Source organism: Theobroma cacao, chromosome 3, assembly GCF_000208745.1.
Source record: "Theobroma cacao cultivar B97-61/B2 chromosome 3, Criollo_cocoa_genome_V2, whole genome shotgun sequence".
NCBI classification, from domain to species: Eukaryota; Viridiplantae; Streptophyta; class Magnoliopsida; order Malvales; family Malvaceae; genus Theobroma; species Theobroma cacao.
Window position 1 is genome coordinate 22,565,490 of NC_030852.1, and position 114,880 is coordinate 22,680,369.

A 114,880-nucleotide genomic window follows, 5' to 3' on the forward strand; every position below is an offset into this window, starting at 1 on the left:
TCAACCCATATAAAGCTTTATGTAGCATATACTCCTTGTCTTTATCAGCTTCCACTTCAAATCACATTAGTTGTTCTACATATATCTCTTTGTTTAGTCTGCCATTTAAAAATACAGACTTAACATTTAGATGAAAGGCTTTTCAACCATGAGTTGCTGACAGTGCCAAGAAAAGTCTGGTGGTATCCAATCTTGCTACAATAGCAAAAGTATCAAAATAATCCACTCCTAGCATTTGAGAAAATACCCTTTGCAATGAGTCTCACTTTGCATTTATTTAAGGAACCATCTACATTCATCTTTTTCTTAAAGATCCATTTCACGCCAATCACTTGTTTATGTTTTGGTTGATTTACAAGAGTCTAAGTCTTGTTCTTCTTAATCATTGCAATTTCTTTTCTCATGGTTGATCTCCATTCCTTATGAAGTACAGCTTCATCAAAAAAGGCAGGTTCTGCTATTGCAACTTGATATCTGTTGTACATGTCTTGAATAAAGCAAGAACCTCGTATAGGAGTTTCATCAGTAACCTCATCAAGATCAAGTTCACCACTATCATCATTCTGAATGTAAACAGCAGCATTTAATTCTTTGATTTGCTTCTCATTCCAATATCAGCTGGTTCTTCATCGAATGTGACATCTTTGCTGATGCGAATCTTGCCAGAGTCAATTCAATATATGCGGTAGGCTTTTGATTGTAGAATGTACCTTACAAATATTCCTTTCACCATCTTAGACTATAATTTATCTCTTAACATATTAGGGACATATTGATAACAAATGCACCCAAAAACGCGCAGGTGACTTACAGATGGCTTTCTTTCAATCCATGCTTTGTATGGAGTCATAATTTTTAAGGCTCTTCTGGGACAAATGTTCAGCAAATATACAATCGTATTGGTTGCTTCCGCCCAAAAGCTTTTTGTAGCTCTTTTTTAAATAACAAACACTTGGTCATTTTTATTATAGTTCTATTTTTCCTCTCAATAACTCCATTCTATTGAGAAGTGTAAAGAGTTGTGAGTTTATATTGAATCCTTTCTTTTTCGATATATTGAGATAACTTTAACGACTTGTACTCTCTACCATTGTCGAATCTAAGAGTTTTAATTTTTCTCCCAAATTTTTATTCAACTTTGGCCTTGAACTTCATAAAAAGATTAAACACTTCGAATTTGTGTTTCATAAATTAAATCCAACACATTTTGGAAGTATCATCAATGAAGATTAGGAATAAAATGCTTCCATTTAGTGATTTTTCACTCATAGGGCCTTCTATATCAGTGGATACTAGTTCAAGCTTCTTGGTTGCTTTACTTGAACGAGAGATGGAAAAGGCTTCTTTGTAGATTTCCCAAACTGACATGTAATACAAACTTGGCTTGATTCAATTAACAAAGGCAAATTCTCCATCAAGCCTAACTTGTTAGCTTGAACCAAGGAACTAAGATTACAATGCCCAAATCATTTATGCTAAAGGGTTGTCGTATTCCATTTTACCTCAGAAGCTAGATAACAAACATTTTCCAAACTCATAGAAAAGCATTTTCTTTTCATGGGAACATTCATAAAAAACTCACCTAATGGATTATATACAGAGTACATGATTTATCTTTAAAAAGCAAGACATATTAGGAGATTGTGAGCAATATCAAGAGCAAGCAACACGTTTGTGACATACTTGATTCCCAGAGAAGTTTGAATGTTGATTATACTTTTCCCTATTGCATATAGATACTTGTCATCGCCAATTTCAATAATAAATCGATGCACAGTATCAAGTTCAGCAAAGAGTTCTTTATTATGGATCATGTGATTTAAACAACCCCTGTCCAATAACCATTGATTCGAGTCAACTACCTTGGGTCATGTCAAGGTCATAAAAGTATGTTTTTCAACAACATCAGCCTTTTCATCTGCTTGGGATGCCTAATTATGCTTTTCTGGTTTATTTTTACATACTTTCTCAATGTGACCTAATTAGTTACATGCACAACACTTTACACTTGGTCTGAACCAGCAGTAGGCCACTTAATTTCTTTTCTTACAATGAGAGCACATATAGAACGTGCTCTTCTTCCCATGAGTTTTGTTATACTGAACCCTTCTTTTTTTTTTTTCTCATTTTGATCACCTGAGCCCTTTTTTATGCTTGACTCACCTCTTGTTTTCCTTTTTATCTTTGTAAATAAAGTGTTTTTAGTTGTATTATCAACTCGCATTATTCCTTTAACCCTTTTTAATGATGTAATTGTAGATTCAAATCTTTTTAGTAAAGACACAAAGACCTTTTGGATTACACGTTATCAAAAAGATTCTCTTTCAATAGACACACCTAGTTCACCACTCACATGATTTTGTAATGTATTCTTAAACGTTTTCGGTATCTTTCATTCTCAAGGTCTCAAACACCCTCAAACATTTCATCACCTACATCTGTTTTATCTTCTCTGAGCCTTGGAATTGCTCCCTAAGTTTGTCCCATGCATCTTTTGCTGATTTGGATCCCATTATCCTTGTAAATATGGCATCTGAAATAACCCCATGGATACACGCCAGCACTCTATAGCGCTTAGCAACTTCCTCATTATGTTATTTGACTTGTGCGAAGGTTGCAATCTTTCTCAAGATAGGCACCTCACCTCCAGATTCTATGACATCCCAAAGGTCGTAACTATGAAGATATGCTTCTATTTTAATGGACCAAATTGCATAATTCTCTCCATTGAAGATTGGTGGAGATTGATGACGAAAAATATTGCTAGAGGCCATTTTGGAAGTACTATGGTTTTTCTTTAAATTTTAGGAAAATGGCTTTTTAATTAGCTTACAAAAACAGTCTCCTAAGATTCAAAATAAGCTTTTGATACCATGAAGACAAAAAAGGACAAGAATAAGGTTGTTATATGAAGACACTGTTAATGAACAAGACAAAAATTTAATAGAGAAACGAGATTTGTTTTGATGAGTAGCTCACTTTATTAATACAAGACATCCATATTTATACACATTGAAGGAAGTTACATGCATAACACTTGTCAAGACATGGATTACAAGTGTTAAAGGAAATTTAAAGGTAGTTAACATCTAATAATTGCAAGTGTTGATTGAGTTAATCAACAAAAAACACATACAAATACACCTATTGAACTGTTGAAATAATCATTAATCTGGTATTATGGTAGGAAACTACTAAGTTTGGTTAAAGAAGAAAAGTAACAGATTAAAGGGAAGCAACACTCAAATAAAAATTGAAGATGATTCAAAAATGCTGTCGTTCTTCATTTTACCAGATTATAAGGAAATGGGTAATTATTATGTCGTTTTGTTTAGTTTATATTTTGTAAGGCTTTAAACATACACATTAGTGGCATTTTGGCCATGTGTTTAATTTTCTTTGTTATACGATAAGTATTGTTGTCGTGTGTTCATCTTCAAAAATGTTGAACAGACTTTGTTACTAGTTGTTAGACCTGTACAGAAGTCAAAGATCACTAAGCTAAATTTGATCTTATTTTTTTTGTAGTTTGTTGGATCTCAACGTTGGATCTAGCTTAGTTACTTTATCTTTTCTTCAAATAGTTGCATAAAAATTAAAATGTAATAAGAATTCAGTAACTCTTTGATTCGCTTTATTCTTTTTCTCAAATTTCCCTATGTTATTCATTTGAACTATAGTATTCTCTGTCAAACTCGTTATGGTATCAGAGCTCTCATTCTCAAGGGACTTGTGACTCGATTATTACTATGGGTTTTTATTTTCTTCTTAAAAACCATATGGCTACTAATGCTGCATCTCCTTCAATTTTCTCTAATGTGAATTACCTTTCTTAGACTATTAAGATACGATCATACTTGAAGGCTTTTGATTTTTGGAATGCTATTGAGATTGGAGAAGTTCCTGTGCATAGGCATGCCAATCCCACATTGACTTGGATCAAACAACATAATAAGGAAATAGCTAAAAGGTACAAGACTCATGTCATTATCAATTTTTGCTAACATCAAGAATTATGAAAACCTTAAAGTAGTGTAGGATAGTTTAAAAGAAAAATATCAGGGTAGTAATCAAACCAAGGCTATGTAAGTACTGAATATTACTAGACAATTTGAGCTTATGGGAATGAAAGAGGAAAAAAATGTTCAAGAATATATAGATAAATTGTTGAAGTTAGTAAATCAACTCAAGCAATTGGGAGAAAACGTTCGTGACAAGAGAGTAGTGAATAAGATTTTAGTCAATATTCTAGAGAGATTTGAAGCAAAAGTATCATCTCTAGAAAACTCCAAAGATTTGACTAAGATCTCGATTAATGAACTGATTAGTGCTCTATTGACTCAAGAGCAAAAAAGAGCTCTTAAATGTGGAGTTCTTATTGAAAATGCTTTGTTTGCCAAAACCAAAGGTTTAAGGATCAAAGGTGAAGGCTCAAAAAAGCATAATGGTAGTAGAGCAAGTGATGGCAAGCAAGGAAAGATGAAGGACAAGTATTTTCCATGTCTTCATTGTAAGAAGAGTAATCACACCCCTAAATATTTTTGGTATAGGCCCAATGTGAAATACAGAGCCTATGATCAACTTGGTCATGTTGAAAAAGTTTGCAAAGCTAAGAAGAAAGCTCATGAGAACAAGGCTGCTGTGGCTGAGCAAACTAAAAAATCTGAAAATGTGTTGTACATGGCCAAATTGAAGGGTGATTCTCATGAAAGAAGTGTATGGTTGTTAGATAGTGGTTGTTTTAACCATCTCACAACCAACAAAGAGTTATTTTCAAATATTGATAGAAGTTTTACAACTCAAATCAAGATAAGAAATGGAGTATATTTGAATATAATTGGCAAAGGAACTGTTTCTGTCAACACTTTGTCAAGTATTAAATATATTTCTGATGTTTTCTTAGTACCTAAAACTAATCAAAATTTATTGAGTGTTGGTCAATTGGCTAAGAAAAATGATGCATTGTTGTTTAAAAGTATGTTATGCACTATATTTGATCCTGCTAGAACTAAGATATTAACTGTTGAAATAAAAAATAATTGCTACCCTTAAAACTTAATGAAATCTGTGCACAGAGCATATGTGAGTGAAGATGATGTTACTGACCTTTGGCATAAGAGATTTGGTCATGTCAATTATCATTCATTAAGCAAAATGTCTGCTGCTGGTCTAATTGGTGGTTTACCTATTTTAAACAAACCTAATAAATTGTGTCAAGTGTGTTAATTTGGGAAACAAAGTAGAAAACCATTTCCCAAGCAAAGAAGTTAGATTGCTAAGTACAAAGTTGAGCTTGTTTATATATACTGATTTGTGTGGACCTATGAAGACACTTTCATTAAATCAAAGTAGGTATTATATAGTGTTCATTGATGATCTCATTAGATTCAACTAGGTTTATTTTATAAAGCAAAAGTTAAAAGCATTGGTTAAGTTTCTTAAATTCAAAGCTTTGACTAAAACTCAAGCTAGTAGGAAAATTAAGACTTTGAGAATAAGCAATGGTCAAAGAATACATCTTCTAAATTTTAGAATTTTTTGGCTCAACTAGGTGTTAAACATTAGTTAACTATCACCTATACTCCTCATAAAAATGGAGTTTCAGAAAGAAAGAATAGAACACTGGCAGAAATGGCCATATGTTTGTTGTTCCAAAGTGATATGCCAAGAGTATTTAGGCCAAAAGATGTTAACACAGCTAATTACATTTTGAATATGACCTATACAAAAGTATTAACTCTTAAAACTTCATATGAGATGTGGTATGAATATAAGCCAAGTGTTTCTCATTTCAAAACATTTGGTTGTGTGTTTTGCTAAAATACCAGATGAAAAAAGGTCAAAGTTTGATTCAAAGTCAGTGTTAGTTGTTCATATTGGTTATAGTGATGTATCTAAAGGGTACAAACTATATGACACTAAGTCCAAAAAGGTTTTTATAAGCAAAAATGCTCAGTTTGATGAAGGGCAAAAATGAAACTGGAAAATGAAAATAGTAAGTGGTCTTGAAAATGTGTTTTTTGGAACTAATGAGCAAGTACAGGGTGAGAAACTTGATGATGTTGATTTATAGGATGAAAGCTTGTTCGTCAGAGGGACAAGATCATTGCAAGACATTTATAACAACTGTAGCTTGGCAATTGCAAATCCTACAACTTTGGCAGAAGCTCAATCAGATGCTAACTGGAGAGCGACAATAAAAGCAAAGATGGCTATGATTCAGAAAAATGAAACCTGAGAATTGGTTGACAAGCCCAGTGATCAACATGTGATTGGTGTCAAGTGGATCTACAAGACCAAGTTGAATCTTAATGGCACAGTTAACAAGTACAAAGCCAAGTTACTGGTTAAAGGCTATGCACAAACTTATGATATTGATTTCTTTGCAACCTTTGCACCAATGGCCAAGCATGATACTATAAGGTTGTTAGTAGCTCTATTAACTATAGAGGGATGGAAAATATATCATTTAGATATAAAATCAGCTTTTTGAAATGATATTTTGAAAAAAGATATTGATGTTACTCAACTTGAAGGGTATGTAAAGCAAGGAGCTGAAAACAAAGCATGCAAGTTGGTTAAAGCTTTGTATGGACTTAAGCAAGCTCCAAAAGCCTAGTATGAGAGAATTGATGACCATTTTAGAAGTCAAGGGTTCAATAGGAGTATTACTGAACCAACACTTTATATAAAAGGCTCAGATGGATTAGTGAAGTTGATAGTTACTTTATATGTAGATGATTTGTTAATTATAAGGCCAGATGCAGAAGGCTTGAAGGAATTTAAGTCACAAATGATTACTGCATTTAAGATAATAGATTTAGGTAATAACTTATTTTCTTAGTATGGAGGTTTAGCAAAGTGAATATTAGATTGCTTTGCATCAGCTTAAATATGCAAAAGATCTGTTAAAGAAGTTTAACATAGGTGCATGTAAACCAGTTAACAATCCTCTTACTTTGAGTGATAAATTAAGTAAGCATGATGGTCAATAGATGCAGATGGACAAATTTACAAAAGCATGATAGGATCATTGTTGTATTTGTTTGCAACAAAACTTAATATCATGTATGCTACAAGTTTTTTGCCCAAATTTATGTAGACTCCTTCTTTGATACATTTCAAGGCTGCCAAAAGGATACTTAGGTATGATAAAGGCATTGTTGATTTTGGTCTAAGATACATGAAGGAGGATAATGGTGATCTTCAATGGTTCAATGATAGTTATTGGGTTGGTTCGATTGATGGTTCTAAAAGTACTGGTGGATTCTGTTTTTCATTTGGTAGTGCAATGTTTACTTAGAATTCAAGGAAACAAGAGGTTGCTACTCTGTCATCAGCTAAAGTTAAATATCTAGCAACAATGGCAGTTGCTAATCATGCTAAGTGGTTGAAGAAGATACTAATGGACCTTGGAGTTACTTAAAAAAAAAAGGACTATGTTACATGTGGATAATCAATTTACTATAGCCATAGCCAAAAACCTCATTCATCACAGTTGTACAAAGCATATTAGAGTAAAATATTATTCATTGAGAGATGTCGTTAAAGATAAGGAGATTGATCTGAAGTATTGTCCCACTGATTTTCAAATTGCAGACGTATTCATTAAGGCCCTTAGTAAAGAGAGATTTGAATTTCTGCGTTCTTGTCCAGGGATTCATCAGATTAATGATTATGGGGATGTGTTGAAATAATCATTAATCTAGTATTCTGGTAGGAAACTGCTGAGTTTGGTTAAAGAAGAAAAGTAATAGGATGAAGGGGAGCAACAGTTAAAATGAAGATTGAAGATGATTCAAAAACACTGTCTTTCTTCTTTTTACCAAATTCTAGGGCTAGAAAATGGGTTTTTCTTGTGTCGTTTTAGTTTAGTTTATATTTTGTAAGGCTTTAAATGCACACATTAGTTTTGTTTTAGCCATGTCTTTAATTTTCTCTTTAAATGCACACATTAGTTTCGTTTTAGCCATGTCTTTAATTTTCTTTGTTATACGATAAGTATTGTTGTTGTTTTGTTCATCTTCAAGAGTGTTCAATAGACTCTGTTACTAGTTGTTAGACGTACATAAAAGTCAAGGATCACTAAGATGAATTTGATCCTATTTTTTCGTGGTTTCTTGGATCTCAAGGTTAGATCTAGCTCAATTAGCTAATCCTTTATTCAAATAGTTGTATAAAAACTGAAATGTAATGAGAATTCAATGACTCTTTGATTCACTTTCTTCTTTCTTTCAAATTTCCCTTTATTCTTCATTTGAAATATAGTATTCTTTGTAAAACTCGACATGAACACACAGGCCATGTAAGCATTATTCTCAACAATGTCAAAAGAATATAAATTTTTAAGAGGGAAGTGTAACATAAGTCACTGATTTCCCAAAAATAAAACAAAGCTGATTCACCACACATCTTTCCTAAAATTTAGCAGAAAAGTGCAAGAGGCTATAATCATTCATATGATTTCTTATTGTGTTCAACCTATATACCATTGTGTACAGTACACACAAGAATATATACATTTTAGGGGAATGGCTAGCACATAGAAATACTGTAGATCATTTCATGTTCTCACCATGATTAACATTTTGAGTTGCTAAATGCATTTTATCTGACTTAAAGATCTGATCTTCTTCCTGATTCAAATGTCTTCAATTTTTCATGTGGTTCAGAAGCAGAAACATGTAACAGGGTCCTGTCCTGAGGCTCTCCTTTTCCTTGCTTTTTCTTTAACCTTCAATTCCTCGTTTCTTCTTTGCTCATCTGCCTGTGCTCTAGCTCCACCAGCAACATGATCAATTCTTGCTATCTTGGCCTGGTAAAATTGTTGGTTTCTCTTTATTTTCTGCTCCAATTCTTTCTGCAGTTCAGGCAATCAGGACTCAGCTGGAAAGTGGCATTTAATTTATGGCATTTGTGAATTCCATCAGATAATAGTAGTAGCTAAAAGTTAGTCTAACCTTTCTCCTCTCCATCTTAATTTTGGCTCGCAGCTTTTTTTCATTCGCCCAGGCAAGAATTGATGCTTTCTTATCCTCATACCTGAACTTTTGCACATTAGTATGACAAAAACGATTTTGCTATTATTATACTAGATATCCAGAAGTTGTTGAGCATAAGAAAGGTTTTATTACATATTCGATAGTTGAATATTCATGTTTTAAATATTCTTAATGGTGTTGTTGCAAATAACAAGTGATTGTACAGGGTGTTCTCTTTGATTCTTAAGTGCTGAAAATTAATGATTACCGCCTGTTAACTTTTTCCGTCTGAGCTTTCTCCCATGCATCTGCTTTGGTTTCCACAACATTGAGTTGGGAAGAATTTCCCTTCCACCTTTGGTCTCCAGCTTCCATGGTCATAGGCCTAGCAGAGGATGAATGACCTGGTTTGCGAGTTGTTAAAGCGCTCTCTTGTCTCCTATAATCCTGTTCCTTTGACTTTCTGCTGGAAGTTTCACCTGAGGAAAATTAAAACAAAAAAGAATTCATCGTTATTCTCCTTCAAAAGACTTGTTAAAGAGCACTGAAACTAAAATCAGTTGGCCTGTAAGCAGATTCACAATTCCATGAGTTGAATGTTGCGTTAGTTTTAACGAAGATCTTGCTAAAGCTAGTAGTGGGCAATGTCTAGTATCGGTTGTTACCTGCAGTTCTCACTTCCTTGCTAGAGTATCGCCTAGTCACTCTGTCAGAATTTCGCACCCTGGTTGTGGTATCATTTCTTAATCTCTCTGTCTTGATCCTACGTCGTGCTTCATCTTCTTCAAGTGAGTTGATGGCATATGCAGCAGCCGCCACTGCAACAGCAAACCCAGTGTCATACTCCTCGTTCATTGCCAAGAAAACTGCCCCTGGAACCAGCTCTGTGCCTTGTTGTCTACAAAAGCTAGCAATTGAAATTCTTATACCTTTGCGTCATGATCATCATAACACCGGATTCTACCTTCAAGTTAGACATTGTTTGAAGATGGTTTTTCATTTTTACAACAGTTTTTCCTTTTTATAGCATTGTTTTCTCATCTGTAATGGTCTATTAATGTACAATATTTACTTGGTATGTGTTTTGACTTAATTTAAGCAATAATATGTAAAAATGTGCCATAAGTAGGTTCTAGCACTGTAGAATACATAACTTGGTACCTCCTTTTAAGGATTCTGCTGTTCTTCCTCTAGTACTTCTCTGCGCTCCTCGTCCTGCACCAGCAAACCTCACAACCATAAACAAGAGTGACAATACCCAACCAGAACAACAATGTTCTGCAAAAATCTTTGGCATCAATCTTTACTGGACATGTTCTTTTACATACTAATAATTGGTGATAAACAGGATCCTCATAGCTTATTATTGTTTTAGCCTTTATTTTAGGTTCACCTGAATTCCAGTGTGATTGGTTTTTAGTCAGTACATAGTTTTAGAATTCCAGTATGTCTTTCATTGTGATTGAAACCGAAGTCCTTCAACCAAAGAGGATAAAGAAAAAAATGTTAAATTTCAGAAATCAAGTTTAAGCTAATACCTAGTCAAATTATTTTAAAGCCAGAAAGAAAGAATTCTGAAACAGAATTTGACAACGAAATTACTAATAACTGAAGAATTTTTTTAATCGGAATTGTAGGTGTACAGGCACATACCTCCTTTGCTTAATCAAAATTTCCAATTATGCAGAACCTGGGCAGCCAATTCTTGTCTGATTCTCCTGCCTTTTTTCCTGTGGGAACTGTTTGACTTTAAATAAGACAAGAACCATGGGCTGTTGATTGGAATAAGAAGCTTGGAGATTAAGAAAAGTCTTCTGGTGCCTTTAACCATGATTCCTGAACACTGCAGGCACGAAGAGGAGAGGAGGAAGATATGACTTCCATGCAGCTTTTGATGAAAGCAAAGAATCTCTCATGTAGAAATGCTTGTCTTTTTCAATTACAACTCCCTTTCTCTCTATTAAAGACATCTTTATCTCATCTTTATATATATATATATGACAAGAAACTCTTCGCAAGTAAAATTCAGGTACAAGCATCATCCTACAAAATATATGCAAGGAATTTTGGCTTAAAAAGGTTACTAATTTCTTTTTTCAAGCCAGCCTCTTTCCAAACCATGCCGGTAAAAAAAGTTATCAACAAATGGTCTCTAAGGAAACTTAAACCTTACTTCTTTGTTGAAAATAGCAAAGATTTGAATGCAAGTCTGGAATCAATCAAAAGGATTCTCACAACAATATCAATCCCATTCTCATGCAGCTATATATGCCTTATGCTCCTTGAATGGGAGGGTATAATCACACGTAAACCAGTTGGCAAATTATGTGGAATCATAAATACTAGTGGCCCACCTGCACAAGCAAATCACCACTGTTCCTTGCCCAGGTCGATAAACTGATGCATGAGTATTGAGTGCTGTGAAGTTGCATGGATAGATATTAGGGTGCCTGTTACTTGGCTGAAGAATCTTGCTTTGCTTGTCTTGGAGTATTCATACATTGGCTGGCCTATGGGCCTCTCTCTTAGGTTTTTCTCACCTCTCTTTAACCCCCGCTTGATGTTTTGCAATGTGCTGCTTAGGGTGAAAGCTATTTATTAAATATAGATACACTTACGACAAAGTTTCATTTTTCTTTTTTTTGCTAAATTTCATCTACGCCTCTTACAATTTTAATTCTTTTCACAAGACATCTTGTGATTTTTTTTCTTAATTAGTATTCTGAGAATATTTTTTTCCCAATTAGTACTTTCAAGATAACTTCTATTCCCACAAGGAGTTAAGCTATTAATTTTACTCAATAAAATTATATAAAATACCCTTAATGTGAATAAATAGATTAACTTTGAATTAATGATAGTTTGTAATTTTATTAAAAAAAATTAACAACTTAACTTCTTATAAGAACAAAGGTTATTCACAAGATGTTAATTGAAAATATATATATATATATATCCACGGTTGCTAATTTGGAAAAAAAAAAATCATAAGATGTCATGTAAAACAAGCTAAAACCCCTTTTAATATATCGCTAAAGTACACTTTAACACTTCTTATTTCAAAATACATTGTTGGCCCTTGATTATTCAACTACCATTAGTCAACAATTATTTATAAATATGAAAAATCATAATAACCCTCAAATAATTAAAAAAAATAAAAAATATACAAAGAATATCATAATCTATTTTAATTAAATAATAATAATAATAATATTTTTTATTCACTGTTTACCAACTTAAATAATAAAAAAGAGACATGTGATGAAAAGGAAAAATTAAAAAACAAAACAAATTATTTTTTATTATTTTATTAATAATTCAAAAAAAAACTCATAATTTTGAAAAGAAAAAAATCTAAAAAAGTTAAGTAATAATATTCTAATTAAACTAGGTATAATATTTTAATTATTTTCCTTTTTTTCTACCTTCTCCTTGTTCTTTTCCTTCTTCTCATTCTCTTTTACCAAGTATTGTAAAGTTCTTTTCTTTTTCTTCCCTTTATTCCTTTATCTCTCCCAATTTGTTCTCTCCCTCCTTCGATCTTAATGCACTGCCATGACTACAATCCAAAATCATTATTACCAAGACACCAACACCATATAGTGAATATTCCAACAACAACTAGAAAAGTTTAATAAATTTATAATATTTTACTAAAAATAATAAATCAAATCTTATAAATTTCACCTTAAAACGTTTTAAATTTAAAATTGATCTCATAAGAACTTGCTTGAAGTCAGATCTATCATCTATTGTTGATGAAATTATAGATCTACTCTCATGTGCTTCAAATCTATTGGGTTTATCATTTTATTAGAGAAGTAATTTTGTTAAATTTTGTTACTATTAGGCTTTGCATTAAAAAAAAAAGGAAAAATGAAAGTAGAGATGGAGGTGGTGATTGATATTAGTGAGAAGTAACAAAGGGAGAGAAAATGTAAAAAAGGAGAATTTAGAAGACAATAAAGTTAGTAAAGGAAAGGAATATGGGTAATTTAGGATTTTAACATTTTATCAACGGTTTGATTATTGATATTGGATGGTCAAAGGGGAAATAATGTATTTTGAGATAGAATCATAGAAGGTCCAAAGTGTACTTCAAAGGTGTATTTAGGGAGGTTTTTGTATTTTTCTTTGGGTGTAAGTGGGGTTTACCTTTTTTTTTTCTTTGTATTGTAGAGAAAACTTTTTACAATGTGTTCCAATTTCTGTTGACGTCCAAGCAAGTAATATGTATTTTAGAAGTTCCATATTGTTGAACAATTGATTCAAGCAAGTCAATATAATACCAAGTACATTTGCTAAAAAATAATTCAATATGCGACAAGAAATAATACATAAAAATTTAGCAAACAACAAAAAATCTCGAAATTTATGTAATTGGACACAAAATCTACGTACATGAGTGGAGACAAAGAAAAATCTCCATTATAACCAAAACAAGGTGAAAATTAGTATTTTGAAATTCAAAACACACCCAAAGCTCATCATCACTTAAACTCGACATTATTTCTCTCAAAATCCCTCAACTCTCTTTTTTTTCTTTGCCCAATAGAACAAAGAAGACCCAATTTCCTAAATCAATTTTCTTCTTCTCAGTTGACATTAGAAAGGCCTAAGATAGCTTTTTTACAGTGCAATTGATGGCATCTCCTAATACTCACCACCAATAAACAGTTAGAATTTACTAACTACTAACAGCCAAGGCAAGCAAGGTGAGGCCAATTGTTTGGTTGGTTTTGAAAATTTTAAGCCATATTTGACAAATCTCAACTTTGACTTAAAATTCCTTCAAATATCCATTACAACGAAACAAACATCCCATTGCCTCCCTTGGACCTACTTCTATAGGGTGGTACTCATATATCGTGAATATTAACCAAGTCCAAGTTATGTTCAAACTTGCAAGCAAGGATAACCTCCATTAACATGCCAGCAAAATTCTCTTCAATAAAAGCCTCATTGATTACATCATTCCCAAGCGATACATGCTTACAAATGGAGTGTTATCTAACATCCATATGTTTAGTTTACTTGAGAATCGTATTTTGGCTACCACAAAAGACAACAGTGGAACCCTACCCCAAACCAAGATTGCTAATTTGACCTTTTAGCCATGAAACCTCTTTCATTAGCTCCACCTTCATCATAGGCAAGGCCATAATCATTTTTAGTATATCCTTGTAACAAATGGCATCTCTAGAAAGAGTGAAGACATACCATGTTAAAGATATCATCCAAACAACATCCCAATATAATTAAAGTCCACAAAAACCATGATACTTCTACATCAATCACTCCGATCATACAGAAAGAATGTATTTGCAATACAAAACAACTAATTACAAGAGCTACCTAGGAGCAACTAGCAATCACTTTCAAGGTCTCAATCTCTCCAAGGGCACAGCCATGACCAAACAACAACTCCCACAATAGCATCTTCCAAGGAATCTCAAACTCTTTGCCAAGACAATAGCTTGTAATAAATTCATCCAAGGTGATAGAAACAAGGTAACAACAATATTAATAACACTTAATGGCACCTACTACGCTATAACCAAAATTTGTAAAATTTAATCTTATTAAACTATTGCTTGAGTGATATGCCCCGTATTACCACCTAATTAGGCTTAAGTAAGTTACACAAAAAATCACACCACCAACAGAGAACCGCACCAACAATAAAGCTCTCACTCCAAGCTCAACTTGCTAAATGACACCATGGTCTTCCACTACAATTGACTCCAAGGTGCACTAATAACAAGTGAGTGGTATGTATAACATAACTATCACAAATCCATTAACACAACTAATCAGTAATGAGAAGTCCACAAACTAAAATTCCTCACCTCAGCACAACCCAAGTTTTCCATTACCAACTTGAGTGTAACCACACTCTAATTATAGAGTCATCAGTCACTATTTATCTCAACATACCATCAAATTGGTCAACCTAAACATAGTGTTCAAAGACCCCAACGAGTAGTATATCCAAACAGTCTCACCTAAACCAGAAGCATTTAAAAGAGGATAGAATATTCCAATTCTTTATACTATTAAAAAAAATTAAAGAATTGCCAAATGTCCTACAACTCTAATGGTGTTCCAAAAATAGAGTAGTAACTCATTACATACAAGTTGCAAAAAATTCGAAAATACACCAAACACAATTTGTCATTAACAAAACTTCACAAATTAAAATAACTACTACTTAACATAATATAAAAAGAAGTCACATGGCAATAAGGTGGCCATAATGCAAGCTACATTTGCACAACAAATCCTCCTCACATAAAGTAACCCCTAAATCTATAATAACCAAAAATGACGTACTAACAACACTAACAAAACATGTTTCATCCTAGACATAGAGGCCATTTATCATCACAGAGTAAGCACCAACTTTTACCCAAACTTTGGAAACTCAATCTTTAATAAAATATGAAAAATCCAATAAGTTGACAATACCTAAGGAAATTAGGTTTTTCCTTATCTTAAGAGTATGTCGAACCTCAAACAATACTCTCACAGCAACATCAAATATATTGAAATAAACAATGCTAATACCAACAACTTTAACATGAATTGTCATTCCCATCAACAAGTTAGCACACTCCTCATAGATGGTAACAAATTCATTACTAGTGCTAATGCGAAACGTAGCACCTGAAACAAAAATCCAACCATCATTAATGTGATCAAGCGATAGTGCAAGAACAAACTCAACATCACAAGAATTTTTTATCATATTTGCTTCATTTTCAGTACGCATATTCTTAATCGTACCTTATAGTTTAGGACAAATTCTTTTAACATACTCAAACTTGTGATAATGAAAATACCTAACCTTAGGTTGACCCCTATTAAAACTATCATGACCTATCAATTCACCTTAAGTAACATGACCATCATTTTAACTGTTTTCACTTGCCTTACTAATTAGTTTCTTTAAAACTCACTATATATGAACGCATCTTTCACATCTTGAAGAAAAATATCATGTTGACCATAAAACATAATATCAACAAAATTCGCATATAAAGATAACAAAGAACAAGACAAAATCAAGGCTTGATCTTCATCCTCAATTTTAATATCAATATTCTTAAAATACATGATAATAAAATTCAAAATATCAAAGGTCTTTGAGAGTGTAGAGCTTTTTCTCTTGCTTAAAACAAAAAGGGGCATTTAAGCGACTATGGTAGATGGGAAGATGACAAGTGGGTTTGGCACATCTAACTAAGAAGAGCACTTTTCAATTGGGAAGAGCACAAATGGCATCAGTTAAAGAACTCAATCGTGACTATCATATTTGCAATGATATGGAGGATTCAGTGGTATGCAAAGGTACAGCTTCAAGTATTTATTCAACTAAAAGTTTTTATAAAGAAGTTATGCAGATTAGTGGAAATAATAATGAAATTTAAAAGGTGGTTTGGTCCAATCTTGCTCCATTCATAATTGAAGTCTTCTACTCGCAACTATTCCATGAAAAAGTTACTATCAAATAAGAATTAGTGAGAAGGTGTTTGTTGTTTAATATTTGGCTATATGTGTGTTGTGTCATAAGGAAAATGAGTCGGTTAGACATTTATCTTTGCATTGCAATGAAATATGGAAGATCTGGACTAAATGGGCTCAGGAATGAAGGTGTGAATGGACAATTCTTAACATGCTATGACTGTGAAAAGGGCGAAAATCGCATATTACTCTATTTTGTGGTCCGTATGGGCACATAGAAATGAATTGGTGTTTAAAGGAATCATATGGAATGAGGATCAAGTGTATGAGCTTACTAAGTTGTGAGTGGCTATAAGAGCCAAAGCAAAATGGCCTCGAGACTACAGAGTGATTCTTGACACTTATGGCTTCTTGAATTATGGTAACCCTTTAGCCAAAAATAAGAGAATTAAAAATGTGGAAGATTGGTGTAAACCTCCCACAAGTAAGATGAAATTTAATGTCAATGGGGCAACACAGGGATGCCTCGAGGAAACTAGAATAAAGGGCGCATTAAGAGACAATAAGGGGCACGTCAAAGCTATCTCCTCCAAATCTATTAGAGTGGAAGATTCAAATGTTGCTAAGATCAAAGCTATAAAGGAGGCATTCCTTATTTTCCCTGCTTCTATATGGGTTAACTCACACCATTTGATTGTGGAAAGTAACTCAAAGAATGCAGTCAAATGGGTTAACAACCCAGTTGAAACTCCATGGAGATTAAGAAATTGAATTCTCCACTTTGAAAAGCTAAAGAAGGAAGTTGGGAATTGGGAAGTGAATCACATTTACAAAAAAAGGAACTATTAGTGCAATAAGCTCAAGGTATATAGTTTTAAGATGGTATAAATTAGAATGTATTAAATATTTTGAAGAATTTCTTTTCAATTTAGAGTAAATGAGGTTCCTTCAAGTCAAATCCTTTTTTGTGAATAAACAAGATAGTTGATTTTTATCTAATAAAAAAAGTTAGAAACACAAATATGATTGAACGAGTGAGAAAGAAAAAACAACACAATGATTTTTATAAAGGTTCGACCTCCTTGCTTACATCCACTCCTTTAGATTTATTAAAGAATTTGAAATCCACAATTTAGAAGAAAATTCAATACAATGCCTTTTGTGAATCAAGCACAACCTTTCAATACAATATCTTTTTATGGTTAAAGCACAACCACTATGTCTTTTACCTTGGTTAAGATATAACCACTTAAAAATTATCTTTTCAATTAGTTAAGATATAACCACTTAAGCGAATACAATAAGAGAAATGTAAGTGTAACTAGAATGCCTTTTAAAGGTTGAGTAACAAGTTAAGTACAATGTTTGGTAAGGAAAAGAACAAGCAATGAAGGCTCAGCAAATGATACAATAAAATACTTAAATGCTAAAAGAAGAGTATACAAAGTATTGAATGATTTTAGCTAAATTCTTCTTTTCGGAGTTGTGTTTTAAAGTCTTTCAACCTTCATAAATGTCGTGGGAGCTTGAATTTATAGTTGCTAAAGCTTTAGAGGTGGTTAGAGATGCATTAATTATGAAAATAGCTGTTCAAAACATTATTTCAGGCTCCAACAGTCATCATCTATCTATAGATTTATCGATCTATCGATAGATGGCCCTTAATAATTTTCAAATTCACATCATCTATCAATAGATGTAAGTATCTATTGATAGATTCAACTCAAGATCATTTTGAAGTATCATTTTGAACCCCATCTATTGATAGATCTTTTTTAACATGATTTTAATAAAATAATGCCTTATTTCTATTTGTTTAGTTCGAGAGTGATGGATGGAGTTCTTTTTAAGATTTGTGGCACTAATATTATCACATTTAATACGAATTCTTTTTATACTTAGTCCATAATCTTCTAAATGTTGCTTCATCTATAGCACTTGAGCACAACTCCCGACAACCACATACTCAGCTTTTTTAGTGGGTTGAGTTACACTATTTTGTTTCTTTAAAAACCAAGAGATCAACATACTACCTTAGAATTGACATGTACCAAATGTGCTCTTCCTATCTATTTTACATCCAACAAAGTCAGCATCTGAATATAAATGGAAATCAAAAGTGAAACTCCTTGGATACCATATTCCTAAACTAGATGTCTTTGAATTACCTAAAAATTCTTTTAACAACACTTCAACGAGGCTCTTTAAGAGATAATTGAAATCGAGCACATAAACCTACATTAAAGCTTATGTCTAGTCTATTAGAAATGAGATAAAGCAAGGAACCAATTATAGATCTATAGAGCTTTTGATCAATAAGCGTACCTTTTTCATCATTGTCAAGTATTGTTGAATTGCTTATTAGTGTGTGGTATGTTCTTGTGTCGTCCATACCAAACTTCTTAAGCATGTCTTTTATATACTTAGCTTGACTTATGAATGTGTCATTTTCCTTTTGTTTGATTTGTAGTCGAAGAAAATAATTTAGCTCACCCATCATGTTCATCTCAAATTCTCCTTGCATAGTCTTAGCAAACTCTTAACAAAGAAGCCCATTAATAGCACTAAAAATAATATCATCAACATAAACTTGCACAATTAAAATGTTTTTGCCTTTGCTTTTGATGAAAAGAGTTTTATTAACCTTCCCTTTATTAAAATCATTTTTTATTAAGAATTTTGATAAAGTCTCATACCAAGCTCTAAGAGCTTACTTTAAACCATACAAGGATTTTCATAATCTAAAGACATGATTTGGAAAAGTGGGACACTCAAAATTATGAGGTTGTTCAACATATACTTCTTCATTTATTAGTTCATTTAGAAAGGTACTTTTCACATTCATTTGATATAGTTTGAAAGTCACGTACCATGTAAAGGCTAAAGGCATTCTAATGGCCTCTAGTCTAGCTACTAGAACATAAGTTTCATCATAATCTATTTCCTCCTCTTAATTATATCCTTTGGTAACTAATCTAGCTTTGTGTCTAGTTATGGCTCCATTTTCATCCATTTTGTTCCTAAAGACTCATTTAATACCTACAATTGGATAATCATTTGGCCTTTGAACTAATTCCGATACTTGACACCTTTCAAATTCGTTTAATTCTTTTTGCACAGCTAGTATCCAATAATCATCATATAAGGCTTCATCAATATTTTTTGGTTCAATTTAAAAGATAAAGGCTACATACTGACAAAAATTTTGAACTTTAGCTCTAGTTCTTACCCTTTGATTAGGATCACCAATAATTTTACTTTCAACAACCTCTTTTCTTACCATTGGATAGCTAGGCTCACCTTCTTCAACAGTTTGTTTAATTTGTTGTTCTTCTTTTTGTGTTGCTTCTTCATTCACTTTGGATCCTTCAATATTGAGATCAAGCTCCTCAATTTGTTTTTGAAGGATACCTACATCATCATCATAATTTCCCTCTCTATGAGGAAGATTAACATCATCAAATAAAACATAAATAGATTCTTCAACAATTAATGTCCTCTTATTGAACACTCTATAAGCTTTACAAATCAAAGAGTATTCTAGAAATATTCTTTCATCACTTTCAGCACCAAATTTTCCAAGGTTGTCTTTTCCATTGTTCAATATATAGCATTTACAACCAAATGGATGAAAGTAAACAATGTTAGGTTTCTTTCCTTTGTAAAGTTCATAGGGAGTTTTCATCAATGTTGGTCTAATCATTACCTTATTTACAATATAGCATGAAGTATTAACAGCTTCGACCGAAAAGTACCTTGGTAAACTGTTTTCACATAACATGTTTATAACCATCTCTTCTTGAGTCTTATTGTTTCTTTCCACTGCTTCATTTTGTTGTGGAGTCTTGGGAGCTGAAAGTTATGCCAATATCCATTTTCATCACAAAGTTGCTCAAAACCTAGGTTCTCAAATTATTTTTCGTGGTCACTCCAAACATTTGTTATTTTAGACCCTTTCTCATTTTCAACTTTTTTGCAAAAAAAAAAAATTGAAGATTTTTAAAGCTTCATCTTTGTGAGTAAGAAAGAAAATTCAAGAAAACCTAGTATAGTTATCCACGATTACTAAACCATAATTCTTTCCACCTAAGCTAGTGGCCCTAGTTGATCCAATAATATCTATGTGAAGTAATTGTAAGGCTCTAATGGTAGTTACATCCTTTTTGGATTTAAATGAACTTCTCTTATGTTTGCCTTTAGCATAAGCATCACAAAGTTGGTCATTTTCAAAGTTTAGTTTAAGGAGCCCTATTACAAGATCTAGAGATAATAGTTTTGAAATTGTATTCATGCTAGCATGTCCTAAGTTTCAATGTCATAACCAACTATCCTCATTCTTTTTAACTATGAAACATACATTATTAGAAGATAAATCATATAAGAAAACAACATATGTATTAACCCGTACATGACCAACAAAGAAAGTTTCATTGGTTTTAATATCAACAACAGGACATGTCAATGATTCAAATATGACTTTAAAACCCTTGTGACAGAGTTGACAAATAGTCAACAAGTTATGCTTAAGACTATTTATCAATAAAACATTTTCAAATTTAGAGGAGGAATTTTTACTAATGATACCAATACCTTCAATGTGACCTTTTGATTTGTCACCAAAGGTTACATTTCCTCCTTCATTTGGCCTTAGTTCCTTGAAAGACTCCTTAGTTCTGGTCATGTGTCTAAAGCATCTACTATCAAGATACCATTTTCCTTTTTCTTATGCTCTTGATTTTAAGCAATTAAGCTCCTCTTACAAAGACAAAATTCAAACATTTGATTTTGGTACCCAAATTTTCTTGGATCCATATGAGTTAGTGTCTTTGATTCCTTTTGGAACCCACTCCAATTTTACCACCCTACTATGTGGAGGTTTGGTTTTTTTTGGAACCCAAACACTTTTTATTTTCTTACCTCTATAAGTGATAGTTCTCAATAGGTAAGAATAAGTCAAATGTCTTACTTTATGACAATAAATACATCCAGTGAATGAGTCATGTTTTTCATTTCCTTTAACAAGAAATTTTAAAAATGAGTTTCCTTTTGAATACCATTATAGCCTATTCTTTCTTTGTCAAAGAATGCTCTTTGTGTTTCTAGATGTCATTTAATTTTTGTTGACTAGTGTTGAATTTTGAAAGTGTAATATACAAGTTCTCATTTTTCTTTTTCAGCTCATATCTCTCAATTTCCAAGTCTTTGACTATGTTTTCTAGTTCTATTTTTGTATTGACTAAAAATTCATTGTCTACCTTAAGCTTGGATACGATGTTCTTGTATTTTAATGTCTTTTTTTTCAAATGCAAATACTAAATCATCATATGCATCTTGTAGTTCATCAAATGAATATGAGTCTTGATCTAAAGTACGTGAACTAGAATCATGAGAGGTAGAGCATACCTTAGTGTGTTCAAGTGCCATGAAGCAAAGGTTAGCAACTTCATCTTCTTCATTATCAAAGTTGTCAATATCACTCTAAGTGGCAACCATAGCTTTCTTTTTGAAATTCTTTAGGGCACTCTTCTTGTTTAGGCATTTATATTTAGTGTGTCTCTTTTTTCTGCTCTCATAACATATCAAATGATCCTTACTATGTTCTCCCTTTGGCATATTACTTCTGGAGGGTTTCCTACCTCTATAGTTTCTTCTCACAAATTTACTGAACCTTTTGACTAACATGTCCTCATCTTTTTCACTCTCATCTTTTATGTTCCTTTCATCTTCTTCAATTTTAAATTTTAAGATTATCCTTTTCTTCTTAATGTCGTCCTTCTTTTCATCATCTTAAGCATTTTCATGTTTTAGAGTCATCTCATAAGTAAGTAAGGATCCTATAAGCTTTTCTAACATAAAATCATTTAGGTTTCTTGCTTCTTTTATAGTTGTCACTTTTGGTCTCCATGACTTGGAAAAACTAAAAAGTATCTTTTTAACTAATTGGGCATTTGGGAAATCTTTCCCTAAGGCCTTTAGTCACATAACTACGTTTGTGAATCTCTCATACATTTGGTTTATAGTCTCACTTTCTTTCATCCTAAATAGCTCACACTTATGTGTAAGAAGTCCTATTTTGGATTCTTTAATTTGGTTTGTTCCCTCATAGGTTATTTTTAAAGTATCCCAAATTTGCTTAGCAGTTTCACACATGGATACTCTATTGAATTCATTAGCACTTAGAGAACAAAGAAGTGTATTGAAGGTCATGCATTTGTTTATATCATCTTATTTTCTTTACCATCCCACACTTTTCTAGTTTTTATAATTGTTTTTCCATCTACTTCCTTGGTGGGGACATAAAGACCATTTAAAATAACATTCTTGATATCAATATCTACTGATTAAATAAACATCTTCACTCTTTTCTTCCAATAAGGGTAGTTTATACTTGAGAAAAATGGAGATCTTTAAGTTGAGTGTCCTTCACCATGAACAATTGAGGTGGATTCCATCTTAAGTGTTGAACTTTGCTTTTAGATCACTTAAGGTTATTAAACCTGCAAAATTGAGCCCCAACTTTGATACCAATTGTTAGTGCAATAAGCTCAAGGTATATAGTTTTAAAAGGGTGGTGAATTAGAATGTCTTAAATATTTTGAAGAATTTCTTTTCAATTTCAAGTAAATGAGGTTCCTTCAAGTCAAATCCTCTTTTTGTGAACAAATAAGATAGTTGATTTTTATCTAATAAAAAGAGTTAGAAACACAAATATGATTGAATGAGTGAGAGAGAAAAATCAACACAATGATTTTTATAGAGGTTCGGCCTCTTTGCCTACATTTGCTCCCTTAGATTTACTAAGGAGTTTAAAGTTCACTATTTATAAGAAAATTCAATACAATACTTTTTGTGGATCAAGCACAACCTTTCAACACAATGCCTTTTTATGGTTCAAGCACAACTACTCTACCATTTATCTTGGTTACGTTATAACTACTCAAAAACTACATTTTCAATTGGTTAAGGTATAACCACTCAAGTAAATACAATGAGAGAAATGTAAGTGTAGCTAGAATGCCTTTAAAGGCTGAGTAACAAGTTAAGTACAATGTTTGGTGAGGAAAAGAACAAGCAATGAAGGCTCAATAAATGATACAATAAAAAACTTAAATGCCAGAAAAAGAGTATTAAGAGTATTGAATGATTTTAGTTGAATTCTTCTTTTTGGAGTTGTGTTCAGAGTCTTCCAACCTTCATAAATGTTCTGGGAGCTTGAATTTATAGTTGCTAAAGCTTTAAAATTTGTTGAGGATGCATTAAATGTGAAAATAGTCATACAATGCACTATTCCAAACTCCAACGATTATCATCTATCTATAGAATTATCAATTTATCGATTTACGCACATCTATTGATAGATGTAAGTATCTATTGATAGATTTAACTCGGGATCATTTTGAAGTATCCTTGGGTGGCTATCTATTCATAGATGTCACGCATCTACTGATAGATGCAAGTCAGGATCTTTTTGAGATGTTCTCGGGTGCTTGTCTATTGATAGACACACAATAGATTCAAGTCAGTGTCCTTTTATATTGTTCTCAGTTGATTATATATCGATAGATGTGCAGCATCTATCAATAAATGTTCATAGTCTTTAATGTCCAAGTGCTAAAACAACCAACTATCTATAGATTTTCTTCATCTATTGATCAATGAGCTTATCAATCGATAGATAAAAATATCTATTGATAATCTATCGATAAATGAAGAACATCTATCGATAGACTGAATGCATTTTTTAAAATTTAAAGAGACTTTTTGCTTGTTTTCTATTTAAAGTGCTTAGCTCTTTCATTAAACCTTTTTCAAGGATTTTTTGGACTTATTTGAACATTTGAAAAATAATTTTGATCACTCGTTTGTCATCAAAACTTAGACTCAAATAATGCGTTAATTGTAACAGGAACAAACTTGCAGACAAACTTGCCAATAATGGAATTCAAAGGGAGCTGGATCTACTAAGTGCTTTGGAAACATGATTTTGAGATGTTCTAGATTACAAGGAGCTTGGTTGTTTGATGTTGGTACCTTATATCAAGTATGTGTTTGTTTTCTGGAGACAGCACTTGATCGTAGGTTATTGGATTTTTTAGATAAAGCTCTATCTTTTCTACTGGTGTCCAATGAGTTGTGATTTGTTGTTTTCTTGTCTATTTGAATATGTAAATGGTGACATAATAGAGATTGAGAAATGTCTGTTGTATATGGAATCTTATGAACCTTGTTCTTGTTAAAGGGTCTGTTGTATAAGGAATAGGTGGGATATTTTTGCTTTTGTGCATATTATGAGTCTAGATTTTAAGTTGATATAGGTCTGATCTATAGTAACTTAAAATTTGGTGCATTTCTTGTATGTCTCACAAGGAACTCATTATTTCTCATTTTTAAATGAAATATGTAAGTTTCGAAAAAAAGTCGGTTTGTCAATGTTTTTGTCATGTACATGCTCTCTAACTGGAGCCACAAACCCAACACAATGGTCTCATATGCTACCTCCCATAATACTTCATCTCTAAAACTAAGCGAGATCGTATTGTGTGCCTTTTTCGAATCATGGTTTTTCATGCTAAAGACTTTGTTATTTTTTATGATAAATTTCATGACTTGAAAACTTGGATGAACATACACATGTAGCTATTTCAACAATTTTTTTTCAATTGCTTAGATCGCACAATGGAAGCAACTAAATACCAAGTGAACAACCACCTTTGCAATTATAACAAAAATTATCAAAATGACAATCGACGCGATAGCTTTGATACTAGTATGTTGGACCAATCGACCTAAGCAAGTTAATATGGTAGCAAGTAAATTTGGTAAAAAAAATAACCCAACGCACAATAAGATATAATATGCTCAACAAGAAACAAATACCAAGAACATTGGGATTTATGTGGTTCGGAACAAAGCCTACATCCATGGGTAGAGATGACAAGATATTTCTATTATAACTAAGATAAGAAAATTGCAAGTGTTCTGAAATCTAAAAAACAACCCAAAGGCTCGCCATCAAACCCAAGAGCTACCTCTCTTAAAATCCCCCTCTTTTCTTTATTGCCTAATGGAACCAAGAACAGCAAACTCCCTAAACCTAAGTTTCTTTCTTCTCGAGTCACATGACAAAGGCCTATGGTGCAACTGGTGCCATCTCCGGATACTCACCAATCAACAATGTAATGCCATAAATTGTATACTCTTCTGCATAAGACTTGTATTTGATAAAAATAATGCAATGCCATAGCAAAAGCTAATATCCCTTTATCTTTTTGTATTGAAAGTTGGAACCATAACTCATTGTTTTTCTAACTACAATGTAATGTATTTTTATTCAATTAAACATATTGTGAAATAGTAATATAAGAGAAGGAATAGCGTTATAAAATAATTGAAGATTTTCCATCTTTCTATAACTCCATGTATAATTAAAATTTTAAGAAATTAATTATTGAATTTAACAATCTATTTGTTTCCATCGTGCATATAATATTTTAAATTAAATTGATATCCATATTTCATTTATTTAGAATATCTTTTTCAATATAAATTTTACTATTATAATTTTATTGTTGGATTTAATAGACAATTATTACATATTTTTAGTTGACTTGAAACTTGGCATACATACTCAATGTGAATAAAATGTACCAATTAGATTAATAATTAATATATATATTGTATAAAAAGATACGAAAAGTAAAAACTAATTTAATTTTACATAAGTTTAAGTATCTATCTCTTCTTAATATAAATATTTTTTTACTATTTTGATAATAAAAAAACCATGAATCTGGCTAACTTTATTATTCATCTAAAAACTTCAAATTTAACACATACAGACAAGCCCAAGCCCTCACATGAACTGGGTTTTGGTTCCAAACCTTAAATCAACCAAAAAAAAACACACACAGAAACCTTAAATGTCAGGTGCACATGCCACGTGGTAGAAATTCAGACAACGAATAACTTTCCCCGCCTTCTGCAGCCGACTTCAAAAACTCAACACTCCACTTTCAGACCCAAACGCCAAAAGAAAAAACATAAAACCCCCATTAATGGAGCTCACAGAAGAACAAAGAAAACAAGCAGAAGCAAACCGATTAGCCGCAATCGCAAAGCGAAAAGCCCTAATTGAATCCTCCACCTCCATCGTTAACATTCACTATCGACAAAACCATGATCATTATTGGAGGCTCACCAAGTGCCCTAAACTCGCCAACGACAATGCCCACATCCCAAAACGACCTCAAGATTCGAATTTGGCCCCAGTTTCGAATACCAAATTGTGTAAAAAGTTCCAGGTCAGGCTCGAAATTTGCTCCCCTGACTCCTTCTCGGTCACCCCGGGGACGGTGCAGGGTTGTCCCTACCAGGGAGTTGAAGAGTGCTTGCGAAGATTGAGGGATATTTTATCCGACGTGAGTTGGGGTTTTGGTTTCTAATTTGGGTTTTCTTTTTTTTTTTTAAGTTTTGCTAGTCAAGACTTGAATTTAAAGCTTTGCTTACTTATCAATTAAATTCTAAGGTTTTCTTTCTTCTTCTTTTTTTTCCCATTTTCTTGAAATTATATAAATTAATTCTTAAAGAATCAATCAAGCTCAATGTTTTTAAGGTTTTGCTTTATTGTTGATTAATTTTCACTGAAATGGATACTTTTAGCACGATCCGATTTACTATCCCTTTGTTGTGGTTGAAATACATGAAAAAAAATTATTTGAGAGAACCTGATTGTATTGTGCATTGGAAGTTCGATTAGATTTTTTTTTTTGTTTTGTTTTTGGTTAGGTTACGCCATCACATTACACCCAAAACAGTGGAGGTGAAAAGGCATGTGTTTATAACCTCAGGGATTACGGTTCTGTTTTATCATGTTTACGGAAATCAACGGATATAGAAATCAAGGAGATACCTCATCTAACGCTCAGAGTTATTGAAACGTTTTCACATTGCTTTGTTACTGGACAATGGATACCATGTAGGCCAGAACATTTATCTGAGGAGGATGTTGATGAATTAATTGGAAAGCTACCAAGAACACTATTGGACAGGCTTCTGCCTTTTCAACTTGATGGTATCAGATTTGGTTTGCAAAGGGGTGGTCGGTGTCTCATTGCAGATGAAATGGGGCTTGGGAAAACACTCCAGGTAGTTGTATAACTATGATGTTCTTTTAATTGCTTGCCATAAATTATGACCATGGCTTCATGGCTGCCCTCTATGCCTGAAATTTTTTTCCAGCTTTGTGCTACTACAATTGATGCTGCTACTTTGTTGTATTATAGTGAAATCTAAGAAAAGGTAAAAAAAAGACAGAGTGGATCCTTTAATACCTAACAGCTCATTGATGAAAATGTGCCACCCCCCACCCAAAAAAAAAAAACTATAACAACAGTGCACTGCAGATAGTATCATAAGAATTAACAATGTACTTATTTCGTGCAGTTTACACTACCAATATGTTCTATAACTACCATGAAATATTTTCTTTTAAGTGCAATGGCAATATTTATAAATTTGAGAATGTACAATTCTTTTTACTGTTTATAGTTGGAAGATTGTTTCTCCTCACTGATTTTTGACTTTTCTTCCAAGATGACATGAAAATGAAATTTCTATATGCACCTGATTTGTGTTCAGGCTATTGCTATTGCTGGTTGTTTCATGAATGAAGGTTGTATTCTCGTTGTTTGCCCTGCTGTCTTGCGTTATTCATGGGCAGAAGAGTTGGAGCGATGGCTACCCTGTTGTTTACCGTCTGATATACATCTTGGTAAATTTGACTTTCATTCCATCCTCTTTCTTTTTGGTTTATATTTTTGGGGTTGGTTGTCAGAGGGTTTGGGTAGGAGTGAGGAAGGCCAATGATAGGAGATCACTATTTACTAAAGGAAGCTTTGATCGATCTTTATTCCAGTCATAAGAGTTGCTTTGAGAGTTTATGTTTCGTTGTTAATTGTTGGTGTTCATAGTTTAATATAGGGAATAGCCTTAAAAGGCATAAGTTTAGGAAATTTTAATAACCCAATAAATATTTGGTTGGACTCCTCATGCTCAGCCAATTTCCATGACAAAAAGGATGTGGAATTCACTCATTGACCCTTTTTCTTATGTTACGTAATTTAGGTGGGGTCAATATTAAAAAGCTTAAGATTTTCGTTTTATTATATATATTATCATTTCTTCGTGAATTTAACCTCAACAGGCTCTATGTAGCATGGCCCTTGAGCTTATGTAAGTTCTCCAAGATTCAACTCTAACAAGGCAAAATATTGAAAATAGGTTACTTGGACAGCACAATATTATCTATAAAAGAAAAAAACCTCATAAAGACTCAAACAAAGCCCATTTTCTGGACCCAGAAAAGGTTGCTGTCAATTGTACATTACCGCAGCATTGTGAAGTGTGAAGATTACTGCCTTAGCAACCTTGTTCAAAATTTAGCACAACTCCCACATTTGGCCTCATCAAAATCATCCCACCAAATCAAAGCTTAAGGCCCCTTTTTATTTCTGTAAACTATAGCTCAATTGCTATCATACTGTTGTTTGAAATTATCAATTAAGGAAAATTTTGACCTAGAATTTTACTCCTAACAGAAGTAGGTAGAGATTGCTCATTGTTAAAAAATGGAGAAAAGTCTGTTACTAGTTATTTTTCTTTTCCCTTCCATTCTGTGAAAGAGAAACATGTGAAGGTGGTTTGGACATGTAAGAAGAAGACCTAAAAATGCTTCTTTGAGAAAGTGTGAGTTAATGGAGGATAACCATGTTGAAAGAGGAAGAGGAAGAGGAAGACTAAAGAACATGGTTGATTGGTAACCATGAAAAAGGACTTCACTATTACTAAGCTTTTTGGGGATATGGTCCTAAGTAGACCATGGTGGTACAATATGCATATACCTCTCCTCGGACAATGGAAAAAAGCTTGTTGTCATGGTTGAAAAAGGGTTGATGTGATATCCATCTCTTTTATAATTTATTAAACTCAGGCAGCATGTGTTAGTGTTGACCCTTCTTATTTGGTAACATGTCAATTGTTTTTGAATTTCTGGTGAACCAAGCGAAAAGATAATTTTACGTAGAGATTCAAAATATTTGTGTTACTGATATTTATGTTGAGAAATCATTGAAGCATAGTTTCTCTGTTTTATCATTGTATTAACATCTGGAAATTTTTAATGTTCTATATGACTACAGTTTTTGGTCATCGGGATAATCCTGCCTACTTAAAGAAATGCCCTAGAGTTGTGGTTATATCTTATACAATGCTTAAACACTTGCGGAAAAGCATGCTTGAGCAAGAATGGGCTCTCTTAATAGTTGATGAATCTCACCATCTACGATGTTCACAAAAGGCGTCAGAATCAGGAGAGGTATAAAATGTCTCCCTTTTGTTTAATCATAGTTTGCATGAGTTGAATTTTTTTTCCATTGTCCAGACAAAAAGCAGAGTAATTCTATATGACTATATCAGATAATAATCCCTCTAAGGCATGAAGGATTGAAGTAACTTGTAATACTATGAGTACTATTGTTAGTTTTTATTGTAGTTTCATTGCTTAAAATCCTACACTGAATATTGGCGTATGTCTTGTATTAACAGATACAAACAGTTCTTGATTTGGCTGAGAGGGTCAGGCGCATAGTTCTCTTATCAGGAACCCCTTCTTTGTCAAGGTTGTAGCATGGAATTTGAAGCACAACAGCACCATCCTCATCCATTTAATATTAAATTTAGCATGGACATGATATACATACATACATACATATATATATACATACATATATATATATATATATATATAATCATTTTCAGCTGTGCTTCTATCTTTGATAACTTTCTTATCTTATTGTTGATTTTATTTCTGATTAGTTTATAATGCATTCTAATATCCTCCTTCCTATACTTTCCTAGGGGTTAATAGGCCATATGACATCTTTCATCAGATAAATATGTTATGGTAAGCTTTCTTTACACCTTTTTTGTCGTGCCACCCTTTCTCTAGGTTTGTTAGAATATTGGTTTACAGTGCTTCTGTTGTATAGGCCTGGTTTGTTGGGAGAGAACAAGTATAAGTTTGCAGAAACTTACTGTGCTGTCAACCTTGGCCAGAGCTCTCAGGGTTTTAAGGTAACATTAAAGTAGTCTTTGAATAAGCACGATATGGTTTCTTGCAAATTTTTACTATGCTTGGGCTTAAGTTAATGTTGCTTTAGTCAATTTCCAAAAATGCTCAATTGCATTTGGTGATACTTTTTGCTTCGTTGTACCCTTTTGTTCATAACATAAGCCAGTTTTTGTGTGCAGTCCTAGAAGCTTTGTTGGTTTGTTATATGATTGTTTGTGTTTGGTTGTCTGATTGTTAGCTTTAAAATAAATATTATGGCGTTAATTTCTATTTATTAAACAACATCCTTTTTTTTTATGATTTGATTGTTAGCATGAAAGTCTAACACATTTGGTGGAGCTGTCCCTGCAGGATTTCTCAAAGGGCATTCGATTGGAGGAGTTGAATGTGTTACTTAGCCAAACGGTTATGGTGTGCCCTTGGTTCTCATAATTTACTACTATCAGATATTATTGAGGGGACAAGCTGCATCAATGTGCCTTTTTTGAGCATTTACCATTTTATTTAGCCATTGTAGTAAGCAATAGATGCAGAATAGTGTAAAATCTGTCAATTTGATCACTCAACACTATTTGCTTTTGCATCATATGGGGTTGGCTTTGTGGATTAAACTTCACCATTGTGCTCTTATTTGAGCTATTTCTTGTTCAGTTTGTTCATTTGTTAAGTATAATCTCTTTTGCTATAGCAAGCATGCAATCTGTTGGGATTTAACTGTGATGTGTTTAATAAAAGGTTAGTCTCACTTCACACATTCTAATCATTGGAATTTGAGTATGGAATTCCTTTTTGCCATGTACATTCAAGGCAATCTTTAAATAATTGTTCTTATTTGGAAGTTTTATTTAGTCTCAAATTACCATTTTTATCAGTTAAGTCTTTTTATTAAAGGAATACTGTAGAGTTTCCTCTTCTTTATTTTTTTACTGTGTATGGTAGTTATTATCTTGGGGTAAAGGAACACCGAGGTGCAAGTCTGCCTTAAATATGAGCATAGACCCAAATTTTGTTCAAATCACTGTTCCAAATTTAAAAGTTTGTTTTCATTGTACAACATAATGCACTTATAGGAATATCTTACCTATTTCACAATTACATATATTATAGGCATGGTTGTAATGATGTTAGAGGAGTAACTGTTGCTTTCACCATCCAAATGCAAATTAAATCATCATACTAGAGATTAATAAGGCGTGGTCTTTTGCAAGTATTTTCCCTTTTTCTTTAAAAAGTTATTTCACTCTTAGTTGGATGATGGCCCCTTGCAGATAAGACGTCTGAAGGAGCATGTACTAGGCCAGTTACCACCGAAACGTCGGCAACTTATAAGGTTGCAGTTGAAGAGATCAGATATAGCGTCAGCCAAGGCAGCTATCAGTTTTGCCAATGGTGATGATTTTGAAAAGAATGCTTCCAAAGATACTGCTTCAGAGAACCTTGAAGAAAATCATGGTAATTTGTGGATGTTTTGCATCTATCTCAGGTGTGCGATATTCAATATTGTAAGGCAATCCTTCATGTTGGTTTTCTATCTCTCTATGCCTACTTCTGATGGTGGCACTTTCTGAAATGTTATTATCATTATTATTTTGTTTAGTTTTTTTGGATAGACCAAAGTAGAGTTATTTAATTCTAGTGGAAGATTAGGCAGTAATTTGTACCATTTGAGCACTGTATACAGATTCCTTTTTTTCATTTTCTGTCTTGACAAGCACATGTGGCTTGGATAAATGATGAAGAAATTCTTTCTAGATGATCCCTTGTCCATATTATGTTGCCTATGCCTTTGAAGTTTGCTGAATGCATCGTGTTGATAGCATATAATTAATTATTGTGATGCTTTTTTCTATTAACTGTTGTCTTTGGGGTGCATTACAACTAGTATGTTTTAATAGAATTAAAGCATATCTATCTCTTTAAACCTAAGAATTAGAAATCAGATTTGGTTGCAGGTACAGCATCATCATCATCAAACACCTAGCACAGGCATATTCTTTTTTGTTTTTTCCTGTAGAATCTTGTTAATACATGAAGGGTTGTTGTTTCTTCTATTCCTGTTTTTTGCCAGTGGTTCTAGTACAGATGCCTTATAGTCCTTTTACATTTAGGATGAATCTTCTATTCTCACTGAGGTTGTCAGGTATTGTTGTTTGTAATGCGACCACAGATTTTTAATGTGGATTAAATTTAATTTAAGGGCTATGTGGACTCTTGACCTATTTCATGCTTTAAGACCAAGCAATGTAAATGAGTAGGATCTATTTTATTAATCTTATATTTCATGTGCTCAATTGTAAATTCTATTTCTCTTTAGGAAGTTAAGTTATTTATTAATTAGTCTTGCTGCGTTTTGGGTTAGGAAGTAGCATATAAATACCTATGTTATTTAAATTTTAGTTAGCTTTTGATTATGTAGGTTATTCAGATATTTGAGAAAGAGTATTAAAGATTTGCCTCAGTTTTGAGAATTTTCTTCAATTTCTTTGATTTTCTAGTGATTTTCTCTCTTTTTCCTTTCCTACATTGTTAGGTATATGAAGAAACAAATATCTATTGTTGATATACATTTTTGTCTAACATGTAGTTTGAACTCTTTCTGATTAACGAATCATTATGAAGAAACTTTCACGATCAGGAAGAACATTGAATCAGTTACTTGGTTGCTTTTGAATGCTGATATCACAAGTTTTGCTTGTTTTGCTAGATGTTTAATTTGGTTATAAGTATTTCACAGGATGGCAGCAATGCCCGAGTATAGTTTTTGAGTTGGATATTGCTTCTTGTTGCTTCCAGATGGTGAACGCTTTTGCAATTCCAGGGAACTCTCCTGTCAAGAACTTGGTGTTGCAAAGCTTCGTGGATTTCGTGAATGGTTTTCCATTCACCCACTAATTGCGAAGTCAGATGCTATTGAAGAATTAGATCCAAACTCCAGTTCTCATAAGATGATAATTTTTGCCCATCACCATAAAGTTCTTGATGGAATACAGGTCAGATTGAGTAAATATTTCCATGTTAAATAGTCCTTTCATGTCTGTAGACAAATATGAGAAGCCCTTCATTCACTAAAGTAATGACATCTAACAGAATATTGCAGATGCTTCCTTGGTTATGGAAGATTACTACCAAGACTGATAAAATAAACAAGATTTGATTAGATCCTTTAACTACACTCTGAAATTTGTGCATCATTTCTTCTGTGTCACCGATGATAACTCTACCACATCAATATACAAAAACCAAGAATGATATGGTTAGCATGAAATTAATCATCACTTTCTAATTTAGATAATAAAAAAAGAATTGCTATCTTTTGTCAAGATTTAATTCCACTAGTTTTGGTGGCATGTATATGAAATCTTGTGATGCATAACAATTAAGATTTTTTGTTGCTTATTCAATTTTTTTTAAGTCTCTAGCCAATTTGAATACCACGATGTTGGTATGCTATGCTCATGATGGCACCTTATCAGCTCTAAATAAATGGTTTTTAAGCCTATCAATTTATTTTGTGACTGTCCATTGGAAATTGTTTTGAATTATTCAGGAATTCATATGTGAGAAAGGGATTGGTTTTGTCCGTATTGATGGAACCACACTTCCAAAAGATCGACAGTCTGCCGTACTGTCATTTCAATCATCCAATGGGGTTTGTATTACCTTTTTCTTTGTTTCTGTATTCATTTAATTTGTTTGAAAAATATTATTGGATTTTGTTCATTGACCTTTTGGTCATTTGACAATATTGTCAATAATTAACAATTTTAAACACTTTGATAGGATCATATTGCATAGTTCATGAAGCTTGAAATCTGTACACTCCCAAAGTGTTTATGTTGCTACAAGATTTTCTTTGTCGCTGATGTTATGTCTTCCTTTTTATCAATAATCTCTTTGTTGACTAAGGTTTATATGTCAGAATTTTGATATAGTGGAACGACTCCTTTCACTTAGCATTTTATTTTGTAACCTGAGATGTTTATTTCAATTGCCAATTCATCCATGCAACAATTTTCATGTTCTGCATCTCCTTGGATTCTTATAAGCACTGGCAAAAACATGAACATAGATCAACATGTCAAATGTAACTGTGTCCTACATCCTTTTTCAGTATTACAGACATTACTGAAGAGTCCATTTTCCAAATTTGCAGCCTAGTTATTTTTACCTGGATTTATACTGACCTTATCAAGCCTCACTTCAGGTCAAAATTGCAATAATTGGTATAACTGCGGGGGGTGTCGGACTTGATTTTTCATCAGCACAAAATGTTGTGTTTTTGGAGTTGCCTCAGTCACCATCATTGATGCTTCAGGTTTATACATATCAAAATTGCTCAGTTTTGTTGCTCTAGTCTTATTGAAATATTGGGTGCAGTGAATTTTAAGTGTAGAATGGGGTTAACTGTTTAATTTAAATATTTAGAGGTTGAGTTTCAAATTTGTAAGTCAACAATTTATGTTAACAAGATTGTTTTGTTGATATTGTTTTTATTATTGCCTTTCGGAGCTCCAGATTTCTCTAGTCCTGTTTTGGATTACTAACTTGCTTGTTATTCTCTCTACTTTTTCCATTTTGGACCAATGTTTTTGCTTTTCCAATTTATTTTTTTTTTATTTTTTATTTTTTGAATACTGCAAAATGAAATGTTTACATTTTATTTTTTCTAATGGATGAAGGAAGAGTACAGATTCATAAAGCATATATGCATATGGAAAAAAATTTGAGTAAATGTTTTATAGAACAGTTATGTTGTAGGCATTGCTTGCTTGTTAATTGGATAGGATAACAGTCACAGCTAAGTGAACAGTAAAAGTGAAGATATTCATCAAAATGTATATAGATTAAAGTTTCAGTCGAAGAAGCAAAATAGTTTATCCTTTTTGTTGCATTTTTCTGCATCCTTACGTCCAATGTGATTTCTTTCGAGAAAAAGAGAGAGACAGACAGAGATAACCAGATTCTAGAACATACAATCTTCTTTGACCTTTGATTATGGTCTCCTTCATCCCTGAAACCAAAATAACAATGCTGGGGCAGTGACAATGATAGCTTTAAACAATATAAAGGTTGCAGTCATTGGATTTCTATATCTGTATTTCCTGTGCACTCTCTTCAGGAAAGCCGGGAGGGGGGGGTGAGAGTTAGAAAAGCTTTTACATTCTTTTATTGGTTTCTCATGTATTAATCCTTATTTCGCTAAAGTACGTACCTTCCCCAGAGTGATATATATACATACATAATGCATGTTAAATTTGATCAATTGTCTTCCCCTATCCATCCATGTCATTTAAAGGCTGAGGATAGAGCTCACAGACGAGGGCAGACCAGTGCGGTCAACATTTACATCTTCTGTGCAAAGGTGTGCATGTGTTAAGGCAAAGATTTCTTCAAATTTGTCAATAGTTATTAATCTTTTATGTGATTTATAGTTTTCTCATACTACAGGATACTATGGATGAATCATATTGGCAAAGTCTAAACAAGAGTCTGCACCGTGTTTCATCTACAACAAATGGAAAATATGATGCAATGCAAGAGATAGAAGTATCTACTCTCTCTCTGTGCTCCCACAGCTACCCCTAAAAATAAGTTTCAACTTCCTATATGTGGACTAGTCTTTAAAAGATTGTGTTTAAAATTAATTTCTTTTTTTTTTTTTGGTCGTTTAAAATTAATTTCTTAGTGTATATATGGCACAGAGTTTAAGTTCTTTCTTGAAATGAGAAGTATGGGAAAGATGGAGCCACGTAACATTGGTTTGTTGCACCATTTTATGTTGTCTCTCTACTGATTCAGAGATAGCTATCCACATTCAGATAATTGAAAGGATATGTTAGGGATTATGTGATTTATTGAAGGCTTTTTTCTGTTATTGCTGCAATTACCTGTTCTGCACATCTTTATGTATAGTGGTGGTTGTTCAGAATTGTTGTGTGTAATAGATTGCACTCTAGAATACTTTAGCCTTAAATAGCTAAAGGCTCTCTGTTCATATTATGCTGTTGATGGTTATTTATTAGTATTGCTTTCAGTCTCTGCCACAGCTAAATTTGTTTTAAAACTTCACTTGACTGGCATGTTGTTTTGCCAGCTGAAGATTTTGCTTAAAAATCCCATTTTCCTTCCATGCTGACAATGATGTGTGTCTGCATGTGCATGTTTGATAAAGTATATGACTTCTTTTTGATGGTTTGTTTTGTCTAGCAGGGCAGCTTATGGTTTCAGAATTTTTCTAAAAGATTGAACTCTATTCTTCTTGTTTGGTAGGTTGAAGGCATTTCTTATCTAGTAACACCTGATGGAAGTTGTAAACGTAAAATTTTGAGGAAAGCAGCGCCCGGCAAGCTCTCACTGGATTTAGAGAAAATGCAAGATTCTGAATGTTTCCTGGATATGCAACTTTCAGAAGCATGTGCTGATGCAACTGTTCAAATGAATGATCTATCCGTTGGAATTAATCAAAATTATGGCAGCTACCTTCATAATGATGTATAGCTTTAACGTTATTAGAATTAATAAGTTCTTTTTACTTATTTATTTAATAGAAGGAGCTCCACTGGCATGGTTTACCTGCATACTTGAGCTTCCCCAAACCAAGCACATGCAAAGATACCTAGTTACCCACTTACCTAGCCCTATGGGATAAAATTTTCTCTTCTTTTCTTATCTTGTTCTTCTGCTATTTTCCTGATGAAGAGAATTAATTTTTCTTGTTTCTCTTTCACTTTGAGCAATTTGCCTATTTATATATACTAACTAATACTGATTTTATTGTTATAATAGGGTGGTATGGTTCCTGATCTACTAATAAACAAAGATCTTGTTTGCATGGAAGACAAAAACGAATTGCATCCTTCTGCAGCTGATATTGGAATTTGTGAAGTAGCTCCTCCTTTAGAAATGAATAAGATAAATAAAGATCGTGATCCTCTGCCAAAGGTACTAATTGGAAATTTTTGCTTCCAATACGGCAAAAAATTTCACCTTTCTTTAGATTTTGGCTTAAAAATAATTAATTTGAAGTTGAAGTATAATAATGCAGGGACAAACAATCACAGCAGATGATGGTGTGCCAATTCAACTATTAGATGATGAATGTTGTTCTAATCAAGTCAATTCTCTGCGGTTTGAGGTAAAGAAACTATACCTGATTGTAGATTCTGCTTTATTTGCATTAAGCAACACTTTCTACTTGTTTGGTCACCCTGTGCAATGGAGAGCAAATCTCTGTTTTTCAAATTGTTGCCTTTGAGTGGTGTTTTGGTAAACCTGTAAACTGACCAACCTAAGATCATTGTTTAGATCAACATGGTGACTTATGTCCTGTTAATATTATACAGTCTATGGGATTACAAAGTTTATCCTAGATTTCAAATGCTAAACCTTATGAGTTACGACCATACAAGATTTAGACATGAGCTTCAAGTTGTTTATTAAAAATTCTTTTAGAAGGTATGCTATAAAATTCATAGTTTTATCATAGTATGAAGGATTATAATAGCAGCCCTATTCAAGATGTCAAGAAAGGAACCAAGCCAAGGTGGACTTAAAAATTAGTTGCTGATATGCGGAGATAAAATACTAGTAAATCCTAGTCTTCTGAAAACTGTATATTGGAACCTTTTTAATCTTCGGCTTAGGTGATGTATAATTAGACAGTGAGAGTGGTTGGGTTTTTTTTTTAGTACAATTTCAGGCTGGGTTCAAATTTGACTGATGGTCAATGAACACTCCTCTTTGGTTTCTGTTGCTTGTTTAAATACATAGCTCCAAGGCTTTTGACTTTAGTGATTGATTCCTCCTGCAGCAGAACTTTACTCTCTCTTTCTTTGTTACATCACCTCCTTTTCTTGAGCTGAATCTTCTTCCTATAGTTTGTAATAGGTCAATGACATTTACAATGCCATAAAGTATTTTCAAAACTGTCAAATCCTTCTGGGATTATACACTTTTTAGTGGAGCTGTTTTTCCCAAGATTTGTGTATTTTTCAGTGCATTCGCTATTGTATTTGTCCTTGACCACAAAATTTATTCCAAAGCTTGTGTCTCTTATGTGCTTTAATTGACAAAAGGAGTGACAAATGGCATAGTTTTGAAGGAGTATGGTTTACTAGTTCAAACAAACACAACTCTCGCAGACACACATACACTTGCATATGGATAACTAGATTGAACACACATGATTACCTTTTCAGTCATTAAACTCTCTTTGACTTTTGTTCACCTTTCCTTACTAATCCTGCACAAAATTATTCCTAGAGCTCTAGGAAAACCCATCTCTTTCTAGAGATAAAAAATATCACTGGAATATTTCTTGTTTCTCTTGAGCAAAGGGTTGAATCGAGGTTTCAACAATAATGAAAATGTAAGTGATCAGCTGGTTACTTTTAGTGACAGTCCAAGAACTACGATAAGCAATCTAATGGTTTTTTCCATCATTAATATTCTACTTGTATTGTGTAGGTAAGCCAGTATACTGGAAGAATCCACCTGTATTCTTGCATCCCTGGGACAGATTTGAGACCAAGGCCACTTTTTCAGAATTTCCGACCAGAGGAAATTGAGTCAGAAGATGCTCTTACCAGTGATAATAAAGAAACAGTTTCCAAGTATTTCAAGGACAACCCAGCCTATAGGCATGCTCTTTGGGTCTTCGTTAATGACTGGAATAAACTAAGACCCATTGAACAAAGAAAATTACGTGGAAAGCCTTTGCAACTCCCTTTATCTGTTGAATTATGGTATTTGAAGGAAAGCATAAACCATGATCGTGGGGTAAGTCTGAATGAGCATGTATTCTGTCCTTGGATATATAATGCATTATGAATGATTTAAGGTGTTGCTTTTTAATTCCATTGCAGGGACTGCTGAAAGGTGGGAGCAAGCGGCGCACTACACCTTTGTGTGAGATAAGCATTTCATTACCTCCAAATGCTGTGTGGAAAAAGGTCCATCTATGGGGTAGTTGTCGTAAAAAGGAGAGAGAGTACACTCAAGGTTGGACCCTGACTGATGAACCACTCTGTAAACTCTGCCAAAAACCATGCAAGTAAGAACCAATTAGTCTTCTCTTGCTTTACCATTTTTCACATATGTCACTGGCTTTCTTTGGCTTCAGGGGGAGAAGTGCCAAGACGCCTGAATATTTTGAGGATCTTTTCTGTAATCTTGGCTGCTATGAAGAATACCGCCTAAGAACTAGCAACAGATCCATCCGCCAGGTCTGGGCATAATGTTTCTTTATTTTTTGACCTTTACATCTTTTGGTTTTTTTATTTTTTTCGGGTGCATGCTTGGTGTGACAACTCAAGATTTCCAGGAACTTTTTCAAATTGAGCACGGTATCTGCTCAAATTGCCAATTAGACTGCCATCAACTTGTGAAGCACTTAAAACCTTTATCGTCAGAGAGGCGGCGGGAGTATATTGCAAAAGTAGCACCAAAGATTGCAAGTCAGAAGAGTTTGTATGTCAATCGGGATAAGTTGCTGGTGCTATTTCCTAATTACTGCAGAATACTCTGTCATAGGAAATTATGCAATTATGGTTTTGAGTTTTTCATGCAAAGAAGTCTGCTAGACATCCAGTATTAAGCAATTTTGTTGGCACATGACCACATAAGTCATACTGATCGGTGCTTTCCAGATTAATTTATTTTCTAGGAACCAATTTCCTGGGTTGTGTTCTGCAGGGTTGACAAGCTTGTTAGTGATCCTTCCGAGGGTAATGTGTGGCATGCAGATCACATCGTCCCTGTTTACAGAGGGGGAGGTATGTTATCATTCAAAAACATCCTCTTTCTAAGACTTTCCTGTCTTGACAGTGTTGTAATTTTTCTTGTTCTATTACTATGCTGTTAAATTGAGCATGATTTCGTTTCTCATACAGTACACAAATTTTCTGAAGGTGAATGCAGGCTAGAGAATATGAGGACTCTTTGCGTGGCCTGTCATGCCGATGTTACTGCAGTACAATGTGCTGAACGAAGCTCGATGAGGATCAAAGCAAAGAAAAACCTTAAAGCCATCATGAGTGACCTAAGAAATGCTGGGAATATAGAAAAGAATGCTTCTTGCAGAAAGGTATACAGCAAGGGTGAACAGTGCACACTGTTTTTAGAGCTGTTCATTTCTATATCATACAATGGTCCAACCGGAAAAAAAATATAAAAATAGAAGTTTGTAAGATGGTTATGATTATAGTCAGAAATTCCATACGTTTAGATTTTATGTTATTTAGTTATGGTTTACAAAGTGATAACATCTTAATTGGTTTCAGGATCAAGGACCCTCAGAGATAATAAAGCACATAACTGATGATGAACTTCTAGTCAATGTTCCTGGAAGTGCCTATACTGGAGGAAAAAGCAGCAGCCCTCAAACGAAGGATTTGAAGGATTGCCCAACACCTTAATGATCAGACTTATAGTGAAGAAGCATCTGCATGTTATCCTATTGTGTATTGGATTGTCACTTGAACTCATCCCACCTATATGTTGTGTAACCTTGCACAACAAAAACTTCCAAGAAAGGTATGTATCCGAAACGTTTGTTAATTGGCTTTTATAGGCCTGCTGGTTGATGGAAATCTCTAAATTCTCAGTGGCTACCTAGCAATCTCAAGGGAATAGATATTAGAAAATACTAGCCCGTCATTTTATTGTGGGATATATATACTCTGTAAAATGGCTTTCATGTTCAGATGACTGCAATCCATTAATTTTGTTTCTTTTTTTTTTTTTTTTTTGCATTTTTTATACATACCCTTTCAATTATCTAATAGTAATGGTGCTATATTCTTTTCTTTTTTTTTTTGTTGGTAAATTCAGTGATGATGCCACTTCCAAGATCCTGAAGCAGAAGTGCATATATTTGGGAGCAGCCTTATGCATGTATGTGCATGTAGATATGGTGTGCAATCCTGAATTTTTGCAGAAATCCTTGGGAGATTAAGTATCTAAACCTGTTGGAGCACCCTACAAGTATCATCTGGATTTCTCTTGCTCACATTTTGTTCTTCTTACTTGGAAGCCAACAAGGTCGACATTCTGTTGGAGAAGGTGGCAGACGAGAGACCTAGCTGTTTGCACTTTGAACTCTGGCCTTTCTATTAAGATAATCCTGTAACCAATTCGATTAACTCGATCAGAAATTGATATCACATAATTTTCAATTGTTTTCTAATTGAAGTGTTTGTCAAGTCTTAATAGATTTACAACAATTAAGATTATTTGTTAGTATTATTCAATTTATCAATTTTTTTTTCAATTCAACTTTATAATTCACCTCTAAAACCAAAACAAATTTTTTTTCAGAAAAAAAAATAGTTAATTACACCATTAGTATTTATATTATAACAAAGTGTTTAATTTCAAACTAACATGATCACTAAAATCTGATTAAGTGGAATTATTTATTAAAAATGTATCATGAACCAAATCACCTAATAAAAAAAGAGCTTTTAGGCATAGTTAATTATGACCCACACTTCATCAATTGAGTTTATTGAAGGATTGAAGGGATAATCTATGAAGAATCACCATGCTTTAATCTTCACAACGATTATATGTATGTAGATAAAACGTAACAAACTAGTGTACTTACTCAACGATGAACGTATGGTAGTAGTATCATTCGTATTTCTGAGTTCACTGCTTTACCATTGTCTATGGCATCCAACCTATTATGACCATTTGAGCATCAAATTGATTTGTTAAAACCTAAGATCCGTTTGTTTTGCAATAAAATATTTTACGAAAAACATTTTTAAGACTTGTACATGTTTGAAAGTCGAAAAATTAATTTCAGATGTAAAACATTTTACAGGTCAACAGAGTTAATCACAAAAAATGTTTTACGCTCTTAAAAAGCCTAAGATATTTTCTAAAGAATAACAAAAACATTTTTATACTCAGTTTTTGCATAAAATTGATAAATATTGATATTTAAATTAAAATATTAAAAATATTAATATTTAACTTTTAAAAAATTAATTTAAAATATTAATATTTAAATTATACAACACTATTAAAATTTTAAAAAAAAAATTCAATGAAACCATTCAATGTAAGTAAATTTTTTATTTATAAATAGAATAAATCTTACTAATAATTATAATAAAACATTTCAATGATCTTCATTTGATAAATGCACATTTATAATAAATTTAAATCTTACTAATAATTATAATAAAAAAACATTTTAATGATCATCATTTAATTTATGTATAGATATCTTACACAATTGATGAATATTTATAATTTTATAGTTACGATAAAAAGTAATAAAATAAAAAAAATTTTAAAAATTAAAATTTATATTTATCACAAATATGTGATTAAATACATTATAAAATATCATTATTAATTTTATACATTTTCATTTTCATTTTTAATTTTGATCCCAAATTAGTGAAAATCAAATATCAATATTGTTTGTAATCAACTCTTATTTATTATTTTAACACCTAAATAACTTCACCATGATGAAAAATATTTTTCATAAAATGATTCAAATAACAAAAAATATTTTCAACTATTTATCTAAATACAAAAAACATTAAATTTTCTTACAAAACATTTTATACAGAAAAAATTTTCTCTGGCAAATCATTTTCCGATTACCAAACAAACCCTACACTCCCTTACATTCCACAAGGCAAATATGTTTGCCTGTCTTTCCTGCTTCTTTTAGAATAAAAAAGAGCGTCGTATTGTAGAGCATGAAAACTGAAGTTCAACGATCTCGTAGTGTTGGACCAACAAGTATTTGGCCGTCAGACCTTTACAACTCAGCCCCATGCAATGCATGATACAGGAAAAACTTGTACAACTTTCAGTGTAACATCAGCCAACAAGTGTTGACGATAGACAAAGGGAAACCTGTCCATTGTAACATATGCTAGCTTCCTAAACCAATGTTTACTACATTCTTAACTCATAACTCAGATCTAACATAAGACATGCATGCGAAGCCGGTAAACCATGCTGACATAACGACGAAGCTGGTAAACCATGCTGACACATAATTACAAGATGAGTCAAAGTTTTGTCTCAAAAGAACTACCTTTTATTCTTTTTCCAAACTAAAATGCTGCCAGAAGAATTCGCATCACAACAACTAGCTTGGAAGAAGCCTAGTGATCAGTGATTATGATCAAAATCTTCATAAACTGTAGCAGATTTCTGCAAAGCATCTGCTGCAGCACAAAAAGAGTCTCTATTGCAGTATTTAGGTATATGACCTCCGGAAATTTCAGCTGCAAAACCAATTAATGCCAAATATGATGAGAAGAATTTCATGGTGGTTACCTCACACTTCACCACCCATATTGGTGATCCCAGCTGAAAAGAAATGCTCTGCTCTGTCAATGAAGCTGCTAGGAAATCTACAGTATAACATTATTGAAGTCCCCAAAACTGGTAGGTTTTGTCTAATAATTGTTTCTTCACACGTTTTTGTTAATCTGCTATCTCTTTGGTTTCTCATCTTGCCAACTCTGATGGTGTTTCCTAAAGCACCGCCCTTTCCCCCAGAGACCCTTGTGCTTCTGGCATTGTTACGACTGGATCTTATAGGAATGTCCCCATGAGATCTTTTAAAATCACCCTGCTGGTTACACTCACTAGAATCCTCTCCTGATAGATTTTCTGCATTTGAATTGGATCTGACTGTTGGTAAGATATTTCTGCAAGATCTTAGCAAGGAAAGTAGCATATCCATACTGAGTTCCTGCTGAACTACACCCTTATTCTGTTCACAACCATAACAGGCAGCAAGAAGCGTCCCTGCCAAGACTGGCATCAAATCTGGGTCACTGAAGAACACGAAAGGCAGATCACACACCTGTGTCCTTCCAGCTCAACAGTTAGCTTTCTCAAGTAACATATAAAGAAATGAGAAATCAAAACTATGTAGGATTCACTAACCTTGTGAAGTATTGTAGGACTTTTACCCCATCGAAGAACAGCTTGATTCCCAGGGTGGAACAAGGCAAAGTATCCAAGAAGCAGCATAGATTCAAGGAGAAGCAAACCAATCTGAGACAGAACTGACAGCAGATGTCAAGGATATGATCTTTAAGACTCAGAGTTGATTTCTTTTTCTTTGGTGCAGTATGATTCCTTATAAATAAAATTGAATTCATAAATGCATTTACAGAAAAATCCCCAAAATACAGATAGTTACATTTTTTTAAAATGTTTAATCATCAATTAAATATATGGCTTGCACCTAAGTATTTGATTCATTGGTTGGTGCATGATCTTCCTGCTTAAAAAGCAAAATTCGAATCCCCCTTCCCAAGTTCGAAAAAAAAAAGTAAATATATGGCTTGTGGATATTGTCCACAAGTTTGGAATTGATACAGGTCATTTGTATGACTCTTGCCATTTCTGCATGCATCAGAAATAGTGAAGTGCAGAAAACCACCTGATCATTAGCTGCTTTCCATTTGCTCGTGCAATAAGAAAGAAGGAAACTCATCAAGTGGAAAAACTCCATTTTCAGGTCTGGCCTAGCCTGAAGGAAGTTCATGGGATAAAAAAGGGACCAAATCAGTTGAAAAGAGATATTCCTTGAAAAATATCAAAATCAGCATAGAATCATAGAGTTAAACTTGAGAAGCCACTATCATCAGAATGCAACCAACATCCAACACAATGCATGAAATCTACTCACCAGCATTCTCTGCATAAATGTAATATCCAGTAGAGCCAAATTGTTCAGAACCTTCAGCACTCCAGTTGCCACCTCTTCAAAATTAGATGGAAGGGCATTTGACGCCTGAAACAGATTAATAATATTTCAACCTATTAATTAGCCAAAATTGAATCTTTGGCAATTTGCGATGCTAGTACAAGGTTCTTTTGTACAACCACCACAAAGTAAGCATTTTCCCACTAAGTGGGTCAGTTTTAAGAATATTCACCTTTTTATCTACTCAAAACTATATCCTTAATAAGCCTCCTGAATATAGGTAATTCATAATATAATGATTTAAAATTAGGATTGTAGATGAACCAAGAGCTCGTCATGTATTGCACTGGCCATGTAGTTCAGTACTAGCATGAATCTCCCTTTTAGTGCTCAAGAACTATTGTGCAAAAGACAACATACTAAAGATAACATAAGCAGATGCAAAAATTTAAAATAGCATCCACAAAACACTAGTATTACTGAGGCCAAGTTAATATTAAGGAAAACTAAATGATCACAGAGTCAGGATATAAGATAACAGGACCAAAAAAGTGCCAAAGTGGTAGAAGTTTAAATGATTCCATAAAACAACCTTGTTCAATTTCATGCCATAAATTAAAATTAAAAAAAAAAATCTTTTCAAGAGGCGGCAAACTCACCTGATCAGAAGATAATCTATTGTTTGCTTGAAGTAGCACACTCGTCAACAGAGAAGGAAGACTGACTAATCCAGTTTCAGATATAGTGGAAAGAAGGAATGCCAACGGTTGTTTCAGGCTTGATATGTTTTCATTCAATTTCTCCTCACTGGGAATGATGACAAGTTTCTCTTCCTTCTGCTCAACTAGATTTTTCGGTGAGACATCTGTACCATCTATCCTGGCAGTGCTAACATTATTCAACTGAACTGAACCATCAGTTGTCTTCCTTTCAACATCTTTGCCTATTAATACTAAATTATCATTTTTATTTATTCTACATGATTCATCTAATGGTCTATCCTCTGGTACATCAGATAGCGGTGCAACTACGCTACCATTTAGTGCAGATAATGGAGGTCTATCATCTCCAGTGTTACTATTTACAAAGGAACATCCACAATCAGGAGTGGCTGCAATCTTAGTTTCTTGACTTTCATTACCCAGTTCCATTTCAATAGGTAAAGATTCCCAATTAATGGAACTATTTCCAGGACTGGATGTCAAAACCACCAGTAGATGGATGCTCAAGAGAATTGAAGAAGGGAACGGGGACCCTTCAACCTGGGGCCTATCATACAGTGCAAAAAGATCTCGCAGCCGGTGAATAACTTGGTAGGCAATTAATAACTCCAGCAAGCCATCTCGCATTTGGAGTTGTCGTTCATCAGAGCTTATATGACCAATAATTGCGGAGACCGTCCATAAAAAACCATCTAATACTTCAGAGACTGATTCAAAATTTTCAAGTAGTGTTTTGCATGATAGCGAGTTGGTGCTTCCAGGGAGATTTAAAGATGCAGCAATCTTTATATAGTTTTCAAGGGCTGCTGACAGCATGGGGATCATAGGAGGTAAAAGATTCTGAGCAAGAAAATAACTCCTGTTCACAGGAGTAGATAACACCACCCTCAGAAGTTTTAAAAGATGTATTGTCACCTGACAAGCTTCAGGTTTTGATGTATGTGAAGCAGGCAGGGCAGAAGCAATAAAATCAAGCAGACCAGCTTGGCGAGAAGCCTGCAGCTCGGGTTCCTTTCCCTCCAAAAACTAATTCAAAAAGAAATTTTAATAAGCAATAAATTAGAAAAAAAAAAAACATTATTCCCTACCCTACCCTTCCCACTCCACCCCACACCCTCCACACACATAGAGGAAAAACCAAAAGCTGGCTAGAACCATTAATTCTACAACCATTTCAATTGGAGTTGCAGCATGAATAAGAAGAGAACTAATGCATAACTACTATTGTAAAAAAGAACAAAGATGATTATAACAGCATATAAAGGAAAAAAGCATGAGTATGGCGAAAACAGATTCATAAATTGTATACATCTGAGGAAATGGCAAGAGTTAGCTGGCCAAAATCCTCTCAACAATCAAAAGAATGCATTAATCAGAGTAATTCTTAAAATGATTGAAAGAAAATATTTTTTGAATCTTACCACTAAAGGGTCCCTTGAAATTCCATAAACATCCACAATATCCTTAAACCAAACATCCCATGTTGAAACATCATAACAATAATAAATATTGAGTTATAATTTCCTTAAATGGTGGTCTAAAATGATATACCTTGACCATTTCAGCAGTTATTAACCCTATACTTGAGGCTCCTTCTTTTCTGGCTTGACGAAGTTTCTGCAGTTCCTGAAGCCACCTCCCAATTTTTGCTCTTGCAGTTCCCACGGTTGTTCTATATCCAATACCAGTATTCTCAGGAGCAGCAGGAGGCTCAGAAAATTCGAATTTTAGAGCCATAAGTCTTTGCCGAATTCTTTTAATCCTTCGCTTCAGCGAGTGTTGCAAAGCACCATTGCCTGTCGCAAGTGCAGAGTTTCCTAAAATAACACTACCATTTGCTTGACAATCATCACTATTGTTGGTTGGTGTAGATCTGCCCTGACTCTCTTTATTAACAGATCGGCGCAGTAAAGGTGAAGACTGATCCCTGAAATCCATAGAAGCTCTCTCGCGTATTTGTTCAAGGTAAAATTTACGACGTTGCTCACTTTCACTAAGTCTTTCAGCTAATTTCTGTGCTAGAAGTTCAGCTTCCTCTTGCTGAGCTTTGGCTCTTTCCTCCCTCCTCCGAAGCTGCTCTATGGCCCTTGCCTCCCTGGCTGCACTTGATGCCTTCCGTTCTTCTTCCCTCCTAATTTGAGCCTCCTCCTTTTTCCTCTGTGTCTCAGCAAGACGTTGTAACTTTTCAGCTTCAATGAGCTTTCTGCGTTCTAAAACAGCTTCCTCTCTAGCCATATCTTCTTTCTGCTTAGTTTTCATCACTTGAAGTTTTTCAGCTCTCCTCAACTCTGAATCTTGCAGTTTCTGGCGCAGCATAAGCTTTTTATTTTCTTCATTTAATGAAGTAATGAAACGAACCTCATTCACTTTACTGCTTTCATCACCAGCTCTCCTCACAACTTCTGCTAGAAAAGCTTCATGTCGTGATTCACTACGCTGCTGACGGGCATGCATTCCCTCTCTTAACTTCATAGTCCTAACAGCCTGCCACTCATTGACACGAATCAGTTTCTCTGAGGTGCGCTGAAGTTTTTGAACTCTTTCATTCTCCAACTCACTTCGGATCCTCAAGGCCCGTGCATGCTTTTCCTCTGCTTCCTTCTTCAAATCCAAAGCAGTTTTCCTCTTCTTCTCAGGGGACATTAGTTTTTCATGCAAAATACGTACACGTTCAGCACTTTTTTTACCAACGTTGGGTGAGTGTGATACACGGTAAGAAACACGGAAAGGAGATGAAAGTATGTCTTCCCAGTTTCTCTTCTCCTTCCATGCATCCATGGATTTCCATGAAGTAGCATTTCTCCTATCTTTGTCTTTTTCAGAAGGAATTTGCCTCTTAATGTGATCCACACTCTTGGAGTTTTTTTCAACAATATTTTCTGTTAATGTTTTATCTTTCCTAGGGAGCAGCTTCTCAGTTTCAGACCCAAGATATTCTCTCTTGCTCTTTCCAGAACCAGACGCAGCAGAATAGTCCTTAAGAAGTGGCCTAGATGAAGCAACATCAGAAGAGATATACTTCTTTGGTGGGTCACGACCATTTTGAACAGAGTATAATTTGCTAGACTTGCCTGATTCAATGTTTCGTTTCTCTCCATGTAGGTTCCCTTGAGTGAGATCGGAACCTCCACCGAGTTTTCTTGACTTTATCCCTGATTCTTTATCACTGGATGTTACATCAGACAGCATAATTGACTTCCTCGAGTTATCACCAGATGTAGAAGCACGGTTGGACCTGTCCTGCCCCAAGGATTTCTTGCTGTCACCCGGACGTCGGCCAGCTCTTTCTTGTTGAATCTTTTTAAAAGCCTCTAAAGATGAAGACAGTATCTCTGCTCTGTGAGGTGAAGTTGTCATTCTACGAACCTGCATTCAAGATAAAGCATCTATACTGTTCCATATTAGATGGCTTGATGGCATAAAAATGATATTAGAGAACCTCAAAAAGAAATAAACGATTGATTTTGACACAAACTTATATATGTTTGTGTCTGCTGGCATCCTTAATCCACTGAGTGCCATCTTCCAGAACCATGCTCAAACCCACCCCTTCCTCACCACCACAAACAAACCATTCCTGACCCCCACCCCCCCACAACTCCAAAAGCCCCCTTTTTTTTATTTCTTCTAAACTTTGTCAAAGAGACATATGTAACAAGAGACAAAAAGGACCCTGAGTATATATGAAATGGAAAGGTGCGCATCCAGCAATTTAAGTTCTCACAGATGCAAAATGCAGGAATGAGGGTTCTTCTAATGGTATGACATAAAATGAGATTATGATTAAAAGCCAAACAATTATATGGTAAAAACAAAACAAGCTAAGCACCCTTACCTCCCATGAGAGAGCATGTGGCCTTCTATGGTCACTCTTTAAAGTAATTGGCACACCGTCGACCACTTGAGAAGAGGACTTTTTGACATTCTCAAATTCTTCTACTCTTGTAGTTAATTCTTTAAAGTCAGAAGCAGCCTCTTCGAGAACAAGAATGGCCTCTTTCATCTGCTCTAGATCACATTCTAGTTCACAAAGAAGATAAAGTTCATCTACTGCCCTGTTAAGATTCTCAAATAGGAAGCACCAAAGCCGTTCCCTAAACCTTTCTTTGCTTTCCCCTGCATCACCTTCTCCAAAAGCAGTTATAATCTGAGCTTTTGACAGATCACCAGGTATTCTACCATCCTGTATACAATCTGTCATAATTGATTCAGTCAGAGTTTCAGGTCCACTGTTCTCAGGTGGAAGTAACACTCCACCCTGGGAAACCATCTTTGTGCTTGAACCACCATCTACAAGAGATGCTTCTGATATTTTTGGCTTCCCAACCTCCAACATCACATCAGGCACCTCAAGTATCGCTGCTGGTCCAGAGTCTTGACAAGATAGGAAGCTAGAATCTACTTGATTATCATTTATTGGTTTGATGTGTTCAGTATGTATTTCCTTGTAACCATCATCCTCAGAAATTACTTTGTCATTGTCAGTCTGTGCTTCCAACGCTTCTGAAGATATTTCACACGCCTCTTTAAAGGTTTCTTCCATTATTTCATCCTTAGGAGTCAATGGAGATATCTGACAAGAATGACTATCTACATCCATGGATGCTTCGACGGTGTTTTCTTGGATTTTAGTACATGAACTACATGAAAGTGAGTTACAAGTATTGTCATGCTTCCTACAGCCTCGCACATTATCATCTCCAATATCACCGAACTTGATTTCAGCTCCAATGTTGGTTTCATGATGCGCTACCAGAACATCATCTTCTAAATCACCCCACTTGATTTTGTGAACAATATGGGGTTTATCCTTTGATAAAATTTTTTGGTTATCTGCACAACTACCATTAGAATTTTTAACAAAAAAAGAAGGGGTCATGGGGTCTTCATGGTCTTGCTTAACAACACATTTATCAAGATAACACAAATCCTTTTTATCTTCATTTGACTCAGCCGTAGACTTTGCAAGACCACCCCTGCTATGTACATCCGAATTTCTTCCAGATGTTTGAAGCTGAGATCTGCATTTTCCTTGCACAATTCCACCCTTCTCATATGACGAAGGCTGACCTCTAATCAAATTATTAGCATTTTTTGCTGAAAATCCCCCAACCCCGCTTTGTACAGAAAACTTCGAGCTGCTTCTGTGCTTCTGAGAATGAAATAAGAAAAAGTTACAATTACAGCAACACATGACACTGACACATAATCAAAAGAGCATTTAACATTTTAATATATCAATATCATTATGCCACTTCTTGAATAGTATACTGCTGTGGATTACCAATATGACATATGAGAGAAACATTGACAGTAGAGAATAAAATACTCATGTAATAGTCTTAGGAGACAAATTAGAATAGCAAAGCAATTTTTTAAGCAAAATTTTAGTTAACTCAAGAGACCTCCATGTAAGTGGTGCCATGTAGAAGGACTAGGTGGCAATATCAGAGAAGCAAGACCCAGAATCTCTTTTTGCCAGAAATACCAACAACATAACACTAACAATCTCACATCAAGCACGAAGTTAAGAAAAATGAGGCCTTGGGTTGCAATGAAAGGCACAACATGGTCAAGATGAACACCTCCAACAAAGCAATGTTTCCTAACTTTTTGAGTGAATAACTAAATTTTTCAGTCTGAGACTCCCAGTCTATTTGTTAACAAAAATATTCCCCAGCCAATCTTTGTTGTTGGAATCATACTTCATTCAGATAGATACTTAGGAACACATTCCCCCCAATCTGGTAGACCCAAATAATTTGTAATTAAACAATTTGATTCCCCAGGCTATTTTAAGAACAATTTACTTATGAATTAGTAACCATAGAAAGTGCATTTCACTCATAATCTAACCTTATGTCCATCATTAACTCAGCAATCAGCATAGAAGAAACTCTAATAACTTTCTTTACATTTGTTTAGCTGCTGAGAAAAGTACAGCAATTTCCAAACTTTCATTTTTCATACTAAGATATATAAATTTCAGTCAACTAAGCTCAAAGCAGCAATCAAGTTTAATTAAGCCAATAATCAAAAGACAAAAAAAAATTCCCTTTCCCCCATTTTTCAGTTTTCAACTTTCAAGCAACCAAAAAAGATCATAAACATAAAACGCAACAAAAATCACCAAATTACGAAAAATGTGAATGGGTATTAAATAAATATTCACTAAGAAAGAAGACCTTTTTCACTTCAAGCCATCCTGAGCCTTGATCATCCACTGCTTCTTCACTGTTCTCCATCATCTCCAAGCAATAAAAACTCCTAAGTACCCACTCAAAATAAGTAATTTACAACATAAAAGAGGAATATAAGTTATCATCAGAAAACCCTCATTTTACAACAGAAGAAAAATAGTCAAAAATTCCTCTAATTTGTACAGCAAAATGGAAACTTTGTTAATCATACACGATCAACATGATCAATATCAAATTGGGCAATTAACAATTTTAAAAATACTTGGGTGATTGAAGATGTAAGGAGAAAAACAATCCAAATGTGATGAATTGTTATATTAAGAAAAATAGAGAAAGAAAATGAAGTCTTTCCAGTATTTATAGGGGAAATGCGAGCTCTGAATTCGAAATTGGGTTTCTGGTAAATGGAATTTTGAAGGAATCAAGAGAAATGTGGGTAATTGTTAAAAAGACTTCAATCTTTGAAGAAAAGTTCTGGTTTTTGATGAAATGGGGAATTTTCAAGGGGTTTTTATCCTTCTTTTTGATATGGGGAAAGAAGGGAAAGGGAAGAAGGCAAGTACAGGGAGAAGAGTGGGGTTTTATAGCAAAGAAGAAAGTGGGGTAAAAGTGCATTATTACTGATCTATCCTTACTTTTCCTCCTAAAGACAGATATATCCCATATGCAATTTAACCATTTTATTTTTTTGTTTACTTTCTTTTTAAAAAAAATTATCTGTTGCAGCAAGTGCTAACAGTGAAGAAAATTTCCATTAAAAATATTTATAATAAAATGAGAGCATATTATTATGCAAAGAGAAACTCAGAAGTGTTACACAATATAAATTAGCCAAAAGAAAAAAGAAAAAAAAAAAGAAGAAGTGTAGGTAGATGCTAAATAGTATGTGAAACTACATCCAAATTTTGAGCTAGAGGAAGACTTTAGTTGAGGGCAATGAACCATTGATGAGGTAAACATGTTCTTCACTACCAACAAGAATGCTGAAAATGGTGCTGCTTCTTGGCCTATTTCTAAATGTCTATGGCATCTTTAAAGAGACAAAGGACAATTCATTAGATGGAACAGAAAATAAATAAAAAGTATGGTAGGAGGAAACACAAAGTAGAAGAAAAGAAAAACAACTACCATTTCTATGTGATAAAAGATATGCCTGCCTCCTTACCTAACTGCTTAAACACTCTCCAAAAACCAATTTTCTTGATTTATACTAGCAGCTTATAGCTATTGTTATGGACACAAATTCCCCTTACAGAAAGCCCAAAATAAAGAGAATAAAAAAATTTAAAATATGATAAATTTGCTGATGAGTGAAAATCATGGGTTGTGATTAGAATACAAGTCCAAAGAGAAGCATATTTGGTGGGGAGTCCCAACATAAAATATAATATTTAAAAAGCTTTTGAATTATTTAAAAAAATTTTATTTTTTATTAGGTTTAATTAAATTTTTATATTTTTATAATTATTAGTTCATTAATCATTATTAATCAAAACAAAATTTTTTATTTTTAATTAAATGGTACTGATATAACATATTAACATATTATGTAAATGATGACATAACATATTTCAATAAAATGATTTTATAATTATATGATTTATCATTATTCACGTTAATATCACGTCAACACCTGCATATAATGATAAATAATATTTAATTAATAATAATTAATTATAAATATTTATTTAATTTAAAATAAATAAATATATATATATATATATATATTTGATTGAACAAATAACNACTAACTATATATATATATATATTTGATTGAACAAATAACAACAATAATTTTAGAGAAATTAATCTTAAAAAAAGACTTTTCTTTTTTCTACATTAAGATTGATAATCCAAAGGTCACGAGAAAAATCAAAGAAAAATCGGTGATCTTGACTTTCTTGGACCAAGCTCAATAATGGCAAGAAGGCTTTCTCAAAGGTGAGCTAGCTAGGAGAATAAAAGTCAATCAAATGATTACCAGTAGGGTTTTTTTTTTTTTTTTTTTTCCTCCTCAATAGGTTTTTGCAAAGAAAATATCAGATGGTTTAGGTATTGACATTATCAAGTGTTGCTGCAAAATTGGTGAGATTTGTGTTTTTTATTTTGGGGTGGGTGAGATTTCATCTTTCTTTTTTTCATTTAATTAACATCACATGTCACACATGATTGGTTCAATTACTTCCTACAATGAAACCTATTTGTAGCAAACATATACCTTAATTTTAACATAATTTGGACATAAAATTTACTTTATTTTCCTAATTTAATTCTATATCTTAAATTTTTATCATCTAAGGTATGAAAAATAATGCATAGGCCGTTACCTTTTTACCAAAGGAATATATATAGATTATCTCAAACAATGGCTAGTGCTTGAAATGTACATTTCCAAAGTATAAACGATAGCACATTTGTCACCCCCCAACCCAAAATTTAAAGAAAGGAATTGTTACATACTCATAGAATGAATTTTATAAGTATATAAGATAACAAATATCATATGAAACTAAAATCAAAATTTAAAAATATCTCAAAAGTTATAATGTATCGAAATTCAAATTTCCAAACTTATAAAAAAAAAAATTACTCCATAGATTTCATCTAAACAACATCTATAAAAGTGAAGGACACAATTGCTAATCTTGCTAACTTTAGCTTTTGCCGAAACTAATCCCTATATATCACAATCTATAAAAGTAAAGAAATAAATATAAACACTCAACAAATAACTAACATCCCTTTATTTGAGTTGAGTAAGTTATAAAATATTTAAATTAAATTATCATAGACAATGATTTGAAATCAAAATTGAGTAATCTAATATTCAAAAACATATATTTGTTTCAAAAACCAAATAACATGATAATAAAACCAAACAAAAATCACTCAAAAGTATACATTTTTGCAAAAGTAAGAATACATATATCAAACAAAATAAGGTTCGAAATTAAAAGTAAATAAATTATATATTTTGCATACTTAACGTAATTTAATAAATCAAATGAAAAAAAAATTATACATGAACTCATATTGAAGCTGATTTTGAAAATATAAAAACACAAAAGGAGACTCAAATCATTAATCTAAGTCATCCAAGGACATTTAGAATGTGCCCTTTCCCAAATTAATTCGTACAATAAGTATAGACTTATGGGCTTTAACCCAAATACCGATCTTTCTATTAATCTTGTGCTTTTGGATCGGGTCTTACAATATTTAAATGTTCTTATTTGTTTTTTTAAGATTTCATTTTATAACTATTTTTAATTTTTTAAAAAATATTATAAAGCAAAAGTTTAAGGGGAAAATGATATCTTCATAGATTTAAAATAAAAATAATAATAATAATGTAATATCAATTAAAATATAATCAATTTGTATGAATTTTTTTTTGACATTTTGTTATCTAAAATATGTAATATTTTATGTATAATCTTTAGAAAATTTTGTGTGAGTTTTAAACTCAACTGCATTTTTTACTTTTTATTTACTTATAAAAGTTGAAACTAAATAATAAAAGCATCAACTAAATGAAACCTATATATATATATATATCTTGTCATAAGGTACCATGAGTTATAATTTAAGTTTAATGTTCACAAACTTAAGGAGTTCATTATCTAGGAGCCCAAGGGATTAAAACTATTAAATTTTCTACCTAAAACTTAATTCAATATTATAGGAAGAAAAAGTTAGAATCCCAGATTGGTAATGTCAAAGTAGCTTTTCATTTTTAATTTTTACATGTGAAAATTAATTAACTTTTTATTTTGGGTAGAAAATATATAGGTTGCTGGTTATACCGTATTCAATAAACCTTCCATTTTAGAGATTAATTATCTTGGGTTAGATATAGATAAAAATAAATAAAAAATAACATGATCACATTTTGTCATCAATAGGTAAGATGGGCAGAATGAAAGTAGGTTCCACTTCCACATGTCCCTTCCTTGTATCACAAAATTGACATGTTCACCTAAAAAAATTGCTCCACGAATCAAACTTATCACAAATTTTTTTTTTGCTAAATACCCAAATAAACTATTGAATTATGTCAAAAAAATTAATTCAATCATTGTTTTTTTATCACGTTTAAATAAGTACTTGAATTTCTATTTCGAGTCACATAAGCTCATCTCCCTAACTATTGACTAACTTTTATTATTCAACGATACATGTGACATTTTTATACCATATCATCAACAAGGTGACAGATGACGTGGCATTAAATATTATTGAATAAGATTTGTGTGCTTACTTTTGTACCCATTTACTTAATCCTAATCAACAATATTTAATACCACGTCATCTGTCACATGATATATAATATGGTATAAAAGTGTTACATATACAATTAATTAATGGAAGTTAGCCAACGATTAGGGAGAGAGGCTTTTTTGACCTGAAATAAAAATTCAGAGGCTTTTTTGAATACAATAAGGACTGAATTAATTTTTTTGATTTAGTTTAGGGCCTTATTTGGGTGTTTAATCTTCTTTTTTAAATTGCAGAGAGAAGATTCGTACTCTATTATTTAAATAGAGAAATGATACATCAATTAATAAATTAAATACCTTAATTATCACAAATTATTTAATATTCCTAAACTTTCCTTACTTAATCATTAACAAAATGACACGTACATGGATTGGTTCCTACAAAGAAACGGTACATTTTCCTCCGCTATAATTTATGTGCAGGTGGTCTGGAGGAATGTTTTATAGTAATAAAAAAACAAAGGACAAAGGCATGCATACTTAATTAAAATAATAATGTTTTGATGCCAAACTTAAGGTAATAGTGAGATTCAGATATAAATACAGATGATGAGGCAGGGACGATCACGTGCTTTAAATGACCACATTTTTTCTTTTATATTAAACTATCTTGTATCACCCTGTATTTCAAATTTACATTTTTACCCTATCATATTATTATTAGGATACACTAATAAAGCTCCGTTTGTTCCGTAGAGATTGATTTTCACTTTTTTTTCTTTCTTTTTTTTTATGTTTGGTTGGTTAAAAATGAGATGGCCCTTAGAAAATTATTTAATAATTAATTTAAAATTTTTAAAATTATCTTTCATTTTACAAAAGTAGAACACAATTTTTAGATTAAATTTATGCAAAAATTAAAACCCTTTTCCCAACTAGACTTGTCTAGGAATCGAGCTATTTGATTTTGAGATTTTCAGATGCAGGTTGAGTTTAACTTAATCTAATTTAAAATATTATTATATTTATAAATATTTTCATTTATTTTAATTAAAAATAATATAAAATATTTTCATTATATTAATAATAATAATAATAAATATAGCTATTTTAAATATTTTTAATCTTTAATAATAAACTTTATTATATTATTATTTAATAATAAGTAATAGGTATTAATATAATAGTAAATACTTTTTTATTATTTCTATTTTAATACTTTTTTAAATATAATAAGTATTTTAATAATATAATATTTTATGATAAATACTTTAATAGTAATGTTAGTACTACAATTTTGACAGGAATCCTAATCAATTTTTCGAAAAACAACTTAAAAAAATATATATTTTTCATAAAGTCATCTAAATAATAAAAAATATTATATATTTTAAAAAAATCAATATTTTCAAAAAAAATTTTGTTTGAAAACCCATTTTCACAAAATAAATGAAGCCTAAATTAATCAAAGAAAAAGAAAAAGAAAACTAGTAATGATGAGGCAACATTGGAAAAGTAGTCTCCTTTCTTAATATGGGCAATTGAATGCTTGCTTTTTTCATTTTTCCAAGTTGAAAAAGGCATCAAGTTCTGCTATAATTAATTAATTAATTAATTAATTAATCAATAAAGTATAACAAATCTGGCGGCTGATGTTTAATTAGAATTTAGAATTAAAAAAAGAGTAAAGAAATATTTCTAGTAAAATAGAAACCATTATTCCAAGTAAGTGAGATTTGGTGTAGGCATTACCTCAACTTAAAGCCAACTGCAACCTCCCCAGGAAAACTTGGAATCTTAAATACAAACAAGATTTGATTTACTCTTTCTAATTTGCCTTTTACTACTTGGAAATGGAAACATACACTTGACTGTTGCCCCCGCCACCTACCCCTGTTTCCAAGCCAGTTACGTCATTCTTTTGTGGGTGCTAAAAGGGCTTACGGCTAAACCAAAATACCTACAGTTTTTAGTGCAAGTTTTTGGACAAGAATCTTAATGTAATTTTTTAGCCAAACCGACAAATCTGAGTCCCAACCATTCCACCAAACATGTTTATCTTGTCACGGGAAAGTAACTGGAGCCCAAGGATAAGAAGCCAAGACAGACAGATACAGCTTCTGTTTTGGCTAAAGAAAAACTTGTAGCTTTTCAACATTATCGGTGGTGTACTTGTTTCTAAGGAAACTTCCCTGCATTTCTCTGTTTGCTTTTCAAATGCCTGGTTTGTAGCCTCTTTTGGGGGTTAGTTTCTTATCTGGTTTGTCCTTGTTTTCCTCGAATTGCATCTGGGAGTTGAGCTTTGTCATTGTGTATGCCAATTGAACATATTCTTTGTTTCTGGCTATTTCAGGGTAGTTTCTTTTTTTTTTCTTCAATGGGTTTCTTTTAGTTTTGTTAAATTTTGAAACTTTGAATGGTTTTCATTTGCTTGTACTTTAACAGTAAACGTTGTGAAATAAAAAAAAAAAAAAAGGCATTTCTTGTTCCATTCTTCAGGACGTGTCTGTTGATGCGTTAAGAATGTTTTTGATATTTTGAGATCTGATGTTTCTGTTATTCAGCTCAGTACCTCTTCAAACATGTTGAATATTGATGTTGTTGGTATTTGTTTTTATGGCAATCTCACTGAAGCTTTAAAATCACATATCCCATTTCTATGATTAATATTTTCTTTTCTAAAGGAGGTATCTTCTTCTTAAATCTACTTAGAAAATGCTAAATTAGCTCATTTTCAGAGCCAATTTTTCGATGGAACAAAAGAAGTAGGAAGTTGCAGTCTATTGTAAAGTTGTGTGTTATCCAATATAAGTCCAATTCCCACCATATCTTTACTCGGCGTGGCTTTGATTTAGGTCATTGATTATATATTATTGGATGCTGTAAACAGCTAACCTAGGTTTTAAGGTTTGATATCTTTCAAGTTATTAATAATCTGGAAAGACAGGTGATAAACTGCGTAGTTTGGGACAAATTACTGTCTGGAACTTGATACTTCTAATTTCCTTTTTTTCTTGTTGAAATATAATTAAAATTTCACTCATTTCATTCCAAATGCCACCTCAGAGGTCCTGTTTCTGATAGAATTTTACACCCTTTATCACAGTTAACTTCAATACACTGAAGTGGAAGCGAGGCTGTCACGGTTGATTTACCAAATGGAATTTCGTCTCATTTTATTCTTATTTGTGGCTTCCCTCCCTGCAATTTTGGCGGAAGAGATTAGTCATGGGACAATTGTAGTTGATGGGACTACAACTGTTGCTCAAACTGATGATAACTTCATCTGTGCTACAATTGATTGGTGGCCTCATGATAAGTGTGATTACAAGCAGTGTCCATGGCACTATACATCTGCAATAAATCTGGTGAGGCTTAAGAAGAACTATCATCTTCATAAGAGTAAATGGTTTTTCTTAGAACTTTGTCAACTCATTCTGTTAAGCTTCTGGAAAATTGAAGCAATTTAGTAACAGCTCTACCTGCTTTTCTTTTTACAGGACTTGACTCATCCTTTCCTTGCCAAAGCTGTCCAAGGTTTGTATTTCTACATCAGTAATGATGTAGCCGTTCCCTTGACATAAATGTTATAGTATCTTGTTGAAATTTTTTGTTCTGATGTATGATGCTACTCAATGTTCCTGACACTGTTAGCTTTCAACCGTTTGAGGATAAGAATTGGAGGCTCTTTGCAAGATCAAGTGTTGTATAATGTTGGAAATTTGAAGTCTCCTTGCCATCCATTCAGACAGATGAAAGATGGGTTGTTTGGATTTTCAAAGGGATGCTTACACATGGAGAGGTGGGACCAGCTGAACCATTTTTTCAATGCAACAGGGTAAGATCCTAGCATTTCAAATACCATTCTCTCTCTTCACCAAAAGGAAACATGCTTTTGCCCTGCAGATTTCCAGTATTGTCTATAAACAGAAGTCAATGATATCATGTGTATGGTCCATTAACTTAACTGGCTTGAGCTGGGTTATTTCTTATTCGTATTAACAAGGTGATTTAATCAGAAAGGCTGACTGAATCTGTTCGTTATTGAATATAACATCTAGTAAATGCAAGAGCTACATTGTTACAAATTCATTTCATAACAAAGTTGGATGAGATTTTAATCATATGTGGTAAAGATGGATTTATGGACAATTATAGGACGAAGATTAATTTTTCTACCCTAAGTGATTCTCATAGAAGTGCTTATATTTTAGTAAGTTCTTCCCCAAGTTTATTCAAATGTTCACAAGGTTTTTCAACTTTATGAATGGATTAGTTTAGGCTTCTGCTGCTGCTATGAGTATTCACTTGAATCCTACATTTGCAGGGTAATGTTGACATTTAGCTTGAATGCACTCCACGGGAGACATAAAATAAGGAGGAGCCTCTGGGGAGGGGATTGGGACTCTAGCAATGCACAAGATTTTATGAAATACACCATTTCAAAGGGGTACCAAATAGATTCATGGGAATTTGGTATGGAATTATAGACAAAGGCCTTTGCATATCCATACCTTTTTTCTCTCCTTCTCACCTCTGATGTGGCCTTTGTTGTTTTAGGTAATGAGTTGAGTGGAAATGGTGTTGGTGCGCATGTTCTTGCTAGCCAGTATGGGAAAGACTTGATCTACCTAAAGAAAATTATAAATGAGTTATACAAAGGCTCTCAATACAAACCATCACTTGTGGCACCTGGAGGATTCTTTGACCAAGAGTGGTTTGTGAAGCTTCTTCAGATCTCGGGTTCAAGCATACTTGATGCCATGAGCCATCATATATACAATTTGGGTGCAGGTAAGTTGGGATAGTACCAAATTCTTTTGCAGAATGTACTTATAAAGCCAACTGCCCTACATAATGAACTATTGATTTAGAATTAGTAGTAAAAAAATAAACGCTAAAGAAATAATTTCAAACAATCCCTAATAATATTTTCTAAACTTTCATCTAAGATAATTTTTTATCCAAGATTCAGACAAACCATCAACTATTGTGTTTGTTGGCTTCAACGCTTTGAGACATTGCTGTTTGTCAGTCCTGCCTCCATTTAATACGTTTTAAGCCCTCCTCTTGTTTCAGGTGTTGATCCCAAACTTATAAGTAAGATATTGGATCCAAACCACTTAAGCAAGGTAGCAAATACATTCAGCAATCTTACACACGTCATCCGAAGGCATGGTCCTTGGGCTTCTGCATGGGTTGGAGAGTCTGGTGGGGCCTATAACAGTGGTGGTCCTCATGTGTCTGACACATTTGTGAACAGCTTCTGGTAATCACACTTTCTCAACTGCTTTAATTATCTTTCTCCTCTCTTCATTTATGCTTTTTTATCGTTGTAAAAGATTAAGTTTACCATTAATGTATTGTTGTCATGTATGAATGCTCAAGTTTTCTTTCTCTTGTACATGATTTTAGGTATTTGGATCAGCTTGGAATGGCATCCAAGTACCATACTAAAGTATATTGTAGGCAAACACTAATTGGTGGGAACTATGGTCTCCTCAATGCAACAACATATGTTCCCAACCCTGATTATTACAGGCAAGAGCAAGAGATTTGAAATTCTTAATTGGAGTGTATAAATGCTAGATTCTTTGCTTGTGTGTTGTTTAAATGTTTGATCAAATTGGAGGGGGAGGGGAAGGGTTGGCGAGAAAGAAGATATTGAAAACCTTTTTCACATATGACTATGCTGGACTTATAAGCAGAGTCTTTATACCTTTTGTTTTAATGGTTCTGAACAGTGCACTTCTATGGCATCGACTAATGGGAAAAGTGGTTCTAGCTGTTGATAGTGATGCTTCATCCTTTCTGCGAACTTATGCCCATTGTTCGAAAGGAAGAGTAAGTTGATTGTTTTTTCTTTTATTCCAGTTAATTCTGAAAGAAATACTATTAGGAGAATGCAGGCATCCTAACTCTTAGGTTGACAGTGGTACAAAAAGCCTCAGGTGCTTAGATTTCTAGCTTTATTTAATATGATGGAGAATTTTTGAATCCATGATTACTTTTAGCTGATTAACAACCATTTGAAAGAATTTTTTTTTTCTGCTGGTCCAGTTTTAGCATTAGTCATAGGCAGATCTACTCTAAGCAAGATCCTCCCTATTGCTATGGACCGAGCTAATAACAAGCATACCAACTTGCCCAATTATGTCAACTTTTGGTTGTGGTTTTCCTACCTTGTTTCTCTACTCAGGGCTTAAGGGGTAACTAATGTGATGATATTGCCTGAGGCTCTCTTGAGGTCTGTTCACACGTATAATTTGATGGTTCACATTTCAAAGCTTACTTATTTGAGAATTTACTTAACCACCTCCCTCTTCCAATTAATGCAGACTATCAAACATTTAAAACTGAAATTCGTTCTTTTAAATGGCTTAATCATGTGGTGATTTCCCATCTAGGTGTTCAAATTGCTGCTATTCATCTTTAATTTGGTTTGCATTAATTTAGTAACCTTTTGTTTTTTCTGATAGGTGATTACCAATAAATACCATTAAGTTTTTGACATGAGCTGTGAACATAATGATTGAACCATGATGAATTATGTCAATGTCTCAGACCCATATGCGCAATCTGTAGAGTATGCTAATTGTTGACTTTCTCAGATTAATTTTATTCATTTTTCCTATGAAATTTGTGACTGTTGCTCTTGCCTCAGAAATTATGAAACACCTGAAATCTTAGAGATTTTAATTTTTGAAATTAAAACACAATTTCTCTAGTGTAGTATCTTTTTATAGTTTCTTTGATTATGATACTGACATCTTGTTGCAGACCGGTGTAACTTTGCTCCTGATCAACTTGAGCAAGCAGACAAAATTCATAATGGATGTTCAAAATAGCATCAACATCAAGTTGGCTGTGAAAGAAGAAAACATTAGCCCGGACAGTTTCACACATAGTCTTAAGAAAACATTTTCTTGGGTTGGAGTTAAAGCTTCAGATGAACCTCTACTCAGAGAGGAGTATCATTTAACTCCAAAAAATGGATACCTTCAAAGCCGAACTATGGTTCTTAATGGTGTTCCTTTACTTACAGATGCTGGAAACATCCCAAGGCTAGACCCTATCCGTGTTAATGTGATGTCTCCAATATCTTTGGCTCCTTTGTCGATTGCATTCATAGTATTCCCCAACTTCGATGCTCCAGCTTGTGGCTGATTTTCCATTTTCCTTACAGCAGTGATTCAAGAATGAGGTGTTGCATATGATAATTGTATTACTAGCAGAATTTCTAAGTTTTTGGTGAATATAGTTTTGAGTAATTGTAATTATCACTAATTTCTGGAGCAATGTTATGTGGAAAATAATTTCTGCAGCAATGTTATGTGGAAAATAATTTCTGTAGCAATTGTATAAATCATTATTACTAGTTATGCACTGATCAGTTGTATATCATTTCATATTATTATGATAATATTTTATTTGTTTTTTTTCACTTTTTCAGTTCCAAGAAATAGTAATTACTTATTTAGTAAAATTAGTAGTAATGAAAATAAAATAAAAACTAAGCTAATCATTAGGTGGCACTTAAGGCAGGGTGTAGTATTCAATTCCAAGATCACTGTGTGGTGATCTAATTACTATAGTCATAAGATTATCAAGATAATTTGATTGCTGGTAATCTCAAACTGTCATGTTTGGTGTAATATTATAAATCATTAATTACAATTGTTTAGTTAAAATCTATTATGGCTTTTAATATTGAATTTTAATTAATTAATAGGGTTTAATCAATAATGGATTGTTGTTCATCACTAGCTAATTTATACTGAATGGGGCACACTGGGGCTTGACTACACTGGATCTTCTAGGAAAGCTTGATGCTGTCGATGCCATGGATCATGGAATGCCTACATGAATATACTACATTGTGAGCTGCAAAAACCTGGGAGGGTATGGATGCATACAGCATACCTGGTGGTGAGTGTGGTGCAGAGCCAACTATGTTATATTTTTCTAATATATGTATATATGTTTGCAAATGTATATGGAGCTGGATGTGTATAATATGCATTTATGTAGACTGTATTTGGCTAGATATGTAGTTTCGAATTAAAAGCTTAGAGGGAGGGGGTGGTAGATACCAACAATTACCGGATGTTATGTTACTTACACCACATTCTGTAAGGTGGATGATGACAATGAACTACCTGGTGTCAAGTCTCATTCAGGGAAAGTATATTACTCCTATTGCAAGGAATCAGGAAAGATAAAAGAACAGATAATGTTCAAAGCTTCACATTTTCAAATGATGGAAATACTTTTTGTAGAAGATTAGTATCTATAAAATAAACAAAATCATATGTATTAGGAAAATAAGGAAAAAAGACAAACTGCATAGTGAAAATTTCAATCACTTCTCTTGTTCCCTTTTTCTCACTTATGGGATTATTTATCCAAAATAAAAATTATAGTAAGGAGTTCATTTTTTAAGATAACCACACACAAAAAAGAGTTAACAATGCTTCTGTTTCAATCATTCTCTGCAACCAAATTAAATAGAGCAACCTGTAAATGCGGAGAAACTGAAAAACAACAAGACAACTCCTTTTCAAAATTTCAAATTTCATTAATACAAATGTGATATTTGATCATTCTCTATCTCAATATTCAAGCTTTCGGCTGTTTGATGAAAAAGACCATATATTGATACAATAGAGCTGCAGATGATGCTAAAGAAAGAGTCTATCATATCTACAGTACAAATGCCACCGACTTGACTAACTAGCAGAACCTTTTTCTCTAGCACAGTAAAAAGAATATATTAAATATGAGTCCCATACTTGCTTGGAACAAATGGCCATAGATTTATAATAGCAGTTTAGTCTTCTGACAGTTTGACTAAACCAAGAAATCTGTGTCAGAAAGTTCAAGCACCTTGTGAGGACCAATGGGGTTTACACCTGGCCGGAATCCATTCCCTTCAATATACCTGCAATTGGAATAAAATGAAGTTAAATATTTTTTTCTTTTTGACATTAGCGAGGTTCCAAAGAGGCTATTTTCCTCGCAAATTAAGAGATGAAGTCAACTCACAATTCTTTCAAGAAAGGATGCTTATAGAATGCATCCGGAATCCTGCCTGAGAACTGGTTATGATCCAAGTACCTGTTATTGTTGAAGTTTAAGTGCAGAAGTTAAAGATCAAATTGAAATAGACTCATGCTACCTGTTCTTCATGTTATAGACACCCTCCCCCCCCCCCTCGCCTGTCCTTTTTTTTTCCCCTTAAAGTTTCATCAATTAAAAGAAATGCAATGACCATGGAACAAGCATTTGCAAAAAAAAGTGAAGAGACTGAGCAAGAAAATTAGTCCAGATTTCCAAATCAAACTAGACTAAGTGTTTTAGAAAATCTTACAAATATGTCAGTTTAGGAATATGGGCAAGTGCTGATGGTATTGCACCAGACATCTTGTTGTATGAAAGGTACCTGTAACCAGCACAAAATTAAGTTTTAAGGATTCCAAAGCCTAAAAGAAGAAGAATCCCATAGTACAGATTGCTTAGTTACTGTATTAGTTGCACTCACAAAATCTCCAAATTTGTCAAATTTGCCAGCTGAGCAGGAATTCCTCCAGTCAAATAATTGTTATTTAAGTACCTGCATCAATGCAAACTCTAAGAAAACTGTGTCTTTGATCATATTGCATAACAAATCATGCAAAAACTTGCACAACATAAATTCTTGACAACAAGAGTTTTATAACACATTAACAATTAAAATATAACATACAAATTACGTAGAACTGGAAAGCCTCCTTCAAAACGAATAAGCTCCCTAATGGTACCCACCAAATGATTATTACCAACATCCCTGAAAAACCAAACATGAACATGTAGCATAATGATTAAAATATCCTGCCAATAAAGGATAACCACTAAATGTTATAGAAAGGCACTTCTCAAAAAAATGTTATAGAAAGGTACAGAAGTAGTCGACAGAATATTACAAGTGCCGAAGGTTTTGTAAAGTCCCCAATTCTGGCGGAATTCGTCCAACGAAACGGTTTTCTTGAAGGTACAGATAGCGAAGCTCTGGTAGATTGGCAAGCTCCTTAGGAATCTCACCCTTAAAATTATTAAAGCTCAGAGACCTAAAGAAATTTCGGTTAGATCTTTCCCAATTTATGCTAGCATGAATGTACATACAAACACATTCAACACTGAGAGAGAGAGAGATATTTGTGCAAATATACAGTTACTCACAGATGGGTTAGTCTTTTCAGCTCACCAATCTCAGGAGGAAGGACATCTTGGAGTTTATTCCACCTCAAATTTCTGTGCAATGCATCGCAGTTATGGAAAAAACTTATTCTCAGATGAATGCTAACAAAATTTTGAAGAAACTAAAATGCTTTTGCCTACAAGTTTATACATAATTTGTTCAGTAAAAAAGAATGGCACTTATAAATATTGGCCTAGATATTGCACGTGGTTAATATCCAATACTGAAGCTTTTGGATCTACTGATGTAGTGTAAGGTAGCAAAGTAACAGAAGTATAGTTGCACACAAAATGCTGCCAGTAAGGGTGACATGGTTAATATAATTTATATAGCAAGCTGTAGCTTTGCTGGTGTATGTAGTATACTTCAGAACAATTTGAGACAGACAAGTACGTCACTGATAACAAAGACCTGGAATCAAAATTGCTTCACTCATGGAAAAATAGTTATGAGAAAAAACAAAAGCAAGAAACTGTTAACTGAAACTCAAAGCAGAGTACAAGAATTGAGTCAATTCATACTAATATCTACAGAAAGAGAGTTATTATGAAGTGTCCCACACGAATAGCAGATCACAGAAGAAGAAAACATACAACATCCTAAGTCGTCTCAGCCGTCCAATTTGGGGAGGAAGAGGGCCAGTTAGCTTGTTGTTATGGAGATCCCTGCACATTAGCAAAGTCAAGAAGGAAAAAGTTCCACTTAGAACTCTCAAATTAATTTTTGAGGCTAAAACATCTACATGATAGCCCCACTATGTGATTATTCTGTTCATAAAATTATTTTTATGTTAGTGAGAACCAAGACTACCACATACTAGGATACTACATGACACATTATTTCTAAACTATTTCAAGGAGTTGTAATTTGTGTACACAATTAAAAGCAACAATGCGAAGGAATGAATGCATAAATTATGCATATGAACACTATACAAGACATGCAATCCACAGTAGGCGTAGTAAAGCAATTGATGCAGCTGAAAAAGAGATAAGGGGCAATATCAAAAAGGTAAATAGAAGAATCCATTTTCATCAAGCTTTTGAGTTACCAGCCTAATTTCTCCCTTTTTCTCTGCTCCTTACCAGACGGAAGTGGAGAAATGCACAGGTTGCTTTTCCCTCTATATATGCTTACCGCTTTAAAATGCCAATTTCATCTGCATGGTCTACAGATCAAGAGCAGGAAATGACACTTGTGCACATGCAATATTGTGACGCCTAACAGTCATGACCAAAAAGAACTTATGGGCATCAAAACTTGATCTTGTTATTTGACGCTCCAATTTACAGGAGATTCGATTGCCATTTTGAAGGACAGTCAGAAAATGAATAACAAGGTACACATTTTGTTCACCTTCAAACAACAAATATATTTTAGCTTATTAGGCAAGAAAGATTGAACTTACAGCCTTGTTAAATCCAACAAATTAGTTACAGCAATAGGAAAAGGACCAACAATTGATACAGCATAAACTTCCCTGTAAAAGAAAATAATCATAATCATGAGCCAAGGAGAAAGTTGAGACAAACCAATAGAATTACATTTGTGGTGAATCATGGCAGAAAAGTATCCTAACCTCTGACATAAGATATAAATAAAAGTTGGAATCAAAGATAGAATGAGAAAGCGAAATGATTTGAAATTGAATTATTCACTAGGTTGCTTTAATAAATCAAAGACATACGCTTTAATTTATGAGAATATTAAGCAAAATTGAGGCACAAACTTCAAATTTTAAAATAGAATGAATAACCAGCTATGATACTTACAATTCAGTAACAACTCTATAATCTCCTTGAGTAGAACACGTTACACCAGACCAGGGTGGTAAATCACCATCTCCGCAGGGATCATCCCCAATCCATGCATATACCACTCTCCATCCAAGTGATGCTTTTATTTCATTTAAGGCTTTTACTGCAATAAAAATACAAACTCTTAACCCATCGCATGGTGCACATTCACATTCTATACTAATCTTCTTAAAGATAATAACTCCAATTCTCACTACATCAACAGTAACAACAAATATCAGACCATAAAAAGCAATTTGCAAGTTCTAATCATTCTATGGCTTTTGCAATCGGGAAAACAAATTCTTATATTTAACAAAAAATAAAGGGTCAAATCCATTTAGATCAAGATAAATTTTAGTGTATTTATCAACTAAGTTGCTAAAAAGTTGAAGCGAAATGGGTAGAAAGTTAAAAGAGATCCTAAAATAACTAAACAAGCAAAAAGATCACAACTTGAATTCATAAAAAATGAACACAATTACTGAAAGAACCAATTCAACCAAAAAATGGGTTTTCTTTACTTTAATGAAACGAACAAGTATGACATTCTAGGTATGGTAAAAAAAAAAAAAACTTTCCGGCTTCTTAATTATTTCTCGCGGCATTTTCTCAGAACCAAACAAAGCAAACGAAGGAAGATCCAGCGGAAAGGGTGAAGGGAAAACTTACCATCTCTCTTGAGAGTCTTGGAGTGAGCAATGGAGAGTGAGAATGCGAAAATGCAAATCAAAGCTATTGGCCAAAGGGAAGCCATGTTTTTCGGTAGAGAGAGATCTAAGCCCAAGGAGAGTGAAAATAAATCCTCATTTATATGTAACAAAATTGGAGATCCGGTCACTCTCTTTTTCTCAGTTTTACACAGTAACTCTTTTATACATTATTGGCCTTTGCCGACACAGGTGAACTGTGGGGGGGAACAAGGGTAAACAAATAGATAAATATTTTTGTACACTTCCTATTTAGATAATGTGAAAAAAAAAAGGGCGAATTTTAAATGCCAATTTCTTTTTTTTTGGAAAAATTATATTTTTTATCAAATAAAAAACATAAATCTCTAATTTTAAATGCCAATTTACATAAATCTCTAATTTTTATCATCTAATTTTAAATTTTAAATTAAAATATAAAATTTTTATTATTTGAAAATAGACTTTTACTCCTATTTCAGATTGTATAATTATTCCCTTGTAATTTCTTTTTTATTTTTTTATTTATCATGAAAACCTAAAACGATGCGTTTTGCTCTACATCTCCGTAGTCATTCAGCCAGGTAAAGCTACCGCGCAAAGATTCTGTCTTGCCCACGGCACACCTCTATAAAATCAAACAAACCTGAAACCCCCGCTCTCTCTCAAAAAAAAAGAAAGAGCTAATGGCGGCGTCGGGGGTAGCATCGCCGACAAGAACGGAGGTTTTACAGCTTTACCGTTCACTGCTGCGAGTGGCACGGCAGTTCTGTGACTACAACATAAGGGAGTACACAAAACGACGAACCATCGATGCGTTTCGAGACAACAAGAACTTAACAGACCCTTCTCAGCTGTTCGCCGCTTTCTCCGATGGCAAAGCTCAGCTGGAAGTCGCTAAACGACAAGCCGTCGTTTATTCCCTCTATGCTCCTAATGTCAAAAGCATTATGGATATTAAGCCCTCTTAAAAAATTACTTTTTGCTTCCTTTTATTTTTTAGAAAAAAGAAATAAACTGTGATTTATTGAGAAAAAGTAAGTGTTTTTATGGTGTCTGAAGTTGAATTTTTGTTATTTAATACAAGTTTTCGATTAGTGGCATGTTGGATTTCGTTTGTTTTATTTTACATATGGGGTTTTCTTTTTATTTTGTTTAATTATATATTCTTTTAGCTAGTAAGTTAGTGCTTTTTGGCCCAATTCCGGTGAAAGGTAGTCTGGGTTGTCGTTGGTGGAGGTGGAACTTGATTAGATGCAGGTTAGGAAGCACTTGCATAGCTAGATTGCTAGTTCAAGTTGCGCTTTTATGCGGAAAAGTGGATATATAATTTGATTATTGATGTGTTATTCTCATACGATTTTAATTATTTATTTTATCCTTGGTAGATATCGAGTATGTCAAAAGCATGTTTTGAATGTTAGATATGTAAGTAAATGTTAATTACACATATTAGTTGTGGCTTTTTGAGAACTTAGGCAAAAGACTGATATTAGAGATTTAAATTATGATATTTTGAGTTAAAAGTTGAATTAGATGGCTTTTGCAGGCATTGAGTTGTTGGCAATTATGTTGTTATGAAATGCAAATGTTTTTGATAACAAGCTTCGATCTTTTCCTTGTTTCCCCTCCTTCGGGTAAAAGCTGAAGTAGTTTTCGAGACATGTTGATATCAATCCCTAATATCAAGTATTCAAAGTTATCAAAATCATTTAATCACCCCTAGGATTCAGGGTGTGCTACTTAAAGGAAGTCACTAGACATTAGATAGTCAAGGTTTTGAGAAGCATGTCCAACAGCATATCCTGGCTTACCTAATGGCCTTTTATCATGCCTTTGATAAAGGTTCTGGTTACTTTTGGAGTAACAATTGCAAGCAATTATTTTTGGGAATGAATTGCTGTAGTGGAACTTTTATTGGGATTAATGAGTTTTCATGGTCAATGAAGAGATCTGGGTGAGTTTGAAATCATTTATTGGTATGACTAGCCAGTTTTGAGTGTAATTGCAGAATAATCGTCTTGGACAATCTTTGTCATGTTCCATATTAGCAGTGGGTGATGAGTGTGAAAGTGAGCAGATTTAAGCATCCCAAAGACAATCTTAGATGCTTAGATCCATGAAGTTTGTAGAGTTTTTTAGCTATATTATAAATATGATCATCGCTGTGTATACTTTTCAGAAGTTTGGCATCCCAGGAATTATGGTGGACAACTCAGTCTTAGTAATTATTATGTTTGTTTCTTGAGTTTAACTCTTGTTGTAGTTATATGTTATTGAAGTAAATCCTACTATAGTACTGTTATTCCTTTGGAGTAGCTACATGCAGTTATGCCCCTCTTTCTGGCAGTATGCTTAGAATAAGGATTATATAATACAGGAATTTTCTGATCACTGCCTGCTTAATAAATCTCAAGCAAGGTTGGTTTTTATTGTCTGGAGATGAGTTGTGCCATTGGCCTGCTCATTGAAGTTGTGTAATTTCCTTGTGCCTTTGAGAGATATTTCACACATGACATTTGTTGTATTGCCAGAAAATGGGACTCCCCATTAGTCCCATCAGAGTTTTGGCTCTCATTAGTCACTTGATTTGTTATGGCTTGCAGTGAATTTTAACATTTCATTGTTTCTACCCTATGAATGTTGGGGGTTTGTTGGTGCCTAGGATTTTGCCCTTCATCAATGTCTAATAATGCTTTTCATTGTGGATGGTAATTTCCTTTAGACACCCTCCCCCCTCCCCTTCTAAGATGAGAAGAAATGAGGGAATTTTTTTGGTTGAATTAGTTAGTTTCTTCGCGAGAATTTCATACTCAAATGTCTCCAGTGGATTCTGCCACTGACGGGAAAGATCTAACAAATATTTGAAGAGCATGCATGATCTCTTGCTTCTAAATCCAGGGACATGCCCTTGTTCATATGATGTTGTTGAATGCATTAAATGTTAGATAGGTCGTCAAGCCATATGCCACGTAACCAAGTTCATCATGACTTTTAACAGACCGTATTACCTTGTTATATAACATCTATGGTGATACCATTATGAGATTCGACGGTAATTCTCATCATTCCAGTTCTATTGAGTCATTCCTGAAGCTTTGCTGTTTGTCTTGCGCAAAAATCATCCTTTTATTTTACACATCACAAAATTGGTTTTGGAAATGGCATGGCACTAGTGCCGACAATGGCAGATAGAAAAAGCCATATGCCTCATAAGAGGAAAGCATACAAAGGCCAAAAAGGTCTTAATAATGAACACATCCATGCATGGTAAGAGGAGGAAAATTGATACAAATAGTCAAGAGTTTCACTGTATATCAACAGATATGAATAAAGATGTCTAATCCAAATTTGTATGTGCACGGAATCACTATGACAGGGCAGAACAGCGAAATAGAAGGGCAGGGAAGGCTGGCAGCATAAGCAAAATCTTTGAGACTTGAAATTTACTTTCCAAGTAATCGACGAGCACGTTGATTTGCACCTTTCACACGGAAATTTAGCTCATCCACATCATCTTGGAGACCATTCAGACCTTTATTTTGCCTGCAATAAGTGTTAAGTGTAGTGTTAATGTGAGATGTACTTAAATAACCAAAAATGCAGGCAAAATACACCAAAATAGAAAATCGACAAATCAAGTTGCTCACTTCCTTTTAGCAACGTAAAAACAAGGGCAAAAGATTAAATGAAGTCCAGCATGTTATTCGACTGAACCAAAGAAAAAAAAAACCGCAATATCATTTAAGAAAATCAACAAGAAACTAACCTCTCAATTTCAGACCCCATATCAACGGCCATATCCTTAAGCTCTCCCAGTAGATCACTTAAATCAGAGAGGGCATCATCCTGCTTTGCCTTTTCAACCTGTTTCACAATCCCATATAATGAAATAAATTGCATATTCTCATTAAAAGCTTAGATTAGTGCATTGTATTATGCCTTTATCTCATATACTAGTTGTTTAAATATTTTTTTTAAGAAAAAAAAAGTTATATTTATATTAAAAAAAATAGGCACAACAACACATACCTCAACTTTCTGAAATGCATTTGTGGGTTCCGGGGGTGGTGTTTGAGATTTCGAGTGTCCCCTACGAACAGGATTCAATCCCAGCTTCTCTTTCTGTTCCAAGTGGCCACCACTTCGCTTAGGTGATACATCTGAAGACCAAGTAGATTACACATAATGTTCAGAAAATATGCAACAAAACAGACATAGATGCAGAAATAATTTCGAAGTCACCACCAGCCTTCAATCTTATACAGGAAATCAAACTTTCATATTTTCTATAAAATGGGAGGAAAAAGAAGAGATAATTCACGGAAAGAAAAATAACCTCTTGTTATAACAGGGCCAACTATTGGGCGAGTCTTCTTTGGCTTCCAAGTTCTAGAGAACATGCCTCCAAGACTTCCCAAAAGCTTCTCACCCTGAAATCAGAAAGAAACTATGATTAAGAGACTCTTTAATTTCATAAGATCAATCCACAAGAGGAAAAGTACAAGTTTATTAAAATTTTCAAGATCAAGAAAAGAACAAATTGATAGTTAACAGTCATTCAATCAAGTCATGTGTATCACTTTCAATCAACAATGATATTTACTTTCAGCACTTAGGCTCTAAATTTATGCCATTGGAAAGTCATAGAAGCATCTGATAAGAGATACTATGGAACAATAAAGTGAAAGATTTTTTTAATTTAAAGAAAACAGTATTTCAACACATAGGAAGGCATGAATGATGAGGGATCAGAGATGAATGATAAGAAAGATGAACATGCATAAAGGAGCAATTTTCATGGAGCACGAAAGATATGAATTCTGAAATTCAACTCTTCATCTTTCTTCAAAAGTGGCAATTCCACCAAAATACAATTACTTTGTTTCTAGTTAAACTATTAACATCGCTACCTTAGTAAAGACTAGTTTCCTTCCCACGTTTGATCAAGGATTTCCCCTATACAAACTATCAGAAGAGGCAAAAATCTTGAGTTACATAACACAAGCAGGCGGCCAAGATGACCCTTGCCTTGTCCAGGTTGATGGTCTAATGGCTAACACCAGATCAAAGACATTGACAGTGACAGATCAAGCAAGAAAGAAGCTTTTATAAAGCTGTAAGTAGGTTAGGGAAATGATCTTATATGTCTCAAGTAGGAATCTTACGAAGTAGTCTATTGGATGAGGAATGGAGCATTTTGGGGTTCTAAAGTTTCAGAACATGATGGCATCAACACTTCATACCATGATTGTGATGTTCAGGGGTAACTATCTGTTCAATCCCATAGAAACGTAAACTGAAAACTCATTAACGATTTAAGTTTAGGTGACTCCTTTTGATCATCATGCTAGCAACATGAACAAATGCAAATATCCACTTAATTATAAAAATATAAACTGTAAGAAAGGTCATCATAAAAATTTTTCATGTTTTTGTCTTTTATGGCTATTCTTCCATCATTTAGCAGAAGGTTTTGCTTTTCCAAAATGAAAGACATACCCGACTGAGGTCGTGATCAATGCCAGCAGCCACATTGTGGGTCCTGGTAATTTGCTCACCCTGCTGATGTAAGGTGATCAAAGTGTTGGTGGCACCCTCCCTCATTTCTTCTGCAATCTTCACACAGTTATTGACAGTCTTTGTAGTCTCCTCAGCCTTGTAGACAGCATAGTTCTCCAATTCTTGCACTGATTGGTTCTCTAGTCCTCCAGAGTCACGGAAATCATTCTTATACTTGTCGCGAGTTGCTGAAGCTTGCCAATATGAAGAAGAAGAAGAGTTCACTTTCTGTTCATCATCATCAAAAGGATTTGTGCCAAAGTTAGGAGGATTCAGCGTAGGCTCAGAAGAAGTCCTTCTGGAAGGTTTAAGGGTTTGCTTATTGTCCAACTCGTCATCAGAATCAAAAGGGTTGGAGCGAGAAGGAACAACACGCCCAGGATCAACTGAATTATGCTTAGCAGTCTTCAATGGAGATTTCTTAAAACCTAACATTCTTTTAATGAGTAAAAATACACTGCTTGATCAGGCAGGAGACAGGAAGAAATTATATTCAATCTGCAAAGCAATCAACATTCACTTATTAGATCGTGGTGCAAAGAAAAATAGAGATGAAAGGCAGAAATCCAACGAATTCTGTGAGTAGACAACATACGCATCGATTTCTAGCAGCAAAGGTGAAAAAATCAGAAAGATAATGAAATTGAATATGTAAAACCTTTTATTCAAAAAAAACAAAAAAGGGAACTCGATTGAACAGTCTCCTTCATACTCTTCCTTTTGAAAATATTCTAGGTGGGAAAAGGGGGGACTTAAAAAGGAATTCAAAAGGCCAAAAGCAAGAAAACCAGATCAGCAATCACGTATAAAGAAACGCAATCAGAAACAACAATACCCATGACTGGAAGAAGAGATGTTAAAATACGAAGTTTATCATCAAAGACTAAACAAAGTAGGTTGACTTTAGATTTTTCGACACTTTCTAGAATACCCAGAAAACAGAAAAAAGCATAAGATTCCCTAAGTTTTCACGGCAGGCAACCAAACATAGAAACAAGGAAGAAAGCCGTGAAGCAAACATCAAAGGTAAGACTCGAGAAGAACCCATCAAGATATCAATCGAGGCTGCTCTAAAATTTCAAAGAGCAAAATGACATAAAAAGGACCAAAATCATTCATATAATACAAGAAAAAAGGGGTGTTGTTTGGTTAACCAGAAAGATCGATTTCTGTCCACAACAAGGAGCAAGAAAACTGAAACAACCCATATGCAGAAATGAAGGCGAAAAAGGAAGAAAGAAGAAAAGATAGAACGGTAGGGAGTACCTGGAGAAATGGAAATGCAGAGATAAATCTTTCAAAATTTAACAACAAACAAAATCAAGAGAAAAGTTTTGGAAATGTTGGTCGAAATTCGATAATGAGGATCTTCAACTTTTAAAGAGAGAGAGAGAGAGAGGGAGACGCAGGAAACGCGTCTGGAGACTCTAAAGAGGAAGTCTTGAATCAAAGTGGAAATTGGTAAGGAAGTGGGCGAAGCGTAATTATGATTTTTAATTAAATATAGATATTGCCATTTAAATTTTTGAAAATAATAATAATAACAAAACCTTTTTCCCTCTCCTCGCTGCATCATGTTTTTGCCTTTTCGAGAATTTCGAATATTTTCTTTTTAAAAAAATAAATAGTTATAATACTTTTATTTGACTTTTTGAAAATGACTTCTTTCAAAAATAAAAAAATCTTTGATTTTTGTTGAACAATTCAAACATGGAGTTTATGAATTACGATACGCGCACCTTTTTGACCAGAACTACTCGCACTTTGATGATGCTAATTTCCCTTAATTAAACAATCCCACTCTATTCAGGCCGCTATTTCCACTTTAAAATTTATTAACTATTATTTTATAATATATATATATTAAAAATCAAATATAAAATTTTTAAATTCAAATTTTGAAATCGTAATAATATATTTATTAGAACTATTTAATCATAACTCATATAAACCATATTTATTCGATTGATTGAAAACAATGATGTGAATTTTGTTGAAAATTTAAGATTAATTAGAAAATAATAACATACCAAAAATATATATCGAGAAAATTAATTTTTTTATTTTTGGTAAAAATAAATCTCTAATTGAATATATCAAGAAAAAGAAAAAAGAGAACATCCTTTTCCGAGTTATGGGTTTGATAGCAACTGAAATGATGCGCATTAACTGCACGCCAAACCATATAGTTTAGAATAATGTTTAGATTAACAATGCCCTCAAACTCGATCTAACCTATATATTAATTAAAAATAAATGCAATAATAGATCGATTAATTAGATCTTGGCTTAATAATAGATTAAAATTAAAATCTGTTGCTCTCTTCTTTTGTAACTAGGGACAACCAATCTTTTATCTTTTTTTTTTTTTGTTTTTTTCCCCTACTTGAATTGAATTTTGGTCATACCACCTAAGTTTTAATCCAAATGGCAACTCAACAAAAAGTGTGATATAATCATATGGTTAAGTAATGAATGACTTTTATGGTAAGCTCCGGATATGAAGCTTGACGGGTTCTTCCTAGCATATGTAAGGAATTCACAAGTGGGGTTTTCTTTTTCCCTTTTATGATTCCAGAAAATCAAGCTATTGACCTTGACAAGGTCATCCTTGGATTTTCTATTTCTTCTTGGAATTAGGGTATAATCTCTAGCAACAATTTCCAACATAAATTTGTTTACATGATATTCATTCATTCGGATCAACAAAACAATCATATTCCAACATTTTGTTTGATAGTAAATATATGTATTATTTATTTAAAAAATTTAAATTAATATTAATATATTAATTGAAAAAAAAAATATTTTTATGGGTATATGTAAGATGAACATATGATAGAAGAAATTTATATTTATAAAAAAATTAAATTTTTTTATAAATACCCGTTAACCGGATTTATTTAAACAATACAAGTATTATCTATGTATGTATAAGAAAAGATGTATAGGGTATAATTTATTCAATTATTTAGAAAAAAAAAAAAACATGATTTTTGAAAAGCACTCTATCCTATTACATTGTAACCAAATCCATATCTATTTGAATGTATTATTTTGAACATAGTAATCACATCAATTAACATAAAAGACCAAGTTTAAAAAATATAACTATCCAATAATAACCCCATTACATGCTGATGGAAGATTTGGGAAAAGTCCAAGACTGAAACTATCCATTCATCCAACAAAACTCCATCAAGAGATTGGTGACCAAAACAAAATTGGCGAAACTTCTAGGAAAGACAAGTATGTGAAGTTTTGAACTATTTGGCACTCCCTTCACTTTGAAGAAATTACCATATAACTTGGCTCATTCCATGGATTGCGTTCAAATAGTTTTAGGTAACTTGATAAATATGACATTACTCCCAACAAAAGAAAGCGGCTGAGATGGTAAAGCCTTTTCTCTTCTCTTAAGAGCTGAATTCAAATTTATTATAATTCCCCTAATCCAAAGCACAACAATCATCTTTGCTCCTATGACCAAAGTGCAAATGTGTTCAACATTGATGTTTTTAAACGGAAATATAGAGTCCAGACTCTTATCTTTTTTCCCATTGATAACCAATTTCAACACACTGTTCAATCAGATAATCTGCTGCACTATTAGACCCTGGACACAATCAGTGCTTGATCTTACAAGGGGGAGAGAAACTCTATCATGTCCACCATCCTTTTACCCAGATCCGGATGCAATGTTTTCTCTCTATATGTATTGTAAAACTGACAACTTTTCATCACAGAAATTTGTACAAGAAAAATGAAGAAGACCACGCGAATCCAAAAGCTTCAGAACCTCCCAGACCAGCTGCACCAAACAATAAACTACTGCATAATTGCACACCACTTGAAAACACACACACCAAACAATAGTATTTCTACCTTGGGATATTTGGCTGCCTCGTACTGCCATCTTTCCGAGAGCCCTGGTCAATGCAAATCATACACATCTTCCCTGAGGTTAACCATTGGCAGTAGTTTCTGTCGTAATGCAACCAAAACCCAGCACAAAATAATTAGTAGTTATGACAAAAAACTGGTAAAAGAACACAAGTAAACCAGCAAACTTAGGAGACAACTAAATTATTATGCTTGTCAATTGAAACAACCATAATCTTGACACGGCAACTGAAAAGAGCGTGATGGTGTATGACAACACTAGTGGCCTTGATTCTCAGTCCATCCATGGCTACTATATAGTTTCAAATGTTGTGCTAATTACCCTGCAAATTGGGTGAACATTTGGTGGCACTAAGCACCAAACTGAATAAACACCAGTGAATAAATGCATGAAGCACATTTGTTTAAAATGACTTTTGCAGTGCTGTCTTAGAATGGTGAAATGTAATGATTTTATCATGATTTGACCTGAAAAATAAAGCCACAGATAATGTCCAGAAATCAAATACGTAATACTATAATTCTATTGACAGTTACATTAAATAAAGCACCAGGGAAAAGTAACTATAGAGAAGCATGCATGGGGAATAGGTTATCTACATGGAAAATATCTAAAACAGCAACCGAGGTGTAAGAAAGTAGGTGAGTACAAGAATATTAGCATTTGCATTTACATTCATCTAAGACATTGGAACAAGAAAATAAAACAAAAAGCCTAAGGGCAATCTACAGAAAACAAAGAAAAAGATTTCGAAAAGGTACCAACCTTTGACTCAGTTTTTAACTAATGGACATCAAAAATCCTAACTGCAGCCAATCCTTATGATTCATGGAGATGCCTAACAACAGCATCTGATTTTTTAGGCTCTTTTTGAATCTTGACCAAAAAAGGAAGGTAAAACATCAGAATCCAAGTAAAATACATTACTCAGGGACAAAAAGTTGCCTAACATAAGAGTGTTACCTGTGCCTCCAACTCAGCTATTCTCTGTAAAGATGCTTGCTCAATGCAAGCACGGCGCTTGCACTCTTCTTCAAGCAAGCCCATCATCCGGTACCTCAGCTCAGCCATTTCTTGTGCTAAATCCTCTGCTTCTTCCTTTGCTTTCAACTTTTGCTCTCTCAGTTCATCCTAATAACCATTTTCAGATCAACTATATTTAACTTAGCAGTGAAATCTCAAAAACTAGAGAGGACACAAATGGAGCAGACTAAACTCATATTTCACCTTGTCCCCCTCCCACAACACTATAAAGGGTAACTGCAAGTTCTCTTAAGGACATAATTTGTACCTTAAGTTGCTTCACCAGGAGTTCATATTCATTTATCTGATGTGACATGCTTTCATACTGCTCCTTCGAATCAGCATCAGATTCCAGTAGTAATGCCACTTCAGAAAGGAGCGCGCTGAAGAGTTCTTTGCAGCCACTTCAACAGCATTACAAAAATGTTACAAAGAATTAGAGGAATTCATAAAAAATTACCAGATCTTTAGTAGGTACCAAAGAGATGTAGACCAGTATTGTAAGGTATTACCTATCAATTTTAAGAGACAAAACTAAATAAAGCATTTTATGCACAGAACTACTTCAACAAGATCTGAGCCCACCTCAAAAAGATTATATTCATTAGTCTATCAATCCTATATTGCTAAATGATTTAGAACAACCAGACACTTTTAGAAAACAAATCTTTTATCAAGAATATGCCGAATAGGCTTAACAAAAAAGCATATATAAAATGTTCAAGTGCTGAATAAAAGCTTCTTTTGTTTCCCTGCATTATCACACAGTCAAACAACGTTTTTGATCAGACAGGATAGCCGTGTAACTTAGGAAATATATAACAAATTTTAGGTTGCAACGAACCTTATATCTTTTGATATTGTCATCATGCTTTCTTGTTCACCCAAGACAGAATGCATATTGAGCTGTGATCTGTCCTTGCTTTTCAGCCACTCCTTGATCTTCTGACAGAATATCTTAGCATTCTTTTCAGATGTAATAAGCTTTCCTCTTAGCTCTTTATTTTCATCATCTAGCCCTTCAATAATTTTTAGTGCATTCTGAAGCTGAACCTCAAGCTCTTCAATTAAAATATTCATCCTGGACTTTTCTTCCTCAGTTTTCTTAGCTTCAAGGCACACCTGCTCCAAGGCGGTTATATCAAGCTTCATGCTCTCTATTTCACACTGGGACTCCAGTGCCATGGATGAAACTGACTCCTCCAATTTCTCTATGCATAAAGCTGACTGTTGCAACTCTTCTTCTTTGTTCTCTATTTCCTGCATTAGTGACAAGCGATCAGAGTTGGAGCTGTTCAACTCTCCTATCAACCGGTCCACCTTCTCCTGTAAATTTCCCTTGTCTGCTAATTTGATCTCAAGGTCGTGTACATGCTCAGTTAGAAAGTTGACCTCTTCATTCCTTGCACTTAGTTGATCCTGCAAGTAATCTGAAGAATGCCACCATAAGGTTCAGACCATAGAAACAGTAATTTATACTCAAGACAAGCATAGAAGGCAGGATACAGACAATTATTCAATCAGTGCCACAAAGGTTAGACTAAGTATTCAATACATGGTCCAAAGATTAGAGGGGAATCGATTTTAATACCATATACTAATTTGCTATCATACGGTAAAATATTGAGGGAAAAAAATGTGATTATGTTCATGGGAAGATAAAGAAAGAAAAACATAAGCAAATGTGTATTCAGAGAAAAACAAATCTTTTAACCTGCCCTGCCTGTAGTAAAAGGCTAATGTAACCCAGTACAAGACACAGCAATGCAGTATTGTAATAACCCTTTTATAACGGAAGGAATGAAAACAATTATCCCAACCAAATTCTAGAAAAACAAAGAAATGATTAAAAATAAAGGATTGGTGACAGTTTTAGTTCTTATAATAATATTTTTTTCAAATACAAATCCAATTCGTGTAAGCTTAGCTGGAAAATTAAAATGAGAAGAACTTACTCGCATATTTAAAGTGCAAAGAGAAATCTGTATTTTACAAACACCATAACAGTATGTAGAATGGGAGTTATTAACAGAAGCGAATAACCTACTTTCATGTAAAAGGAAAGGCCATTACATAAAATAAGTAAAAGCAACCCTTAGCAATACTGTGAAGAAAATAGAACCATTACCTATTTCTTGAGAACAGTTCTTCAGCTCTCCTTCCAATTTCTTAATATGTTTTTTGTCTTGGACACGAGCTTCTGATAATGACTTCACATGTATTTCTAGACTCTGCACTGAACCAAGTTACAATTAGACTGTACTGAAGGTCAAAATATTCAAACCTTAATTGCTACCTTTTTTGGTTCAGGTTTGAACATTGAAATATTCAAAGGTGCAGCAGAATTTTTCCCGTCATTTTTCTCAACTTCCATAATTCAATCCGTACTAAAATAATGGAGACCCTTATTAATGTCAAACCTACTGTCTTCAGGGTGTTTGTTTATAAATCTTCTATGATGGTCAAGGACTAAAAAGAAGGAAAATTTACTGACCCTGGCAGTTACTTTAGCAGCAGGCTTGCAGGTCAAAATTTGATCATGTTATTAAACAAGATGGAAAATCTAGAGGCAAGAAATTATTAGTAAAGATCTGTATAGATAGCAATTGCAGACTTCAGCATACCCAGAGACTGTTCGTTTACGCTTAATAAATACATACCAGAGATTTAATTTCTTTAAAAAAAAAAATGATGAAAGATTATGAACATTTCAGATAGCATGTTCCAGATGACAGAATAACCAACAGGGCATACAGAAATTACCCTGATTAGTTCAAAGCCCTGAGATTGTGATTCTTTCAACATCTCTTTTTCTTTCCGTAACTGCATATAGAAAGATAAGTAAACAATACAATATTCAACACAAATAGATAAAAAGAATTCATGATTGATAACAAATTAAAAACATCATCATAAGTACAAATACACTGAAAGGATGAATAAATAAAACACCAAACAACCTTCAAAAGCTCAAATATTTGAAGGGTAAAAACTTTCATACATATTTTTTTTTCCATAAAACAACAAAGTAACTAAATGAAGCTTCATTCTCTAACATTAACTGAAAGAAAAGAAAAAGAGGACAGTTCAAGCTGTGCAAGCCACTGCACTAAGCTGTTCATCTAAAGGTTGAAAATTACAGAAACAATAGAAAATACATAAAAACTTACACAACATTTACAAAGATGTTGAAACAAGAAAAAGGGTTATTGGAGAATCCTGAAACTTGAAAGACAAATTTTATTAGTCATTGCAAGAAGGAAAAGAATCTACCTCTCTGCATCTTGTTTCAATCTCTAAGAGTTCTTCAACATTAATAGAGTTGTCTCCTTCACTCTTTGAGCTACTTGACATTTCTAATAATATCAATCAACTCTTCTTATAACCCAAGCATAAACTTTTCCTGTAAGTAAAATAAAAAAAAAAAAAACCTGCATAAAATAGATAAGTGAAATAGGATAGCTTTACAACGTAAATGTCAGGACTCAAAAAAAAAAAGCATTGAAATTTCTCAATTAAATCAAGCGTTTTAGACTTAATAATATATTACACAAACTAAAAAAACCGAAAAATGAAAAAAAAAATAGAAACGGCAGAACCCAGATTAATATGATGAATTTGGTATCAAAAATCAAAAAAAAAAAAAAGAGGGGGGCAAAAGGAAAATTGAAAAGGAGGAGACAACTTTACAAACAATGCAACTGCATATCGGAAAAGGAAAAAGAAATGAGAAAGTTATCACCTTGTGAAAAAATGAGCGGAATCAACGTCTTCTGGTGTTGTGCTCAATGTTGGCGATTTAATCGAAAATAATTTGAATGTGTTCATAAACTTAACATAATGTTGATGGGGTGGCCATGGGCCAGCTCAGCTTTGCAGGAATTACTAGCAATTAAAAGTTCAAATTGGATAGCAGTGTGGGTCGGGTCGGGGTCCACTATTGGTGGGTAGTTCCTTGGCTTTCCTATTTTATTCCCCGCTAGCAAAGCAAACCACCAAAACCCCAACTTTCAATGCCCTAAAATAATCTGGCCCAAAAAGTATAATGACCTATAGGATTTTTTTTCCCCTTTTTTTGGGTACAATTGAGTGGCCAAATTAGATTTAAAGCTAATTTTATTATATTTGGCTGGCCAATTTGGTTAAGTATTGTACTAAATGATTTAAATCCAAAAAATGAGAAAACAAAAACAAAGATTTAATGCCTCCCTTTCTATAAAATTGCATCCTATAGCACTAGAAAGCTACCCACACCCACACTGAAGATGTGGTTGAGCTTAGTCCAATTGGCTCTAAGCAAAGAGGTGGTTGTTTTCCCCATCCTTATCAAAAATAACTTGGCAAACTACCCTACCCTAATCCAACCAATGTTAGCTACAAGTTCAAATAAACCCCTTCCTAGGTATAATAAACACACTCACATGTCGGGATTGACTCTTCTTTAACATATCCTACATGTTAAAAAAAGTTCTGACATCTACATACAGTTCAAAGGTGCATTTCATTGTTCCAAAAAGTTTTTCATTATACACAGTTCAAGATTTACAGCAGATAAAGTAGGAAAAAATTTAAACGAGGATTAAGGCACGGTAGGGAGGCCATGTCGCAAATCACATGAACCACACAATTAATGATCATGAGTAATTTTCCATGCACTCTCCATCTACGTCTTTATGAAGGTATAGTTTGAGGGGTGGCAGTTGATATTCTGGCATCTGCTTGCTTCTTTACCATGGCAGCATGCTTCTGTCCAGTAAGATGATAGTTGAAGACCTTCTGACTATTGCATACCACATTACAGATAGTGCATACTCTAACAGCAGCAGCTGCTGCTCCACCTTCCATAACTTTCCTTTTCTTCATCTCCAAATCCTCTTTGGGTGCCTCAGGCTGTTCTGCCCTCTTCTCTGATTTTTGTACATTATCACTACTGCTATTTTTTGCTACTGGGTTCTCCACTGGTCCAATTACCAGATTTGTTGCACCAGTCGAAGAAGGATCACCAGTGCCATTCTTAGATTTTTCCAATTTCTCCAAGTTCTTCAGGTGTTTTCTACCTGATAAGTGTTTTGCATAGGCATCATTGCTGTTACAGTTGATTTGGCAGACTTCACACCATGCAGATTGATTGACCTTATTTGGCTTCTTGCCTTTACTCCAAAAGTGATCATTAGCTCGGATGGCAGCAAGATAAGGTCCAATCCCATTAACAGCAATTAATCCAGCCTACATGATCGCATACACGTATACGAATCACACTACTTGAACACTTATGAAAATGGAAAGCAGAAATCAAACTTCAAAAGATAACAAATGGATTAATAAAATAGGTCCCGGATTGGGAAAAATAATTAGAAAGAAAACAATTGTCCTAATATGTCGAAACTAGACAAAGCTGAAACTTCTTGCATTTTCTTTAAAAGAAAATTGAACTCGTGAAAAAAGTTAGTACTAGCAGGCGGTAGTGGCAAATAATCTTCACATGCAAATTTTAAAATAATATAAAAGTAATTAGAAAACACTTTGAATTTAATAAATTAAAATAAAGGGCTACATTTTTATTTCTTAGTTTACTAATTAATATACCTGAGCAGCATGTCTTCTCCCAGAAAGGTGTTTGCTGAACACTTCATGGCTATTGCAAGCAACATTGCATATGGTGCATATCCTAACAGAATCAACAGCTGCCCCAGCATTCAAAAGCTTTTGCTTCTTTTTCTCCAACTCCTGACCATTTGCCACACCAGAAGCCCCAACTATCATTTGTCCGCCTACATTGCCAGCTTGGCCAACGATGCTTACATTGTTGATTGTGTTGGAAGTTTCTGGAAATGCTACAGTAGTGAGATTAGTTTTTGCTTGCAAATTCTTCTGATGCTTCTTTCCCATAAGGTGTTTCTCATAAACATCTTTGGTATTGCAGTCAACATTGCAAACCTCACACCACACTGGTTGAAGCAACTGGGTTTCATTTGGTGTGCTTCCTATTACATCATTCGCCAAAGACTGATTCATCCAACTGTTGTTATTAGAGGAATTCAAAGTCTCTACTGACAACTGCAAACCCCAAAATACATAAATAACTCCAAATTACTCAAAGCCATTAATCTATTCCACTAACACAAATAAATAAATTAATAAATAGCAATAGCCAGATAGTTGAGTAAACGCAAATATGTGCAAATATAGATGCATACATGAGCACAAAAATGGGTAATTATATGGTGGTAGCATTTTCAGGATATTACAGACAGAAAACAAAAACTTCATTAACAGAAAGCATTCCTTTGTCACTGAGTATTATAGGAATCATAGCGGATCCAGAACAAAGCACAACCCATTCCGTGATAAGTGAAAAGATCTTGCACATTTACTCAACCGTAGATACTAAGGATACAAATGGAACGACTGATCCCAAATTATTCCAGAATTCATCAGTTTAATAGTCTATGAATGGTTTCCAGTTGGGAAAAAAACTCGAGGCTGGATAGTAGTAAATTTTCGAGGTTGAATTTGAACTCATACTGGCTAATTTACATCTTCAAAAATGATTATTGGTAAAGATTAATGCAAATTAGAACCAAACATATTAATCAAAAAACCCAACAATAAAATCCAAACAAAAAATAAAACATTTACAACAAAAAATCCAAAATTCACATTAATAAATGCAGGAAAAAGAAGAAATTGCACCCAAGAAAAGCTTACAGTAGTATCATATTTAATGGGATCAGCCTGTCTCGTAATCCAACTTTGACCCACATTTGGGTCATGAAATTGAGCATGCGCTTCAAATTCGACATGGGTTAAGGTGAGGTGACCAGAATGGGCATACGGCTCGGTTCCTGGAGGGTACAAGAGTGGCTGAGAGAGAAGGTTGGGTGGTTGAGGAAATGGTAAAAGAGTATTGGGTAAAGAATTTGGAGAGTGAGGGAGGTAAGTGAATGAAGATTGTGGCAGTTGTTGTGATTGGGACATTTACGTGAATTTTGAAGAGAATTTTCAGGTTAGGGTTTTGTTGTGGATTTGTTCGTTGTTGCTTGCTGCCATGGAGTTGAGCGTGGAAATCGGAAGGAGAAGTGGAAGTGCAGGGTAGTGGGCCGGTTGAAGTTGAACCCAATTCTGGTTTTACAATTGCCCCAGCCAATGGTCTCAACTCTCGATTTCATTTCCGCCCAGCCCATTGGGCTGTCAGAAATCTCTTCTTTTTCTTTCTCTTTTTTTTTTTCATAACAAAACCACAATATTTCCATGGTGCTGTAATTGGAATACAAGGATCCACAGCCCATTACTTAAAAATTATTCATTTTTTATCATCATAATTCCTTAAAAAAATTTTAAAACTATTAAAAAACTCAAATAATTTTTTATTTTATTATTAGATTTAATTAAATTTTTATATTGAGCTAAATAAACTTTTATAATTAATGGTCCATTAATTATAATTAATCAAATACTACTTGTCATTTTTTTCACGTAATGCTAAAGCGCACGTGGTTATGTTATAATGAAATATGACGTGACATGTTAGTATAATATGATGACATAATCACATGTTATTATTCATCTTTCATACCATTTTGTTAATCATAAAAATTTATTTAATTATAAATAAATATATAACAGTTTCATTGAACCATAAAAAAAAGTTTATTTAAATTTTTTAAAATAATTTTAAAAAATTGTATATATTATTTTATTTTTTATTTTTATATAAAATTATCGAGCTAATCAAATATATTTTATGAGTGATCGATCTTATGTCCAACTTTTATAATTGAAGAAAGGAACAAACATTTCCCTACTTGAAACAAACTTCAAAGAACGGATCAAAGGGTTGAAAGATTCAAGTGAAAGGAAATGTGACATCAATATACCATTATAATTACAAAAAAGATCAAGGTAAAATACTAAAATTATTGAGCAAATGATTTTTCATGTTTTTATTTATAATATGGTTTCTCATCATAAATTACGACATCAACATGACATAATGATTAAAAATTATTGATAAAATTAATACTAAAATTATAATTTTAAGATAAGATAATAACGACAAAGATAATGTAATGAGATACCAAAGCAAAGTTTAAAGCTATGCAATATGGGATACAAACAGGTTTCAAGTTGAATCAAATTCTTTACTTGTTATACAAAAGATTTCAAGCTCAATTTCAAATTTGAAACCGAATATACATCTTTCGAGATATATAAAGAAGCTTCTTCGATTGGGATGTTTCTCTTACTCACATTTACCGTAAAACCAACTAATATGTTGATTTTATGGTAACTCAACATGAAGATATCTTTGGGTTTACATCATTCTAGAATTACTTTGTTTTTATTAACAGACATGTTAAGCAATGTATGGCCCAAGATGATGTAATTGGATTTTGTTTGATTAATATCTCTTTCCCTATTTACAAAAAACAAATACATTGGACAACTATTTATTTTTAAATTGATACTATTTCCTTACTATGTTGTGACATCAACATGACATAATTTAGAAAAAAAATAATGAAAATATTTGTACTCAACATATATAATTACAAACTAAAGTCATAATAATGTGATAGGATAATGATAATAAAAAAAATGATGACATGACGACAATGACAATACAATGAAAATAAAATAAAAGTACAAATACAGAATATAATAGCAATAGATTAGAAAGATTTCCCAATTGAGCTTATATTTTTATTCACTTATTTTATTTGCTAATGAGTAAAGAATTTGACCTTAAATAATTGAATTTTAAATATTAAATTAACATTATAGTAGTCCATTAATTTGACATAACACCTAAAGAAAAAAAATATAATATTCAAAAAAATCTTTAAACTATTCAACAAAATTCAAATAATTTTTTTATTACGTTCAATCAAATTCTTATATTTTTATTTTGAATTAAATAAATTCATATAATTAATGATTGACTAACTATTATTAATTAAAATGTCAATTGTCATTCTATATCACATAATGCCTATGTGGTGTGTTGATATATTATAATCGATAATGACATAATATGCTGATGTTACATTTTTCACTCTCCATCTACGCCATATCATCAACATGTCAATGCCATGTTGTATAAAAAAAATGATAAGTCAACTATTAATTATAAAAATTTATTTTATTTAAAAAAAAGTAGAAAGATTTGATTGAATGTAATAGAAAAATAAAAAATTATTTAAATTTTCTTAAATACTTGAGAAAGTTTTCAAAGTATTATATAAAAAAATAGAAAAAAAATTGAAAGTGTGATCAACTCAACTCAAGCCCATTGGGCCTCTAAACCACCCAATTTGACATTTGACATTTAAGTAGAAATTGACTTGAATCATCAGACAGCAAAAGCAGTAGGTTAAAGCTTCCAGCTTACTTAGATTAGATCTGCAAAAGCCCAAACTTCATAGCGTGAGTCACACCTTCATAAAAAAGACCCCTGAGAAGAACAAAGCAAAAAGTAGTCCCACAGTATCTTGGACAAGTACAACAATAACTGACTTGACACATGGCATCACGCTTCCTTCCCTCCTTCCTTGTGCTTTTCTTTTTCAATCTTCACTCACACTTTTGTGTGTGTGTGTGTGTGTGTACTAGACCTGTCCTGTCCAAATCCAATAACCTTGATGGAAGCACTTCCTCTTTGGAAAGTTAACTTGAAGACCAAGACAAACTATTAAGAAATTAAGGGGGTAAAAGCTTAACTAGATACAAAATTTTTTCTTGGTGGTAGTTGCTGGTTGGTTCTTTCTACTAATTGACAAAGGAGCACCAACTGCCAGCTGCTACTAAAGCAAAGGGAAACACACACCCAGCCAACTCCATGTTATGTTGTTGCCAGGTCCATGCCGAAATACTAAACTAGTTAAACACTGCAGCTTTGTTAATTTTCAATCTGTGAAAAAGAGTGTGATTGCATGAGCACAATGAATGGAAACAAAGGAAACTTGGTGCATTAGCAGTATCATTGCCCTGCATTATCACCCTGGCATTACCTAAGGGCGGGCGTTGCCTTGGTAGCCAAATAAGGTTGCTGCGGAAGTGCTTTTTACGTCCATAATCCTGAACCTGTAAAGACTGAGCTAGCCAACGTGTGTCTGCTATCGGCCTATGTATTTTAAGCGTAAGTAATATTTCTTAATGGATGGAAGCTCTCAGGTTCATGGTTGTCTGGTACATAAATTTCTGAACGGGAGAAAAGAAAAAGATCGCAGCAATAAATGACCATTCCGGGCAAGTATGTGTGAGATTAGGCCCGTGATCAGCGCAGACCAGTTCTATGTGTTTGAGTCAAATTAAGCTAATGGAAGTTAGGGACAAGTGATTAGACTTTAATTAGTGCATCTAAGAATTGAAGTGAAGTTAGGCTGAATTTGTCTTTGTTAAAACTAGTTGTCATTTGGTTTTCTAATAAATATTGGATACGGAATCTTGGAGTGATATATGCGGTGCATTGTACTGGTATTATCTTGCTGAACAAACTCAGCAAATTGGAGATGTGGTGTGGTCCAATATTCTAATCGATGCTGGGGGGTATAATCATGAAGTTTCTACCCAGCTTAGTCTTTGGACTGAAGACACATAAATTAACAGCACTAGTGTACTGGCTAGTGAGTATGAGAAAGAGAGGAGAAGTGAGATGGGTTGTCATGCTTTTATGGTAGGTGACTAAACAACCACCTTTGAGCTCACATGCCATCCTTGTGTACATTATAAAAATGCTTTTATCTTCCCCCATGACTTCACACACCGATTCAATTTTCAACACCTCACTCATTTCTCCTTTGGTCCCAAGATAAAATAATTGCCCTCAAAAACAGTTGCTTTTCATTGAAAAGTACATTCCAAATGTGACAAGGAGAAGCTTGAAATATTCAATTACAGTTTCCAAGTTTCTAGTCATGAACAGATCAAGGAGCTAGAAAATTTTGCAGCAATAAAGACTTATTCAATGGCCAACAGGACCAAGAAGCCAAAATGAGAATGAGTAGAGAATTGTAAGAACAAAAACAAAAAAACAGTTAACCGGAAACTTGTAAGATTGAAGAATGCCTACTTTAACGATTAACAAGCAGCAGTACCTTGGGTGAATTCTTGAATCTGTAAAGAATGAATAAAATAATATGCAGAAACTTTGTTTGCACTGTACAGTGTACACTCTCGAATCTTTATTGGAAAACCATAGCGATGAAAGGATTTGGAAACTCAGTTAGAAATCAATCCCACTAATGCTTCGTGCTTGTGGCTGCTTCCAACCCACCACGGCTTGAACCCCACATGAGCACTGGTTTCTTCTTCAACAGGAGCAGGCAGATTAAGATCAAGAAAGTCACGAATTTCCGGAATGGGCTTTTGGATTACAATTGCTTGATTTGCTTTTGCCTCAGCGACTAAATGAGATCTCTTGTGACCGCCTAAGGCTTGGCCTGATGGGAAAACCTTGAGACAAATGGGGCACTCATGCCCTTTGCTCTTCTTAACCCCATAGCTTATCTCAGCCTTATCATCACTGTCTGCAGTTAATTGAGCAATGGGAAATTCATTGCCAATTGATTTGACAAGCTTGCTATCTGCTGTTGGGTCGGGAGAGTGTTCAGTTTCAATGCTATTTTCACTGCTGTCAATTCTTGAAGCAAAGCAGCCCTTGATTTTTTTATGGCTAGCTCTATGACCTCCTAGAGCTTGGTAAGAGTGGAAGATCTTGTTACAAGTAGTGCACTCAAACTTGCTTCTCTTATGAGGATCCTTACAAAATTCAGAGTCAAGAACATCAGTTGTCAGTTTGTTCACAGAACCTGATTTCAGTTCAGGATCATAAGAGTATTGTAACTTCCTCCTGCTTGAATTCAACTTACTGGAACCTAGTTGAGCTCGATTTACACCAGTTTGTTTCACTAAATTCCTGCTCAATTCAACTTCAGAATTTTCTGCTCCAAACTGACCATCTAGTTGGGACTTACTGTTTCTTTCATCCTTGACGGACTCATGAACAGAAACTTCATTTTTACTTTTATTCACTCTAATCCCAGTTTTTGACAGCCCAGAAGCACAAAATTCTGCTTGTCCCGCTCCAGCTTGGAAAGTCTCAGAATCCACTGTACCAGATTCTAACTCCTTCTCTTTCTGTTTTTTCAACAACCTAACCTCGTTACCATTACAGCTGGAAGTTTTGATCTCAAATTTGGCTTCCAAAAACACAGAGTTATTATCGGAAGATTCAGCAACAGAATTTAAGCCACCCCAATGACCCACATCTCTAGAAAGCATCATCAAGCTTAGAGCAACCTCTTCTTGTTCTTGCTCGATCTCAGACATGGAAGAGGAAGCATGGTTAGTTAAAGAGAAAGTAGAAGAATTTGCAGTGCCCATGTACCTTGTTCTTCTTTTCGATCTCCTCCCTTTACTAGGAGCAGCAGTTTCATTGTCAGATTGGCTATCCATGACCAGCGTTTTTTTAGCACTAGTCCAAGAATCTTGTTCCTCCAAGCTATTATTGGAAGCTCTTTCTTTCTCTGAATGGCACTTCATGTGACCAAACAATGCTTTCCAAGATTGGAAACCTTTGCCACACTCTTTGCAAACCTTGTCATGAACTAAAGTATCTTCACTTGAATCTGCTAATCTCCATGTCTTCTTGGGGTTCCCTCTGAGGACATAACCACCATTAATCCCAGCATCTAGACCAGCTTCAGTGTTAGCACCACAACCAACGTTATTGACAGAAACAAGCTTTTTCTTGCTGAGCTTGTCATTAGTTTCAGCTGAATTATTGTTGGTAGTCATGTGAGACCTCATATGACCACCCAAGGATCTGCCACAGGAGAAGCTCTTGCTACAAAACTTGCAAACATGCTTGAATTCTTGATCTTCTTCCATTGAAAAGATAATTCACAATTCAATAAAGAAAACACAGATCAGAAGGAAAAAAAAATGAAACTTTAAATCTGGTTAAAGAATTGGAAACAATGCTTCAATTCTTGATCTCATTATACTCAGAAGAAAAGCCAAACGGCGATGAAACAGAGCACTCTAAAAACAAAAATTGTAAGACCCCAGATCAGAAAATTAAGGTAGTAGCTCAAATTTAGTTGCACACATGTTTCAAATGACGGTTTTTGCTGACTAGACAAGAAATTTTCTCAGATGGCATAGAATTCTGCGGAAAGAACAAGATCTGATAGCTGAAAAGAAAGAGGCCTAGCTGAATTAAGTATGCTAGCTAGCTTTTTTTCTCTCTCAATATGGCTTCTTGGGGTAGTTGAGATATGAAGAAAAGATCAAAACTTTGAAGAGGTGGGGGTCTTTGTTGTTGTTGTTACCTTTGTTGCTAATGATGGCGATGAACAAAGCCAAATAAGAAGGAAAAAGAGAATTGTAAGGGAGAGCGAGCGTTTCTTTCTCTCTCTCTGTTAAGTATGTTTTAGTTTTTCTTTCACTTTCTCTCTTTCTCTAAAATTGACTATATTTGGAGGAGAAATCCATGCATGGAAGCAAAGATAAAGAGATAAAGAGAGGTAAAGGGGGGAAGAAAGATAGCAGCACGTGTACTCAACTGAGAATCCTACGCCATCCCCAGACATCCAATGGCTGTGATTCCTCCAGTCGAGCATCCCTATGGTTGAGGAACCTACTAAAACACTAACTGCCCCTAACTATTCTTTCCTTTGTCTTGCTATTAAGGAATTGGCAGCCCCACTCTCTCGCACACACCCCAGCAGCAAGTGAAAGCTTCTGCTCTCCGGCCGTTATTCTTTTTAATTTTGGACTAATTCCATTTTTCGTACTCCATACTAAAAAATGAGTGGTGTATTTCTTTTTTCCATTTCACTGCTATAAAATAAAGATTTTCTCCTGCCAAGGGCATGCATATTTCTTGTACTTTTTTGGGTGTGGTGTATGGTCATTGGGCTTATCAATGACGAGGGTTATCTGGTCATTTCACCTAAGCAAGGTTCATTTGGAGTGATCTGATTGGGTGGTGTGGGACTTGGGAAAGCTGTACTTTGAGAAGATCTCATGACACAATTGAGTACTTCATCTGCTGCTGCTGGAAGCTTGCAGATAATAATTTATCTGCTGTTATGTTGGCATATTTGTAAGCATCCTATTCCCACAAGCCCATTCCTCTTTCTTTATCTCTTTGTTTCAATAATTTTGTATTCTTCTGGAATCAATAATCTTTGCTCCCCTCAAGATCCGTATGTCTCCAGCTAAACTTTCTAGTATGGATCACATAATGTTTAACTTGGGTTTGGAATGATGTAGCTCATCTTTTACTGTAAGACTAATGGAGAAAGTAAAGAAAGAAATCTGGACAGCTTCTTTTAGAAAGAGAGAGAGTCACTTTTGGCTTCATCAGCAGGTAATTTCGTTGAAATATCTGACACCTCCATCAACTAAGCCTGCAACTTGCGAGCATGGTCTTTTAACTACCAAAAAGAAAAGAAAAAATAAAATTTGTGCACATCTTCCTAGGATTGTAAACTGCAAGGAAGATTGCTATTTAACTAAGAGCCTTTGCACATTTATTTTTCTATCTTGCTGTGCATTAAAAATATTTTGGTACCGTTTTGTATGAAAAAAGTGAAAACACATTTTTTGTAATATATTCAATTAAATTATATTACAGTATTTATTTTACAATAAATCATTGTAATATAAGATTGTAATACAGTCATATTACAATCAAGGGATGTAATGTAATTACAGTCTAAAACTAATATAATTATATTACATTAACTCTACAATGTTCTTAAAGATACTTTACTTTTTAAATTTATTATCTTGTTAAAAATATTTTATAATGTTGTAATTAAAATAAAAAATATTAAAATAAAATATATAATATAAAAATTAAAAAATATAAGAAATTAAATTTTATATAATATAGGTAAAAGAAATTAAAATAAAATAAATAATATAAAAAATTATATTAAAAAATAAAAATAAAATATATAAAAAATATAAGTATATTAAACTTGTATTTTAATAAATAAGGGTAATTTTGAAAATTAACATTACATTTTCAACAAAGTACTTGTAAACCAAACACTGCAATATTATCTTCTTTGCATTTTAATCATTATTTTACTTGTATACCAAACACTGTAATGTTATTTTCTCTGCAATCACATTACTTGCAATCATGTTACCTGTAATTACATTACATTGTAAAGTATCAAACGCCACCTTAATTGCAAATAAAGGTGTTATAAATAACAATACAAGAAAAGAAATTTTTATTACCAGTAAAAAAATTTACCCTCGTCCCAACACCTGTAGGCAAAATCTGCCTTTGAAGGATCTGTTTGACTGTTTCACCATTCAGAACTTTATATCCTTGGGTAACACTTCTTCAAGTCAGTGAAGGAATGCCTTGTTCACAAGCCACTTGTACATAAATTGCTTATGGAGGTCAACTTGATTAAATAGTATATATTTGAGGAGTGTGTAGGTAAAATGAACTTGATAAATTAAAATGACTTGTTGATGATTTAAGCCTCTCTAACTTATTGAAACTGGTAAACTAAAAATAAATAATTATCTGCACAAGTTGGGGGGGTACTATATAGTTATGAAGATTAATCTGGTCACACATATATATATATATATATATTTTATGAAGTGTGCCTTTCCTAGCATTGGGATTGCTATATCCCATGAAACACCCAACACAAAAAAAATGAATTAATACAAGCTGTCTGTGATTTCCGAGTGCTTTTGCAATTTTGAAAAACAAAAGGAGGGTTTGGATGTTAGCTCATGTTCAGTATTACATTGTCAGGAATTGTCCGTCCAGCAAGACCAAACGTGAGTGATGATGCCGGCCTTTATTCATGATCAAAAGCCGGCTTTCTTTGCACTAACCTCAACGTGAATGTCTTATTAGCAGCTGATAATCGCATCTTACTCGCCACAACTCCCTTCTTTTGTGCCCTCTTTGCCGGCATTTTAGTACAATGTTTAGCTGTAAACTCGTCTAAAAATCTCTTCTCTCCTAGTTGTTTATGCACTGATAGCTGAGGAGGTGTCAAACACAAAGCCATTAGGGCAAAAAATGGAATATTATTTGCCTTTTGCCACAATAGTATTCTAAACATCATGTGCTTGCACATTATGAATGCCTATGCTGGCCACTGAGTATTTATGCACTATAATGTTTGAGCCAATTATTTTAACTGCTTCGGAATATATATAATTTTCTACTGTCCTTTGGATTCGAACTTGGTTTAAGCAGACAGACTAGTAGATAATAAATATATATATATAGTTATATAGTTATAGGAACCAAATCATTTAATGCAGGTCTGCACATATAATATATGATATTAAAGACCCTCCAAAAAGCATAATCTACCATTTTCCATCAAAACAAAAAGAGGAACTTGTTCTGAACACAACTACACATATCGAAAGATGCACAATTTGTGTATTGCTGCAGTGAATTTGCTGATTGAACATATTTTCCAACAAATGATTACAGATCGATGTAGGCAATTTGCTTTCAAACTCAAAAGTGAAATATGTATTTTATGCTGCTAATTAACCTGCCAGGCATGCATCTGTTCAATTTAATAATTAATGGAAGTTTCGTTTTACTTCAATCTCAGCTTATTTTTCAAGCCAATTTTATTTTTGTTTTCTGGCCATAGTTAAATATACTGTATGCATAAGAAAAATGTTCTAATATAGAAGAAGCTTCAAAGTAATTCACAGAAATGTGTAGTGGTGTTTGGCATATGCTAAATGGCTAGTGGCTGCTGTCTGCAGAAACTTCACTTGAGAGTCAAGAGTGTTGGCCTGCTAGCTTGGTCCTTCAAAAGTGATATGCTCAAATGGACAAGTAGACAACTTCCAAGGAAAGATTTGGCCACTCCTTGTCTTCTGCCATGCCTTACATTTATACATGTAGTATATATATCAGGGTAAGATAAGATGCCCAACTTTGGCTTTATGCTTGATGAAGCTCTTCTCCCTGCTCAGACCATGCATGAGTCATATGACATAATCCTGGAACCAACATTGGTGGGACATTGACCCATAGCATGAGCCCACTAGCCCTATTCCTCTTCTGCTATATCACTCCCAAAATTCCAAACCCATCTAAGCTTTTTCTTTTCTCTTACTCCTCTTCATTCCTTCCTTTGTCACCACTCACCAACCCCAAGATTTTCTTATATTCAATCTATCCACACTACCTTTATACATGCATTCTGTTACTTTTAAGAAACCAATTAAATAAATCCTCTAGCAACAACAAGCTAGATTGAATCAATATGTAAGAATTCTTTGTAGCCTAGTTGGATGGTGCAAATTGTTTTGGCTTGTTACTACAAATTTTTATTGTTAGATAGTATGAGTACGATTCCTTGGATGGATCTCTTAAATATGGAAACAACCCTCTTCAATCCCTTTTTGCCAAGCATGAATTAAAAGACCTCAGCCCTTGAAAGCAAGAAGTGAACCTATACATTCACCAAAAAGGATCAGTATGATAAATAGCTCATGCTAGATCTTAATTAGAATTTGTACATTGCCACTGCATTAAATAATTTCTATACATTACTCTCAACATAAATTTTATTTATATAGGGAAGAGAGATCAGTCAACAATATAAATTGATGTTGGTAAATAACAAAATACTACTACAATGCAAGTTGTTATATAAACTTTATGGAATAGCAAAGCAAAATCTAATAAGGTTGTGCAGCCATTTTCTGCATAAATGAATTTGGTTGGATACAAGAAAATAATGCAAAGAGAAAAAAATAAAAAAGAAAAAGAAGTTAGTTGAGGACATTGCAAAAGGAAAAGATTGATATTGTGGGCATGTGGGTTCTTTCACTACATGAAGCAAAAGCTTTAGAATTGGTTTAGATGTCCTATGACTTTAGTACACAAGGTTTGAGTTACTTTGATTGGTCAGCTAAGCTTCAGCCGACACTCCTCAGTGATTATTAAAATCTTCGGAAATGATTATAAATTAAGTTGCACCTGTAATAAGCATGCTAAGGCTTTAATCAAATCATAGGTACAAGGCTTGCCGGTTGGGGCATTCTAACCCAACTGCTTTAGTGACAAGTCAAATAACTGCTTAGCTAGCTTCCCCCCACAAATAAAAATTAATATGGGAAAAAGTGTAAAAGGAAATTGCGTGGTAAAGTTGCTGAGAATCTTCTCCTTAGGCGGCCTTTCACTTTGTGAAACTTTTCTGTTAACACCTAATTACTATATATAATCTGAATTCAAAGTTTATATGCTAATTAACGTCAAATAACAAAATTGTTTAAGTCGTTATGTGAAAGAATTGAAATTTTTTTTTTTTTGTTTTAATGCTTTACGTATGGAGTTTTACGAGTCTCTTGAACTATATATATATATAATTGGAGACAGTTTTTTCATATTATTTTATTTTGATGATTCAAGATGAAATTTAATATATATATTTATGAATGTAGATATGTATGTATGTATATATGAGTTAGTTACGTGTATATGTGGAGTCGTCGCTTTTTATACATATGGCCTAATTAATGATAAAGGTGCATGTGTGTGGCTTGATATGAGTAATAATGGTGCATGTGGTTATAGTGAGGAAGCTAAGGTCCTCCCTCACCAGCAATTCTTAGGGCATACTCAAGAGAGTCGATGAATTTCTGTTGAGTGATGAACCTTTAAGAAGCTTTGAAAGAGCTAATTAAATGTTATGTAGGACCACCTAGCTAGTCTCCGGATGGAAGGAAGGGGCAGTTTGGAGTAAGCACACTGCCTTTTTTTTTTTTTTTTTTATTGTTTTCTTCGTCTTTTCTTAATTACTATAACTAAGCAAAGAGGTCTTTTTATTGCTTAGCTGCTTATATATATATATATAATCCTCTTATCCAACGCCACATGTGGGCGTTTTAATCAAAGATTAGTTCATAATAATGATAATAATAGCTTTCCTAATATATTATTCCTCATGCATAGCAGCCCTTACTTGATTGTAATTATTACAAATAGGGGACAAGAAAAATTCTGCTACAACAATAGAAATGATTCATCTTCAGTTCTAAGTTCTATTTAGATTTTGAATCAAATCACAGTAATGGAAACCCTTACATAAAATTAATATATTTAATTGAATTCAATTTACGTTTATTTCTATTTTATCTTAGATCACAAAATTAAATGTCATTGATAATATCGATGAGTAATGTTTGAATGGTCCTACAATTTGTTAATTTTCAACTTAAACAATCTTAGTTAATGAAATTGAACTTTTTTCGAAACTAATTATTTTAGTTGTATTAAAGCTTTTTAACACAACTTTTTGTGTCATTAAATGATATGTTTTATAGTTTGAAAAATCTCAACAGATTAGTTAATATTAATAGCAATACCTAAAACTTTTCTACTTGTAAAGAAAAGATTTGTCATCTGCTGATTGTCCATCTAAACTCTTTGAGCTAATTCCCATGATCACCCACAGAAAAGAGTTTGCATTGGTCGCATTCCACTAACAGTTTGGACTTTTGAGGGAAAATAAATAAAGGAAATAAAAAAGAATAAAAGTCAGTGTAGTTTGATTATACTTGTTTACCTCTCTAACCACTATTGTAATTATCAAAACCTGGTAACTAAACTGCATCAAATTCTGGCACCAAATGTGATGATCACTAGGAAAATTATTATTTCTCATAAGAATCATAGGGCAGGAAGAAATATATATATATATATATATATATATATATATATATATATATATTTAGTGTCAAACTTGGAATCTGGAATGGAAATTAAAATGGGTTGCAGCTAGTTAGGTGAGTCAATGACACTTGAGATCATCATTAATTATAGGAATGCAATTTCTGTGAATTTATCAAAACTCTGGAATTATATATGATAGATCACGTAGTTATATGTTTCTTGCAAAATAAGATCCTAGCTGGATTACTTTACACACCTTTTTGGGCCACTAAAGTTAGGAAAAGTCAAGCACTACTCCCCCCATAGCTGATATTGAAAGGAAAGTAGGAAACCAAGTGGGGTTGGAAGGTTTTTGAAGAGGATCTTGATCAAGGGTTTCCATAATTCTGATCCATTGCGCCGTTTGGTCAACTGTCGCACAAATTTTCCCTTGATTAATCATGTTAGTCAAGGTTAAACCAAGTTACTAGATGGCTAGTCTCTCATTAATTAGTTGTTGAGCTTTTTCAAAGTTCTCACTTCACTCAATCAATCCCTGATTGGATTAAACAGTGCGACTTTCCGGATTAATGCTCCTCTCTCTTGGAAATAAACAAGCAAAGCAAAGAAAAACTGACATTCTTCACACTACAACGAAGCTAGTGATTGCATTTACAAGCTGTGCCATTAAGTTATTGGGTAATAGTACCTGTACAACTATTGTGATTGAGACTCCTTATCAAAGGGTCAATACCATGCTATTATTGCTATAAATTAGATTAAATACAAGCTTAGTAGAGGTGACGAAATGAATCCGAATTTAAAAGTCACACCAAGTTCGAATAATTCCAAAAATTAAAAAGTTTGAACCCGAAAAGATTCAAACTTGATATCATTCCGATCCTAGTTAAGCTTGAAACGATATGAAATCTGGATGCAAACGCACCCAGGTGACGCCTCTCTCTTTTATCGTGGCTAAATGCTACTTGTACAGAGTTGAAGGTGCTGCACCATTTAATGTCAACTTGCAGAGTAATGTACTTTATCATAGTTATAATGACGAAAGCCTCAGTCTATCTATCTGTAAGCATGAGAACAAGTGGTTGGTTTTGAAAGAGATCCTTGAAATCTAAAGAAAATGACAGAAAAAACAGAAAGTAAAGCGCATTGGAGTTGCTAAAGATAGAATATATTCCAATCTGACATACTGTTTCTGCAGATTATAAAGGGTGCCATTCGAATTCAGTGGATAGTGATCTTTTTGACTGCCTAAAGCTTGTTTCTTCACCATTATTTTTTTGAGATATTGCTTTGCAGCGTCACCCCAGCAGCACCTTACAGTTAGAGAATGGGGTGATGATGTCCAAAATATAACTTGGGCTTAAGGAACCAGTAAGAGGAATATCATCAAACAAGTTAACTGATATGCATTCAAATAAAGGCAACCATTTTACTTCCTTGAAGAAAAACCAGAAACAAAATTCTGCAGTGGAGGGAAAGATACCAGATCCTTGTAAGCCGTGTATTTATATTCCGAAAATCATCTCATCCGATGGGAGAGAACTCTTCATGACCTTCTATGAAAGGTGGCAGATAGCATTGCATTAAAAGTGCCCCCAAAAAATGAAAACTAATCACCTTCTAAAATTCTCTATATTACAATGAAGGGAGGTTTCTATCATATGTGAATGTACAAAGAAAATTGAACTCTTCTATTCATTGATAAGAATTCAATCTGCGGAGGGAAGTTTCCTATGATTTATCAAGATTGTAAATCTCAGATGGCAGGCGCTTTTCATACCACCATCACTACAATATAATGACAACAAAACTGCTCAAAGCTTTTTCCATCTATTGCTCTGTAATATATCATGATCCATCCCCAAAAACCTCTTCAATCATACTACATGTGGGCAAGAAGTCGATTTTATTTTTTTGGCAAGTTGGATATCCAGCATCCCAAACTTTAGTATCACATGGTTCCAAAACATATCCATGGCTACCTCCATTGTTTAACCCATTTAAGTTACCTTGCCACTGATCAGCATTGTCAGCATTCACCGGTGTTTCATGTGATGCAGCCCCTGTATCAGAAGATGTGCATGAATCATCCTGGACTTCTCGTTCCTCTTGTTCTCCTTGTGTATCCTTGAGAGTTTTCCCGTGCAGCTGAGCTGTGGGATCAGAACCACAGCTGCTAAACAACTTTTCAGAATAAGTTTCTGAAACTTTGGTAGCATCTCCACGACTACCTAAATCTATACTGTGATTGTCACAAGTTTCATCTGCAATATCCTCATCAAAAACACACAAGCCAGCTTCCTGGCTCCGATGATTATCAAAATCTTCTTGACATATAGGTGATTCAATGACAGATTCCTCATCTTCATCTGAGAACCCAACTTCATTGTTGCCAGAATCATCAGTCCCCTGCCACTCATCATTATCACTATCAATACTCATTGATTCACACCTGTTCTGCTCAGACCTTTTCCGCAGCATAAATACATTGAAGTAATAACTGACAATATCCTCTTTGGTTCGGTAAGGGAAAACAGACACGAGGCTGTCCCAGAAATTCCTCCCCAAGGATGCTGGATTAGAGAATACAACTTTGTGGAATAGCTGTTCCTCCTCCTCACTCCATTTCATTGTCACTAGTTCACCCATGTCACAGAAACCAAGCTCCACAAATTTCTCATGCCCAAGAGATTTTCTAAGTTCCTCTCTTGCTTCCATAATGTGCTGCCTGACACACCTGATAGAATCCTTGTCCTCACAACTGCAATCAGATCTGCCACTTCCAACTTTGTCATCATATGCAGAAGATTCGAATGCAGGCATTGGAATGATACAAGTTCCCATCAGTTTATTCTCATATCTGTCAGCAGCAGTTTCAGATGCATCTGTATCATTAGAAGTATTCCTGGCAACCTGTGAGTCCCATTCTGGAATATCTGCTTGGTAATTGGGTCCAGCAAGAACTTGTTTCCGTGGAGGGCATTCCAAAAGTATAGAATAGATATCATCCCAACGGGCTGATGTCCTTACTTGGCGTTCAGGGTGAAAACATTCTGCGAATGAAGGTATGTGAAGTGGTTCTTCTGGCCATGAGTCTTCTTCACCAGTACAACAGGTGCCCAAGGAAGAGATGGCAATGCAGCTAGGAACATTGGCTTCAAAGTCCTCAGCGTTTCCTGGGTGTTTAGTATCAATGGCATTCGCAAGCTTTTCATCACACTCGGTATTAGCATTTATGAATCTGTCCTCACCTTTACCGATTACAAATTACAACGCAGTAAGAAATAATCGAAAAGAATTACAAAAGGGGAAACAAATTGACATATTTCCAACTGAATCATCTAATACTTTCGTGTTATTTAAACAAGCACTCTTCCCAACTGGTAAAAACTCAAAAGGCACATGAAAATAGACTCAAGAGTAACTCGGAGAATGAATTTGACCCAGGCATATTAAATCAGTGCCTTGACATAATTAAATCGCATAAAGAACCGACACACATGATTGAATAATCCAATCTGAATATATTAGATGCAAAAATCATTCATTCAAGTGAGATCCTGGATCAGGATTCAAAGGATGGCGACCTGTTTAATATTGGGCTCAATGACTATTTACATCATTAGTTACGATAGACAGGATAGCCAAAATAGGAAATGTCAAATTAACACGCCTAAATCCCAGCCTAAGAGTCCCACATGTATTTTATCACAGGCTAGAAGTTCTGTACCTGAAGCATTAGAAATCAGGGAATCATCTTCAGGTAAAAAAGATTCTGAAGATAAAACCAGTTTATTACTACATTCTGCTTGTCTTGATTGCTTGTTTGAAACCTCAAATGTATCCTCCTCCACAAAAGGCCGCTTATGTACCATGTTAAACTGCATTACAAAGTTGAAACTGATAAGAGAATAGCAAAGCAAAATAATTGTTGGCAAAATAACTCTACTGTAAGTTGCAGCAGGGAAGCAACAAAACCAAAGACGGATAATTGACGATGATGACAATGACAACAACTGCAACAACAGCCACAACGACAACAAACAACAAAAGATAAAACTTTTTCCAATAGATAGAATAAGCTATAGAAGTCATATTATGCCAGTTTATAAAGGGAAATGAACACTGGAGGAGGGAGCAGGGAATCAGATCATGCTCACTATAAATAAGCTTTATATGACAAGTCAGTGAGTAGTACTAAAGGACAAAATCACCAATATTTTTACACAACCAACAAAATTCACTTGGATACATTCCTGCCCGCTAAATCATATCCCAAAAATCTACTTAAGACATCAGAAATAATATGACATAAACTACATTAGAGTTCAATATAGTAAATAAATGTCATAATCAAATAACACACTTTCCAATGCCACATTAGACATCCAAAAATGACATGTTACACATGCACACACAAACTAATAATCCAAAATACTAGAGAAACATAAGCACCTAAGCTAAAATGGTCATGCCATAAGTTTTTACTTTAATAATATAAATGACACAACATTATAGATCATCAAAAAGCTCACATGCTCATGTATCAATGTAGGAAAAAGTTGAAAAGTTTTTTTGATGTCACTGTTATTAGTAGTTTTCTATTATATTTATAATTAATTGTTACTTATTCAATTATTCTTATTTAATACTATTATTATGTGGGAGTGGCGTCAGTAATTTGGGGTATTCTTTTAGCAATATTATATTTTGGGGTGGCAAAATGACTGTTCTCGTTTAAAAAAATAATTACTAATTTTTTATTCAAAATTTACAATTAAGAAGATTATAATTTGGAAATTAACCAAAAACATTTATTCTAATACCTCAGAAAAAAGGTCTTCCTTCAAATGATCGATCGGATCACACTTTGGAAATTATGTCTTAATTAACAAGCAATCAAGGGTTAGGATTACGGTATTATATGCGACTTGACTTTCCCCCACCTTAATTGAACGAAAAAAAACAAAAGCCCCAATTTGAATAAAACCTAACCCTAGATCTTAAATTTGTCAAAGGAATCTACAAAATTGAAGCTTATGCACGAACAAAAGCGCCTATTCTCAACAAATTTAATTCAAACACCTCACAGATCTATAGATCAGACAATCTATTACGAATAGAAACCTAGAAATCAAATAACCCTAAAAAATCGATCTTTTTAAAACTAATTTGAAATCAGAAAGAATCCAGATCCAGAAAAATCTAACCCACAAAAGGACATAACGAATCTTAAATCGGAATTTACAGATCGACAACTTAGAGAAAAAAAAAAAAGAACCCTAACCTTAGAAACAGATCTAAGAAACGGCAAAGAATAAAAGCAGAATAGATCGATAGAGAATGACAAAAATTAATCAAATCTGAGCTTGAACTTATAATAAAAAGACAAAATCGAGATCAAATCGATCGAGAAATGAACGAGATCGAAATTGGGGAATCGTCAATTACGTAAAAAAGTAAAAGCAAGGGTTACCTTTTTTTTGTAACAGAAATATCCGAAAATGGAAATAGCCTGAAAAAAGGACACGTATCTGTTGATAATTACGGGGACTGCCACTCGGATTAAGGGGAATAGAAAAGGCGTATATGTAGGATCATTGTATGGGGTTTATAAGCGTTTGGCGGACCGCGATTTTGATGGACTGGCCTATGGGTGAGTTACACGTGGCATGTATATGGAGGGAAAGGAGGAAAATTTTGACACCTACTACTTTCAAAATTTTGACTTTCCATTTTTTTGCCTCTTTTATTCTTTTGAGTATTATTTTAAATAATGGCCAAATATAATTTTGTTATTTTTTATCCATTTCTCTTTTTTTATTAAAGTGGCCCTTAATTAATTTTTTTAGTTAATTTAAGTTCATTAATATATTATGAGTCTATTTTTTCAATTCAAAACGCATGTCTATTAAATAAAACAATATCGTTATTTATAAACTCAAAACTTATAAATAGAGAAATATCGTTATTTATAAACTCAATTACTCATTTTGTCTCTTTTTTTTTTAAATGAAGACTCATTTTATCTTTTATTCATACAAGAGTAGTGACATTTTACCTCATTCAATTATTCAACATCCACTCATAGATTAGAGCTACCCACCTTAATCTGACCTATCTCGACTCCTTCATATCTTTTAAAAAAGATTTCAAATCAATCTCAAACTTTAATATCACTTGTCATAAGTTAATATTTTTAATTTAAAAAACATGTCTATTTTGTGAAAAAAAATTTTACTTATAAACTAAAGACGCATTCGATTTGTTATTTATGTAAGATCCGTGAAAAAAAAAAAGTTGTAATTATAAATATAAAAATATATATATATATATATATATATATATGTTCAATTTAAACTCAATTAAATGTTTAAAATTATTAAGGTCAAATTTCTTTACATTTAATCTAAGACGGCATTTATGGAACAAGGTGGATTTACTTTTGCTACACTAACAGAACAGCTCATTTCAATTAAGTTGATAGACAAATTCAGGGATGGGAGGACAAATATAAAGGCAATCAAATTTAGGCAACACCTCTTTGGAAAAGGGCATTTTAACGTGAAATGCAAGAATGCTGGGGAAAATTAGGAAAATGAAACATGTCACATGTACCACTCCTGCAGTATAAGAATCCAAGATGAAAATGCTGCAAGTTGTAATTCACAAAGAAAAACAATTCAAGGAATCATTCTTTAACAAGAGAAGCAAGCAGTTGTTTCATATACAACTCTGCAAATTTCGAGCATATAAAACTACAAAAAGAGCTATCATTTACACAGAAACCAACCCAATTCTCTAAGTATACACCTTGTTTGTCTTGTTAAAGAGGACTCATAAATACCAACATCATCCATCCCAAACTGCAACCCAAGCTATTTGAGGTATGAGGCCGTCAGGATATGACACCTATTCCTGGTTGGTCTCAACCCATCAAAACCTTCTCCATTCTGTTCAGAAGAAATAATGGTTGAATTAAATCATCAATCAATTGTTGGAATAGACAAGGCATGCAATACACAGTATCACTTAATTAGACCCAAAATTTGCAAAGATGCCATAGGGTATCACATCTGAATGATACTCCTGCCAAAGGTGCAGACCTGGTTTTGCCTTGCATGTATCCTAGTCCCTTTACAAAGTATCAATTTGTTTCAGCACAAAGTATTTTAGGCAGCCAATCAGCTCTATTTAAGTTTTTCCATTACCAATATGCAACTTGTAGTCTTAAATTTCAAAAGCTATAAAAACTGCAGTTGTAGCTAAATTAATTCATACAGCATTGAGCCTCAAACATCCCATCCTGTAAGTTACTTATCCAATAACAGCATAAATAGCAAGAAATATTAACTAGGTAATTTAAAAAACCTCTAACTTAAAAATTGAGGAAATAAATACATCATATCGAGTATCATCATAATAATGTTGAAATGATAGCACATGCTTCAGTTAAGAACAAAAAATTTTGCTAGTTCTGAAATATATTTGTCCAGATGTGTGCAATAACCTTAATAGATGTTTCAAAAGTAAAAGAAGTGTAGGACACTATCAAAAGTCTGCTGTATGACTCAATCTTTTTTTTTTTTTTTTTTGGATAATTATATGACTCAATCTTACCAGAATTGTGAATGCCACAGGGTTATAGATCAACACCCTCATCAAGGCCTTTGGAACTGATCATCACATTAGAGTCAATTTGCTTGTCAAACTTCTTCTTCCTCCTTGCTTCAAATTCTTGGAATCCATCCATCTAAATATATATATTTGTTAAAGCATACCTAACTTTAGTACTTTTTCTGGAAAATTATCAACTGCATCTAGCAGTAGTGAATCATGGAGATACTTACTTGCTGAAACTGATCCATAGAAATAGGATTGCCATGCAGTGAGATATTCTGGAGAGTTTTGCAGTCTTTCAATAAATTAGAAGGTATCTGTAACCAAGAGATATCACAGTATAAATAGAAAGCAAGCTACAAAAATTGTCCTTGAAAATATTTATTAAACAAAAATACACAGCCTACTATTTTAGAACATATTCATTCTAAAGTGAAATTGTATCAATTGCTGTGTACAAGTTAAATTAAGCTGCATTCGCATAGGAAGTTCTGTGCAGCCAAAAGACATTGGCTAAATCTTGTTTTCCACCACATACGGATATTGATGCTTTATTTCTTCTTTTATTTGTACAATTGTTTGGGGGAAGTCCATGCTTTATATTAATAAGGCAAGTCCACTTAATCCCTTTTTAGTAACTCCTGCTCCCACATTTCTTATAATTGATTGCACAAGATGTCATTGCATGAACCTCCATGTCCAGAGACCCTTGCACAAACAGCAGGAGAACAAAAGTTACACAATGCTTTGTACATTCTAAATCATGCCAACTGGAATACCTTCTGCTTTCAAATTTTTAAATGCATAAGGTTGAGAAACCACAAACAACAAGAGCCAGTTGTCAAGCTCTCCAATCCTAAAAAACTGCATACAAGCAATCCTGCAATAATGGTTATCACCAATTTGCACTTGAACTTTTGGGCATCTTATTTATAAGCATCTTGCATAATGCCATATTTAAGAACTTCAGATGGTACAATAAACGTGTTAATTCTCTTCTATCAAATATTCAAGATTAGTTCAATCAGATTGTGATCAGGAAGTTGCAACAAATATTAAACCTACTAATCTGCTCAAATCTTTGTATCCAGCCACATTAATCCATTTCATCAATTATTTCCAATTGTTAATCTTGTACAAGAGTATACACCAAATAACCAAAACTTCAAGGCTTGTTTGAAAGCTCCCCAATTAAGACCATAATTAGGAGACATTGACATTTCTGGAAAAACGTCAGAGGAGACAGAAAATCCAATAGCAAGAAGTATAGTGGTTGCTGATCCTATTGTAACCAACACAACTAATACAAGGGATAATAACAAATCTACCAATGTTATTGTGCAGGAGGAAGAAGTTAGAAATGACATGAACTATGTAGTAACTACCTCGCTGACGTTGTTATTGTTTAAGCAAAGTGACTTTAGGTGAATGAGATTGCAAACAGATGCGGGAAGTTCTTCAATAAGATTATCTGCAAAGTCAGACAAATCATGAAGCTGAGAGTTGTAAAAATAGGATTATAATGCATGAAAGTATAGCACCACAACTACTGTAGTCATTATTCAGAAATCTATGTAAAATTTGGAGTGCAGACAGAGTCAAGAACCCTTTCCACTCCTATCAATTAAACGACAACCTAATCCGCAAACAACTAGACACCTTCACAGCATAAGCATTTTGTTTTTGTCAATCTATGTTATATGCGACATAACTCAGGATGAACAAGGCCTGATCTCATATTGCTCATAAAAATATCTCAACTAAAACATGAAGCATTTTTCAATAAACATGCAATAAGATTTCCAAAATTATGATGCTACTAAACTAAGACAAATCATCATTAAAAGGCAACCAATCAAAATATAAGAAGGGATAGAAAAGAGAAAGATCAGCCAACAGACAAGGACTATCGAATTACACACACAAGGAGCCTTGGTGTTCGTAAATTGGCAGATGAATCTCATCCAAGACTATTGCTCTCAAATTTTCATCTTGTGAAAGTTTCTTGGAGATATACAAATGCTGTTACTAATAGCTCTTGCTAATGGAAAAAATAATTAGGTAGAGATAATTTACTTTACAAGGGCAAAGAAGAAAACATAAGACACAACAACTTGGACAAAGAATAAGTAACATTAAATCGTATAAAAAAATTTAAATTCATAAAATGCAAATCAGACACAGAAGATATTAATATTTAATAGTTTATAAAATTTTAATATTTCTGCTACTTTCATCAAAGTGAGTTACTAAATCTCACTAAGGCAATTTAGACAATCAAACACACAGATAACATACTGACATCCTGAGAGATTGCATTCAAAAAAACATTCGACGGTTATTCTTTTAAAAAGAACAAGCAGTTTTGTGGCAAAAGAGTGAGAAATGGTAAATATGCATTGATAAACATACCATTTGCTTGCAGTTCTTCCAAAGAAAAGCAGCTCCCAACTGATTCAGGAAGATACTTTAACTTGTTATTAGACACATTAAGAAGGGACAACTGCATTTCCAAACAACATAAATTAGATCCAGGAATTATCAGCAAATTTCTAAACATTATCATATCCCCACTGATCTTAGTACTCTTTTTCTTCATTAACACTATCATTAATCTATTCATAAAATCAAAGTAAGATCAAGTCGGCTGATCTCAAGATAAATTGATTGTAGTTCATTAGCATTATTACCGGTGCTTAAACCAGGCAAACATGCAAATATTTGTTAAACCAAAGGGGGTAATGAACAGTTCCATCAAGTTCATTGTTCACTAAGTGGAGTCACTTACATTACGCAAGCTGCCAATAGTCTCAGGCAAGGATGTTAACATATTTCCATAGATCGACAACCGCTCAAGTCTTACCAGCTGGCCCACTGGACAGAAGAAATGCAGTTAGAAGCCAGTGAAACAAAATAATTGCCCCATGACGTTTGCAGGCATTGCCATGAAGCAAATCTGCAAATAATGGGGGCAAAAGAATGTGTAGATATAAAATTTTCTTACTTATTTAGAAAAGGATATTACCTTCATCAGGCAAAGAAGTAATTTGGTTCCCATCAAGTATCATAACTTTCAGAGACTGAAGCTTCCCCAGATTAATTGGTAGTCGCTCAATAAGATTGGTGCTTAAGATCTGGCGGGGACAAAAGAGAGAGAGCTACTTTAAAAGGTAGCTAAGTGTTATATACCCTGATTTTAGGAAAAGAAATGCAGTCTCTTCATCCATCTAATCAAACCAATATGCTAACATGGACATTCAAATGCTCATGTTAGACAAAAAATATTCCAAAAGAATGTATTTGTCGAAGATAACAAGACATTATTCCAGTGCCCCAAAAAGTAATCAATGCAAACAGTAACCAAAATGTGAAAGTGAGATACTTCCCTTTCTATCAGTCTTTTCTCCTTTTGTTACTAAATTGAACAAGAAACAGATAAAAGGGTCCACCAACAATTAGAAAATAAAACATATTCTAAACAACATGCACATATTTCTTACCAGACGATGCATGTTGACTAGTTTGCTGATTTCCATTGGAATTTCAACTGCATGGAAGGATAAACCAGACTAAGAACAATAACTAAGAAAATTAAGGCTTCATTGAGCTAGGTTAAGAGATTTAAAAGAAATGATATTTGTTTTCTTTACTTAGAAAAATAGGAAATCATATTTGACTAACTTCTGCTCAATCTACTAAGAAAGGATGTTTCTTCTGTTTCATGTGTCTCACAAGCAGAAACGGCCATACCTAATTTATTGTGTGTTAAATCAAGAGTTCGAACAGATCTATCCAGATCAAGAACTTCATCAGGAAATGTCTGCTCAATTCAAAGCGCGCATCAGCATATACACAAGGAATAAATGCAATAATCCCCATTCTAAGTCATTTGAACTACCATGTTTCTCAACCAATATGGCATAAAATTTGCAATAACAAATTAATTTATCTATTAATTTGTAATTCACACCAAAGAAACGCATACAGGTTAGGTTAACTCCAGTTATTGTTGCTTTGGCTATTTGCTTTATTCTATTGGCTTTCAAAGAGTTGCAATAAAGCAAAAATTGCTAAAAAAGAAAAACCATAATTAATTAAAAATGAAAAAATGACTAAAATACAGTACCAACGTTAACCTGGTTGTATATATAAAAGTAAGAACATGCATTTCACTTAAAAAAGTTACATTTCTTAATTTTAATTTTTCAGAAATATTATTTACTTTAGTATCCAAACAACGATAAAAGTAACAAAAACAACAACTATAAAGGTAAAAAGAGCAATAACGATACGTAACCCAATAACAAAATGATTGCAACAGTTTGTGGATTAATACTCAATCCCGTAAGTCAAGAAAATAAAATGAGAGTAGCCTTTGTACACATAAACAGTAGACGTTTATGCAATACTAACATAAAGCTAAAAACAAACATAAGAAATTGCATCGAATTGGAGAAGAATTAGCCTGTCATAAGCAACATGAGGACTCTTAAAACTTCTAAAATAATAATGAGACAAACAAATGAAGCAAAACCCAGAAACCATCATCATCTAAAATGTCAATTTCCTTCCCCAAATACTCAAATTGTATATAAAAGAAAAAGAAAGAAAATCCCAGACAGATTAAAAAAGAAAAGGGCTTACCTTCAATTTGGCGTCGCGTAAAGCAACAATGCCAGTTGATCGCCACCGGGCAATCCTGTTAGCTTTGGAATCCGCGCCTTTACTTTCACAACATCCCATCTTTCTCTCTTTCTAAATTCTTCTTTCTTTCCCCTTCTTTTTTTCCCTCTTTTTCCCTAAAACTCAACAACAAAAAAGAAAAAGGAAAAAAAAAAAAAAAAAGGAGATTAAACAGATGGGTCAGAAATGGATGAGTCACCAAGGTCGCCGGCTTGGAAGAGCCCGCATATCGGGTTTATGTTTTTGAGGAAAAACCGCGTTGGATTGGTTGAGTTTTGCGTGGAATTTTGGCGTTTGTATTGTATTTCTATATCGGTTGGGTTGGGTTGTGTTGGCTTCTGGTTTTGTCGTTTTGATACTTGTACCAGTTTGGTCTTTCCATTTTGGTACATCCTCTACGCTAGTTTATTAAAATGCATTTTGGTACATCCATTTTGGTTAACACAGGAGGACGTAAGAAAGGTGGGGGAACGACACTTGTTATTTTTATCACATTGGGTAAATTTCCTCGACAGATTCAATCCTTATGTCTTTATGTCACAATAACAAAATTAAGACTAAGATTTTTTATCTCTATTGTTTGATCAACATTAAGCTTGAATCCATGTGTTTTTTCTAATAAGATTAGGAGCAAATAAAAGAGAAGATACCTTGTTTATCTTTGTATTTAATTCTCTCTCTTTTATAATTGTGGTTAATGTTGTTTTATTTGCATAGAGCTCAAACAATTTTAAAACGGGTAAGATTCGAATTTTTTTTTCTAAATTTAAATAAAAATATATAAAAAATTTATTTACATCGCAAGAGAAAAATGAATCATTGGCCTTTCCCCTTTTAAATTCTAATAGAGTTTCCTTTTAGTCCTTAACCTCTTAACCCTCTTCCAATTGTTACAGTTTAAACGTTCAATCAACTCGACCGTTGCCTTTTGCATGGACATGTATAACTAAAAAGGGGTTAGCAGTGCAGAGAAAGGGTACAAAGGTTGCCTCATGTTTGACTTTGGTTCCCATTAAGAAGATTGCCAAGGTGTTTAGTGACGAGAAGCCTGAATCAGACCCACTGGCTCTCCTAAAAGTTGATTTGCTTGCTGTGTTGTGCGCACAATCTGATTAGGTTAAATTAGTGATTATATGTTGGGTTAACCACAAAGACGTATTTTTCCTACTTTTTAATTCCAAAAATATAGTTATTAAATAGAAAAAAACTCATATTTATTAACTTCATACCAAATCATATTATTAAACACAAAAAACAAAAAAGTTAAAAACAATGCTTTCATTCAATAAGTTATCCGAAAAATAAAAAATATTACATTTTTTAATTAAATATTTTTGGTCAAAATACCTATTAAGTCTTTCTACTTTTGCATTTTATTTAATTTAGTTATTGCACTTAAAATTAAAGTAATTTAATCAATTGATTTTAAGAATTGCTTCAATTTAGTCATTCCTTTTAATAGCATCTAATTTTACCGTTAAAAAGATAACATCAACGTTAACGTGACACATTTTGATGACGTGGTACTAAAATGATGACATAACAATGCTAATGTGGCATTGACATGTTGACATGTCAATGTCCGTGACAGATCAAAAATTTTTAATTTTTTTTGTGTAATGTCATAAGGATTAAATTAAACAAAAATATATAGTATATGGATTATTTAAACAAAATTGAGATGTTGAGATTAAATTGAAAAAAATATTTGAAAAATACAAATCATCTAAGTAGATGATAGATATATTTATTAATAATCTAAAAATTTAAGTGAAAAAAATTTATAGTGTTAAAAAATATATATATAAATATTTTTTTACTTGATTATTTGATTCTAAAATATATACTTTAATTTATTTTTTTTTGCAAAAATTAAGTTTAAATTCTCCTTTTATAAAAAAATTTTATACCTAAAGTCAAATTTAGATAAATAACTTACATTATGTTAGAATAAAATAATATAAAAAGATTAAATATTTTTTTAATTTTATTTATAATAATATAAAAAATTTGAAATTTGTTTGATTTAATTTCAACTTTAGTTGAACTCAAATTAATAAAATAGGTTGATTTAATTACAATTTTCACAATTTATAAATACCTATTTTTTTAAAATTATTCAATCTTTACCCAATTTACCTTTTATTTAAATTTACTCAAAGTCTCTTATAAAATGATTTTATTTAACTTCAACTACCACAATCGAATTTTACTAAATTTAAATTTAAATTATCAATTTAGATCTACAAAAAATTTATAAATACAAAATAAAATTATATAAATATTTACGATTATCTTGAACTCTATCAATTATAAATGTAACCTTCAATTCAGGAATTTTCAATTTAAAAAATATAATCCAAAATATTAAATAAAATAAAAACATAAAAAATAAATAAAAAATTAAAAAGGTGGAGTAATTTAGATTTTATAAATGTAATAAGAGGTTTGTAAATCTCAAATTAAGCAAGTCAAAATGAAATATTATTTTTATAATTATCGCTAAATCCATATCTCCGCTCTTCATTATTTTAAAAGAAAAAACTAAATTAATGTATTTCGCTAATTTGAGTTTAGCTGAAGTTAAAAATTAAATCAAATAAATTTTAAATTTTTGTATTATTATAAATAAAAAAATATTTAAATTATTTATATTATTTTATTCAAACACATGTATGTTATTCATCTTAATTTGATTTTAAGTATGAAAATTTTTCCAAATTTTTTTTATAAAAAGAGAATTCAAACTTAATTTTTACAAAAAATAAATTAATATATATTTTTTAAAATAAAATAATTAAATAAAAAATATTTATATATATTTTTTCACATCATAAATATTTTTCACTTAAATATTTAACTTATTAATCATTTACTTAAAATTTATATTTTTTAAATATTTTTATAATTTAGTCCCTTAACATCTCAATTTTACTCAATTTAATTTTTATAATATATATTTTTATTCAAATTAATCTTTTATAACCGGGTACAAATTTTTTTTTAAAAAAGTTTGAATCTGTCATGTGATACTGACATATTAGCATGTTAGTGTCATGTTAGTATTTTTATGTCATCATATTAGTGTTATGTGATATTGTTATGTCATTATATGCGTTTTACGTCATCAAAATATGTACCTCAATGTTAATGTTAGCGTTGATGTTTATTCTTTTAACGGTAAAATTAGATGTCATTAAAAAAAAAATTAAATTAAAATAATTTTTAAAATTAAAATATTAAAT

The 114,880-nt window shown here is 33.3% G+C and overlaps 12 protein-coding genes across 28 annotated transcripts; 3 read left to right on the forward strand and 9 right to left on the reverse strand.

Moving 5' to 3' along the window:
* Positions 8,414 to 10,895, reverse strand: LOC18604778 (eukaryotic translation initiation factor 3 subunit A). 5 transcript variants are annotated; one of them, XM_018116953.1, is made up of 7 exons: positions 10,635 to 10,893; positions 10,375 to 10,457; positions 10,136 to 10,196; positions 9,647 to 9,799; positions 9,250 to 9,460; positions 8,961 to 9,042; positions 8,414 to 8,860 (listed from the first exon to the last, which is right to left on the reverse strand). In XM_018116953.1, coding segments are annotated over exons 3-7 (639 nt in total). In that variant the 5' UTR covers positions 10,137 to 10,196; positions 10,375 to 10,457; positions 10,635 to 10,893; the 3' UTR covers positions 8,414 to 8,668. The 5 variants fall into 5 exon arrangements, with proteins under 5 accessions (XP_017972442.1, XP_017972439.1, XP_017972440.1 ...); XM_018116951.1 differs by having other exon boundaries at positions 8,669 to 8,860; positions 9,647 to 9,879; positions 10,143 to 10,196; positions 10,635 to 10,895; XM_018116952.1 differs by having other exon boundaries at positions 8,669 to 8,860; positions 9,647 to 9,888; positions 10,143 to 10,196; positions 10,635 to 10,895.
* Positions 26,329 to 41,807, forward strand: LOC18604779 (DNA annealing helicase and endonuclease ZRANB3). 3 transcript variants are annotated; one of them, XM_018118568.1, is made up of 25 exons: positions 26,329 to 26,866; positions 27,234 to 27,593; positions 28,086 to 28,218; positions 29,645 to 29,820; positions 30,051 to 30,124; positions 30,373 to 30,408; positions 30,494 to 30,578; positions 30,928 to 30,987; positions 31,845 to 32,028; positions 33,370 to 33,566; positions 34,124 to 34,225; positions 34,781 to 34,891; positions 35,873 to 35,938; positions 36,025 to 36,123; positions 36,847 to 37,068; positions 37,363 to 37,518; positions 37,622 to 37,711; positions 39,043 to 39,354; positions 39,441 to 39,628; positions 39,698 to 39,800; positions 39,899 to 40,044; positions 40,270 to 40,349; positions 40,467 to 40,660; positions 40,857 to 41,109; positions 41,407 to 41,807. In XM_018118568.1, the coding sequence occupies exons 1-24, from the start codon at positions 26,504 to 26,506 to the stop codon at positions 40,989 to 40,991; spliced, it is 3,672 nt and encodes a 1,223-aa protein (XP_017974057.1). In that variant the 5' UTR covers positions 26,329 to 26,503; the 3' UTR covers positions 40,992 to 41,109; positions 41,407 to 41,807. The 3 variants fall into 3 exon arrangements, with proteins under 3 accessions (XP_017974057.1, XP_007037477.2, XP_017974058.1); XM_007037415.2 differs by having other exon boundaries at positions 40,485 to 40,660; XM_018118569.1 differs by lacking the exon at positions 34,781 to 34,891.
* On the reverse strand, positions 43,273 to 52,731 carry LOC18604780. 4 transcript variants are annotated; one of them, XM_007037419.2, is made up of 8 exons: positions 52,182 to 52,731; positions 49,832 to 51,148; positions 47,548 to 49,362; positions 45,934 to 47,022; positions 45,257 to 45,361; positions 45,008 to 45,097; positions 44,506 to 44,616; positions 43,273 to 44,422 (listed from the first exon to the last, which is right to left on the reverse strand). In XM_007037419.2, the coding sequence occupies exons 1-8, from the start codon at positions 52,242 to 52,244 to the stop codon at positions 43,889 to 43,891; spliced, it is 5,124 nt and encodes a 1,707-aa protein (XP_007037481.2). In that variant the 5' UTR covers positions 52,245 to 52,731; the 3' UTR covers positions 43,273 to 43,888. The 4 variants fall into 4 exon arrangements, with proteins under 4 accessions (XP_007037481.2, XP_007037484.2, XP_017973499.1 ...); XM_007037422.2 differs by having other exon boundaries at positions 44,506 to 44,627; positions 44,944 to 45,097; XM_018118010.1 differs by having other exon boundaries at positions 44,114 to 44,393.
* On the forward strand, positions 58,384 to 63,837 carry LOC18604781 (heparanase-like protein 1). 6 transcript variants are annotated; one of them, XM_007037425.2, is made up of 10 exons: positions 58,384 to 58,660; positions 59,523 to 59,784; positions 59,917 to 59,953; positions 60,071 to 60,254; positions 60,744 to 60,892; positions 60,977 to 61,210; positions 61,496 to 61,685; positions 61,832 to 61,957; positions 62,161 to 62,260; positions 63,197 to 63,837. In XM_007037425.2, the coding sequence occupies exons 2-10, from the start codon at positions 59,575 to 59,577 to the stop codon at positions 63,581 to 63,583; spliced, it is 1,617 nt and encodes a 538-aa protein (XP_007037487.2). In that variant the 5' UTR covers positions 58,384 to 58,660; positions 59,523 to 59,574; the 3' UTR covers positions 63,584 to 63,837. The 6 variants fall into 6 exon arrangements, with proteins under 6 accessions (XP_007037487.2, XP_017973713.1, XP_007037488.2 ...); XM_007037426.2 differs by having other exon boundaries at positions 58,434 to 58,640; XM_018118222.1 differs by lacking the exon at positions 58,384 to 58,660 and adding an exon at positions 58,710 to 58,728.
* LOC18604782 (probable leucine-rich repeat receptor-like protein kinase At1g35710) lies at positions 64,952 to 69,369 on the reverse strand. Its single transcript, XM_007037428.2, has 11 exons — positions 69,122 to 69,369; positions 68,426 to 68,573; positions 68,062 to 68,133; positions 67,247 to 67,318; positions 66,635 to 66,706; positions 66,379 to 66,522; positions 66,162 to 66,242; positions 65,958 to 66,029; positions 65,787 to 65,858; positions 65,462 to 65,533; positions 64,952 to 65,357 (listed from the first exon to the last, which is right to left on the reverse strand). Exons 1-11 carry the CDS (start codon positions 69,204 to 69,206, stop codon positions 65,267 to 65,269), a joined length of 981 nt encoding a protein of 326 aa, XP_007037490.1. The 5' UTR covers positions 69,207 to 69,369; the 3' UTR covers positions 64,952 to 65,266.
* Positions 69,775 to 70,242, forward strand: LOC18604783 (LYR motif-containing protein 4). The gene has a single exon (XM_007037430.2). The coding sequence runs from the start codon at positions 69,825 to 69,827 to the stop codon at positions 70,107 to 70,109; it is 285 nt and encodes a 94-aa protein (XP_007037492.2). The 5' UTR covers positions 69,775 to 69,824; the 3' UTR covers positions 70,110 to 70,242.
* Positions 72,243 to 76,164, reverse strand: LOC18604784 (SNAP25 homologous protein SNAP33). Its single transcript, XM_007037431.2, has 6 exons — positions 75,967 to 76,164; positions 74,641 to 75,198; positions 73,478 to 73,571; positions 73,171 to 73,301; positions 72,908 to 73,005; positions 72,243 to 72,684 (listed from the first exon to the last, which is right to left on the reverse strand). The coding sequence occupies exons 2-6, from the start codon at positions 75,133 to 75,135 to the stop codon at positions 72,585 to 72,587; spliced, it is 918 nt and encodes a 305-aa protein (XP_007037493.2). The 5' UTR covers positions 75,136 to 75,198; positions 75,967 to 76,164; the 3' UTR covers positions 72,243 to 72,584.
* LOC18604785 (myosin-2 heavy chain, non muscle) lies at positions 77,955 to 83,547 on the reverse strand. 3 transcript variants are annotated; one of them, XM_018116687.1, is made up of 10 exons: positions 83,370 to 83,547; positions 82,901 to 83,030; positions 82,391 to 82,450; positions 81,756 to 81,858; positions 80,472 to 81,057; positions 79,896 to 80,031; positions 79,568 to 79,735; positions 79,370 to 79,480; positions 78,586 to 78,684; positions 77,955 to 78,511 (listed from the first exon to the last, which is right to left on the reverse strand). In XM_018116687.1, exons 2-8 carry the CDS (start codon positions 82,979 to 82,981, stop codon positions 79,424 to 79,426), a joined length of 1,191 nt encoding a protein of 396 aa, XP_017972176.1. In that variant the 5' UTR covers positions 82,982 to 83,030; positions 83,370 to 83,547; the 3' UTR covers positions 77,955 to 78,511; positions 78,586 to 78,684; positions 79,370 to 79,423. The 3 variants fall into 3 exon arrangements, with proteins under 3 accessions (XP_017972176.1, XP_017972175.1, XP_017972177.1); XM_018116686.1 differs by lacking the exon at positions 83,370 to 83,547 and having other exon boundaries at positions 82,901 to 83,186; XM_018116688.1 differs by lacking the exons at positions 77,955 to 78,511; positions 78,586 to 78,684; positions 79,370 to 79,480; positions 83,370 to 83,547 and having other exon boundaries at positions 79,662 to 79,757; positions 82,901 to 83,190.
* LOC18604786 (zinc finger protein 346) lies at positions 84,104 to 86,736 on the reverse strand. Its single transcript, XM_007037436.2, has 3 exons — positions 86,336 to 86,736; positions 85,214 to 85,684; positions 84,104 to 84,853 (listed from the first exon to the last, which is right to left on the reverse strand). Exons 1-3 carry the CDS (start codon positions 86,603 to 86,605, stop codon positions 84,299 to 84,301), a joined length of 1,296 nt encoding a protein of 431 aa, XP_007037498.2. The 5' UTR covers positions 86,606 to 86,736; the 3' UTR covers positions 84,104 to 84,298.
* On the reverse strand, positions 90,447 to 93,417 carry LOC18604787. Its single transcript, XM_007037437.2, has one exon. The coding sequence runs from the start codon at positions 92,516 to 92,518 to the stop codon at positions 90,848 to 90,850; it is 1,671 nt and encodes a 556-aa protein (XP_007037499.2). The 5' UTR covers positions 92,519 to 93,417; the 3' UTR covers positions 90,447 to 90,847.
* LOC18604789 lies at positions 100,738 to 104,904 on the reverse strand. Its single transcript, XM_018118197.1, has 3 exons — positions 104,809 to 104,904; positions 103,063 to 103,213; positions 100,738 to 102,583 (listed from the first exon to the last, which is right to left on the reverse strand). Exons 2-3 carry the CDS (start codon positions 103,205 to 103,207, stop codon positions 101,181 to 101,183), a joined length of 1,548 nt encoding a protein of 515 aa, XP_017973686.1. The 5' UTR covers positions 103,208 to 103,213; positions 104,809 to 104,904; the 3' UTR covers positions 100,738 to 101,180.
* Positions 105,964 to 111,965, reverse strand: LOC18604790 (plant intracellular Ras-group-related LRR protein 7). Its single transcript, XM_007037442.2, has 10 exons — positions 111,597 to 111,965; positions 110,703 to 110,772; positions 110,453 to 110,499; positions 109,978 to 110,086; positions 109,741 to 109,826; positions 109,365 to 109,455; positions 108,338 to 108,423; positions 107,183 to 107,269; positions 106,953 to 107,085; positions 105,964 to 106,285 (listed from the first exon to the last, which is right to left on the reverse strand). The coding sequence occupies exons 1-9, from the start codon at positions 111,693 to 111,695 to the stop codon at positions 106,975 to 106,977; spliced, it is 786 nt and encodes a 261-aa protein (XP_007037504.1). The 5' UTR covers positions 111,696 to 111,965; the 3' UTR covers positions 105,964 to 106,285; positions 106,953 to 106,974.

Coding starts and splice junctions, on each gene's coding strand:
- LOC18604778 (XM_018116950.1), bottom strand. CDS start 9,836: ATGAACGAGGAGTATGACACTGGGTTTGCTGTTGCAGTGGCGGCTGCT. Junction 9,461..9,646: donor CAAGGAAGTGAGAACTGCAG/GTAACAACCGAT, acceptor AATTTTCCTCAG/GTGAAACTTCCAGCAGAAAG. Junction 8,861..8,960: donor TTAAGATGGAGAGGAGAAAG/GTTAGACTAACT, acceptor CCTGAACTGCAG/AAAGAATTGGAGCAGAAAAT.
- LOC18604779 (XM_018118568.1), top strand. CDS start 26,504: ATGGAGCTCACAGAAGAACAAAGAAAACAAGCAGAAGCAAACCGATTA. Junction 26,867..27,233: donor TGAGGGATATTTTATCCGAC/GTGAGTTGGGGT, acceptor GTTTTTGGTTAG/GTTACGCCATCACATTACAC. Junction 36,124..36,846: donor ATGCAATGCAAGAGATAGAA/GTATCTACTCTC, acceptor CTTGTTTGGTAG/GTTGAAGGCATTTCTTATCT.
- LOC18604780 (XM_007037422.2), bottom strand. CDS start 52,244: ATGATGGAGAACAGTGAAGAAGCAGTGGATGATCAAGGCTCAGGATGG. Junction 47,023..47,547: donor TAACTGCTGAAATGGTCAAG/GTATATCATTTT, acceptor TTTTTGAATTAG/TTTTTGGAGGGAAAGGAACC. Junction 44,423..44,505: donor GTCCTACAATACTTCACAAG/GTTAGTGAATCC, acceptor GGAAGGACACAG/GTGTGTGATCTGCCTTTCGT.
- LOC18604781 (XM_007037425.2), top strand. CDS start 59,575: ATGGAATTTCGTCTCATTTTATTCTTATTTGTGGCTTCCCTCCCTGCA. Junction 61,686..61,831: donor ACATTTGTGAACAGCTTCTG/GTAATCACACTT, acceptor ACATGATTTTAG/GTATTTGGATCAGCTTGGAA. Junction 61,958..62,160: donor CCCAACCCTGATTATTACAG/GCAAGAGCAAGA, acceptor GGTTCTGAACAG/TGCACTTCTATGGCATCGAC.
- LOC18604782 (XM_007037428.2), bottom strand. CDS start 69,206: ATGGCTTCCCTTTGGCCAATAGCTTTGATTTGCATTTTCGCATTCTCA. Junction 68,574..69,121: donor CAAGACTCTCAAGAGAGATG/GTAAGTTTTCCC, acceptor TTTTTATTGCAG/TAAAAGCCTTAAATGAAATA. Junction 65,534..65,786: donor ATTCCTAAACTGACATATTT/GTAAGATTTTCT, acceptor CAACAATAACAG/GTACTTGGATCATAACCAGT.
- LOC18604783 (XM_007037430.2), top strand. CDS start 69,825: ATGGCGGCGTCGGGGGTAGCATCGCCGACAAGAACGGAGGTTTTACAG.
- LOC18604784 (XM_007037431.2), bottom strand. CDS start 75,135: ATGTTAGGTTTTAAGAAATCTCCATTGAAGACTGCTAAGCATAATTCA. Junction 73,302..73,477: donor TGGCCCTGTTATAACAAGAG/GTTATTTTTCTT, acceptor CTTGGTCTTCAG/ATGTATCACCTAAGCGAAGT. Junction 72,685..72,907: donor ATGGGGTCTGAAATTGAGAG/GTTAGTTTCTTG, acceptor CACTTATTGCAG/GCAAAATAAAGGTCTGAATG.
- LOC18604785 (XM_018116687.1), bottom strand. CDS start 82,981: ATGTCAAGTAGCTCAAAGAGTGAAGGAGACAACTCTATTAATGTTGAA. Junction 81,859..82,390: donor AGGGCTTTGAACTAATCAGG/GTAATTTCTGTA, acceptor GGTTCAGTGCAG/AGTCTAGAAATACATGTGAA. Junction 80,032..80,471: donor ACAATATCAAAAGATATAAG/GTTCGTTGCAAC, acceptor ATGCTGTTGAAG/TGGCTGCAAAGAACTCTTCA.
- LOC18604786 (XM_007037436.2), bottom strand. CDS start 86,605: ATGTCCCAATCACAACAACTGCCACAATCTTCATTCACTTACCTCCCT. Junction 85,685..86,335: donor CCATTAAATATGATACTACT/GTAAGCTTTTCT, acceptor TGGGGTTTGCAG/TTGTCAGTAGAGACTTTGAA. Junction 84,854..85,213: donor GGAGAAGACATGCTGCTCAG/GTATATTAATTA, acceptor GCGATCATGTAG/GCTGGATTAATTGCTGTTAA.
- LOC18604787 (XM_007037437.2), bottom strand. CDS start 92,518: ATGGAAGAAGATCAAGAATTCAAGCATGTTTGCAAGTTTTGTAGCAAG.
- LOC18604789 (XM_018118197.1), bottom strand. CDS start 103,207: ATGGTACATAAGCGGCCTTTTGTGGAGGAGGATACATTTGAGGTTTCA. Junction 102,584..103,062: donor CCTGATTTCTAATGCTTCAG/GTACAGAACTTC, acceptor TAATCGGTAAAG/GTGAGGACAGATTCATAAAT.
- LOC18604790 (XM_007037442.2), bottom strand. CDS start 111,695: ATGGGATGTTGTGAAAGTAAAGGCGCGGATTCCAAAGCTAACAGGATT. Junction 107,270..108,337: donor ACAATAACAACGTCAGCGAG/GTAGTTACTACA, acceptor TCTTGGTTACAG/ATACCTTCTAATTTATTGAA. Junction 107,086..107,182: donor CTATGGATCAGTTTCAGCAA/GTAAGTATCTCC, acceptor ATATATATTTAG/ATGGATGGATTCCAAGAATT.